The sequence below is a fragment of the Typopeltis vanoorti genome, chromosome 17 (genome assembly GCF_054136105.1).
Source record: "Typopeltis vanoorti isolate ZY-2024b chromosome 17, IOZ_Tvanoo_1.0, whole genome shotgun sequence".
NCBI lineage: Eukaryota > Metazoa > Arthropoda > Arachnida > Uropygi > Thelyphonidae > Typopeltis > Typopeltis vanoorti.
Window position 1 is genome coordinate 99,715,608 of NC_143565.1, and position 144,179 is coordinate 99,859,786.

General features: G+C 35.9%; 2 protein-coding genes and 1 non-coding gene across 3 annotated transcripts; 2 read left to right on the forward strand and 1 right to left on the reverse strand.

Moving 5' to 3' along the window:
* Positions 1 to 5,625: 5,625 nt before the first annotated feature.
* TRNAS-UGA (transfer RNA serine (anticodon UGA)) lies at positions 5,626 to 5,707 on the reverse strand. The gene has a single exon. It is a non-coding gene; the product is annotated as a tRNA-Ser (tRNA).
* Positions 5,708 to 12,057: 6,350 nt separating this feature from the next.
* LOC150097689 (cytochrome P450 2J4-like) lies at positions 12,058 to 28,533 on the forward strand. Its single transcript, XM_090406825.1, has 8 exons — positions 12,058 to 12,396; positions 16,375 to 16,499; positions 21,916 to 22,022; positions 25,019 to 25,320; positions 25,519 to 25,634; positions 26,027 to 26,282; positions 27,643 to 27,830; positions 28,152 to 28,533. The coding sequence occupies exons 1-8, from the start codon at positions 12,146 to 12,148 to the stop codon at positions 28,328 to 28,330; spliced, it is 1,524 nt and encodes a 507-aa protein (XP_090262951.1). The 5' UTR covers positions 12,058 to 12,145; the 3' UTR covers positions 28,331 to 28,533.
* A 4,417-nt stretch (positions 28,534 to 32,950) lies between these two features.
* On the forward strand, positions 32,951 to 67,472 carry LOC150097690 (cytochrome P450 2J4-like). The gene is made up of 8 exons (XM_090407324.1): positions 32,951 to 33,307; positions 36,441 to 36,565; positions 41,831 to 41,937; positions 50,277 to 50,578; positions 52,750 to 52,865; positions 61,911 to 62,166; positions 64,378 to 64,565; positions 67,040 to 67,472. Exons 1-8 carry the CDS (start codon positions 33,063 to 33,065, stop codon positions 67,216 to 67,218), a joined length of 1,518 nt encoding a protein of 505 aa, XP_090263450.1. The 5' UTR covers positions 32,951 to 33,062; the 3' UTR covers positions 67,219 to 67,472.
* Positions 67,473 to 144,179: the final 76,707 nt, after the last annotated feature.

The following is a 144,179-nucleotide window of genomic DNA, read 5'->3' on the forward strand; positions in this document are numbered from 1 at the left end:
GCTATTTGCGGATGATGCAAAGATAGGTAGAACAATCAGGAATGCTATTGATATGCAGAACTTGCAGAATGATTTGAATAGGCTGGAATTGGGAGCATATGAAAATGGATGTTAGTAAATGTAAAGTCATGAACTTTGGCATTATTAGATATCCAATGTCGTATTATATTGGTGGGATTATGCTAGAAGAAACTAATGAAGTTCATGGACATTTAACAAAGATTGCAATTACAACTTAGAGGATAATTTCAATGCTGAAGCGAACTTTGACATGTAAAGATGAGGATGTCATTTTGCCTCTTTACAAGGCCTTGATAAGATCTCACTTGGACTATTGTGCCCAGGTCTGGTCTCCTCATTCCTCATTCCCTACCCTTAACGCGAATGTGATGCAAAGTTTACGTGTCTAAAAGTGTTCTCTTCATGAAGCTATGGATTTAATTTTAGGTATGATGCGAAGCCAGAAACAATTTGGAAGATCGTTAACAGGAATAAATGCAAAAATATAATATCAACGATATTGCTATTCCGTGTACACCGAGCACACCCTGCATATTCGCCCTGGTTCTGGAGAAATTATAAAAAAATTCAACTTTGTTCTACATTGATGCAAAATCTAATTTTTGACGGCGATCTTGGAATTTCTCTTCAATTAAAGTTGTACAAAGTCTGTGTATTTAATGGAACTTGATGGAAATGAAACATGTGCTTTCGAAAACACAGTTTAAAACATTTTGAGTAAATTGAAATGGACGGATTCATGTAAGTTTATTTCACTGTCAAATAACCACCACCTTACTGAATAATATTATATAGTAAGTTTGCTATTTTGTCCCTCATCCTGGTGACGACTTTTCTCTCATGTTAAACTTAAAAAAAATTGAAAAAAAGTCTGAAGGCATGATTATTTTCGGCGAAGAATATTTTGTTTTTATTTGCGCAGCATAAAGAACTTCATCAAATGTACAGTTTGTGGTTTTGTGATTTCAGATCAGTGACGCACCCAAAGGAGAGGGGGGGGGGGGAAGCGGCTCTGTCCCCAAAAAAGAAAAATGAAAAAACACCAGAAGATTTTCCAAAAAAAATCTTTTCTTAATTAAAATTCATTTTTTTTTATTTATGTTGTGTCGTGTGTTTTATTTCTATACTGCTTATGAATTAGCGATCATTGCAGATGCTCAGTCATCGGTCGTATGTGATGTATAGTGTGTATTTATTCTCAAATCGTCTATTCAACTTGCCTCCCCCCCCCCAGAGATCAGTGCGCTACTGATCTCTGGAGTGATAGTGTGAAGATTTTAGAAAAGTTGGCCTACATAAATAGGTTGACAGAGAATCTCTACTTTGCGATGAACAGCATGAGTTTACTAATGGTGTTTGAGCAACTTGCTCGCATTTATAATAATGTTATCGTTGTGTTAGACAAGGGAAATGGATACACCAGGATAATTTTGGACTTTGCTAAGACTTTTGACAGCATACAACAGGAAAGGCAGTTGCATAAGTTTTAGGATATGGGAGTAGATTATAAATTACTAGACTGGATAACAGATTGGCTGACTGACAGATCAAAAACTGATATGGATAAGGTGACCATTTTTGTTTGATACAAAAGCCGGACACTTTAACCCCCCCCATATCCCCAAGATATTTTTCATAACTTGTAATAAAAAAATGTACCCAAGACGTTTTGTAGTTGTACAATAATAATGAAAATTATTATTCATTTGACAACTATATTTTTTCCTGTAATTCGCTATTAAAAGTACACTTCCGTTTTTGTCTCTTTATTTTTAGAATAAAAATACAATGTATTAACTCATTAATGCTTAAAAAAAGTGCGACGAAGAGAAAATATAGAGCAAAATTATCACCGCTCGTCATCAATAAGCGGTGATATATATTACTACATATGAGTAATGTTGTGCATAATCGTATAGCCATGCGCGTACATGCCTTATGCTAGCGATCGTATGTTGATGACTGAGTGAGCTCAAAAAAGTGGGAAATTTTGGTGTCTTGCCAGCTTTTCTGAGAAAAGCAGGACACAAACCTAAAAATCGGGAGTAAGGTCACCTTATGTATGGGCGATATCAGTATGTAAAATTAAAGGTGACCATTGGTACCCCAGCGATCAGTCCTTGGATCACTCTTATTCAATCTTTACATTAATGACATTGAGAAGGATTTGACAGGAAACATACAGGTATTTGCTGATCATGCAAATCACGAATAGAAAGATAGGCAAAATTATTTGAATAAGCCGAAATTGGGCGGTAGATGGCGTTGATGAAGATGATTCGTAGTAGAGGTTCGATGTGGTGGTTGAGACAGTTGTAGGTGTCCTCCTGCGATGAGTCTTTGGACTCCTTGGAGGTGTCAGGAATAATAATAATAATAATAATAATTATTATTATTATTATAATGAGCTGAAATTGTGAACATTTGAAAATGGCTGTCACTTTAATGTCAGTAAATGTAAATATAAAGTCATGCACTTTGGCGTGATTAGATATCCAATGGCGTATTATATTGACAGGATTATGCTAGATGAAACTGACCATCTAGGGATTGTGGAGTTTAAATATGGATACGAAGTTGAAGTTCAAAGGCCATTTTAACAGAAATGGTTTGTTAGTTTATCTCATAGTCTGCTTAATGCATATGTATTCTCGCTTCAAATAGTCATAATCAAAATACACGAGAACGTCACCATAGCAACGATGTCCTTCAACTGGAAAGATCTTTGCTTCAAGGACCAGTCGAAATTTTTTAATGACTCCTAAGCGAAAGATATTTTTCTTCGTACGAGCGTGGTAGTATTTCTCTTCCAGAAAATTCGATTTTTCATCCTTACAAAAGAAAAAAAAAAGGGGGGGGGAAGGGAATAACGATAATAATAACACTGTTTAGAGGGCACACGCAGTTAATGGGATGTTATGGAATATCATTACCAAAATTAGGTTTATTCAAAGCGAATCTACTGAGCTATAACAGATTCTTAGGCCTAATCTATACAGTAAGAAGCAGCAGCGCTATGTGGGCTGTCGTTATTTGAGTAATGTTCGAAATAAAGTGTTGATTTGGTTCCCATACATTCATATGATAAATAATCCCGAAAATGCGACAATTAAAATGACATCACGATATTTGAAACTACTTATTCTTTCCAAAAGCCAAGTATAATAAAAAATCTTGAAAAATTGTAGCTGCTACTCCCTCATAATCAACTTCATCAGAACCATAATCGCGACGTATAACTGGAGGGGGGGGGGAAGAATTCCCTAATTTATTTCCCTAAAAGTTTAATGTTTGGTGTCTAGAGTAGCTTCACATAATATCTAACCCTTAGCCCATCCACGGTACTAATAACCGATAGGTGCAATTTACTTATTTTAAAATAAATAAATAAATAAGCCGTGATTTGTGTTCCTAATCTTAACTAGTAGTTTTGCGTGAATACAGTGCGAGGTCTACAGTCAGGTTTTCTGAATTGCGAGGATAAAAATTCTAGCTTATTTAGGGTAAAGCAAAAACAAAACAAAAAAAAACTGTTATTACTTCCAGAAATCGACTAACAGAGGAAGAATTGGCTGAAAAGAGACCCGGATAAAGTCCCTGCTGTAACGTTTCTTTCTTCAGCCAGTTTAGTTTCGGAGCATGCAGCCGTTTTGAACACAAATATCATAATTTTGATAAACAAATAAACTATATTTTCCAAACCGTTCACGCTCTATTGATTGCCTATAAGGGAATCAGTTTTTTTTTATTTTTTTATTTTATGAGTATATTTTTATCACCACATAAGCAAAGAGAACCGGTAGTTAAATTTTTGCTACTCACCAACAAATAAAAATGAATAAATAACTGAATAAAAAGAATAACTGTAAAATGACAAGTACTTATGAAACTCTAAAGAATTTCACCGTCGTTAAAAGCAATATAAGAATCCCCCATTTTGAATGCACGTATGGGCTTTCGACTTTTATACATATGTTCTTTTTATTTCACTTTTTATTCCTGAAATCAATTTTTATCCAAAGATTTATGACATAGATCACGGGAATATTTATTTAGGGAAAAGAAACTTGCTGTTAATGAGATTAAAATTAGCCTAAAAATTGTGTAAAAATCATACAAATATCTTTGTATGACATGTTGAATTAGATTAGATACGCATGGTGCTTTTCTTTCTTTTTTTTTTCTTCTTTTTTTTTTCTTTTCTTTTTCTTAGGCCACGTCAGCCTCCAAGGTCTCGCACTAAGTCATGAAAAATAATCTAGATGTCGTATATTATGAAATAAAATATATTATCATTACCACTATGAACCCGTGATACTCATACGCTAACAGAAGTACGTAGCACTTCTTTGACTCTAAATTTTGGAACTTAGTAGTTTCCTAAACCTCTCACTATCGTCAAGGTACATTCACCCCTCCCCCTCCAATTTTCCTAAGCGTAACTAGTATTTATTTCTATATATTATTATACGTTTTGCTGAAATGCGGACTCAGAGACCTTTTCATCTAGATTCTAGGATATAAATTAACCTATACTTGCCTGAGCTCAATTAATTACAGACAATTGAAAATTGTCTGTAATTAATTGAGCACATAATTTTCGGTAGACCTGCCATTATGGAATTATTAAGAAACCACACAAGCTGCGTATTTCTTCTTCTTCTTCTTCTTCTTCTTCTTATTATTATTAACTAATTTCCTAAGTTATAAATTATAACTAATTTATAGCAGAGGCTCTTAAACGATGTGTGGTTGTGGCCGAAATCTCAATGCTTTAATTCTCAGATATTTGAATTCTTCTAGTTGAAGATTTTCAGCCATGGGTATTAATGCTGATTCATACATATTGATTTTTCAATTAACAACATTATTATTGACGATGATGCCATAAGCACGTCACTATTATTTTTTTTTCACTTTGAGTTTACTGTTTTTTTTTTTTTTATTATTATTCCAACCCCAACGGATTTCTAATCCATCACCTTAACCACTCAGCCAAGACTGCTTATAGAAACGTCACCTTTTTTCAACTCTATCTTTTTTTTTTTTTTTAGCTTTAGCTTGTTGCATTGAGAATTGTTTTTCATATTCGATTACCAGTCTAATACTAGTGTAACTATTCTTTTTAGGGATATGATGATTCCATTCTGATCTTTTTTTAATCCATTCATTTTTCGTGACATTCTTCATAAATCATTTCATTTTTTTTTAAAACTGTTTTTATTTCGCATGTTGTACTAATGCGTTGTATTTTGGACATTTTTATTCTTGTTTCATACACACAAAACAATATTGATTGAATTTAAAATTAAAACTATGAAATGTCGAATTGATAGTATAATAAGCCACCAATCAAAATGTGGAAAGGGAAACTGAATCCCCCCCACGAGTATTTGATATGTTAACATTCCAATGTAGAATGAAATCGGTCCATCAAGGCAATTTTTATGCACAAGGTCTTATAAGCTCTGCGCCATTTCTGGTAATAACAATGAAAATCGAAACGTCTCAGACTTTTGTTAATTAATCAGAATAGAAAAATTAATTTTTTGGTGTGAACAGCCTTATAAAAAAAAAGGGCATTTTTTCTTGAAAAATAATATCCGCAGCCGACAGGATTCGAACCTGTGCGGGGAGACCCCAATGGATTTCAAGTCCATCGCCTTAACCACTCGGCCACGACTGCTCTGATTGTCAACCTACTTTCCAGACTTATCATTATTAGAAAAGTTCTACATATTTGTCCAAATTTATTCCTTTCTTACATTCTTCATATATTCATATCTTTAAAACATCACTGATGCCCTAAAAATTGAGTAAAAAACCAACAACATCATAAAAAAAGGCTACTCCTAAAAAATTAGGAAAAATAGTCACATGGAAATTTTTCCAGAAATAATATCTATTGAAAGAAATAATTAGATAAATATCCAGTAATGTTTTATAGCCAAACAGCAAAACAATATACTCTGTTTTGCTGTTTGGCTATTAAAAAAAAGGTACAAAACTGACCGAAAATTACCAGAATACGAGCTAGGATTACTTAAAGGACACAAACTTTTGTCAAGAAGCGTATATTATTATTATTATTATTATTATTATTATTATTATTATTATTATTATTATTATTATTATTATTATTACGGGTATCTCCATAGAGTCAGTAGACTCATTGCGGAAGATCCAAACTAGCAAAACAATATCTGTCATATCTCTTTTTGAATTCATTTACAGACGAAGAGCTCACAACTAAGTCAGGCAATGAATTCCACTCATTCACCACCCTCCAGGCAAAAAACCTTGTTCTGACACCTTTGTTAACCCACTCTTCTTTAATTTCCAGGGATGACCACTTGTTCTTCCATCACTATCACACAGCTGAAACATTTCCCCTGCATCAATCCTATAAAACCTTTTCAGTAATTTAAATGTTTTTATCATATCACCTCTTCTTCGCCTATCATCCAACCTCTGCAATCTACAAGCTCTCAATCTATCAATCTAGGGAGCATTTTTTACATCACTCACCAAATTGGTCACTCTTCTCTGAACGCTCTCCACAGCCTCCTCATCTCCAAGGAATCCAGGTGACCAGACCTGAGCACAATAATCCAAATGTGGAAGTATCAACGCTTTATAAAGGGAATAATAACCTCTTTATCTTTGGATGTCAATGTGTTCCTCAACACCAAGTAATCCTATGTGCACCTTAGCAATGTGCACATAGGATTGTGCACCATAGCAATGTGCACACCTTAGCAATGTGCACATCTTGGACACCTTAGCAATGTGTCCTCTGAACTTCATCTCCCTATCTACCAACACCGCTAAGTCCCTAGCCTCATCAATCTCTTGGAGTACCTTTCCATCAATGTACTACACAGCTGGTAATCTTTTAATCCCAAAATGGATGACTTTACACTTTTCCACATTGAACTAACATCCATTATCTTTTGCCCATTTTACCACCTTATTTAAATCATCCTGCAAACTTTCAACATCAGCTTGATTTTTTTATTGTGCTGCCCAACTTTGCATCATCAGCAAACAACTGAATATCTCCCCATAAGCCATTGTCGTCTGACTGAAAGTCTTATTTTCCATAAGTCTCTTGGTCGGTGTCAAAAAAACTTAAGTAGTAAAGAAAATAGCGTGAGAGGTTTTAACATCAATTAGCCAATAATGCTGAATTACATTGCCTTGATTAACCAACTTTCCTTTTTCTTAATAAAATGAGAAGAAAAAACATGTGAAAAGGCTTTAAAAAATAATAAAGATAGTTATCCAGATTTCATTTAATTTGCAGACCTTTTTTCAATTAAAAACGCATTTGCAATAATTTCATTGCGTCGTTGTTGTATTACTCAAGCCTTTCTCATGAACTCCAAGTCCATCAGGTGTCGCTACTGCAGTAACTCTTTATTTAAATCGTATGTATTCATGTTTTTGAGAGGAAAATCGAAGCATCTGGAGAAAAATGAACCTCAAATATCAATAGTCAATCTATTATACTAGGAAACACTCTAGTGGGAACCGAAATGAGTTGTTCTCTTTCTACATTTGGTCTTCAATAGGAGTGGCTTGTACCTTTCTCATATTTATAATGCCTTTCTTGTATTTCCTCTCATCGATTTATTTTTCTCTCTGCTTTTATACATATACAAAATAAAAAATAATAACAATAACATGTTCAATAGTGCTAATTACATATTTTCAAATATCTCGTCAAATTAGTATTATCCTTGAATGTTCGAACTACTTTTAATAATTCTTATTGATAATTTATTAGTAATAATAAGAGTAAACACTAATATCAATAACATATCCATACTAGTTAATTACTAATTAAAGGATTACCTAACTGGCAGTCAAAACACAGAAAAACCTTTACGTCGATTAGCAACACAGGAGACAATTCCTATAACAATCCTTCTTAGTCCTAGTATGATAGAAACATTAATCCTATTATATCAACTAGTACTTCTCTAGTGACTAAATTTACACACATACACTTTTTTTATTTTCATACTATAAGGTTTTATTTTTATAATTTTATAGTGGTACTTTCACCGTGCTCAATGAACAACTCAGAACTTGTGTCATCATTGAGCTGAGCTTCACTGAGACTTTTCTGAGCTGACCTTTAAATATATTCTCTAATCCATATTGTAACAATAAAACTATTATTTATTACTATATTCGGCATGAAACTCTTTGAGTTTCTTACTCGGCTATGAAACAATATGGGATGTAATATCCCTTAACTTAAATAAGTTTATGTCGCCGAATTGAAGCCTTTGGCTCTTCATATAATTAATAATATTATTTATTATTTTTTATCTATAAGGTCATAAACGTTTATTTTTTCTGAAAGATTTTCTGGTTCACACAGGGGTGGCGTTCTCTGATATTACTTATGAAAGGAATTAAAATACAAATAAGGGAGAGAGAGAGAGAGAGAGAGAGAGAGAGAGAGAGAGAGAGAGAGAGAGAGAGAGAGCGCACAAAGAAATGTGACGTTTTTACAATAAAAGTAGGAATTAACTCCAGTGATCATATAAGAGATTATAAAAATTATAAGAAAGATATACAAGAAATATTAGAGCAACAAACTTACCAACCTACTTTACGCCCCCCCCTCCCCGAGTTAAATCAAGCATTTTATAGGTCAAGTTAAAAATAAATGCGTGTCTTCGCAAAGGATAGATAATCCCATTCTCTTCCTCCTCGCTATCCTCTAATTTGGCAAGGACAACAGCAGCCACACAACCCACAGCGCGTGGGAACAGACACATCCATCAATTATTCATGACTTGAGAAAGTGGCACGAAAACAAAGCTTCGTGTGTTGTAATTCATTGCAACGAAAACGTTATTTCAGAAACATGCAGATAGAGCGAAAATTTGAATTGAAAAGTTAAACTCACCAAAAGGGCACGCGCATGTAAAGTTTCTCAAAGTGTTTTTGAGATTATGGAGTTTTTGGTGTCCTTTTATTTTTCACTTATTCGCTTTTTTTTTCTTTTGTTAAGAGGACTGCAACATACAACTTATTAAAATAAAAATGCATCCTTTAAAAAAAAAAAAAAAAAAAACCTCTATTTCTGCATGCTAAAACATCATCGACTAAATCATTAATTTATATATTTATGAATCTTGAACACAATTAAAGATTAATGATTTTAAAGATTATTAAAAGATTACTAATTATTTTTAATTTTTAATCGATCCATTTAATGTAGAAAGTAATCATCATCAATTTTTTGATATGTGCCTTAAAGGGGGTGTTCAGGCTACTACGACAGCTCTACATGATTAAGTTTTCATTATAATTAAGCTCCTATCCACACTTTACCTCCAAATTAGTCTATTACTTGTCAATATTCCAATATTGCATATTTAACATTTCCTACTTCTAAGACACTTCGAATTGAATCAATCCGCCGACCTAAGTCATCCGATGAGTCTTGCCTTAACCTTGCCTTACCCATATTCTACTTAAGTGGCCACACACACCTTAGATAAGTTCTGCCCACACATTCTTGAATGTTAACGATGTCAAATTCCTTTCTTATATCTTCATTTTTAATATGATTCTTCCAATGATGTCATCTGGTCAGTCCCCTAATTTTTCTTAGAACCACCCTCATATCTTTGGTCTCTAGTCTTTGATAAAGTCTTTTATTTCTAATCCAACTCAAAATTGGTTTGAACACCGTCATATATACTGCTCGTTTGGTGTTTTGGGTAATTTCTCTCTTCTTCCATATATCTTTATTTAGCTGGCTACCCACATACCAGTTTTGCTTATTCTGTTGTCTATTTCCAGATTTAACTTGCCAACTTCACTAAATTATTTTTATGAATTTTTATTGTTGATTTTCATTCTAAATTTGTTATAGCTGTTTTGAGATCTAGTCAGAGAACCTTGAATTACAATATCATCTGAACAAAGCAAAGAGGTAGGTACGATATCTTTGATTCAATACCACTTTCTTTCATAATGCAATCCATATAGATAAAGAATAAAACATGAAATAGTGTGCACTTTCGTTTTACATCTGATTTCATATCAAATATTCTTTCTGTATTTATTTCAGTTTCTAACTGCTGACTTACAACTTAAATATAGACTATATATTGCTCTGCATAATGTTACATTTATTCCAAATAACTGTAGTGTTTTGAAAAGTTTTCTCTAGGCACCTTGTCGTATGCCTGCAAAATCGACAAAATCAAAGTAGATACTTGTCTTATTCTCTTGTCTCTGTTTCTATGGAAAGTCAACTGCACATGAGCCAAATATTTATTATGGCAATCGACAGCACAGCTCAAAGAGCCTATGTAGTTCTTTCTTTCTTCACGATGCCCTTTGGCTAGAAAGATCTGAGTTTGAATCCCGTCTTGGACTTGAAGAACCTTAATCAGGTTTTTTAATCCGGCTTTAAAATTTTTTTTAAATGGTTTAATAACTATTTAAAAAATGGTTATGGAAACGAAAGATACTTGGGAGACTGTGAACCTTAAGACTCTGTCAGAATTACTGATGAATAAATGAATTCAACAGCTCAGCTAGATTTGTACAATGAACGTCGTGACTGGCCTGTAGGGAACTAGAAGCTGATGACTAACAGTACACCATCTTTCAGTCGGATAGGGAGAGTGAAAGATAACTGAAGATCCCCTTATACTAGTGCATCATCCTATAAACTCTGGTGGTAGTGATGTAATGATTTCGAGCTTTCTCCAGGTATGAACTATGACCTTTGGTTGTAAAGAGTAGAAAGATGAACACCGTTGGATATGCAAGATTTCTGGGTAATGTGAGTAATGCAAAGCTTCCTGTAATGTGCCACTTTTATGGAATTAAGAAGTCCACCCTATTTTTGAGTAGGACAGTGTGCTGTGTTAAACTGAAGATGCTTGGGGGATTATTTAAAAAGAAAGACATGCAAAATTTTGACTAACTTACACAGATCCTGATCTTTGTTCACAAGAACCCTTTGGAAGCGAACAACGTACGCGCGAACTCAACACACACACACACACACACACACACAGAAATTTTAGGAACAAAATATGCATAGATAGAAAATTCCTAAATGGTAGATGAGTATAGTTTGAAAGTTTTGTCTGAAAAAAACGCGATCAGGTTAGATCGGAAACCTGCTGATCAAAAACTTTTCAACTGCGGCCCATAACATAGTTTTGAACTCATTTACATGGGTTAGAAAGAAAAAAAAACGGGAGTGTTGAGTAATTATTTCGGAGGTATTGCTACAATTTACTTTAGTGGGAAAAATCTAAATTTTTTGCTGAACAATTGTATAGTACAATAGGGAACCAAGAAAGTAAAATAAAAATAATAGAAATAAATCCTCTAGCGTCTTTTATTCCCGAAAAGAAGTAGACGGAGCTCCTTTAGCTCCAACTTTTTGAAAGTTGGTGAACAATCATTCTGTATCGTTCAGCTCAATGAGAGGATGCACAAGCTATCAATGCATCAAGGTTTTTCATGAGGGAGAGATCATGACAGCCAAACGAAAGCATCGTGTCCATAAACCCCAACGCTCGTATCGTCGTGTGTAAGAGTATAAGTTACTCGGTGTATTTTTTAATGCAAAGTTAAAAACAGGTTTCCTTGGGGAAAAAAAAAAACTTATAGTAGCTAGATCGACTAACTCGGGAGATGGCTGAAGTAAAGTCTAGAAAAGTTATAATTCTTCGGGTGATGAAAGCAAACCCATTTTGCAGTTTTTATCATTTTATATTAAACACAACTCCTGACCATTTCTAAGAGACACAAAAAGTGAAATAAAACGAGAAAGCTAATATATTTCCGAAATTATTTGATGCATGATTTACTGACGAAAGGGAAGCGATCCCTTTCACCAATAGAATAAGATGCCACTTATCAAGAAAGGGCGTTTTACCACAACATTATAAAGATATATCAGATGATGACAAAGTCCAGCTTTTAGATAAGAGAAAATGTTGCATCGAATCAATTCAGATCTCAGTAAACACTCGAAACACGTGCCAGTCATAATCAAATTGAAAAGTGCTCTTGAAAATAACAGTATCACCGCTGAAGGCTACGTCAGCTGTATACAGAAAGAAAGTTAATGACCATGTTGCTACAGTTGCCTAAATTCGTTCAGGATTTTTATGCTTGGGCTGATGAGAATACTTTTTCTGCTGCGTTGATTCTTTCCTGTATTGTTTTAGTAGTTGGAAATCTGCTGCTTAATCTTCAGCGTTTGAAGCGTCCTCCAGGACCTATTGGACTTCCGTTTGTCGGTTACTTACCGTTTCTTACTCAGAAACCGTATCTCAAATTAGAAGAACTAAGGAAAAAGTATGGCAGTGTCTTCAGGTAAGCTAGTAATGTATGTTTCTTTTTTTTTAGTTTCTTGAAGAAACATGTATAACAGCATAACGACAGTCGGAGTTTACTTTTTGATATACGAACTGTATGCAGATCACACTTAAGATCAGACATCTACATTCTGAATGTAGTGAAACCACCCAAACAATCAACCTAACAAATGACAACCAAATCCCATATAATACTCATCAGTAAACGGTTTTCAATATTGAGAATAATCTTTGAAACCTCAGAGTAGCAACGACGTAGTTATAACTATTTGAAACAAGGTTGGTCGATTGACAGAGCCTCTGCTACTAATGGCTCACGCAAAAAGTTAAGCAAGTTTGAGCGCGGTTAGTAGTTGAGTCGTTGGACTCCTTGGAGGTGTCACAATAATAATAATAATAATAATAATAATAATAATAATAATAATAATAATAATAATAATAATAATAATAATAATAATTTACGGTCCTGCATGAGATCGTTAGAATTCAAAAGTGTATGGCAGCCGTGCTGTCTAGCGTGGGACAGCAAAGTGCGCGCGTTCCAAGAAAATCTTCACGCGTGTGACCTTTAGTGCGCGTGCCTTAAGTTCCCCAGCCCTGACCTAGACAATCTTTATCATCACTGACTTATTAAAAATTAAACAGTTAGTGGTAAGCTGTTATTTCAGTCTTTTTTATGCGAACTTGTTACGTTTTTTCAAACACGAATGCTATGAACTATTGATTGTACGAGCTTATCCAGACCAGGATTTTACAATGCGTATATGGGATATAACAGTTAAATGGCCTACGTATTATATTCTAATGTCCTATTCTAATATATGTAACAGATGGCCAGGCCTGTGGTAGCGTTCATGTTTCCATAATATTATCATCCCTCAAACGAAAGACTCTAAGTTCAGTTCAATTTGCTATCTAGAGGACTTTTCTAGGTCATTCTTCAGTCCCGAGTTGGTAGGTCATGGACACAGACAAGACAAGCAGATTTTTTTTTTTTTGGTGAAAATTCAGTTTTTTAAACTCGCAGCTCAGATAAATCGACCATAGGACTCACATCATTCCAGACAATAAATGAGAGTTAGGGTTTAGAATCACGAGAAGAGACAGTGGTCTGCAATAATTTGCCTCCAGGTCATTCATAATCATTCTTAACTAGGAGTTCAACTACTGGATGGCTATGTACTAAATAAACTTGAATCTGAGTACTAAAATTTAGTACTGAAAATTTTTTGAAATTTAGTACTGAGAACTAAATAAACTTGAAAATTGGGAGCTAAGCCTAATTTCTCAAAGTCAGCGCTATGGAAGCTCCAGCTGCTATCTTTGGAGAATAAAAACAAGGCGAAAAATGATTCATTATATTTTTACTAGGGGGATTCTCCCCCTGACGCCTAAGGCGCCCAACCCCCCGTGTTCCAGACTGGTAGGCCGATTCTCCTTGAATTCTGATGACTCTACGCTCAGGGTAGCCCCTGAGTTTCAAAACATTTCAAATGACTTGATAAAAACGTTACACAAAAACGTTACAAAAACATTACAAAAAAAAGTCACTAAAACGTTACAAAAAATTACACAAAAAAGTTACAAAAACATTACAAAAAGTTTCAAAAAACGTTACATAAAAACGTTACACAAAAGCGTCACACAAAAACGTTACAGCCTACATCCGTTTCAAGCCGACGTCACATCCGTTTCCAATTTCAGCTTATCATTTTATAGTATAGAGTAAATTTCATGTAGTAAAAATTCTTTGGTATCTCGGTTCACAGGCATTTAAGGATTTAGTGATGACTTTTGTTTTGTACTTAAAAGTGTCAAAGCACTTAATATTTTAATATTTATATATAGACCGAAATGGTGTATGACCACTAGTCACTTAACGCGTTTGATTTTAGAGCACCGGATATGTAAACCGGTAATGTTGTTTATTGAATTCAACTGTCCATACCGACCACGAAATTAGAAACCTTTATGCAGATGATGTAAAAGTCACTTAAGCAGCTGATATGAAAAATACTTGGTCATATGCGTTACCATGTTCTAGGCAACTATTTAGGAATATTGCTGGTCAGTAATTATCAAAAGTGTTGACTACAACGGGAAAAACAAGGATCTGTCGGAGATCGCTAAAGGGCGTGTTGTTGGTGTTCGTCTGGCTGGAGCCACGAATTTGAAAACAGCAGAGCTGATTGGTTTCTCGAAAGTTAAAATATCTCGGATGTTTAATCAGTTGGAAAATAACCCACATTGCTTGTCTAACTGGAGTCCTAAGATAATCTGTTAAGAAAGAGATCACCGCAATCTCAGAAAGCTGGTAGAGACAAACGGAACTTCATGTGTCCAGCAATTGACCGAAGCATTTAATGAAGGCTGTGCCCCCACCCATATCTTACGAAACTATGCTGGAAGGGTGTCCTCCAAAGAAAATGTGAACATTATTGCCGATCAAGTCCATCCTACAATGTTGACTTTTTATCCAGCAGGTGACGGTTTTGTTTCATGGACAACAATGCGCAAGAATTGCGCATCCTCGCGTCCATCGACCAAGAATTGTTCAGCAGTGATTGAGTGAGCATGACAGCGACTTCCACCATCTTCCCTGGCGACCAGAAATCCTGGATGTGAACTTTATTGAGAATGTATGGGACATGTTATAAAAGCATATCCGGAGAAAAGTCCTCTTCCGTTAAATCTGAGAGAGTTAAAGGACTATGGTGAACGCGTGATATGTTGTAGAATTAGATGCAATCCAATACCTTATGAAATCTATTCCAAACCACATGCTTTTAATTGCGACCAATTTGCAAGTGATGTCAATTTCATTATGAGTTGTGCAATTAGGAAACTATAATCATTTTGGACTGTACACATTTATTTATTTATGCGAATCCCACCCATGAAAAGTTGTACACCTATATTTCATTAAAGTTTAGTATTAGGAGTGGGTTAAGGGATGGAAAATCCGGAACTCCTACTCTTGAGAAGAAATATGAAACATTTTCACCCGAAACTAAGGCTATGAGATTAGTGTATTATTTAAAAAAAATTGTGGGATGTTCTTCTGGCTGACCTGTTCGTTTTACGGGATAAAAAAACCCGCATTTCTGTGTGAAAGAAAACCTTCATACGAGACAAGCTAGCTCACCTTCATCTGCGTTGTAAAGTCCTTAAAAAGATTTTCTGCGTCTTATACGGGATTGTAATCTGAGTCTTTTCAACCTATCAACTGAGCTATGGAGGTTTCCTCCAGTAAGTAGTTTTAGTCATAGAACAAGAAATGAAATTCGTTTCCCATCTGAAGATATTCACAAAGATGAATGTCGTCTTCGAGGTTTGAACATTCTTCTGCCTGGAGAGCGGATTCACTAATCTCTCAGCCAACCAGACCACAAAATATGTGCAATCTTTATGATCACCAGTTTATTGGCATCATCAAGAAAAACATTGACCAGTTCAAGAAACATTGACTACCACAAAAATGCTGCAGTATGACCTCTTTCGATGAAATATTGTTCCACTATGTCATTTTATGCAATCTGAAATAACAACAGCACTAAACTAGAAGTCAGTTTCATCTGTAATTAATGGCATTGCTCACTTGAGCATTGCAGCTTAGGAAATCCGCAAAAAAAGTTGCAAATTAATGATGAAGCTGATTTCTAGTTTAGTGCTGTTGTTATTTCAGATTGCATGGTTATCCTTTGTGATAACTGCAAGTATCTTCAGCTAATCTGTCTGTTTTTGTGGGAGGAAAATTCACCACCTGCTTATCAAATACTGAAATGCTGAAAATGGGTTTTCAGCATTTCTATATTTTTTAGTCTTGCCAAGTTGCGTTAATAATGTAAGTCGAACTTGAACAAGCTTTATTCCTTAGTAGAGTACTATTTTAATAAGTAATTAGTTACTGTCTTTGTAGAGACCAGCGGCTTTACATCATTATCATTTTATTTATTTATTTATTGTCTTTTTCAAGCTTATACATCGGAAGTCGTTATGTGGTTGTTCTCGCAGAGCTTGACGTTATAAAAGAAGCTTTCAATAAGGAGTCCTTTATTGGCAGACCCCCAGGTTCTCCTTTAATAGAGGAAGAGGTAGAGAGTAAGTATAAATGAATATAGTTTGGTAATAAAATGTAATGTTGAATATCTACACATTTTGACCTTGCTTACTTTGTCCTTGTTAGAAGGATTATAGTGGTTATCATTGTTATCACTGTTTTACACACTTTGATATATAAAAGTATAAAAAGTTTGTCCTGCAGATTCTTCTTATCACAATCTTTTTCCCATTTCTATGGCTACAATAATATCACACAGCAAACTGTGCTAACAATGCTAGAAATCAATCTTACTTCGAACTGTTAACGTATGGATTTGCATTTAGTATTCAGGTGATTTCTAAGTATAATCAAATCATATCTAAATTATTCTAATTATTTATCAATCAGGCAATACAAATTTTCAAACACTAGAATTTATGAATTTCAAATAATTAAAATTGATACAGTCCCTTTTATTCTTCGACAATGAACAAAATATGGACATCAGAAACTTTGACAATTGACATTTGTGTCTTTAGAGGTGAAGCAAGATGCTTTTCATATTCCCCACTATCTGTTGTGGTTACAGTGAGGGTGAAATTTATAAGCAGTTTGCTCGCCCTGAATGGGCATGGAGATTATGCATCGCTACAGGAGGTTAAAATAGCTTTTGGTCTTCTATGTTTGAATATGTCCGTTGCCTCGTATGCTGCAGCTCGCTGAACCAAATCGTTGGGGTGTATGGACATCTTTAGGAAGAACTTAGATGCTAAAGTTTGTAGGAAACAGAAAATATAGGGAATATTTGTATCTCTATGAAGTCGATTGTTTCTAACATACCACTGGGCGTTCAGAATCATTCTCAAGCATTTGTTCTGCACTCGTCGTATTTTGATAATGTTAATATTAGAGGTGTAGCTCCAGGCTGGAAAGGCGTAGGTGATTATAGGACGAATCGTCATCTGGTATAGTTGCAATTTGATTCTGTTACTTAGCTTGCTATTTCTATTAATTAGCGGATAGATTTGAGTGATGGCTTTAGATGCCTTTGCGCACGTAGACTTGATGTGTTAGTTGAAAGATAGCTTTTTGTCGAGAATTACACTCAGGTATTTTGTTTCTGTCTGCCAGGGAATTTTAGTATTGAACAGTAATACACCCCCTGCAGGAGATATTGGCCTTTTCGAGAAAAGAAGGGCTGAGCTTTTTTGGGGGGTTGACTTCCAGTCTCCATTTGGAGAACCAACCCTCCAACTTTAGAATGTTTATTTGAATCTTTCTGGTAATGAAATGGAGTCAGGGAGATCTGGTTAGTATTGCTGTATCATCCGCATACAGGACCAAAATAGAAGACATCGGATTGTGCTGGATGTCCGACATGTATACAGAAAAGAGCAATGGAGCTAGTAGGGATCCCTGCGGCATTCCAGCAAAAATATGGCGCTGGGATGAGGTAGAACCATTGATTTTGACTTGTATTGATATATTCTGAAAATATGAACAGATTAGATGAACCATTTTAGTGAGATACCGGATGAGATAAGTTTGTGTAGGATTCCGAAATGCCAGATTTTGTCAAATGCTTTGGATAGGTCTAGAAAAACAGCTCTGTGCACTGGAGCCAGTTATAGCTGCTGGTGATGTATTCCACAATTCTGTGGATTTGCTGGGTAGTATTATGGTGTTGCCGAAAACTGAACTGTTCTTTCGAGAGGATGTTTAGGTCATCTACTGAGGTTTGGAGTCGTGAGACTGACCTTCTCCGCAATCTTGCCCAGGTTGGAGATAAGACTGATTGGACGATACTTTTGCAGTAGGTGTGGTTCCTTGCCTGGCTTATGTATAGGGATTACATCAGCCAGTTTCTAGGTGGAAGGAAAAGAGTGAAATCTTAAGATTGCATTTATTATAATGGTCAGGTGCACTACAGCTTTTCGAGGCAACAGCTTGATCACCTTATTGGAGATGCCGTCTGGTCCAGGAGCTTTATTGTTCTTTAGTTTTTTAATAATATTATGTAATTCAACAGGTGATGTGGGTGCAATATTGTCAGCACTGCTATCAGGAAGTTTGAGTGGTGTCTGACCTGTCTGTGAATTTTGTATATATGATTGAAGTCTAGATTTCCATATGCAGGTTTGCACTGCTCTTCCAAATTTCTTGCCATGGCCTCCGCCTTGTCCGCATCAACGTGTACAAGGCCCTGGGGAAGAGATTTGCCTTTGTTTTTGATGTTTCTTAGTAATTTCCAGAGAGAGAGAGAGTGATCAGTAGGCGAGATAGAGGCTAATTTGTCTTCCCATAGATGGTCTCTGTGAGCCTGGAGTGCATCTCTCACAGCTCCAGTAAGTGTGTTTAGATTTGTTTTCTCTTGTGGCGCACGAATGTTACGAAATTTTTTCCTGGCTCTGTTTTTTTTCCCTGATCAAGTTCATGATGTCTTAAGGCAGACGACCAGGCTTGCGGACAGATTTGTAGAAGGTGGCTACCGTTATGATGGAGTTAATTAGTTGGGAGAGGCTTGTAATTGTAGATTCTATGTCTTCTTTTGTATGTATGTGAGGAACAGGGCCAATACTATCCGTGAGCACTTCCGACAATCTTTCCCACGATATATAGGAGTGAAGGGGAGGAGACAGGTATTCTTATCTTCCTATCTGAAGTAGTATTGGGTTGTGACCATATGACAACTCATTTAATGATCTTAGGCTGTATTGAAGATTAATTTCCCGCAGGATGGCTATATCCAGGATGTCCGCAGTTCCAAACGTACTAAGATGAGTTGGTTCGGTGGGGCCTGCCACAACAGCATTGTGTGATCCTATGAAGTTGGAAAGGATGCAACCGTTCTTCTGTTGGTGGATCTGCAATTCCATGCAGGATGCGTGGAGTTCAGATCCCCGGCTATAACTGTGGGTTCTTTGACGCATAAGATGGCATTTAGTTCAGAGTGTAATAGAGTTTATAGGGGTGGGTTGTAAGCAAAGTATATTTTCAGTCTGCCACCCGAGCTGGTGAACACCTCCATGCCAGTGATCTCAAGATTAGTGCTTGGAGGGTTGGTCACAGAACTGTGCTTGATGTAGTTTTTAATGAAGATGGCAGTGCCACCACCACCTCTGCAGACCAATCTGTCATTTCTGTATAGGCGGAAACCCCTTATTTTAGGATTACTGAGGGTCTTAGATGAGATTCGCTGATTAACATAACATCTGGTTGATATCTGTTAGTGAAGTCTTGAAGCTCCAGAATTTTGTTTCTTAGGCCATTTGCATTCCACGCAGTGATCTGCGAAGAGGCTGGAATAAGTTTGTTTCTACTCATCAATTAGCGCTGTGAGGATGACCTGTGTTTCGCGGAGAAATCTTTTGTTGGAGGCTGAAGTCATGCTACAAGACTTCAGCTTTGACAAGCTGAAGTATTGTAGCATGTTGGCAAGAGAGAGACTATAGTAACAGCTGTTAGGTTTGTAGATGCTGATTTGTTTGTATGGGCCACGTCAGCATAACTTCTTGTTTGCTTTTGGTTCACTCTATCTTTGAAGGTCTCTTACTGTGGAACTGAGCCTCTGGCTGTGGTGCAGGGGCCGCTGGTGTTCTTGTACTAGAGGAAGAGGACTGTTTGGTTGATTCCATCGGTCTATTTTTTGGGTGCTGAATGCATACCTTGTAGATGGCAGAATGGGGACCACCGCAATTGGCGCATTGAGCCGGGGTGGTTTTTGGCTTTGTGCAGATATTGGTTGGGTGGCTGTCCCCACATTTCAAAAATTTAAATTCCGCTTTACATAATTTCTGGGCATGACTAAACTTTTGACACCTATGGCACGGCCCAGAAGATGCCCTTTTTCGGAGTGGCTCTGGTGTGACAATGGGTCCGCAGATTGCTTTCAAGTTGTAGATATTTTTATATATGCTATGGATCTCTACGAGGACTAACGGCATGGGAGATTTGTTGGATCTGTACATTCTGCTGACCTTAACAGGAGGTAGATCTTGCAAATTAAGATCAGCCACTATATCTTCTGTATCAATGTCTTCACAGACGCAACGGAGGACCACTTTTAAATTTTTATCCGAGCTGAGCGAAAAGGTATGATATTGAATACCTCTATTGTCCATTTCTTTTGTTAGTCGGCTGTAGTCTATCACCATTGCAGGATATATCTTTATTCCTTCGTCCACATTTTTGGCCTTTACATAGCCAGTGTGTAGGTTGGACATTGTTGATCTTAAAGCTTCCCATCTCTGCTTCTCTCGTAATATAATCGGAGGCACCTTTTCTCTGGGAGAAGCAGTGGAGTCCGAAACTTGATCGTGTTGTTCCTTTATATTGTCTTTGAGTGGTTCATCTATTGTTCTCCGCTTTTTGCGTTCGCGGACTTCTTGAAAATCAGAAATAGTGGGGTTTGCCGATTCTCACTGATCTTCCATAATCTCAGCGTCAACGTCTATGACACTTGCCGGGGGGAACGTATCATAAAGTTTCACCTTTCCTGGCCAATTTTTGTTGAGCAGCTCGCCCAGTCTGATAAATTCCCGATATACTTCTTCAAACGTTGTCTCGTTCGGCTGCTGTTCCATATCTGTCAATGTGGAGCTTAAAAAAAACAGAAAACTGCTTACCGTGCAGTTGTAGTCTTACCGGCATTGCTGCAGGACTCTGAACTGTTTTGATAAGAGCACTGATTCAAAATTGCATGATCTTAAAGACACATAATAAATAATAAACGCAAACCAAAACTCAAAACCCATTAGACATTTTTTTTCTGACGTCCATATTTATTCCAGGCAACTACCGCCATCTCACCTCGTAAAGAATAACACTAGATATTATTGTCCGAAATAGTGTTAGTTCTTTGATTTTTGTTGAATTATTACGGGATTAAAACGCAAGTTTCCAGGAGGAAAAGAATTCTACTTGCCCTCACAGAGATCAACTAACTTCGTAAATGGTCGAAGAAAGGCTAAGAGACAGTTCCTTTAGTCAGTGATTACAATTGAACTCACGCGATTCTTTGTTCGGGCTGCCTAGATGCAAACGCCATTTCCACAATGCTATACTAGAGGAAGAGGACTGTTTGGTTGATTCCATCGGTCTATTTTTGGGTGCTGAATGCATCCCTTGTAGATGGCAGGATGGGGACCACCGCAATTGGCGCATTTAGCCGGGGTGGTTTTTGGCTTTGTGCAGATATTGGTTGGGTGGCTGTCCCCACATTTCAAAAATTTAAATTCCGCTTTACATAATTTCTGGGCATGACTAAACTTTTGACACCTATGCTTTTGTCGTTGAAACAGTCCTTGAAAAAACAGAAGAATTAGAGAAGAATTGAATGTGGATTTTACAATACTAGAAGACTCTTTAGATTACATGTTTTAGTAAGTATGAATTTAATTGTAGCAATTTTTTTCCCATTAAGTACAGCATTTTACTCCACACTGCATATCAAATATTTACATACATTTTCATTAGGACTTGGAGCCATCAACGGACCACAATGGAAGGAACAGCGAAGATTTTCATTGCATATGTTACGTGATCTTGGTCTTGGAAAGAGTAAAATAGAACATCACATCAAGGTAGAGTATATCCTTATATTTTCATTTTAATTTCGTTTTGTTTGTCATTTCTAAATGTCTGTTTAAATTACGATAACAGGCAGTTATCATGATGAGACGTCTTTTGTCAGTGAGGATCTCCAAAATAACCTCATAAAAATAATATATAAAGAGAAACGAACAACAATACGAGTATTAGGGTTCGGGGTCACAAGTGGGTGGTAGATTCCTAAAGTCGCTCCTTGATATATTCAAATTAATTGGCCATTATAAACTTGAATATCACTTACGACTAAGAATAGAAACTGTCTTACTAATGATAATCAAAAAAATTTTGCCTACTACCTTTGGAGAATAAAAAGTGTCAGATTATTTTTATTTATACATGTATTAATTTAATTCGCTTTATTGAACTTTATTTTTGTTTGTAAAACGTGTTCAATCATACTTGAAGCATCGTGTTCGTTATCTGTATATCAAAGTTAATACTGGATGGGTTCTCGTCATATTCATTTTTATAGGTACAATGGACATCACTGTACGATATATCCATGCCATTGGTGACATTGACGTTGTAAATATTTGGTTGTGGCACTAAACATGCACTCTGATATCGCTTTGAGCAACGATGACCCATTATCAATGTTATTATCTTAAACGTTGAATAAAATGAATGCAAGACATTTGTGTAGTGTTAAAAATATCGTCAAATGTGTTTTCACTGTTTTGTTACCAATACCTCGTCGTTCACTGCCTTCATTTTCACTCGGATGACCATATAGATATCCCTATGCATTGCATGGGCAATAACCACGCACGTTGTTGGTAAAAGTAATCACAAAAGCGTTTGCCTTCAGACAGTAAACACTGTGCCTTTTGGATACGTAAACATTATGCCTGACTATCTGATGATAATCAAATGATATTTAATTTTTCACCAAATATGTCGTTTTAATATTACAGTATACCACGGCGCTTGGCCGCACGAAGGAGGATTTGGTTTCGAGTCTAGTCGGCCACTAGAGGAAATTTTTCTAAGCCTTTTTTCGACCGGTTCCCGAGTTAGTCGATTTCTGGCACGGGCAAGCGTGTTTTTCCTCCCGGAAACTCGGGTTTTTCGTCCCGTAAACTCAAGAAAATCGACCGTAGAACCCACATTATTTCAGACATTAAATATATTGTGTTAGGGTTAGGGACCACGAGATGGCGGCACATTTGAGCCGTCTCTCTTCACCCTGTACCGCTTAATTAGTGATATCCTTGGGCCATCTATCTCTGATTGGGTACCAGTGGAGATTGAACTGCCCACTAAGTCTCCAAAAGTTAGATAGGGCTAAATGGCCTCGCCTACTCCCCGTATACGGGAATAAAAAGGCGTTAGATGATTTTTTTTTATTATTATATCGAGAATTTGTTGAAATGTTTGGTTGTAAGATCATTTAGTTACTATTAGCTTTTCAAGCTAATAGTAACTAAATGATATACTAAATTTTTAGGAGAACTTACTCTGAAAATCTCTTGAGAGGAGATTTTCAGAGTAAGATTGGAGATTAATCTTGATATACAACCAACTGTTTCTTTTTTTATTATGAGTTTGCTTCTATTAGAACAACTTTATTTAGTCATGGTTTAAATTAGTGCAATAGATACCATGGTTCTCAGTGTGTTGGTTTGACATATATGGAAGTGATAACATAAAATCAAATTAAAAAAAGTATTGCTTGTATATGTTTTTATTTTCCAGAAATATTAACATTACTTTATAACTGAGTATTCAAATGTTTTCTTAAAATATAAAATAGGTTTAAAGCGAAACGAAAACGTCAATCTGCTAATTTTTGTCGAAAGAACAGTATTTACTGCTTAGATGGACAGACGTAGATTAAAACCATATAAAGGATGCAAGTATACTCTCCGGGAATTTTCAAGAATTTAACTGATTTAGTCTCAGACGAAGTTATCCGATTTTTTTTTTTTTCCTTTATCAAGGACGCTCAAATTCATCACAACACAAACAGACAAAAAGGCAGGGAAGACAGATAGGCTGACAGACACGCGTAACATCTCATGGCTTTAGCTGCTTTCACATTAATTCTCCACACTGAAATCGAAATTTCTAATTTTCCCTTCTGTGCTGATTACTTTGAAAGATTTATTCATGTTTATTTTAATTATTATTATTATTATTATTATTCAGGCTTGAAATGATCGCTTTTGAAATGCGTGTTTACATTCTCGGTTTTAGTTATGGCTTTCTCTCTATGTGTTCTTAGCGTCTAACCATTTCATAGTTCTTTAAAAATATTGGTTAAATTCTTTTTTTTTTTTTTTCAAAGAATTTCTTCGAAGAATTTTTTGAAGGCATTCTAACATATGAAAGTATGTTGGAATATTAAAATATTAAAAGAGTTAACTGTTCGGGGATGAAAAATTGGAATTTTTTGAAGGCACAAATTACTATCTGCTGTTTCCCTATGTGTGACCATATAACTCACATTCACGATCAAGGTTTTTCCAATCAAAAGGAAATTGGAAAAGGATTTTTCAATCTTCTTACTAAATTCGATATGGAAAGATGCTTTGTTTTATTAAGTTTGTAATAAATGTTGAATTAGTGGAGTCTGGGAAAAAAAGAAGGGATCGATATTTTACTTACGTAAAATACCGTTGAATAAATAGGCGATCAATAATAAATAATTATTGACTACGTAATCATCGTTAAAATCAAACATTATAATAAAAATTCATTTTACAATATTATTAGCAATGCAGATCAACAATTCGAATTGATGGTAACAATTTCTCCTTGGCCTAATTTAAATTTGATGATTGGCACTTAGAACGTCTTCCAAAATATGTCGAGCGATCTCAATTTTGGTTTTAGTCAGTTTTTGATCCAAAACGAAACAAAACGAAAATTAATGTATTCCGTGTTTAATCCAACTGCTTAATTATTAATTATGCTATGACCTCATATGGGTAATTTATTTCATAAAGCGATTTGTTTTATCTTTTAGGATGAGATAAGCGAACTGTTGGACCACATGAAAGAACTCAAAGGCGAACCAAATGAACTACGAATTTTGCTTTCGTCTAGTATGTCTAATAACATTGCATCACTTTTGTTCGGCCACAGATGGCACCACAGTGATCCTAAAAGACGGATGTTAAACGATATTTTGTTAGAAATTGCACAAAATATTGGTCCCATAGCAATTGTTAACTTCTTTCCACTCGTTAGAAAAGTTCTTACGATCATTCGACGGGACGAAGTTCGAAGATTTGTGAATACTATTGAAAGATTTAGAGAATTTACGCGGTAAGTGGTTCAGATTTCTATGCTATGTTTACAAAGTAATTTAGAAAAAAAATTATTATTATTAAAAGCTTACATAATTACAGATAAAAAAGCAGATAAAACCGAAAAACTAAAATTTACAATATCAACAACGGTGATGTAAGTGTTTATTACTTATACGAAATGTAAAAATTTGATTAGTATTTATATTGATTTTAGGGAAGAAATTCAGGAGCATAAAAAGACATTCGATGCTGATAATATTAGAGATTATATTGATGGTTACCTTCTAGAAATAGAAAACAAAAAGTCTGATCCAAGTACAACTTTTAAAGGTAAGTCAATAGATGGAGAGAGAGAGAGAAAAGAGAGCTCTGTACACGAAAAAAAAAAACATTCATCCTGGTTGGTCAATTGAGCTTACTTAAAATTTAGTGCATTGAAAACACCTGAAACCGAACATCAATTCGTTACTATGGCTGAGTTATTCGCAATATAGAAATTTCTATCCTTTTTTTTCACTTTGCACTTTTTGCACTCTGCACATAAATAAACTTATCTCACCTACGCTACTAACGTACTGTTGTTTTGCAACCTTACACCTAAAAAAAAGGAAAAACTCTTAAAATGGTAATCTCATTGAAATATTTCATTGTAGGGATGGAACATTTACATTTAAAATGATCTCATCAGTGAATAATTAATTGTCTCAAACTCATTTTTGCAGAGATTGTGCTGACGGCTTTGGCCGGAGGATTCTTTGGGGCTGGCAGCGAAACTGTAAGGACGACCATCGAATGGATTATTTTGACAATGGCCGCTTTTCCCGAAGTTCAAAAACGCGTTCAGGCAGAAATTGATAACGTGATGGGACAAGAAAGAATGCCGTGTTGGACCGATCATCCTCAGATGCCATACACACAAGCAGTAATCATGGAAATTATGAGATGGAGGACCATCATTCCTGTTAATATTCTGCGATAGTAAGTGCATTTCAATACTGTGAATTCATTCATGTTTATAGCAAAAAAAGTTTAAGTGAGAAAAATAAAATTCTCCACAAATGTCTACGATTACCACTAGTTGTGGCTGATTCAATACTATTTACGTACTTTAAGCAAGTTCCAGACTGGATTTATAGGAATCTTTATCCAGTCTACGTTTTTCCACTACACATCTCGTCTATATTTGTCTTCACCATCCTTCAGCTCTTTGTATCAAACAAGATAAGAATTAAAATGTTCAAATCATCATCTTCAAAGTGACCTTCTAATACTATTCTGTTCTGATCTCTGAATATGTCAGAACTATATCCAAACCTTTATCTTCTTCTCTCTTCCGTTGCTTCTCTTTTGATCAAATGCAGACTGAGCCACGGAGGCTCTAAGCCAATGGTCGCCAAAGTGGTCGATTATCGATCCCCAGGGGTCGACATAATATTGTTAGGGGTAGATTCGGGCTTATGGGTCGATTAGGGGTCGATAGAAAAATATAAGACATCATTGTACGGGTAATATTTAATTCGGTTAATTTGGATTACCTCCATCCTGAATGACAACGCAATTAATAGTGAATCGTGGGAACAGTCACATGAAGAGCACCTGTAAGATGGAGCAAGGTCATGAAAATAGTTAGAGACCAATATCACTAGTAATATCACTAGTAATACCAGTGATATTACTAGTGATAGTAATAGTAGTAGTAGTAATAGTAATATAATAATATATACTATATTATACATACAATAAACACTGTAACTATAAAATAAACAATCTAAAAACTCACATAAGCATCTTCTTTTGCTTGTCCTATTACGTAATAGTAAAATAGAGGGGATCGATAAAAAGTCAGAAACTCTTGAAGGGGTCGACGGTCAAAGAAGTTTGGCGACCCCTGCTCTAAGCGGATGTTTACGTAGAAAAATTACAGATGGTTTCAGAGCGTATAATCACAAAATTAAAATTAAAAAAAATTAATTAATTAATTAAAAAAAATAAAGATATACTTAAAAAGGTGGCAATGCTTTTATTTGTATTTCGAGACACAATAAATTGATTTGAAATTTTGTTTGTTTGTTGCTGTTATTTTTAGAAAATAAAAAAATATACTATTGGATATATTTAACAGATTCTCAGATATTTTAATTTTTATTTTAATTTTTTTTTATTATGTTCGAAATGCTGTAGTTTTGAATGTTATTTTGTTTCATGCCTTCTATTGTGTAAACTTCGGAAAGTACTCAAGCTACCAATCTCAATATTGTTTTTAGGAAGTGTAGTTGTTGAAATGGCAAAAAGAAATGATAGTTTAAAGTATAATGTTATTATTATGTTGTTCTTTCAGCACTATCAACGATACTACAGTCAAGGATTACCACATCCCTAAAGGTACGATCGTTTTAGCAAATATATGGTCATCCCATTACAATCCGGAGCATTGGATCCTTCCAGAAATGTTCCGTCCAGAAAGATTCTTGACAGAAGATGGCAAAGATATTATCAAAACAGAGCATTTTATTCCATTTTCCATCGGTAAGAAAATACTAATATAAGAGAGTGTTATATGAGCTGTTTTAATCCTTATAAAAGAAAAAAAGTCTCCGAACTTTTCAACTGGTATGGAATACCAGTTAAAAATGATTAACTATCTTGTTTATAGGCAGAAAACACTTTCTACCATCTCATAATACCTGGTTATCCGAATAAGAATTAAAGAATAAAATAAATCAAGTATTAATCAAGATAATAAATACGTTTTTAATTTTATTATTATTATTTGAAATTTCGAAGTTTTTTTTTAAGTTTTTTTTTCTTTAATATATATTCAATTATTTATTTATTTATTTTTCACAGGAAAAAGATCCTGTCCTGGAGAACCGCTTGCTAGAGTTGAAGTTTTCCTCTACTTCACTTCCATCCTACAAAAATTCAACTTGGTGCTGCCACCTGGTGACAAACCTAATTTCGACGGCAATCTTGGAATTTCTCTTCAACCAAAGCCGTATAAAGTCTGTGCAATTCCTAGAACGTGACGACAATGAATTGATTGTTTCAAAAACAGTTTGAGTGAATAGAAACGGGTTCATGTGATTTTGTTTCGTGATTAAATAATCATTACATCGATGAATAATGTCATATAATTTGTTGTTTGTTGTTATCTCTTCATCCTACTTAGATCTTTCCATAGCACCACACCACAAAATTTGAAAATAAAAGTTAAAACGTGTTGAATGTCTTCGTTGTTATTTTGGTTTTATTTATGTAATATAAACAGATATTTTGAGGAAATGTCATCAAAAGCTGACATTTCCCCAAAAGTTTGAATCATTTCTACATTAGATAAACGTGTTCACTGCCTCATCAGTGAAGAAAGTTAATTTAATTTGGCCTTGGCATCCATAAGTTTGGGAAGCAACTAAACTCCATCCCTTGCTTGATAAGCGAGACGAAAACATACATCTTAAACTTTTTTTTTTGGTGTTCTTCTTTTCATCAATATTATTAAGACTTTTTGTGAGAGAAATAAGTGAACTGATTCGCTGCAGTAAAGTTCTGAATTTATAATTAATTAAATGCACAACTGTTTCGCTAGTAAATGTTATTAAATATTTAAAATTTTTTTTTGTTTTTCAAAACAGTGGCAATATTTTTCCTGTGGAGGTTTGAATCCATTTCCATAAATACGTGATGTATCATAGTCAGTGATTAGACCCTTATATCCATTCCATTTTTTTTAATTGAAAACTGAAGGATAGCTTTTTTATATTTTCCGTAATGATACAACTAGAAAACAAATATTAGCAAAAAAACAAATATTTATGTATTAAACTCAAACAGCGACATTACTACTAATTTAAAATGCTAAATAAAATGTTTAAAACTCTTCTTTGTCTATCAAAAAAAAGTACTTGAGCAAAGTCATCATGTTTAGCAACTATATCACATAGATGATTCTTTTTAATATAAAAAGATGGAATGTTAATACATTAAACAATCTTTCCTTTACACATGACTAAGTAAACAGTGATAATCTCAATGATATTGTAAAATATTTTCTTAATTATTATATCTAAGTAAAAAAGTGCAAGCTCCTGCATAGGAGCTTTCACATTCTCCTGTGAAAGATCCTATGCATGTTTTACAAACATCCATGCCTTACGCGAGATTCGAACTCGCAGCTTGTGGGAAATTAGGAAGCAATTGTTGACAGCATCAAATAACCTCTTGGACTGCTGTTCCTATCAGTCCATGAGGTTATTTGAGTTTGTAGTTGCCTGCCAAAATGTTACAGCACTTTGGAAGGCGATTACAAACCATTTCATTTATTATTTAAGCTTTACAACAATAAAAAACTGTTGCATCATGCCATTTAACTGTGAAAAGCATGATGCAACAGTAATTGAAATATTTCAATGGTGAGTTACAATTGTCATATTACAAGGGACTCCCAAAAAAGTAACTAAACAAAAGTCATGTGGAGATTTTGGTAGGAATATAGAAGATAAATATTACAAAGTGGCATAATGTTCTCGGGGCTATTAAAAAGGTTGGGACTGAAAAAAAAGTAGTGTAAAATCAAATGTTATAAATGGCAATACGAAACTGAAAGATGTTTCTGATATCTGGAGTAAGTAGTTTAAAAGATTGCCGATTGAATCAAGCAGTGACAGCATGGTAGTAGAAGATACTCGGCAGAAACGTGGAAGGCCAGCAGGAGTAGATGACATTCGCAGATACAGTAAGATAGTTTTGATATTAAACGAGGTGTGAGACAAGGGTATACATTATCTCCATTGTTATTCATCATCTATATTGATCGCATTATGAAGGAAAGTGTGGTATTAATCCTGATTTCAAAATTAGAGTTATTTACTTTATGCACATGATGTTATACTTGCAAATAAATCTAGTACAAGTTTGCAGGATTTCCTGAACTAAACTAAATGACTGTTGTAATGAATATGGTATGAAAATCAACAATAAAAAGACAAAGACAATGAAAATAGAAAGAAGCACCGAAATCATCAACTGTATTTAAATGAAAAATAAGTAAAACATTTCAGCTATTAAAAACAAACATTTTTTCTTGAATATGGCAAATGAAGTATGAAAATAGACAACAGAATTAGCAAAACTGTTATGATAGCGAGTCAACTAAATGCATTTCTATGGAATAAGAGAGAAATGATTGAAACACTACCAGTATACAAGACAGTGTTAAAACCAATTTTAATTTGTTGATTTGAGATCTGTGAGAGAAATAAAACCTTTCATTAAGATTGGAGACTAGAGATATGAGAGTTCTGAGAAAGATCAGGTAAGTGAACAGATGGCATCAAAGACAATATCATAATGATATTAAAATGACTATATTAAGAAATATCTTGACATTGTTATCACTCAGGAATGTTTTAGTAGACTTAATCTCTGGTTGGATGGTCACTTAATGGAATTGTTAGCAAAACAAGTATCTTGACCAGGGTTGTAGGAAAAGTATCCAGAGGAAGACTGAGATCTCTGGGCTGACTGATACAGTAAAAAGTGCTTTAGGAGACAGAAATAAATATAAGGTGTCAGAATATTGAAGTGTTTTAAAACGATGTTTATAAGAATGCAGTTGCAGCAGTTAGAATAGGTGATGATTTGGGTAAATGGTTTAAAAAAAGCAGAGATACTGAACAGGGGGACCCAATATCACCAAGCATTTTCATCTGACATTTAGAAAGAGCAATGGATAAAATGAAGGAAGATGCAAAAGGGATATCAGTGCATGGGATGAGAATTAACAATCTCAGATTTTCAGATGACATTGTTATTATTGAAGAAGGCGAAAGAACTACAAAAACATTGAAACTATTAAATGAGAAAGGGAAGAGATTTTGACTTGTTATGAACATGGAAAAAACAAAGACAATGGTATTTGGTGAGAAGAACATGATACAAAAGATACAAGTGGATGGAATTGATATCGAAAATTCACATATTTAGGATGTAAAATGACGTATGATTTGGACTGTAAAAAAGAAATAACGATCAGGATTGCAAAGGGAAGAACAAATTGAAGGCCATGGATAACATCTGGAAAAGTAAAGTGATCAGCCTGCAAACAAAACTAAGAGTATTGGAAACATACATCTTTAGCCGTGTACTGTATGGATCTGAAACATGGGTGATAAATAAGGAATCAAGAAAAATAATTTTGGCATTTGAAAGAACTTGTTACAAGAGGATTCTAAGAATAGGATGGGTTCAGAAAGTCACAAAAGAAGAGCTCTATCGGAAGGTACAATCAAAGGAGAATCTAATGCAGAAGATTATAAAATGGAAGTTATTTGCACACATCTGCAGAATGAGTGAGGACCGGAAGATAAAGACATTCAAGTTTGATATTATGGATATTGTAAACAGAAGAGATAGACCATACACACAATGGATAGACGACACAAAGGACTGGTGTGGAATGGGTTTACAGAAACTACGACACTGTGCACTGGACAAAGAAAGGTGGAAGAAGATAGTGAAGGAGGCATCAGATACCAACGGACAGTGAGCTCATGGTTCGTGATGATGATGATAAAATATTAATTGAGGGTTATTACTATGCAAGTAATATTATGTCTGTTATGATGTTTGGTTTATTTACTCAAAGCTACTAAATGAAATGATCAATGGACAGTTCTCGTTGTTGTTATAGGATTCCAACGGAAACAGTATCGGGGCAATGTATTATGACTTCGGCGATGCAAAATTATATAAGTGAATATTTACTGGTCTCTGAGGAGAACCAACCAGTTCGAAACAGCTGTCAGGCCAGTGAAACCTTATCAAAATGGACTAATAGAAAGCAAACATATAAACGCTTGGGCAGCTTTTATGTTTTCTAAGTAGTCTACGCTATGGCAACTCGTGAATGGCAGTGAGTGTATTCCCGTAAGCTCTCTGGTCAACTTATTTTTACGGAACTTTCATAGTTTCTACATTCGCTTTGAAATAATGCTGGATGTGATATCCACTTATATAAACTTAATATTACGTTAATTGTGTCATTCTCATAAATACATCGCGTATGATTGTTTATTTTCTTAAATATTTTCTCTCTCCTACAGCAGTCCTTCACGGTGCTGAAAACCGTGTCCATTTTCTCCATTACCTGCAGATTTTCCACAAAATTGCACTTTTTATTTATATAAGTGAGTCATCTTCAAAGGTGATGTGGATATCGAGAGAAAAACCAAAACGGTGTTTTAGTAACGGATTTATTCTGAAGGAAAGTTCAGACACTTTTTACCTTCTACTAAACAACATCAAAAAGGAACAGACAAAAATGAATGAATGAATGAATGAATAGGAAAAAAGTCTATAAATCTTTTTTTAAGCACTTGTACAGTACAACTCTCAACTAGAAATTCGTACTGCAGTAAAATAGAAGCAAGTGAGGGACTATCTCTCCATCATCTATGCGTGATTCATTGCCAAGAGCAGAGATAGTCCCTAACTGAATAAGGTTGCCAGTTATCAAGAAGGGGTGTTCTACTGCTACATTATAAAACAAGAAAAAATATCGCATGAGGCCAAAGTCCAGCATGTAGATAAGACATAAATACTATATTGAACACATTCAACGTTTTTTGCTCGGTACATACTTCAAATACGTGTCAGAGATAAAACTATTGAAAAGCCCTTGAAGAAACAGCAGTTAGCCACTGCATTTTGAGTGGAGAAAACACTTTATACGTCAGTTTTACAGTGAGGAAATCAGTAGCGATGTTGCTACTGTTATTTCAACCAATTCAGGATTCTTATGCTTGGGCGGACGAGAATACTTTTACTGCTTCGTTGATTCTTACCTTCATTATTTTACTAGTTGGAAATCGACTGCTTGGTCTTAAACGTTTGAACTATCCACCGGGACCTATAGGACTTCCTTTTTTCGGTTACTTACTATTTCTTACATGGAAACCGTACCTCAAATTAGAAGAACTAAGGAAAAAGTATGGTAATGTCTTCAGGTAAGATGACAACGTATTTTTATATAATCGCTTAAGATCAAATACGTTCTTCTGAAGTGCAAAGAAAAAAAAAACACGAACAAACCTTGACATTCATTTTTTATTATAGCTGTGTTACTCAAAATTGAAGCGTAAAGTATACACAGTTAGCCGTTTGGATTTTTATCTTAGATTTTAGATTGTTTTAGATTGGTTTTTAGATTGAATTTTAGATTATTTTTCATGATATAAATGACACAGACGAACAGTATCCAGAGCAGAGGCTTTTACACTTTGTAGATATGCTAATTGAAATGATTTGTAAGAGATTATTATTATTATTATCATTATCATTATTATTATTATTATTATTATTATTACGTGATACTTTCATGGAGTCAAAGGGCTCATCACTGGAGGTCACTTTACACCATACAACCGAACTGTCTGGACTGCATTATTCACACTGCGCCATCTACTGACCAATAGTATTTTTGTTAATTAATTGCTGTACGCTAGAGAATTTGCCTTTAAGCGGGATAAAAATCCCAACTTTCCGGGAAAAAGTGCTGCTACCTACATATGAGATCGACATACTCACTTTCACTTGAAAAGGCCAAACTAAAATTTCCTAAAGGTTCTTCAAATCGAATTGAGATTTTTATCGAAGAAAGTATTGTCCAATGAATCTTCTAATTGCTGTGAGGGCGCTCATTGTATGGTTTCTTAATCTCTTATGCACATATCGGCTACTGGATTATAAAACTTTTATTTAATATAGTAGTTTTCGTATAATTATGCGACTGCCAATTCCCTGAGCATAATTCGGTGAGATATGGATTGGAAACGGTCTTCGTTAAATGTAAATATAAATTGCTGCACAAACCTTCAAGGTGATCAAACCTTCTCAGGCGATGGCGATCTCGTTTCTGACAGATTGTCTTAAGACGGTTGTTACGACTCTTAGACACAAGCAATGTGGGTTTATTTTTCCACTGATTAAACACCCTTGCCTTTTGAGAAAGCAGTCAGCTCTGTTGTTTTCAAAATCGTAGCTCCAGAAAAGCGAACACAAACAATTAGTCCTTTATCGAAACCCGAAAGATCCTTTGCTTTTCCCATTAATCAACACTATTGACAATTACTGACTGTCAGCATTCTTCTTTGAGGTTATGTTTGTGTTTTACTTTTCATATGCAAGCAGTAAATGCTCTACGTACGTCTTTAAAATTTAATATGTGCGGATTTGATTGGACGTGAGCTTAATATAACCAACCAGAAGGCTATAGATTCAAATCCCACTGTGCAATGTATTTTCGTAAATGTCTTTCTGTGGTTTATACTTTTCATTTCCGATGTCCGACCACCACCCTGCTTATTGAAGACATGTATTGGCTTCACGAAAAGTTTCAAAAGTTCCATATTTTGTCTGGGTTTTTGGAGAATCTAATAACACAACTTAAACTTGCCTCCAAGTTTTAGTCGTCTCATTTCACGATTAGCGCTATCTCAAAGAATAACAAAACTTATTATATTCTTACAGATGAAATTGCCAAGAACATAATCGTCGTTTATGAAAAGGAGCCTATGAAAAATTAGGGTTCAATTTATGACGACTCGCTTAAGGACAATTTCAAAGGTACTGATTTGGTCGGATAATTCCATGATCATAATGCCAATAAGATGGAAGATGAGATGAATTTCATCGCTCCGTGTGAGACCACGTGGATTACTGGAGGCCCGAAGTGGCTTCAAAAAGTTCCATATTTGATCTCTAGAGCAGGGATTCTGGACTATGTAAAATATAAAACAAATTATAAAAAATAATAAAAAAAATGGAATAAATATTGTTAGCCCCCTCACGGTAATAATGTATTCGAGGTTTACAACATGTCATGTGTGGGAACTACATAAAGAAAAAATAAAAATATTAGCATCATCAAGCACTAGGAATGGTGATTATAGAACACGTTTACTTGACTGGTTTACGTGTTTGCAGGATTGGAAATGGTGATTTTCAGCAGGGAGAAAACCTTCAACTTCTTTATGAGATGAACCAACTCACCTTGGATTGAAAAGCCCTGTAGCAGGGCTTTTCAATTAAAGCTCTGTCATAGACAGTATTCGAACCCAGGTGTTTCCAGCAAAAGGGTATACCCACTGAGGTAGGGAGGATTGAACGAATGTTACGTACTGATATAAAATAACGCGACCCCTTTCTTTGTTCTATGAAATTTGAGAATAGGATAACAATAATGAAATATATATGTATAACGGATGATCAAAACGAAGACTATAGAATAACAGATGTTTTAAAGTAATTTTTGCCAAACACTTGACTAATGGTATTTGGCATAGAAGGACAAGAGCGAAATTTGCAAGGAATGAGTAAATCATAGATAAGGAGAAAACAGTATTGAAACCCTAATCTAAGGTGAGAGGCGAAAACAACGATTATAGATGACTGTAATATGTGTTCTTTGTAATATAAAAAAATGTATTTAGATTATAGAAAAAGGTCACATCATAAGATGAAACACCCTTCATATTGTTTGCTTAGGAGCAATTATTTGTACACTTATCGCGAAGATTAAATTTGCTTAGAGTACAATAACCTATAGTGTCAGAGTTTAATATCACATTTGTAAGCACATTTTAAATCACTAAAGGCAGGAGTTCTATTCTGCTAAATGAGTGCGTTCTATGGCTTGTTTGTTTGTTTTATGGACGCTAAAATCCACTTTCATATCAGATCCACTATGTTATCTTCAAATAAAAAGTGCTTTTGAAGACTGTATTTTTCGAGTCCTAGACTGTATCTGAACCCATGTCTTCCTAAGGGGTCACCCTGTCCACTTAGCTAAGAGCACGCTCCGATCATGTCGGCGTTTAGACTTCATTATTTGATTAACGACACCAGAAGTGCGTTTCATCTTATCAGGTGTCCTTGAGACATTAAATGAAGTACTTGAAAACTTGAGCAATAATCGAACGAAAAAAAAAAATACTGCAGTACTTCCTCGTTGTTCCCTACAATATTTTTATAGACTCGTACTTGCCTGAGGGCTGTGAATCAACTTTAAACTAGAAATTAAATAGATGAAGAAATTAATCCTAATAAATAGTCAGCTATCTATTTTTTTTCTTTCTCCAGCTTGTACATTGGAAGTAAGTATGTAGTTGTTCTCGGAGAGCTTGACCTTATAAAAGATGCTTTTAATAGGGACTCATTTATTGGTAGACCCACAGGAAATCCTGTAATAGCAAAAGAGGTGGAAAGTAAGTATATTTGAATAATGTTGAATATTTATACAATATTAAATTTTGTAATTTTTGTGTATATCTTATTTTAGACTATTTAAAAAAGCAATTACATACATTCAAGAAATAATGTTAAAAATGTACTCAAAGACTATTAATTAATAGTGTTTGACTGTACTGAGTAATTTTGCACACTATTGTAAAAACAAAAAGGAAAAACGGAGTTTGACCCTTAGATGCTAAATTGCACTGATGCTCGATGATGGAGGTGAACATGAGAACGATTGTTTAGACAGAAAGGTTATCCACGCCAAACACAATCTAAGAAGACTTCGACGGCTTACTGAACAGAAGAAAATATTCTTTATTTCGACACTTGAAATGGAGGAAGAAGAAGAAGAAGAAGGCAAACGATTTTGGGAAGAACATTCGCTCACCAAAGGCTGCAATTGATAGTGATGACGATGAGCTACGCTCTGAGTGTGTAGTATGAATGCACGATATTGGTTGATGCCCTTCTGCAATTTTTATCAGTTGGTATACTGTTCGAAACGTATATCGTTTGCTGAACCTCATGTAATTTAGAGGTAAATTCATAAACTCAACACAAAACTGTAATCTCGCAACCTCTCTTTTACGTTATCTCCAATTTATTCGATGTTCAAGTGCCCATCATCCACTCTGGACACTCATTACATCCATTTTCATAATCCAAACAAAACATTTACTTTTCACTTCTCTGCTAACAAGATTATGCAACCCAGAGTGGTAGAACACCTTTTTCTCCATCCATCACGTGTTAGTGTAATATCTCCTTTGAATTTATCTCACAAAGTTATCAATAACAAAGCATTTAAAATATAACAGAAATGTGAAGTCAAGTATTGAGAAAACAAGAGCCCAGCTATAATTGAGAAGCGGCAATTTTCTTAACCTTTATCAGTTAATAATCAGCGAAAATACTGTCGTTGATGTTATGGTAAATTTCTCTCTGAAGTTACGTGAATTTGATTGGGGGAATGCACATTGTCAACAATAAAAAAATAATGTTAGCTAATCAGTAGGTTCTAAATTACAACCAACTTCCTACTTCCTCAATTCTTTGGCTCAGTTTTAAATGTATACGATGCTTTTATGAGTTACCACTCATTCTTTTTACATGAAGTGTCAAATATTCAACTAATAAGTAAAAATTGATCGAACAATGCAACCAGCAGGAGTGTCTACAGAATATTCCATTTTCTCCCCAATTTATGATCCGGCCCTCCATCTCGGATAAACCATGTGGAAATTGTCAGGAGACATTGAGCAACTTAATCATCAATATTTTAAAAGAAGCATTTTATTTATATTTATGGATTGTCCCGATAGATGGCGCCTACGAATAAGTTAAACTTGTACTCCCGCACTTTATCGTAATTAAAAGTGTTTTTTGTGCAAAATAACCACAAAACTAACAGAACTAACCAGAAAACTAACTAAAGAGCCAACTCGTAAGTACCCAAAGTCTTTCATATCAGTTATTTTTACAATTAAAAAACAGCCAACTGAAAGCTCCCGTATGCCTACCTAGCGAAGTGAAGATGGTGGCAACAAAGGCCAACAACAGAAATCGTGCGATTTCTGTTGTTGGCTACATACTTCCTCCACGAAAATAGATGAATATCGGCGCCCAAGCTTTTTATCAACCGAACCAGTATTATTTTTGATAACACTCAAATTCCCAGACAAGATGATTTTTCTCTTCTCGGAATTACCTTGACATCAGGCCTCTCCTGGCATAAACACATCACAACCACTGCATCCTCAGCTTCCAAAAAACTAGAATTTCTCTTTCGCCCCAAGATGTTACTTCACCTCTAAACATCTGTTAACCTTATACAAATCACAAATCTGCCTAGCTAATGAATACTGTTCTCACATTTGGAGTACCGCTCCTAAAATATTCCTCAAAATGCTTGACTCAATACAGAGGAGAGCAATTAGACTGATAAATGATCCATCTCTCACCAAATTGCTCCTCTCACTTTCACATAGACGCTTGGTCTCTGCAATTTGTATATTCTATAAATATTTCGTGGTAAATGTTCATCCGAAACAGCATCAATAATTCCCCCACTCTGTACTAAGCCCATTGGAACACGTACAGCTGCCGCCCAACATCCTTTCACAGTACACCTTGAAACCCACAGAACAAGTTTCGTTTCCTCCTCCTTCATCCCTGCCACTGCTGTACTGTGGAACAATCTTCCTTCTGATGTCTATCCCAAGGAATACAATATACAGGCTTTTAAATCGAATATCAATAAGTTTCTCCTTTCCCAACCTACTACCTATGTACACTACTAAAGTACTATAGGTTGACCAGCCAACCTCAGCCCAACATTAAAAAAATATTTTATTAATGGAAATTAACGGTTCATATACGGCACTGTGATATTTGGCAAAAGCGGAAAAACACCTAAGATCAAGATCATATTATTCTACTAACTGTTGGGCATTCTCCAGGCAATTTACTTGTTTTGCAGTTGATGAACCAGAGTTTCCACGAGGAAAAAATTACTACTATTGTATGGGACCCGCTAACCCACTTTCAGCTCTACAGCGATAAAAGTGATGAACCTCTAATAGAACTGAAGCTCTAGCAAGTTGAATTTTGTTCTTAATGGTTCTTGTAATAAGAGTACTAAGTTTTCCGCTTACAGATCTTGGCATGAGAATTGCTGCTGTGACTTTTGACAAGTTCCTTCACCTATTGATATCTCAACCATCTCACCTCTCCATCATCTTGCAAGAAGTGCAAATCATTCTTTCATTCAGTCTATCTTCATATCCGACACTTCGTAGTTGTTGGACTTTCTCCACCGTTTTCTGAATTCGCTCAGTATCTCTGCATAGCATTCCAGATCAGTTAGTACTGATCAATGCCACATACAACTGTACAACCACTTCCTTCCAGTGATACTGGTCATATTCAGTGAATACCATTTCCTGACAGCAATAGTTCCCTGACCAGTTGTCTTGGAAAACGGTTATCGACCAACCGTTTTCCCCTCCTCCTGACTCAATGGGTGTGGATCGTGTCAATGCAAGAGAAACTCAGGAACATTGATCAGGGCTTTTCAATCAAAGTTGAGGAATAATCTCTCGAAAACTCGGATTTTTTATCCCCAAAAATCAGTTAAATTGACCATTAGAACACACACAATTAACAGACATAACACATGGCCTCATAGCCTGAGTTGCTTCGGCCGTAAATCCAAATCAAAAAACCAATCAATTCTCAAAGCAGGCAAACTGGACCCATGAAAACACATATCTAGACATGATATAGAATACTCCTGGACAAGGAAGACAAACGAAAATCATCTTGAAAAAAAAATCAGCTAACGTCTTTTTATTCCCGTATACGGGGAGTAGGCGAGGCCATTTAGCTCTGTCTAACTTTTGGAGACTGAGTGGGCAGTTCAATCTCCACTGGTACCAATCAGATATAGATGGCCCAAGGCTATCACTAAATTAAGCAGTACACAGTGAAGAGAGACAGCTCAAATGTGCCGCCATCTCGTGGTCCCTAACCCCAACACAATATATTTAATGCCTGAAAATAATGTGGGTTCTACGGTCGATTTTCTTGAGTTTACGGGACGAAAAACCCGAGTTTCCTGGAGGAAAAACCCGCTTGCCCGTGCCAGAGATCGACTAACTCGGGAACCGGTCGAAAAAAGGCTTAGAAAAAATTTCTTCCAGTCGGCGACTAGACTCGAAACTAAGTCTTCCTTCGTGCGGCCAAGCGCCGTGGTGTGCAAACGCCACATCCACTGAGCTACACAGGCTCTTCTTGTTCTATAATAATTCCTTACTAAAAATATCATTGCCATCCCACCAACCATTGAGGGACAATACTGAAATTATCCTTGTTCTTAATATCCTTTTGTTTTTTAAAAAAAAAAAAATAATAATCAGCTAACGCCTTTTTATTCCCGTATACGGGAGTAGGCGAGACCATTTAGCCCTATCTAACTTTTGGAGACTGAGTGGGCAGTTCAATCTCCACTGGTACCCAATCAGAGACAGATGGCCCAAAGCTATCACTAATTAAGCGGTACGCAGTGAAGAGAGACGGCTCAAATGTGCCGCCATCTCGTGGTCCCTAACCCTAACACAATATATTTAATGTCTGAAATAATGTGGGTTCTACGGTCGATTTTCTTGAGTTCACAGGACGAAAAACCCGAGTTTCCGGGAGGAAAAACCTGCTTGCCCGTGCCAGAGATCGACTAACTCGGGAACCGGTCGAAAAAAGGCTTAGAAAAATTTCCTCTAGTCGCCGACTAGACTCGAAACCAAGTCTTCCTTCGTGCGGCCAAGCGCGATGGTGTGCAAATGCCACAGCAACTGAGCTACACAAGTATTATTACTTGACACCTCCAGGGAATCCAAGACTCATCGCGGGAGGGCACTTACTCTACAACTCTCCATCTCCACCACCCACAATCCACCAACTACAATGAACCACAACTACATCAATGCCATCTACCGCCCACCACTCCCACTAATATTTTCAGGGACAATCACAAACATCCAAGCCCACGGCGGGATTCGAACCCACAGCCTTTTGGCTGGAGAAAGGATATGGTAACCACTCGGCCAACCAGGCTGGCTTATGACTGTTATGAAATCAAACTTCAGTATACATTTTTATCCAAATCAACGAAACACAGCAGCGTTTACGTCAAATTCATCTGTTTATTCTTTTCACACAGCGATAGCGCTGATTAAATTTTATAACCATCACTTAACTTCCCCCCCCCCTGGTGGCTATTTTTTTATTGTTCTAGCATTTTTATTGTACCTGTGTACATCAACCTTTAGCGCAAGTAAGTAAGATTTTGTATCTGGGAAACTCGACTTTTAACCCCACTACCCAGAAAAGTGCGAACTACCAGAGGATTGACACTAAGCTGGCAGTGATGTGTCTTACTCTTACGAATGATGAACTTTACAATTCTTCAGTTGATATGAACTTAAAGAAGTTCGAACTTTTCTGGAATCCGCTGGGTTTCTATTTCCAAACGTTGCTTCTCAAAGAGCCTACCTACCACTTTAGGGTAAAGAAAAGTTGCCAGTGTACAAAAAGCTGTTCAGTTTCAATTAATAAAAATGTTTTTAAGATAGCATTTTTTAAGTATTAATTTGATTCTGAGGAGTTTTTCATTAAGCACAACATTCAATTTGTGCATTACCGCATATCAATCATTTACATACGTATATCTTTATTAGGGCTTGGAGCCTTCCATGGGCCCAAATGGAAGGAACAACGAAGATTTTCGTTGCATATGTTACGTGATCTTGGTCTTGGAAAGAGTAAAATTGAACATCACATCAAGGTAGATTATGTCCTTACTTTTCATTTCTAAATACACATACCGGTCACTGAATCAGAAACTGTTATGCAGATGTACGTAAACATCACTTACAGAGTATGCAAAGTACACGATCATGAGTCATTACCACGTGTTCTAGGCAGCTGTTATAAGAATTCTGTTGGTCAGTAATTGCGAACAGTGTTGATCCCAAAGAGAAGAAACAAAGGATTTTTGGGAGTTAGATAATTGGTTTATTGTGGGTGCCCGTTTGGCTGGAGCCAAGATTTTGAAAACAGCACAACTGACTTGTTTCTCAAAAGGTGAGATATTTTGGGTGTTTCAATCAATGTATCAACCATATTGCTTGTCTTAGAAGCGTATTCGTGGTCCTAAGACAGTCTGTCAGAAGCCGTGGTCTTGTATGGACAAACAGAACTTCCTGTGTGCAGAAATTGACTCAAGCATAAATGCTTTGGTCAATTACTGCACACATAAAGGCTGTTCCCGATCCATATCGCACTGAACAGCGATTGTCAATACTAATCGTCTTCAATACGGAGAATTTGGTGGGAGTCCCTTGAAGCAATGAGCCCAGCTTGCATTTTAAACACAACTCAAGATTATGGGGGTGGTGTCATAGCATGGGGCATGTTCTGTTCGTAATGAACTGGTCCCCTGTTATTACGGGGAGGGTCGGATGTCCTCGAAAGAATATCTGTAATATCTGAACATTGTTACTGATCAAGTCCATCCTTCACTGTTGGCTTTTTATTCACCAGGTGATGGTTGTTTCATGGACGACAATGTCACTGTCCATTGCGCGAGAATTGTTCAGTTGCGGGAGCAAAACAGCGACTACTACCATCTTCACTCGCCACCACAAAGACCGGATCTGAACTCTATTGAGAACATATGGGACATGTTAGAAAAACAGATTCGAGAACAAAGTTCTCTTCCGTCAAATATGAGCCAGTTAAAGACTGTCTGGTGAATGGCTGGTATGTTATAAACATAGTTGCAATCCAACACCTTGTGGATTCTATGCAAAACCACATATGCACTGGAATTCTGGCTAAAGAAGGTCCAACACGTAAACGTTTCTAATTCGCTGGTCGGTATGTGTAATTTATATAATGATGAGTTTATCATAATTAAAACTCTTTTATGAATGTTGGTCCAAAATAAGTGGATAAATCAAAGAGGTGAACTTTCATTTAAATAACTTAATATATTAATTATGATAATTAATGTTATTGAACCATTAAGCTTATTTTAATGATAAAACATGGTCGTAGCATATTTAATAAACATTTAAATATGTTGATGTGTCGGAGTTCATATCGAACAGGCTGCTTTGAGCCATTCCTAAATCACAATGAATGAAATATATCAATACCGCATAGCATAGCTTCACATGCAGGGTTTATTTAGAATACAGGGTTAGTGAGTTTCATTATTCATTAAATTTTGTATCCGATAACAAAAAAGCATGTTACTGGGTCCGAACTAAAATCTATATATAAATATATATAGATTTTAAATGATAATAAATTAGATATATATTATAATAAATTATCCTCAGGGGCTCACTTTAGTGAGTAAGGGCGTGGCAAACCTGAGGTACCTGATGCTGGACCATGCCTTACTTCATGTAATATACATCTGTTATATTATCTGTAGATTGGTCCCTCCTCATCCTCCCTTGCTTCTTTCTTTCTTTCTTCTCTTCTTGCTCCTTCCCCCGGAATGCTATTAGAGTATTCGAGGGGAATCTTTCCTATTTTGCTGTGTCATTTCGTCTTGTGCTAACAGGACATTTTCAAACACTGTAACATGATCAGGCCATCAAAAAATGTTCATACCGCATCGTCCGTCGCGCGGGTTACCAAGGGACGCGTTCGGGTTTTAGGCAGAGCGACCCGTTCGTAAAATATGCAACAGTCTCCCTTAGACACCACTCCTCAGCACTCTGCTAGAGGAAACTCCATCAATGGGCCCGCTACCCGTTTGGGGAGGTGTTTAGCAGCAGCGCAAAGAAATGGTTCTGCAATGGAACATCTTTTCTCTGACAGGGAAGGAGTTGGAACTGGTCGAGAAAGCCAAGCGCTATCAGCTAGACATAGTCGGGCTTTCTTCGACCAAGAAGAGAGGCTCTGGAACTGTCGACCTGATTAAGGAATGGAAGCTACTCTGGTGTGAGCACGACAATGTCTGCTCAGGCGGGTGTGGGGATACTCACAAGCCCCAACTGTCAGACTGTGTTACTAAGTGGATCCCATTGTGGGAACGGGTATGTGTGGTTTTGGCTGTGGTGAGCCTATTCATCTAATCTGGAGTCAGAATACTCTGCCTTCCTAGAGGAGGCGGATGCTGCTTTTGACAGGGTGGCAGAGATGGGATCAGTCCTGCTAATGGGTGACTTCAATGCACATGTTAGAACAGATGACCATACATAGAGGGGTGTGGTTGGGAGAAACGGCGCCCCTGACCTTAACGCCAATGGGTTGAAATTATTGGACTTCTGCTGCACCTTCTTCCAGCACCGAGAAGTCCATAAGTATACCATATTGGATTGATGAAAATGAGATACTGTACAGAGGACAGCATGGCTTTGTGAAGGGTAGATCATGCCTCAGTAACTTGCTCAAGTTTTATAACAAGGTGACGGCTGAACTGGATAAGGGAAATGGGTTTACAGTGATACTGCTGGACCTGGCAAAGGCGTTTGACAGGATACCACATGGAATTCTAATCCGTAAACTACAACATATGGGAATGGATATAGGGTTGGTGAGATGGATAGCTGGGTGGTTGATGGAGAGATATCAAAGAGTAGTTTATTCAGGAGTAGAGTCCAAAAAACGGCCTGTGACTAGTGGTGTGCCACAGGGTTCTGTTCTTGGACCACTGCTGTTTAATCTGTTCATTAACGATATAGGGAAGGGTCTAAGTGGGACAGTTCATTTGTTCGCTGATGATGCAAAGTTGGGTAGGGCGATAGTGAATGCAGAAGATGTCAAAGTCTTGCAAGATGACTTAGAGATTGGAGTTCTGGACTAAGGAGAATGGATGTCAATTTAATGTGACAAAATGTAAGGTTATGCATTTCGGAGTGAAAAGATTAGCAGCAGTATACCACATTGGTGGAACTGTACTCCAAGAGATTGATGAGGCCAGGGACTTGGGAGTGTTGGTGGATAGGGAGATGAAGTTTAGGGGGCACATTGCGAAAGTAGCTAAATCAGCTCATCAACTCACTTGGTTGTTGAAAAATACCTTGACGAGCAGAGACAAACAAGTTATTGTACCTCTGTACCGAGCCCTGATAAGACCTCATCTCGACTACTGTGCCCAGATTTGGTCACCTCGGTTCCTTCTTGATGGGGAGGAGGTTGAGAGGATCCAGAGGCGAGTGACTAAGATGATAGCAGGTCTATGGAATGAACCATATGAGAACAGGTTGAAGATTTGTGGGTTGCAGAAACTAGTTGATAGGCGGAAAAGGGGAGACATGATTGAGACATTCAAATTGCTAAAAGGATTCTATAGGATTAATTCAGATGATATTTTTGAGATCAGGACTGGTGGTGGGAGAACTAGTGGACACCCATGGAAGCTGGGCAAGAGCGTGGTTAGCAGGGGTGTTAGAGCTGGGTTCTTTACTTTTAGAGTGGTAAATGAGTGGAATAAGCTGCCAGAGTCTGTTGTGGGTGCTATTACAGTGAGCGAGTTCAAGGCAAGGTATGATAGATACTGTGAGAATGTTGAACAGCTGCGTGAACATGATGTTTAGGGCCTCCCTCGATGAGTCTAAGGACTCCTGGAGTAGCCCGTGGTAATAATAATAATAATAATAATAATAATAATAATAATAATAATACCTGGTACAGGGATACACTAGAACAAAGGTCTCCGATTGACTTCTTTATAGTCTCAGCAGACCTATTTTCCTCAGTGTTGGACGTTCGTGTGAGAAGAGGGGCAGAACTGTCAACTGACCACCACCTTATTGTGTGCACTCTACGGCTTCAGAACCCAGATGCTACCATCAACGCTGGCAGGCCTAAGCAGCTATACCGCGTGAAATGGGAGACATTGGAAAATGAGGCTGTGAGGAAGAATTTTGCAGATGACATTTCCTCCTGATTCAAAGAGATTCCCAAGCATACTGCAGATGTTGAGGAGGAGTGGAAGCTGTTCAGAACAACTGCCACTGCCTCTGCACTCTCATGCTGTGACAGAAGGCTGCTTGGCGTGGCAACGGGCAGTGAGAAAATGACACCTTGGTGGAACCAAGAAGTTCAAAAAACTGTTCGTGCAAAAAAGGAGTCCTACCTAACATGACTTAGATAGAGTCAAGTCACCTGAGATGCGTTTGCGGTATGCTGAGGCACGAAAAAGTGCTGCTGAGGCAGTAAAGACAGCAAAGCAGAAGGCTTGGGAGTCCTGACTCTAGATTAGACAAAAGATTAGATTCATTATATGCAAAAGTATTCTGGCAGACCATCCGCCGCCTTCGAGGGAGTAAATCGTGCAAATTAAGGCCTCTGATGGTGCACTTTTAACAACTGAGAAGGATATCCTCCACAGATGGAGGGAATACTTTCAGAGCCTTCTTAACCCGGGTGGCCCAGCAGTTGTGGACATCCAAGAGGTGCAGATCGGGGAAATGACTAGTCTCGCAGCAGAAGAGGTCCATTTAGCAATAAAATAGCTAAAATCGGCTAAGGCTGCTGGCGATGATGAAATTCGGCCCGAAATGCTAAAAGCTTTAAATCGAGACGGTGTTCTCTGGCTGACTCGAGTGTGTCAGGCTGCTTGGATATCTGGGCGAGCACCAAAGCAACGGTAGACATGCATAATAATATCAATATTCAAGAAGGGAGACCAGAAGGATTGCAGTAACTATCGTGGCATCTCTCTGCTCAGCCTGCCTGGGAAAGTGTATGCTAAGTGCTTGGAAAGACGATGCAGGAGCATAGTTAAGTCAACGTTCCAGGAATAACAATGTGGTTTCGTCCTGGTAGAAACAAAACGGACCAAATTTTCACTTTAAGGCAATCTTTGAGAAATCTCGGGAATATTCCAAGAATGTCTACACATGTTTTGTGGACTTGGAGAAGGCATATGACCGGGTTCCTCGGGATAAGCTTTGCCAACTACTACATGAGTATGGAGTGGATGGCCAACTATTAGCTACCATCAAGTGCCTGTTGAATGCCCAGAGTTTTGTTTCAGGGTAAACAGCACAAAGTCTGAACCTTTCACAGTCTCCGTTGGCCTCCGCCAAGGGTGTGTTCTGTCACCCCTTCTTTTCATAATATTTATGGACTGGATCGATAGGCACAGCCGAGGCAGTGAGTGTGTCAGAATTGGAAGATGTAGCATTGGACCTCTACGTTTTGCAGATGACCTAGTTCTGCTTAGCTCTTCCACAGATGACCTCCAGCGGACCCTGGAGGTCATATGTGGAAGAGCCGGAATAAAGATCAGTGTGGCCAAAACTGAAACATTTGTGGTCTCAAGACAACCATCCCAGTACACTCTACATGTAAGTGAAGTTCCAATGAGGCAGTGGAGAAGTTTAAATACCTTGGGTCCATAATCACGAATGATGGAAAATGGGACGTAGAGCTAGACACTCGAATTGGCTTAGCAAGCTGAATATTGCGGGAGTTTGGCCGTTCGGCAGTACTGAAGCGGGAGTTAAGACAGAAGGCAAAGCTGGCTGTCTTCAATACAGTCTATGTCCCCATCCTCATCTATGGTCATGAGAGTTGGGTAATTACCGAAAGAATGCGGACACGAATCCAAGCGGCTGAAATGAGGTTCCTTCGAGGGGTTGCGGGGCTGACAAGACTCGGCAGATTCAGAAGCTCTGCAATTCGGGAACCCCTAATACTCAACCGCTACTTCTCCGTGTTGAGGGATCACGTACGGTACCTGTTCAGAATGCCACAAGAGAGGCTCCCTCAGCAGGCCCTCTTTGCCAAGCCACAGGGTGGGAGGCCACGTTGAAGGCCAAGGACTCACTGGATAGATTATGTCCAAAACCTTGGGTGGACACGTTTGGGAATCCCACCAGAACACCTGAGCTTGGTGGCAGAGGATTGTGACCATTGGAAGGTCCTCTTGCAGCTGTTGCGCCCACAACCCAATTAGGAAAGGTGCGCCTTGCAGATGTATGTATGTATGTATGTTATAATAAATTATAATAAATTATAAAAATAAAAATGATAATATATATACATATATATATATATATTATGCAGAACGATATTTAGCTGTATACAACATATTACAGTACACTCATCAACGCTAAACGACAGCGCCAATGCAAAAAATAGATTTTGTTTTCGAGAATGAGTTTATTGACTACAACACATCTGCTTGTATTAGAACCTTTGGTTATTCGTTTCACCATATTATTCAATTTACTCTATAATTATTCGCCAGTCTCTGTTCTCAAGGGCTCAACTCAACGCCTCGAACACATATGGTGATGCTGTTTTCTATTACTCATATATTGAACGAAGTGAATTCAAAAATTGTTTCAAATGTGCATCTTTTACACTTTCGTCACCGATTCGCCTTCGTTTTTCATGACATTCATCTTCATTCAGACGACTATATACCCTTTCCATCGTAGCGAAGACAATAGCAACACATGTTGGTAAAAACAACTGCACATGTGTTAGGACCATAAAAGGCTATCGCTTACAGTAAATTTAAAACACTTTGATCGATTACTGCTATTATGCTCCAAATTATTATTTCACAAAAAGCTTCGCTTACAGTGCATATTAGTACCCTGAGTGGACTAAGAATTAGATTATCCAAAACCCAGATCTAGAGACCAGAGATGAGCGTTTTTGTAAAATTCCCGATACTCATCAGATGTGCATGTTACGAGAATGTGCAAGAGAATTAGCACCTCCTCTAACCAGGCTGTTTAATTTAAGCCTCAGTTCTGGTAAAGTATCGATAAAGTGGAAAGAGGGGGGGTTAATAATTCCACTGCTTAAGGGAGGCTCCAAGACTGAGGTTGCAAATTATAGACCAATCAATATATCCGGAGTGGTGGTTACGATTTTGGAGAAATTGGTAAAAATTAGAATTCAGGACTGGGTGGACAGCAATATGATACTTTATAATGGGCAAGATGGTTTTGTGAAGGGTAGGTCTCGGGTGAGTAACTTGCTTACTTTCTATAATAAAGTAACAGTGGAGTTGGATAAAGGAAATCCTTACTGAGTGATACTGCTGGGTTTTGCAAAGACATTTGACAGGATTGCACACGGAACTCTGTTGCATAAATTACAGCAAATGGATATGGATCCTAAGCTGGTGATTTGGATTAGAGGGTGGCTGGTGAATAGATATCAAAGAGTGGTTTATGGAGGAACTGAGTCCAGGAGAGGGCAGGCAACTAGTGGTGTACCTCAGGGCTCAGTGTTTGGTCGTCTATTGCTTAATTTTTACATTAGTATACAAATTAAGCGATTGATTATGATATTGGAAATAATTTGAAAGGAAATATTCACCAACTGTTTGCTGATGATGCAAAATTAAGAAGAGCAACAGTCAATTCAGATGATGTAGATATCTTGCAGGCTGACGGTATGGGTTAAGGTAAATGATTGTCAGTTTAACGTGGTTAAGTGTAAGGTGATTCACTTCGGGAGGAAGAGATCACATGCAGTTTACTATATTAATGGAACTAAATTGCAAGAAGTTGACGAGGCAGTGGACTTGAGGGTTATTGTGGACAGAGAACTTAAATTTTAAGGGCATATTGCAAAGGTTACCAAAACATCACACCAAATTACATGGTTGTTGAAGAACATACTGACAAGCAGGGATAAAGAAGTTATTGTTCAACTTTATAAGGCATTAATAAGACAGCATTTGGACTAAAGTGCACAGATCTGGTCACCTGGATTTCTTGATGGTGGAGAGAATTCAGAGGCGAGTTACAAAGATTGTTGCAGGTCTGTGGAATGTTCCCCATTATTCGCTATCTATACAGAAATATAAATTATTAAAGGGGTTTTTATATGATTGATACTGATGACTTTTTTTAAGACCAGTAGGAAGGGAGAGAACGAGGGACCATCCCTGAGATTGTGTAAGAGTGTGGTTAACACGGGTTAGGACTAGATTTTATGCTTGGAGGGTTGTGAATGGATGGAATGCGTTGTCAGAAGTGGTTGTGAATGTTTCGTCTGTGAATGAATTTAAGGAGAAGTATGATAGTGAATAATGGTTATTGTGTAGGGTAAATTAAGAATTTACTTAATTCGTTCACGTCGTTTTGTTTACTTAATTTGTTTCATAAAACAATTTGTTATTTCTTTTAGGATGAGATAAGCGAGCTGTTGGATCACATGAAAGAGCTCAAAGGTGAACCTAATAACCTACGACCTTTGCTTTCTTCCAGTATGTCCAATAACATTGCCTCATTATTATTTGGTCAAAGGTGGCGCTACAATGATCCGAAAAGATTGATGCTAAACCAGACTCTGCTAGAAATCGGAAATAACATTGGTCCCACAGCAGTTGCTAACTTTTTTCCACTGATTATTAAACTTCTTGGTGTCATTAAGTTAGGAAGCTTTAGAAATTTCGAGAAAACTGTTCTAAGATTTAGAAAATTTATTGGGTAAGTGGATTCAAATTTCGATGTTATTTCTGTTAAAAGCACTTAGTAAGTCCTTTTTAAAATTTAAAACTTATGCATCTTAAATTTATGATGACACTTAATAAAATCAATTTTTCATAAAACGTTTTTAAAATTCTATTTCGTTTCGTAACCAACAACACACTAATTATGATACTGCATAACACTCAGATTTTAACCGCAAATTAACGTCAATTAAATAAGATAATGCCTTTTTATTTCCTTATATGGAGTAGGTGAGGCCGTGTTAGTCCTATCAAACTTTTTGGAGACTGAGGGGGCAGTTCCATCTTTAGAGATGACAGGACCAAGAATATCACTAATTATAAACGACATCAAATAAAGAGAACTGCCGCCATATCGAGGTCTCTAATACAGTATATTATTTGTCTGATACAGTGTAGGTTCTACAGTCGATTTTCTTGAGTTTAGGACGAAAAACCAGTTTCCTGGAAGAAAAACCTGTTTGCCCTTGCTAGAGATCGTATAACTCTACCAGTTGAAGAAAGAATTAGAAAAAGTTCCTGTAGTCGGCGACTAGAATCAAACTTAGAACGATAGAGTTCGCGTCGTGACGCGAACTCTATCAACGTACACAGGCCCTACATAATCTCCGAGGTTTGGAAGCTTCACAACATAAAATTGAGGTCACAACCCCGACCAATAGGCGATAATACAAACACTTCAAAAACAAAAGCACCTACCCGACCTGACATAGCATCCACTTTCCCAATGTGTTCAGATGACGACCGAGAATAGTCGAAACGGACCGCACCCCGTCAACCCCCTTTCCCCTTCCCCCTCCCTATATAAAAAATCAACCCTTTCACCTTTCCCCCACCCTATATAATATAGTAATATAATATATATGTTTATATATATATTACTGAAAAAAACCCGGGTTTTTCTAATTTAATTCTCCCAAATTGCCAACCCCCCCCCCCTCCACACACTCAGTAGTTTTCGGACATCGCAGAAAGAAGAAAAGCCGCAACACCCAGAAAAAGGTATGTGTAAATTTCTCTTCCTTATGCTAGATATACCTTTTGGTAAATTTACATCTACATTGCCCTAAGAATCCGTAAGTAAATAGCCAATTACATTTAAACAGGGGCACTCCTAAACAGAAGCAGGCAAAATAGCCGTAATTATAATAATGTATTGTGCTATATTTAGGTTCGAGAGTACATATTATTTGGATAGCAAATACCCATTAAAGTTATTTACTATTATATTTTTGTTTCATACAAAGCAAATGAGTATTGTGCCTGTTCATACTTTAGATTAAATAAATTAGTAGTTTAATGAAAATTCGGGTTTTAGTGATTAGTTTATGGAACCTTTACACACACACTCGATCTACAAAACATTAGAGACAGAGGTGATAGGAAGTTGACACTACACCCCCCTCCCCTGCAGAGTGAAGCGTACCGAAACCGAATGCAGGTGACAAATAGGCAGACATCAGGGCTTCCCAACACTGTATCGCAATCGACAAACATGGGTAAAAATGTAGATCTTAGCGACTTTGACTATAGAGTTGGCTCAAGACAGATGGGTTATTCTATCGGCCAAGTGGTAAGAACCCTAGAGTTGTACTATTTTTGGATGGGCACATATGATATTCCTAGAGGTTCTTCTTTGAGTTATAAAATATATATTGTATAACTATGGTGTCTCGACTTCTTTTACATTTGTTCTGAGAATTTATCTGAGAAAGAAAGGAAGTTAAAGAGGATGTATAGAATCTAGCAAAGTACAGCTATTTTCTACAGTGCTTGTAGCTTTCAAGCTTTTCGATCATTTTGTATTCCCTGGAACGTTTTTGACTTTCAGTTCTCTTTCATTAAAACTAAGTTATGGTTACTGTCAATCTCCCTCACCCCTGCAATTTTTGATAGTGAACATATTTCAGCTTGCTGCTGCGTGCATTTATAAGGATTTCTTACGATACATAAGATTCTATGTATATATTATAATATTATATATTATTTTAAAGTAATCTTTATAAAATTACTTTCGTAAGAACTTGGAGTTTTCTAACATTTTTAGTTAAAACTGGTTTATTGTAGATATGAGATGTTCAAAACACAGTTTTGAACATCTCATATCTTTTTATTTATTTGTAATCATTTATTTGGAATCATTTTTAGGGAGGAGATTCAAGAACACAAACAGACACTCGATCCCAGTAATATTAGAGATTATATTGATGGTTACCTTCTAGAAATAGAAAACACAAAGTCTGATCCAAATTCAACGTTCAAAGGTGAGTAGAGATATTATTTATTTATTTTTTTTATTGAACTTAATAAAATATACATTGGAAGATAACAAAAAACAGACTATTTACATATTATAAGAATGTATATTACAGGAAAAAAAGGTTTTTCTTTTTAGATATGCAATAGAACTGAAGGGAAAAAGGTACATTCATGGTAGGCAGGATGTGTCTTTTCAGTAAGAGTCAACATTACAGTTCAGCATCACTTTTATTTATTCTTCAACTGAAGTGTATTGTCGTCGGCAATCCAGAACAGGGTACCAGTTGGATTCAACTCCTCTATAAATTTCGCAACAGTTCTTGTTTCTTTGTAGTAATCAAGTTCCAGTGAAAGCCTGCTTTGTAGTTTCCGACGTAAGCTACAGATGAGGGTTTGTTCCGATTCAGTGATGGATGGGTGCTAGTTAATTCTTGTTTGCTTAAGGTAGAAACTGTAAATGACGGCCTTGGCGCAGATGAAGAGGAAATTGCATATTTTGCGTTTGTTCTCTTCTGTGTGGACTACATTCCACTAGTCTTCTTGGCTGTGTGCGCAGTTACAGGTGCTAGAGGCTGTATTCAGAGCATAGGTGATCATCGCTTTGTTTGCAGACCAGGTTAGATAATGTGTGTTCCAAGGTACCTGAAACTTTGCAGAATAGACACAGATCCGTTTCCCTGAGCTGAAAGTTGTAGAGCTTAGAAGGTGTTGGCAAGATGTCATGCCATAGTCTCCACTGTATGTCGGAATCTGGTTTGGCACACCTCCATTTGTATGGAAGATCCCACTGAAAACTGATTGGCATACATATGCAGCCTTGTAGATGAGAGGGTTAAGGATGAATATACGAAGGGCGAAGTTGGAGGCACTGATATGAGGAAGTGGTATATTTTCTTGTAGTTGGAGGGAAGAATTGGAAGTGAGGCTTCAGATGATGCAAGATGAAAGGTAGGCTCCCCACGCTTTCTAGAAGAAATACGGATTCCCTGAGGTGTAGCGATATCTGGATAGTCTTTTCTGATAGCAGCTTCCATCTGTTGGTATTGCTTTTCAGTTTTTGGATTCTTCTTTGGTAGGCTTGTGATTGTTTTCCACTTTAGGGTCTGGATCGGGAGGTCCCCTATGATTCTTATTCCTGCCCAGTTCCATGTAGGGAAAAGAAAGGGCTGGCCAGTTGTGAGACTTGTTATGTTTCTGTTCAAAAACAGTGGTTCTAATAGTACAGCTGACTCTGTTGATCCTGTAAGTGTGTGATGAAGTCTTGTGTTTTTCCACCGCTGTAGAGCATCTTTTGTAAAAATGAGGTAGTTTAGCAGGAGATGGTGCAGAAATGGCCATTCGGAGGGCAGTGGAAAGTGAAAGTCCTCGCGTGGATGATTTCATGATGTAATCGATGGTGGTTACATAAGCTTGACTGGACTGAAGTGTCTTTAAGAGAAGGATTACCCTGAAGGATGTAATCTTGTTTTCAAGGGAAATCAGGTCTTGACCTCCCTTTAGGATATTAGGATACTTATTGAGTGGATTGCAGAGTTCAGAGTATGTTGTCCAGTTAGTATTGTTCCAGAGGAAATGTTTGATTTCCTTTTGGATATGATGGATAAATTCTTCAGGGGATGTGAGTACTTTGAGGGTATGCCATAACACACTCGCAGCCATCTGGTTAACAATTAGTATTCTTTCTCTAAGTGAAGATGTGGTACGAACGCTGTTCCATTTACTTAGCACCTGGTTAAAACGGTTGTGCAGCTGTGTTCAGTTCGCTGTTTTATATGTCCTTCAGTTGACCTGGTACATTCTATCGGAGAACCATTTCTATCCATCCACCTGCCTGACCACAAACCAGTAGTTTTTGAAGAATTTAATTTGGCCCCTGAGGCTTGTGCATATGATGTGTGTGTGAGTGTGTGCTTCCTCGGTTACTGCCCATTTCGTCTTCATTTCGGATTATTACAGTGACGTCATTGGCATATGCTGATAGGGTTATTTTTTGATGTGGCTCTATTATGCTGGTTTGTTTGGAGATGATGGTGTCGTGTACTCTTTTTAAGAAGGGTTCTATGGCCAGTGTGTATAACTGTCCAGAGAGAGGACATTCTTGTTTGATCCCTCAAGAGTATGATAAAGTGTGTGAGCCTGTTATTGATTTTTAAAAAGAAGTGTGCATCTCTGTATAGCAATTGCACTGTTTCAATGATGAGAGGACCATAGCCGAATGCCTTTAGTACTTCATAAAGGTACTCGTGCTCTACCCTGTCGAAAGCCTTATGCTGATCAAGGCTAAGGAGTGCAAGGTTTTCGTGTTGGCTGTTTGCGATGGGGATGAGATCTCTTATTAAATGGAGGTATTCATGTATTGACCTTCCTGGGACAGAGAACGTTTGGTGTTGGCCAATAACTTCAGGCAGTGGTGGCTTTATTCGGTTTGCTATAACTTTGGAAATGATTTTGCAATCGGTATTAATTAGGGAGATTGGACGCCTGTTTCGGATATCCATGTGGTCTCCCTTCTTTGGTATCAGTCGTGCTACTGAGGTCATGACGGATTGTGGGAGCCCATTGAGGTAGGCTTCTTGCAGTGTTTTGAGGAGAAGTGGCCCGAGTTGATTCCAAAAGACATGGAAAAATTCTGTAGTGAGACCATCAGGTCTGGGAGATTTGTTCTTTGGCAAAGATGTGCATGCAGTTTTCAGTTCATCCAGCGTGAGTTTGTTTTCTAAGTGATTCCGATCTGTTGCAGAGATTTCTTTCGTGATTTTCAGTATTTCGTGAATGGCATGTTGGGATGTCCCTGTAGAGCTGTATGCATTCTTGTAGTATTGCAAGATTTCAGAAGTGGTTTAACTTGGATGTTCTGTGATGCTGTTATCTGGAAGTCTGATAGCAGAGATGGAGTTTGCTGCCTGGCATTTTTTTTCCAAAGAGAAAAAATATTTTGTGGGAGCGTCTGAAAGATTTATTTGTGTATGCCGCAATCTAAGTAGGGCACCTTTTCCGAATACCTCTGACTGTCTTTGCATGGCTTGGAAGGCAGAATGATGTTCAAGGCTTTCTTCTGGGAGATACTTGAGCTGTTCTTGAAGTTTGTCTGATTCTAATGTTCCTCTGTTGATTTTTCTGGTGACTGTAGATCTGCGTAAAGGATTATTCGTGATTTTATGTGTGGCCACCATGTTTGCATTGGTTCTGTATCCACTTTCGAGTGAGTGAGGTTGGTTATTGAAGCCCGAGTGTTTATTATGTAATCTGGATCTTTCAGGAGGGTGTTGTTGAGGATCCAATAGGCACTTCCTGATTTGGATGCTTCCAAAGATAATGAAAGTTGCAGCTTGTCGAAGCAATGATCTGAAATGTAGGAAGGGATGTGTGTGATGTTTCTAACTAGAGGCAAGTTGTGTTTGGAAATGTGGTATCTGTCCAGTCGTGCTTGTTAGAGTGGTCTGTTTGTCGCTGTGATTGCTGACCTCCATGTGTAGGATTTCTTATCTGGATGTTGATACCGAAAAACGCCGATGAGTTCATTATCGTTTACCAGTGTTTTAAGTTTGTTTATTAATTGGCTACGATCAGGGCAAGCCTTCTCTATAACGGAGCCCGGGTGCAAGAAACCTTTTGGGGCCCTAAAATATTTTTCAAAAGTAAAAATTAAAGGATTCGAAATAAACGCGTTGTAACACTTTTTACCTGCAAATGATTTTGGCACAGGAAAACAAACAAAAACACATTCGAAACATTATACGTTTCCGCAAATGTGTACCGACTGTCCCCACTCGATCGTGGGACCCGGGTGCATTGCACCCATTGCATTCCCGAGATGGCCGGCCCTGGCTACGATGTTCAGCACACTGAAGTCTGTATTTTTCTTGGTCAAGAGTGTAATTAAAGGCTCCAGCTGTTATGATATGTTCTTGGTCTATACTAGAAAGATGGTTTCGAACGAAATCCAGGATTTGTGATGCCAGAGCATCCTGCTGTGGTATAGAGTAGAGATAGATAGATAGATAGATAGATTTATATATATATATATATTTAACTTGTTAAAATATACATTAGACGATAGGTAAGAAGGATTATTTACATATTATAAGTATATAAGTATATATATTACAGAGAAAGAAACATTTTCCTTTCGGGTATACAATAGAGAATGCAATGAATGAATTCAAAATTTATAGTTCAGTTTCAGTCCGAGTTATCTTTCAGATGAAGCGTATTGTCTTCGTCAATCCAGAAAAGGGTACCACTGCTCTATGAATTTCGCGACAGTTCTTGTTTCTTTGAAGTACTCAAGTTCCAGTGAAAGCCTGCTTTTTAGTTTACAACGGAGGGTATGCATGAGGGTATGTACAGTTTCAGTGATGGATGAGTGCTGGTTATTTCATGTCTGTTTTAGGCAGAAGCTGTAGATGACGGCCTTAGCGCAGATGAAGAGGAAATTGCATGTTCTGTGTCTGTATTTTTCTTCTGTGTGGACTAAATTCTAGTAATCTTCTTGGCTGTGTGCGTAGTTACAGGTGCTAGAGGTAGTATTCAGAGCATAGGTGATTATCACTTAGTTTGCGGGACAGGTTAGATATGTGTTCCAAGGTACCTGAAACGTCACAGAATAGACACAGATCTGGTTCTCTTAGCTGAAATTTGTAGAGCTTAGAAGGAGTTTGCAAGATGTTATGCCATAGTCTCCACTGTATGTCGGAATCTGGTTTGGCACACTTCGATTTGTATGGAAGATCCCACTGAAAACTGATTGGCATATGCAGCCTTGTAGATGAGAGGGTTAAGGATGAATATAAGAAGGGCGAGGATGAAGACACTGACACGAGGGTGTGGTATATTTTCTTGTAGTCGGAGGGAAGAATTGGAAGTGAGACTTCAGATTGTACAAAATGAAATATCGGCCCCGAGCAGTTTCTAGAAGGAATACGGATTTCCTGAGGTGTAGCGATATCTGGATAGGTTTTTATAATGGAGGCTTGCAGCTGTTGATATTGCTTTTCAGTTTTTGGGTTTTTCATTGGTAGGCTTGTGAATGCTTTCCACTTTAGGATCTGGGTTAGGAGGTCCCCTATGACTCTTGTTCTTGCCCAGTTCCATGTAGGGAAAAGAAAGGGCTGGCCAGTTGTGAGACTTGTTATGTTTCTGTTCGAAAACAGTGGTTCTGATAGTACAGCTGACTTTGTTGATCCTGTAGGTGATGAAGTCTTGTGTTTTTCCACCGCTGTAGAGCATTTTTGTAAAAATGAGGTAGTTTAGCAGGAGGTGGTGCAGGACTGGCCATTCGGACGATTGTGGAAAGTGTAAGTCCTCTGGTGGATGATTTCGTGATGTAATCGGAGGTGGTCACATAAGTGTGATTGCATTGAAGTGTCTTTAGGAGGAGGATTATCCTGGAGGATCAAATCTTGTTTTCAATGGAAATCAGACCTTGACTTCCCTTGCTGAGTGGCTTGCAGAGTTGAGGGTATGTTGTCCAGTGAGTTTTGTTCAAGATGAAATGTTTGATTTCATTTTGAATGTAGTAGAGAAATTCTTCAAGAGGTGTGAGTACTTTGAGGATATGTCATAAGACACTCGCAGCCATCTGGTTAACAATCAGTACTCTTCCTCTAAGTGAAGATATGGAGCGAACGCTGTTCCATTTACTTAGCACCTGTTTAAAACGGTTGTGCAGCTGTGTCCAGTTCAGTGTGTTATATATTTTGGTGTTGCCAAGGTACACACCTAAGTATCTTTGTCCTTCACTTGACCAGGTACATTCTATCGGAGAATCATTTCTATCATTCCACCTGCCTGACCAAAAGTCAGTAGTTTTTGAAGAATTTAATTTGGCCCCTGAGGCTTGTGCATATGATGTGTGTGTGCTTCCTCGGTTACTGCCCATTTCGTCTTCATTTCGGATTATTACAGTAACGTCATTGGCATATGCTGATAGGGTTATTTTTGGATGTGGCTCTCTTATGCTGGTTTGTTTGGAGATAATGGTGTCGTGTACTCTGTTTAAGAAGGGTTCTATGGCCAGTGTGTATAACTGCCCAGAGAGAGGACATTCTTGCTTGATCCCTCAAGAGTATGATAAAGTGTGTGTGAGCCTGTTATTGATTTTTAAACAGAAATGTGCATCTCTGTATAGCAATTGCACTGTTTCAGTGATGAGAGGACCATAGCCGAATGCCTTTAGTAGTTCATAACGGTACTCGTGCTCTACCCTGTCGAAAGCCGTATCCTGATCAAGGCTAAGGAGTGCAAGGTTTTCGTGTTGGCTGTTTGCGATGGGGATGAGATCTCTTATTAAATGAGGTTTTCATGTATTGATCTTCTTAGGACAGAGAACGTTTGGTGTTGGCCAATAACTTCAGACAGTGTTGGCTTTATTCGGTTTGCTATAACTTTGGAAATGATTTTGCAATCGGTATTAATTAAGCAGATTGGACGCCAGTTTCGGATATCCGTGTGGTCTCCCTTCTTTGGTATTAGTCGTGCTACTGGGGTCGTGACGGATTGTGGGAGCCCATTGATGTAGGCTTCTTGCAGTGTTTTGAGAAGTGGTCCGAGTTGATTCCAGAAGACTTGGAAAAACTCTGACGTGAGACCATCAAGGCCAGGAGATTTGTTCTTTGGCAAAGATGTGCATGCGGTTTTCAGTTCATCTAGCGTGATTTTGTTTTCTAAGTGATTCCGATTTGTTGCAGAGATTTTTTTTGTTTCTTTCAGTATTTCGTGAATGGCATGATGGGATGTTCCTGCAGTGCTGTATGCATTCTTATAGTATTGTAGGATTTCAGAGGTGATTTTCTTGGATGTCCTGTGATGCTGTTATCTTGAAGTCTGATAGCAGAGATGGAGTTTGCTGCCTGGCATTTTTTTTCCTAAGAGAAAAAATATTTTGTGGGAGCGTCTGAAGGATTTATTTGTGTATGCCGCGATCTAAGTAGGGCACCTTTTCCGGATACCTCTGACTGTCTTTGCATAGCTTGGAAGGCAGAATGATGTTCAAGGCTTTCTTCTGGGAGATACTTGAGCTGTTCTTGAAGTTTGTCTGATTCTAATGTTCCTCTGTTGATTTTTCTGGTGACTGTAGATCTGCGTAAAGGATTTTATTCGTGATTTTAGGTGGGGGCACCATGTTTTCATTGATTCTGTATCCACCTTCGAGTGAGGTGCAGCGATAGATAGATAGAGAGAGAGAGAGAGAGAGAGAGACCAGATGAAAGCAAGTCTAAGAGTAGTACACTCACCTATAAAAAATAAAGTGATGATTGGTTAAAATATACTTCTCCTGGCAAACAACAGAACATTAAATCATAACTAACAATTTCATGTTGAGTAAGATTTATTTATTAAACTGGTTCAAGTAATTATACAGTCTTCGTAGCGATGTAGCGTTACTAGCTTCCTAGTCTTGGATGGAAACACCTCGGTTCGAGTCCCATCTAGGACGCAAATAACCAATCTAAGAGTTTTTTAAATATATGCATGTTTGGTAACCTGGTAAAAAGAAAGTCCTTTTTCCGGAAACAAAATTTTTTTTTTATTCTGCAGAATTGCAGTTCTCTAGCATTTAAAAAAATATAAATAAATAAATGATAAACGTTGTAGAAATAAAATGCTGACTTTACTTCCTTACTGTGGCTGTAATGCTCATCAAGGTGAACCTAAATTATGTTCAGCTCAACTCTCATAAATGATTTCCTCTGTACTACACAAAATTCCAACGAGATCTTTTTAAATTCAAGCCCTATCGATCATCAACCTGGAAGCTGCAGAACTAGCGAAATGGCAAATGCATGCTCATCGTGTATTTTACATGGAAGTTGAACTGCTATGAAGCCTGAATTGTGAAAAAACATCAGATAACGCCTTTTATTCCCGTATAGGGACTAGGCAAGGCCTCTTAGCACTATCTAACTTTTGGAGACTAATGAGAGATAGCTGGCCCAAGGCTATCTCTAATTAAGTGGCATGCAGTGAAGAGAGACGGCTCAACAAGTGCAGCCATCTCGTGGTCCCTAACCCTAACACGATATATTTAATGTCTGAAATAATGTTGGTTCTACTGTCGATTTTCTTTAGTTTACGGGACGAAAAACCCTAGTTTTCGTGCTTAGAAAAATTTCCTCTAATTGCCGACTAGATTCGAAATTAAGAGGTCTTTCTTCTTGCGGTCAACCGCCGTGGTGTGCAAACACCATATCCTCTGAGCTACACAGGCTCCCAAATTGTGAAAATATATAAATAAATAAAATAAAATACTAATAAATATAATCAGGGACAATAACTAAATTATCATAGATCGCAGATATTCAAGAAGAGTTCAAAGCTCCACCATATCAGCTGTATTAACATCCATGCTTTCCAATTAATAATTATAAATTATAGTTAAATTTTAATTATGAATTCCTTTAATTACGAATTTAAAGTATCATCATCATAATAATAAGCTAATGCCTTTTATTCCTTATACGGTTTAAAGACGATGCCTTCAACCCCTATGAAGAGTTTTTGCAGACTGAGGAGGGGGGGTAGTTCAATCTCCACCGGTAGCCAATCAGGTATAGCTGTTTATCACTATGTTTATCACTAATTATAGGCAGCCACCGATGAAGAGATTGGCAAACAAGTGTTGCCATCTCTTGGTACCTAAACGCTAACAGGATATGTTACTGTTTGAAAGAATGTGGGTTCTACGGTCGATTTTCTTGAGTTTATGAGACGAAAAACCCGAGTTTCTTGGAGAAAAAACCCACTTGTCTGTGCCAGAGATCGACTAACTCGGGAATCGGTCGAAAAAAGACAGAAAAAGTTCCTGCATTCAGCGAGCAGACTCGAACTATAAGTCTATCTTCGTGCGGCCTAGAGCAGAGGATGGAAGCACCACTTCCACTGAGCTACACAGGCCCACTTACAGGTTATCCCATCGAAAATAATTAATGCTCTAATATGTTCTCACGAACATGATCAGGAATGCTTCATTAAAGCCGGAATATAAGGTGGTAACATTTGAGAATGACACTTATGAGCAAATAATTAACCTTCTCAAAATTCTTTTACAGAGATTGTTTTGAAAGATCTGGCTGGAGGATTCTTTGGGGCTGGCAGCGAAACTGTAAAGACGACCATAGAATGGATTATTTTGACAATGGCTGCTTTTCCCGAAGTTCAAAAACGTGTTCAGGCAGAAATTGACAATGTGATTGGACAAGAAAGGATGCCGTGCTGGACCGATCATCCTCAGATGCCATACACACAAGCGGTAATCATGGAAATTATGAGATGGAGGACCATCATTCCCATTAATCCTTTGCGATGGTAAGACACTTTTACTATTGCCTGTATGGATTATATATGGAGCTCATTCATAATTCATTATTACCATCATAATAATTTATTCAAATAAGAATAGGAAAATAAATACGGAGATATGAATAATAACAATAGTTCAGGGACACAAAGTCTGTCGAATGAAGATGAACCAAGTTCCTCTGTAATGTGCTAACTCATAAATGTCAGATGGTTTATGAGTTCATTGGAAAAAAAATACTTATGTATTGCCAAAACTGTTTTCTCGGCTTTCCTCTTTCTGTTTATCCATTAGTTTGTTTGTAGCGAGCAAGAGACCCGAATATCGATGAGAGTGAATTTTTGTGTTAGTTTCCCAACCACCTCAATTGACTTCTTTCAATTGTTTTTGTGAGAGATCTTCACTGGCCAACATGTGTTTGTCTTTGGTGGAAATTCATTTTCCACCAAAGACAAACACATACATCCATGCCCAGGGCGGGATTCGAACCGGTATCCTGTTGGTTGGAGAGTGGATACACTAACCACCACTCGGCCAACCAAGTCATGTATATTCTAATGTTGATCCAAGGCATGTTGTCCCAATGCTATTAATGATTTTAACTGCGCGTTGAGTAATGGAGTAGAGACTGGTAGAGACGAACCTGTAATGCTTTATCACCAACATACTTGGACATCTCTTGTTCCATTCCACCAGGACTAGGTAGGTCTTTAAGTTCTTTGATGTTTGAACAGACCTTCATCTCCTCCTCAATCATCGCTTCAAATGTCCCTTCTGATGATAATAATGTTTTATTTTCTTGATTAATTAAATAAATAAATTAAAAAAATTAAATGATATTCCATCCTATCCTCATCTATTGATCATTTCGGGTATAATATTAATGTTAATAATATTATTAAGTCATATTGTTATTTATTAATATTATTATTACTGCGTCTTAGAGACGCTTATTTAACCAGGTGCACTTGGAATGTTTTTATCGGTTTTGATATTGTTCACCTCATTGCTGTGATATTTATCACATTTTTGAAGACAAGTTAATTAATTAATTTTACAAGTATGATTCGGCATTTGCCCAAGCTATTCATTAAAAAAAATTGTATCAAATGAATGTATTTAGAAATTATCATCATCATCCATATCAAGAATTTAGGCCTAGCGTGGCCTGTTCCGGCCATAGAAATCATTGTTGAATCATTTAAGAGGACGTCCTGGTTTCCTTTTCCCTAATGGCTTGTACTTTAAGGCTTGTTTTGGTAATCTTTCCGTTTTCATTCTTTGAACATGTCCCATCCACTTATGTTTATAATTTTTAATTTTTCTCTTACTGGTTCTTGGTTTAATTCTTTCATAATTTCTTCGTTTCTTTTGTGATCAAATAGGGTATACTTTGCAGTTTTTCTCATAAACTTCATTTCTGCTGTTGTTAATCTTTGTTTGTCTTTTTGTTTTATTGTCCAGTTTTCGCTTCCATACATTAAGACTAGTAGGGCTAATGTATTGTATACTTTTAGTCTTGTTTGATTTTGAACTAGGTTTGGTTTAAATATAGAGTTAATTACTCCTGTTATTTTTAAATATTTTGCAATTTTTACGTTTATATCTTTTTCATTTTCATATGTGATTGTACATCCTAGGTAGTTAAATGAATTCACCTGTTCTAAGATCTTGTTATCTATTACTCTTTTAGTTCTTGCTGGATCTTGTCCTTTAAAGGCCATAGTTTTTGATTTTTCTGTTGATATTATCATACCATAATCTTTGGCTATCTCATTTAGATCTAAAATAGCTTTCTGTAAGTTATCTTCAGAATTTGTAATTATTATTTAGTTGTCGGCAAAAAGAAGAGTGTTTAAGTTCACAGTAGGAGAAAGTTTAATTCCTTGATGGAAATTTTTATTCCATTTTATTATTATTTCATTTAAGTAGATATTAAATAGAGCTGATGAGAGGGGATATCCTTGTCGGACCCCGTGGTTTACCTCTCTCGTATATGATAACTCATGATTTAATCTTATTTGTATTTGATTATTTTCATATATACTTCTGATAGCTTTTAGAAATCACTCGCTTAAAATATTGGGATATTTTTAGAACCGTGAAATATTTTAATATGAAGTTTTTCTTTTTTCTTCTCTATTCTCCTTTAAATGCTGAAAGAAATAATAGTTTTCAATGCATTAGTTTCGTACAAGATTATTTTATTGTTCTTGCAGCACTATCAACGACACCACAGTCGGTGATTACTATATTCCTAAAGGCACGATCGTTTTAGCAAATATATGGTCACTCCATTACAATCCAGAGCATTGGATCCTTCCGGAAATGTTTCGTCCAGAAAGATTCTTGACAGAAGATGGCAAAGGTGTCATCAAAACAGAGTACTTCATTCCATTTTCTATCGGTAAGAAAATTCATTTGTTATTTTGAACTGTTTTCAATTAATTGAAATTAATCTCGTCTAAATCAGTGGCTTAGTTCAAAATGACAGTTCATGTGGGTAAATCGAAAAATAGGTCAACATTTTGTATTTAACATAGTTTGTTGTTGTGCATCTGAGAAGATGCAAATTAAAAAAATTATCCTTAATGCGTTTTTCATATTTTTCGGCCAGGTGGCAGCACTCTACTTGCTTTTACTCAAGTTGTTACGTTCAGTTACGTTCCAAACATGGTATCGCTGCCCATACTACGTCATTACAGAAACAATGAAATATTGTATGATTATTGTGGTCGCAGAATGTAACTCCAAGTGACATTTATCGCCAAATTACTGTATATGAGGTGAAACTTGCTTTTTGGAAAAGCAAATGAAGAATCACTTTAACTTCTAGGTCTATCAGCTGAAAGAGTTGAATTTCTTAAATTTCGATTACGACATCCTGCAAGATGGTGCAACTTGTTATCAGAATAAATGCACTACAATTTTTGGTTAAATATTACAAAGTTATAATTAAAATTTTTTAGCGTTTTAAGTTTTTGCATTTCAATCCTGTTTTGCATGTTTCAGATGTTTCAGAAGACGGAAGTCAATATTCAGTATTATTGAATACTAAATAAGCTTGGTTAAAAGTACTAAGAACTACCGCCATCTCGTGGCCCTAGATCGTAACACTTGTATTACTGTCTATAATAATGTGAATTCTAAGGTCATTTTTTTTCCATTTTTTTTTTTTTCCCTTCACATGTGAGATTAAAAACCGAATTTCTAGGAGAAAAATCCTCCTTGCCTGTGCACAGATCGAATAACATGAGAACATGCCAAAGTAACCCTGGAAAACCTCCTCTAGTCGGCGAACTAGAAGTATATACCTCTGTCCAAAAAGAAACCGAACTTTTCGAAAATAGAAGAAACTAGTGGCGCCACCTGTTGTCCTTTTTTGTGGTCGAAACCGGTAACCTTCATTAGTGTTCTGTCAACTATTTATGACATTTGTTTCATTAGAAGCCGAGTTATAGTGCCAAGAGTCACAGTGTGTTTTGACGAACGGTCGGTCTTCACGATATTCATGCCGTACGCGACGAATTCTCGCTATCAATCGCTTCAAAACTTCGAGATAAAACTCGCCATTGACCGTTTGGCCAGGCGGAACGAATTCTTTGTGGATAATGCCCTTGGAATCGTAGAAAGAAATCAGCATGTCTTTACTTTTGACTTCTCCAAGCGACTTTTTTTTTCGGATGTCCCTCTTCTGGTGGTCTCCACTCAGCACTCTGGCACTTTGCTTCGAGCACATATTCAAAACACCACGTTTCCTCACCAGTAACAATCGTTTCAAGAAAGTTTGAGTCCTTACGAGCGGTTTTAATGAGGTCCTTGCAGTGTTCAATTCGATTCATTTTTTGGTCGTCGGTCGACTTGTGGGGAACAAATCGCGAATTCAATTTACAATTATAAAAAACACATGGAGATGTCACTTCAACCGGAGCAGTTTCAACAGTTTAAAAGCGTTTTAAAAGAACAAAGTTTTTAATGCTTGTAAATAAAAGCATACCCACGAAAGTTTCGGGATTGACATGTGCAGACAGTGCATGCAAGACCCACCATCCTTATATGAATATTTCATGAATAGAAAGCAAGCGGCAAATATTTTTTTCTCTTCCTTTCAGAAATGTCAGTTTCGTTTGAAATCTGCTACATATCTCAAGTATCTTCTGCACCCATGAAGTCTTATCTTATCTCTAAATATTCTTTCATTTTTTTTTAGTAATAAAATTTACCTCAAATGTCAGAGATTTGCATTATTCCGATTGGAAGTATTTCGTAAATGAGAAAATCGCTGTAGAGGAGAACAAATTTGTATTATCAAAAGCAAGAAAAATATATTAAGTATCGCTGTAGAGAGAGAGAGAGAGAGAGAGAGAGAGAGAGAGAGAGAGACAGAGAGAGAGAGAGATGTTTGTTAGTAATAACCGGTTCCCCCCCCCCCGCGCGCCATTCTCTCTCTCTCTACAGCGATGCTTGATTATCCTCAACACTGAATAGGATTTCGGAGGATAAAGCAAATAGAGAATTAACCTGAAGAGAATAAATATATAATTATTTTCATTTATTTAATTATCAGGCCTGCGTATCCTTGTAAATGGTGTTTGCATTCATAACTTTCGATTCTACTCCGCCGACTAAGGTAACTGATTTCAGAAAGCAATATAGTGGTTAGAGTTAGGGTCCACTTGATGAATGGCGATAGTTGTCTGCCGTATTCTCTCCCCGGAAACTGGTAAAAATCACTGCGAGGCTTATGCCAGCTACCTGTGATTGGCTTAGGGCGGAGTACTATTATTTGACATTTCAAAGTTTTAAAATTTTCTTAAATGTTTTAAATTTAAAAATTTTGTCTCATAAATATTCAGTTACCTGTTTATTTATTTTCAACAGGTAAAAGATCATGCCCTGGAGAACCATTAGCTAAGGCTGAGATTTTCCTATATTTCACTTCCATTCTACAAAAATTCAACTTAGTGCTGCCACCTGGTGCCAAACCAAATTTTGATAGCGATCTTGGAATTTCTCTTCAGCCGAAGCCTTATCAAGTCTGTGCAATTCCCAGACCGTAGTAACTATGAATTCTTTTCTAAACACAGTTAAAATCAGATTCGTGTGATTTTGTTTCATAGTCAAATAATCATCATTATCTTACTGAATAATGTCAGTATAATAAGATATTCGTTCTCCCAACCTGGATTTCATTTTTGACTACGAAATTCGAAAATAAAAATTGAAAGACATGCTGATTTACCCTGTGAAGAATATTATTATTTCTGGTAAGCTTGCAATAAACAAATGATGTGTAGTTTTATCCTCACCAATACTGGAATTTTCTGTTTGGAATATATTACAGTATAACATATTATAATAATGTTTTCAACAGTGTGATTTTGCATAGAACAGAACTTATTCGGCGCAAATTAACCGCTCTATGCAAGGTATTACTGTATACGATTTCCATTTGTTACATGATATACTCTCTGCTGTACACATAAATATTTTTTGATGACTATTTGCAGGTACCATTATTCTTTCATATTTCCATGTTCTGCATAATATCAGCTATCTCACAGTGATAATTGGTGAAAACTGAAGTGTCACATAATCTAATTAGACATTTTGCAATGCCATACAAAATCAAAGCATTTGATTCTATTAAGAGTATATGCAAATAGACGACTTCACTAGATTCTTCAGAACAACGTGGCAACGAGTTGTAAGTCAAACCCATCTCGTAGCTAGTTTTACAGTAAATCTTTTCAACCAAGTCAAAAAATTCGCTATTATTAACACACGTACTTTGAAAAACAGCATAAATATTTTGCGAAATGTACACAAAAGGAAAGAAGTGACACTGATTCTGTTAGATCAATTTATCCGTAATGATTACCTTAAAAGCTATTTATGAGAAATGACACAAAGAAACTACGGCATTCCATAACAGATATTGCATATAAGGAAGGACTTGATCTACCTCTATCATTCATAGGTGGCAAATATTCATTACAGAAACTAAACCTCAAAGTAAGTTAAAAATTTCTTATAGTTTACAAAATTTTCAAACACATATCTTTAAAAGACTAATCTTTACAAAAATTACCAAGTGGGGTTAATATATTACGTTAGTATTAATGTATGTTTAATGAAAATCTGTAGTTTGTGGGATGTCTTACATTGGCTCGACTGGTTGAGACTATGAAATCAGAAAAAAAGAGAAAAATACTCGTAATCAAAGTCACAAAAGACAAGATCTAATTAACCACGTCGCTTTCGACAGTCATTTTATGGATACGGATTAGTCTACAGCAAAAAAAAAAGTCACGTGTACTCTCGATATAAATGAAAGGTCTTGATATAAATGAAACATAAAGTCACTGATTCAATTCTTTGACTTTTCGATGAAATATTCCATCCATATTCGGTTAGCACTCCAAGACATTTGATATTATACACGACAAGAGATTCAACAGTCATGATTTTGTTTTAATCTTTTGTATGTTATTACCTATAGAAAGCTACTGGCTATATTATAACAGGTAGAAAAACAAGCCAGTTGGATTAAAATACTATTATACAAAGTCAGGTTATTTAAACTGCGGCAATTGGTATTTTCATATCACATGTCTATCTTCTAAATCTCCAGAATAAGTAGTTCGTTCATGTTATAAAAAATATTATTCATTGTAAGAATAGTATATTTACTTCTGTGGCAACATAATATGCTTTAAAGTTTATTCTTTTTTTCTGTGGAAAATAACATCCTCGCTTTTTAGAAAAGGCATTTTCTCAAAGTCCATCTGAGGCAATCTTTCAGACTGTCCAAAATAAGATCGACCAAAGGAGCACGGAATCTGGTAGATGCCTCAAAGTTTAGTGGCGAAAGTTTGTCTTAAGGTGAAGAAAGAAAGACACTCAATATTTATCTAGCCTTTCGTCCTTTCCGAAAAAAAAAGTCTGCTTTTCTTTCGTCACTTAAAGACAAACTTCTTCTACTAAAATTTCCAGGCATCGACTAGAATTTTTACTCCTGCATATTTTTTTCAGTCTGGAAGATTTCCTCTGTTCATCGCAAGGAATATAAAACATACATCAAATATTATAAATCCAAAAAATCTGGACTTGCGGAACATGATAGCGCTAGAACAGAGTTTTGTCCAAAAGCTGTGTGGAAAAACACAAAACTTTTGCATAAGAGTATATTCTGTTTGGAACATCCTTGAATAGGTCTGATAACCTACGCTTATCTTCCTTATGAGACATAATACTTCTTCAATATGCTAGTCGTTCTTAATTTTTTGTTGCATATACGACTTTAGTAACTGTTTCTTATCTTAGTACAGGCTGTGAAAATCAAGATATGTTCTATATCTCTTAAAATTTCAGAAAAGTGAGATATATTATATCTCTCTAGCTAACTTTCCTACCACCTTATACATATGAAACTTAATAGTTTCATACTATTTGTTACAACATTTCATACCACATTGCTAATCTACTATATGAAACTATTAAGTTTCATATAGTAGATTATTGTACTTGATAGAAATTTATATGAAACATTTAAATGTTTTAATAAACTATATAAGTTACGAATTATTCTTGTAGAAAATTTCTTGCATAATTATGTACAAGTTTACACGAGTTACTGCTGACATCAAAACGGTACTTATGCATCATATTTTCATAATTTTCTAAATATATATGAACTATTTCTGGTAAGTTTTCTGGTACGATTATAACGATAATTATTCACTGAACTACAAAGGTAAATGCAAAAAATTATCTGGCGTTATTAAATATCTTAAACCCTCATTGTAATTAATCTACATGACCTATTTACTCGCTTCATAAAGTAGCAATTTTATGACTCACCATTTTTGTATTCGTTAAGATAAACTCTTCACATGGATGTCATTCAAAATGTAATCAATATCTTGTATATAAAATTCATCTCTCATCAGACCTCATTTTATATCAAACAGGACGATGTGATAAAAACCTAATTTGCTGAAAATGCTTATTTAAAAAATATTAATGTATCCCTCCAACTAATGGCCTCACCCTATAGTAGTTTTCCATTAATGATATATAGCACTGACGTTTCAAAAATCTGAGATAAACCTGTATACAAGGATGAACTTACATTGGGAACCGTGCGATGACAGCAAAAACTGGATTTTGAAGATTTGTTGACCTAAACATCTAGATGTAAATATAGAATTTGGTTTGAAGTATTAAAATAACCTACAATTCCCATTATTAATAACTACAGTTCTCTTTATTAAGATTATAGAAAGTTACCAGGTTGGATTCATTACACATCATCAACCATTTAACAATTTTCCGAATAGTAATCAAGACCATTCCAGTTAGCCATTCCGTTGTCTTCCGGATGCTCCAGTGCATCCTGTTTCATTTCCACTTTGTTGAGCAGATGACCTCGGTCTTCCTCCGCCACTACCGCCATCGCCTCCTCTTCCTCCACCGCCTCTTCCTCCTGGAGGTGGACTACTTCCAGTTCGATTCTGTGTCTCTCCTGGACTCGTAACGATTGCCATGACAACCGCTATCACCCATAATGCAGCAAAGGACACCATTGCTAACTTACTTTCCTAACAGTAGATGAATTCTGTTTCCGACAAATAAAGCTTAAAAGATAGATTGGATACATGCAGGAGTCTCGCCTTTATATAAATATATGCATGAGGCATATACGAAGCGATTTGTTATTGATGCTAGAGTACCACAGGTGATCAAATATTCTCTTCAAGCAAGATCGTTTTAATTCACACCTAGAGTCACACGCTGCTTTTATTTATTCAACTGGAGATCATTTAAATATGACTTATTCTCAATACCGACACGCATTTTCAAAGCCGACTATATCCTGTTGTTTACATCCCTTTTTCGTCTTTATTAAAATACATGTCAAGTGATTTTCTGCTGTCATGTTCCTTTATATATTAAAAAACACAGCAGTTATATTTCTTTTCTCCAAAATATAATTACTTTCATTACGCGGGTTTAGCAACAATGATTATTATTCTATTCAAATACTAATATGCTATTAAGCTAGCAGGTTGAGCAAACTATTAGAATCAATTTATTCACCTGTATTCATTAAACGGCGCCAAAGGTTAATTATACTGTTTCCATTGTTATTTTTGTCAAAATCGTTATTTCAGAGATTTTCATTCACGGGTGTGAGGCCACCAATTTGAAGTATAGACCACCGTGAAGAAGTGGTCTATACCAGTCACTACCAAAAACTGATTTGAGAAATTCATATGAGAAACGAAAAAAAAGAGGGAAAAATCACAATAAAGAAAGGCTCAAAAGTAACATGAAGAAAGTTGCAGTGAAAGTACAGAATCCGAATTAAAAGTATTGAATGAAAAAAGATATGTTGTAAGCGTAGTGGCTCCGTGTGAAGACGATTGCAATGGAGCAAAACGCATCTAATTTTATATCAGTTCTATCCATGGCGCATTGTAAACTTACAGCATATTAGTACTGTTGGTGGATTAAAGGTAAAATAAAATAGTATTCTATTCTTTTTATTGCATTTATGTAATTTACGATACTATCAAATCTATTTTCAAAGAAAACGTTTGAAAATAAGCTTTTGCTTGATTTTAAATCATTGTAAAGTATCTGCTATATTTGGTAGAAGAAATGTACTTTATTGAAAGTTTATTTTGCACTTGGTTAGACTATAATAAATTTAGTTTAATCTTTTATCCAAGTATAAGCAAACAGGGGTTTGTTTGTTTGCTTACACTTGGATAAAGGGTTAAACTAAATTTATTATAATCTAACCAAGTGCAAAATAAACTTTCAACATCTTTCTCTAAATCCAGAGTAATATAATAAAAAGGTGGTACACCTGTTGGCAACTCGTATAGGTAAATCTCCTATTGCTTCTGCCTTAGTATCATCACTTCTGGGTCTGCCTCCCACTGACGAGACCTCAATAAAGGTCGAAACCGGTCTGGATAGTGGCCCTTCCCTTAATGCATAACATTATACATGTCCGCAAGGAGATGTGCTTTGCATTATAGGAGATACTAAGACTAGGAGTGATGAGAACTTGGTCCACCTTTGCTGCGAGTTGCCAGAGTGTTGTACCACCTTGCCTCAGTCCTGAAGATATTTTCAGGCGCAAACTTTGTTTGCTTACACTTGGATAAAGGATTAAACTAAATTTATTATTGAAATGTTCTTTAGTTGTAGGTTTTAAATCATTTTAGTGTCTGTTCTTATGGAAATATTACGTGAACAAAATGGGAAACGCTCTGTTGATAACTGATTCATATCTAGTATCCATGATCAGTACAGAAATTACATTTATACGTTATACATTAGAAAAAATCCTTAGCTTACTCGCGGTACTAATGTACTATAGATTTACAACTTTTAAATATTTCACCTTTCTTTTAAGATGATTTAGGTACACTTCATTAGTCAGTAGGATAAAGACAGATATATCGCTGTTTTAATTATTGTAGTTACTAAGATATAGTTCGGTTTATAACGAGCATACTCTCTGACACCCATTCATGTACTTATTCTATCTGAAAGAAGTTAAATAACCAGACACGCAGATGAACAATGCTTACAAAATTCCCCTTTATTACTGTTACATCAAAGAATTAAAATCCAGTAAATATTCTGATAACAGGCAACTACGACACATTTAAACATGATGTAGGATTTTCAAAACATTACTTTCTACATTGGCAAGTCCATCGAGTGAGGCTGCAGCAATTTTACCACTATAGTTGCCAATCTCGCTGATAGTTCTCTCGGCTTCCTGACTTAGGATATCCACCACCTCGTTCTCTACATCTGACTCTTCAGAAAGGATGCCCGATAGTTCGTGAAGCACAGTGGATTCGTTTAAAGGTCCATAAACGAGATACAGAATCATAAAAAGTAGTGGATATATCGGAATCTTCATTTTTATTTTGAAACTGTAGAAATAATAATCAGTGAATCTTTGACAACACCAAGAATCATCTGCGGCTCTGGAATGAATATATACGTTCTTACTCTCTATAATAACAGATAGAGCAACCGCTTTAATAGGGATTTTAATACCCTCAAAGCAAAACAGTAGGGCCTTTGTTCGATGGTGAAGAGCACTTATGAGCTTTTAATCGAACTATTAGGAAAGTACACAATGTACTTTGATATATTGAATACACAATGCTGTTTAAAAGAATTGAGAGAAAATGAGTTCATTTCTGTGTATACAGAAGTTTGAATGAATTTAATAGATTCCTTCAATCTATCTTTTATCGCTTTTTTTCATTTTCATGTATGAATGAAAGCTATGCTAAAGAATGCTCGAAGTAATGACGCATGTCCGTTCATGTACACATCGAATGACATGGATCATTAGTTTAGTCATTTGAAGAAGGTTAATTCAAGTGAAATTGAAATTTTTATCGTAAAAGAGAATAAAATTAAGTTGCTTATCCCATCAATGGTACTAGTGTACTAGAAGTTTGCGATCTTTTGTGGGTTGGGAGCAGGGGCGGCTCGTGCATAGGCACTGAGGAACTGCAGCACTCCCAGTTTTTCTCGATACATAAATAAATTTATTAATTTATTTATATTTGCTTGTAATATTTAATTTTGTCATCAACAATCCTATACAATTCTCTTATTTTGTATAAAAAAAATAATAAAAATCCATCTTGTAGCACTTAGGAGGGCGAAGGACGGTAGCGGGACTGTGTTTACCACAGTGCCATATATTACTACGCGCGCACGCCAAGTGCGATGCGAGCTATTAGCGGCACTGTCCGTTTACTCCGTCTCTTTAAATATTTGGACATTACAATTAAAGACATAACATTTGTTTTAGTTTTTATTTTAGAACATTATTGGGGTTATGATAATGGATTTTATTTTTAAGTAATTTTGAATTATGCTAAACTGTATAATTTTATCGATAATAAACAATATTTTTTCATGTTTAATTTTTCTTTTTAATTTTTACCATAATTTTGATATTTTATCCAAACACGTATACACTGTACTTACAGTGTGTATGTATATTTCGATTGCAGCGCCCCCACGATTTCAAGCCACGAGCTGCCACTGGTTGAGAGTTACATAAAATGTAGATTTTTATTTTCTGACAGCAATTTATGTTTAAAATCATTACAAGGGAGAGAGGGAAAGAGAGAATGAGTTTTTTTCGCCCTTGAGTTTAGATTTCATCAAATTATCCGTTGACCGTTTTTTTCTTTTTTAACATTAGCAGCTATTCTGAATAACAGACTTGAATAACAGGCAATAATGCAACTGTCGTAAATATCACACAGTTTACTCTATTCAGGGAATTTATTCCACTGCTATACGCATTCGGTTAGTAAAAAGATATGTGCTACTCATCTTCTAGTAGTTCAAAAACATTCGTCAAAGGAAATAATTAATTTGAAGATTCTTCAAATTCTATCTCAAGAAAATTATTCTATGTAGAATGATAAACACAATAGTTGAAAATAATTAAGTAAAGGATATATTATGAGGAAGAGGGACTTCAGTGGGATGCAGTGTTTCGATTTGTAATTCATTGATGATCAAGTTAATGTGTCATTAGGCTTTAAAAGTATAAAAGGGAAGTAAAGTTGTTATTACCGATTTTTTTTAAACCACTATCTCCAAAGCATCCAAGAAGAAAAACGAAATATCAGTTTTTTGCCAAGTAGACAAAATTAGATCTACGTTAAAAAAATAAATAAATAAACGAAGAAGTCTCTGGAAGTGTTTGCATTACTTGAGGATAACTGCCGAGAATGAGTACTAATTATGATAGAAAAAATCCAAATGTCCAATAGATGGCGTTGTGTGTAGATGAGTAGATAATAAAATAACTAATACGTAGTGAAACTGCAATGCCCGTCAGAATCACGTATTTGAAGTAATAAACCAAAACAGGTCATGCCAAATGTCGTGTAAACTCCGTAAGATGTCATAATTGTAGCACATTTTGGTTATTATGCTCGAATCTTTCAATGGACTATGGATATTTGTTTTTAGGTGGGAGATGAATTTTATCACCCGGTGTGAGACTACCTCTCCGGTTATTGGAAGCCTAAAGTAGCTTGAAGAAATTCCATATTCGTTCTGTAAAGTGGGTGGAAGGGAAAAGGTATTATATAATCCTCGGCCCATACATGGTACTAAATACTGTAGGTTTACAACCTTTCATCTATGAGAATCACATAAAAGTTATGTGATTAATATAGTTCGATATTAATTATTATCATTATTATTGAAAAATTACCATTACTGCAGCAAGCAAGAAAACAAGGCCAATAACATCGATCCTAACTGACAAGAAACTCCCAACACCAATCTATATAACTGTACACTGGACTCCATACTTTAAAAATCTTTTATACCAAGCAAGGAAGACAAAAATAGAGAAAAACTACAAGTTTCTTTGTACTCAGATATTTATGAGAAAGAATGAAAACACTCGAGTTTATATAATTGCAAGAGAATCCGACCTACATAGCCTACCAATATAAAACACTAACTATTCACATCCTTAAGAACGAGATTAGAAATCACTTAAAAACTATATAATGGAGACCTCAAATACAGGCGAGGCATATCCAGTCGGACAATATAAACTTCAAGGTCTTTGACTCTTCGAAGAAATGGTCAGACAACATTTCCACCAATACCGACTTCACTATCATACACACAAACATAAAAAGTATAAAAAAACACTGACTTACATTGATAACACTGCTCAACTACACCATGACAAACGTAGATGCGCTAATACTGACCGAAGTTGCAATAAACGACACAGAAATTTGCGCATACAACATTAATAATTATCAAATCTATGACTTATGTAGACCAAACAAAAGAGGGGATGGCATCGTGGCATTTATCAAAGAAATACAATGTGACTGAAAAACAAACTCATTTCGAGCATGCGGAAACACTAATTTTGGAAATCGCAAATAGCCACAAACATAGTATTAAATACACAATAAACATAATATACAGATCCCCAGATGATAATCCACTCAGCTTTCTTCATGAGTTAGAAGCATGGCTAAGCGGCATCGAACCTGTACAACACACAGACATCCGAATAGGAGACATTAATATAAACACTCTTGACCACGCTTGTTCAACCACTAACACATATCTTCATATACCAAGTCAGTGCAACATAAACCCTACCATTAACTCCCCAACAAGAGAAGAAATACTCCACAGTTCACTAATACCCATCATGCATTAATCATATGAATATACGGGCTCCCATCCATACATATACATCATCAGTAATTAACGTCAAAATTACCGATCACTAATTTGTCTCAACTTCGTTTTATTACGTTACCCCCCCCCCCCCCCCCACCACCACAAAAGTCGACAAAACTCGATCATATTAAAGGGCATTGTCGATAACCATTCCAAAAATACAGTCTGGAATTGTCTACTTAAAATAAATGATCCTGTAACATTATATCAGAATTTCCAACTAAGGTTCACAGAAATATACAAAAAAGCAACAAAACTTACATAAACGAAACGACAAACAGACAATAATCCATGGATAAATGACGACATACGAAATAGTATTACTGTAAAAGAAAATCTATGGAAAAAAACTAAAAAAAGTCACTCAATAACACACATTTACAAACATTATACAAAAACACAAGAAATCAACTGACAACAAAAATTCGTAGACGCTACTACTTATAACGACACCATGAAGCAAACACGGGCTACACTCAACGAATTAGTAACTCGAAAAAAGAAAACTTCAGCACAAGATTTTATTGCAAAAAGTTTCGGTCAGGACCAGTCTCGTATTTAGGTATAGGCCGTATAGGCCCGGGCCTAGAACGGCAAATTTTAAGGGACCGCGGAAATTTCCAGTCTCATTTTTTCGTTATAACATGTTCCTTATATGTCGCATCTACTCACAAGTAAAGAAATATTTTTCTTTTCCTCTGCAAGCATACGGGCATGTAATCAGATTCTACATAACTATACAGACCGAGACACGTGCACGGAAAGCTACTATATTGTTGTCGGTAATTACGCATATTACGCATATTAAAATAACGGGCGAGAAAGTAATCAAATTTATTGTGGAAGAACTTAAAATAGCGTAGTGCTATTCCATAAGACTTGTCTCATGTTGATCAGCTTTCCTTCATCGTACGATATGTGAAAGAACATGGAACTCCTGTGGAGCGTTTCTTGCGTTTCATTCCTAACGTAAGTCACAAATCTGAAGAGTTACAAGAGGCGGTTTTGACTTCACTAAACAAGCTTGGAATTGATGTAGCAAATTGCAGAGGGCAGGCATATGATAATGCTAGTAACATGTCAGGCAAGTACACAGGGCTGCAAGCAAGAATTCTTGAAAAAATCCATTGGCAGAATACACACCGTGCGCTGGACATTCTCTGTCTCAAATTGGTACTTGCACTGCCCAATCCTGTCCATACTCTTCTGCATTTTTTGATGTCCTTCAGAAAATGTACGTATTTTTCACATCTTTAACACATCGGTGGAGTGTTCTAAGAAAGCACCTGGAAACTTTTGCAAAAGTAATCAAACGTCCTTCGCCTACTCGTTGGTCAGTTTGTAATGATGCCTGTCGGGGTCTTCGTGAGGGATGGACGGAAATAATTTCCACTTTGTCCGAAATTGAAAATGACACCAACCAGAAGAAAGTTATGTGATGTGAAGCAAGTGGGATTCTATAGCAACTTCAGTCACTGAAGGTTGGGATCATGGCCTACCTAAGGCCAGGTCATGAGGGGCGACACTTTCTGCAGTCCTAGTGGCGGCAAATACCTAATTCCGCCACTGATCAGGACACAAACCAAGAGGAACTAGCAGACTCATTCAATCATGCCTTCACAAACAATATCACACAACTCAAAAAAGTTGTGTGATAAAGTTGTGGCTTTCGGAAAACAAAAAGTCCCATCACATTATTAGGAGACATCGCCGACGCAATTAACAAAGTCCTTGATGAAAACAAGTACACCGTCGTTATAGTGCTTGACTTAACCAAAGCATTTGATACACTTGAACATGACATACTACTCACCAAACTATACTCAATAGGTATAAAAGGACACTGCATACATGGTTCAGGAACTACCTCTCAAACAGAAAACACGTAAAAAAATAATAAGTGCATGTCACAGCCGGGGTATACAAATAAAACACGGTGTCCCTCAAGGCACCATATTATCACCCACTCTAATCAACATATACATTAACGATATTCATAACATGGCCATAAGAAGTCAAATATTTCAGTACGCAAATGACACCGCACTACTAGCAATCCACACAGACATTAACACGGCTCTATCCAAAGCACAACAAGACCTAAATGAAATCACAACATACTTCTACCAAAACGCAATTGTAATCAACGGCAATAAGACACAGCTGTTAATAATACATAATCCAAGAATCATGCGCCCCGCACTAAACGATACCGCTGCATTAACAACAAAAAAACCTGCCAATCTCGCGAAATCAAACCTGTAATACATGAAAAATACCTTGGTCTCTACATAGATTACCACCTTAAATGGACAAAACATATAGTAATACCTACATAACAAACTCAGGATCATCTCAGAAAAACTCTTCCAAGTAAAAGACATTATTCCATCCAACATAAAAAAAAAACTCCTATATCACGGTATCTGCGAATCCCTACTCAGATACGGAATAACAGTCTATGCAAACACATCAAACAGCCACCTAACAAAATTAGAAACATTACATAGGAAAATTGTGTCAACAGTGATTTGAACACCTTATACGCAACAACCAATATCAAACCAGCACATGGCGATACACAGAATCCTGAGCATTAAAAACCTGAAACACTACATGATATTAACAAGGAATTACTTCAACATCACCTATCGAAACAACAGAGACACATATCGTATAACACGACCTACAACAACTCTCTACATCCCCACACCCTTCAACAACTCACACGGTTCTTTTGTGAGATCACATCAGATACCCACGCAACTCAACAACCTACCAAGAAACTTAAAACACATAGACAACTACAGAACATTAAAACACGAACTCTTGAAAATATACCAACAAAGCTAATATACCATTAACACTAATATACACATCCAGCATCCAATGCCTACATCCCATCCATAAACAGTAACAACAAGATAAATAGTGATGGCTAATCCCACTCTCTTCGTAAAAGCTAACACAAACTTCGAAGTGGATAGGATTAATTCTCCTCACTCATCTACACGTAATCCTCACAATCAAAGACTGCAAATTATGTAACAAAACAGTCAGTGCGGTGTATAATGTGCCTTAAACTGCGCACAGTATAATACACTGAGTATCAGGTGTAATATGCATTAATTGTAAATATGTAAATACTCTGTACGATGAAAATAGAAAAATTATTATTTTATACATAATGTGTAAATATTCAAAAATGTCTGTAATAATCATAAGCATGTAATTTATCTGAGACATTGTTGTATTATTATTATTATTATTATTATAATCCATTATTCAAAAATCCCGTGCAGTCTTCATTGTTAATATTAGAAGAACACGTGTTGTAAATATAGATGCAAAAAAAGTATTATTATCAAAAATTTTAATTCAAATGCAATGTAGAAAACGAATCACATATGCAGCACTTAGTGCTGAATTTTGTAAAAATTACAAGTTGAATGTCGCTAAAGATGATTAATGTATTTGTGTAAATATTTCAGAAATCAGAAATCAATAAAAATTATTATTATTATTATTATTATAGATTTGCTGTTTTATTTTTAGAAATTCTTTTGATCTACAGACAGTTGTATTTATCTCCTTGTCTGATCTCTTTGTTTGCGCACATTCCTAAGAATATGCTCAAACATTGTTGACATCACTTGAACTGTTAACTACTCAAGTGCTGTTTACAAACGAAGTTAATATGTCTGTATGAATCTTATCATCTCCTGTTTCTCAAGTACTCCTAAGAATGGCCATTGTTATCATGAGATCAAGTTCTTTTCATAATCTATAAAACACAGCCCTTATCTGTTATATTCACTTTTATACTGTACGTGCTTCTACGAATTCTACTGGTATTTTTTTCTTTAATCCGGGAAGCTTTCTTTTATCACTTATTTAAAAATAATATTAATAAAAGATAAACGGCCATAATCCTTATATCCTACTGGCTAAATACCAACTTTATTATTATTTTTATTATTATGAATCCTGCCATCTATTGTTATAAATTAATTATTGATTTATTACTATAAATTGAAAGGCAGTTTTTTAAATTAATGGAAATCCACTAACAGCAACTCTAAAACGAAAAATACTTAAACAATAAAAAATGGGTTTTAAAAACGTTGACGTGGATCGGAAACAACTTCGGCATTCACTAGGGGGAGCTGCGCTTCATTCAAAGTCTGTGTATAAATTTTTGAGATGAAATACTAATATTAAATAATGCCATTGTTCGTTTCTTCCAGACTTTTAATTCATTAATATTGTGACAATCATTAGGGAAAGGTTTGTAAACTTATAGTATGTTAACACCGTAGGTGGACGAAGAATTTCTTTTTATTTTGATATTTTTTTAAAAAAAATAAATAAATCTTTACTCAATCCGAAAACTCTATTATGCAACCTTTCAAACTACTTCTGACCTCCGGTAAACAAAGTGGCGAAATTCATCACCCACCTAACGACATTGAGAAAAAAATCTACGCTTACAGCAGGAATTGAACCCAGTAAATCGACCTTCTGCTAGCTACAGAGGTGGTATGCTATCCAGTTAGCCACCCAGAATGACAATTTTGATTCATGTGATTGATATTGGTTAGAAGTACTGAAGCAACTAAGGTTAAAAAGTCACACATTCAAAAGATATACTAATGAGCCAAACATTACAACCACCTTGTCTGTTTCCAGCCATCCGTATAGTTGGCCAGAAACAGGCCGGTCGTGGCGGTATCCTGGTACGAAGATTGTTAGCGTCGACATAACTAAGTCCTCTCATCCCTAATCAACATACCTTGACCTCTAATTCATACCAGGGTGGACTGTTTTCGGAGCAGTTATTGTCCTATATGGCGACAACGTGGCCCAGTGGTTGGAGACTTCCGGCAGAAAAGTTGTGAGTTATACTCAACATCTCTTGATGATAATAGTATTAAAAGAAGTTATTTATATTTTCCTGTTATAATCCAAGATATCTATAGCTACTCATTCTTTGTGGCCTTAATACTAGTTAGATGACATTTCTCTCTCCAAGATTTCGAGACTTTAAATTCGATTATACACTAGTTAGGAGGAGGATATTTAGTCTTGAATATTTATTGGAGGGGGTATTCAGTTGAGAGGGAAGACCAGTCACGCATAATGTGATGAAGAAAATTAAGAAAAGGAATAATGAACTCCTTCTTTATGGGTTTTTTGGTAAACTATACAAATGAGGGATTCCATGGAATGCTCTTAGGAAGTAGAAATCATGTCATTTTTAGGAGTGTTGCCAATAAACTTCTATTTAAGTTGTTTCTCTCTCTGTAGAAAACTTTTTATTTTCCTTCCTACAATCTCAACAATTACTCTGGGTTCGCAATGTGGATATCTCCTTCATTTGGCTACATCTTAAAGATGCTATATCTTCTTTCCTCATAAAAATCATTGACATCCTCGTATCAATTTCACCATGGTAAAAGAAAGAACGAAAAACGAGCAGTCCTGGATATCTTCCTCCATTTCTTTCCATCTAGCACACTAACTACTTCATCTTATCATAAACCTGCTTTCACAGACAGTTACATATAACAAGATATTAATCACCACCCTTCTAAAAATAGGCATGATCAACACCATAATTAAGATCATGGTCATCATGTTCTTAAACTGGAACCTGACACGATAAAAAGCACTATGAACCCAGAATGGCTCCGTCCCAAGAAAGATCCATCCCGCGCATCATCGACATCTTTAAGTCTGTTCCTAAGTACTCCATCTTTCGACGGAGATTTCCTATTTCATTCATTGCTAGAATCTCTTAATCAAGTTCAAGGACCCTCAAAAAGTATAATTTAGTGTCTACTATTTTCTGTGTCAATAAACCCATCATGAAGGATAAACCGTATTCTTTTTGATGGGTTTCTGTCTTATTTTGGAGATCCAAGACTTTCTGTTGATAACGGACCGCATGAGCCTACAGTTGTTGAGAAGACAGCTGTGGTCAATCACAAATTACATATAAAAAGCCCGAAAAATCTGGTTTCGCACATCCGAGTGGACATTGACCAAAGAATCTTTTGGGTTAGAACCCGTTTTTTAACATAGAAGCCATTGTAAATATAAGCGCTTATATGAATAGACAAAGCACATAAACCCATTAAAAGAGATAGGGTTTATCCTTCATGATGAGTTTATTGATACAGAACAAAGTTTCAATATTTTTAACCTTCTTTATTATAAAATGTAAAGCGTATCCCATAAAATTTATGATAAAGTTTAGATTTCTGAAGAAAAGTTAAAGTGTTAGTCGTTTAGTAGCATATTATAGAAGACAAATACGACTTTCTTTTTTTTATGAGATGATTTTTTTTTAAATTACGACAAAATGAAAATTTCATCTAATTTCAGCTCATTCTCCCTGTATGCAGCGTTTCACATAAACGGGACATTTAGTTTTGAATGAAGTCTGTAGTGGGCCCTAGTTCGCATTCCTACATTTTATAGGCACCCTCCTACTTTTTTTAAGAATCATATCCAGCATTCGGATATGATTCTTCTTCATATTATGTCCAGAAACGATCTACCATTTCCATCACGTCATCATACATCCTCGATGTATGATGTGTTCCCTCTTGATGTCACCAACCTATTCAAACATTGCCTCCACTCACTCTAATTACATTACATGGAATGGCCAAATTTTCAAACTGCTTTTGATCCTTGCCATTGAAGGCCTTTGTCTCTACCATGTGCTGACCTATTCATGGAAAATTTTGAAAAAGATGTTTAACGTCATCCAGTCTCAAACCTTCAGTGTAGTGGAGATACGCTGACGATATCTTCATCATCTAGAAAAATAGAGTCGTTGAATTAAACAACTTCCTTATCCCAATTATCTCATTTCACCAAAAAATCACTTTGGAAATGGAAAGTGAAGAAAGCCTACCCTTTCAAGACGTTTTCATCACAAAAAAATTAAGACAATGGTTTTATACTTTATGTCTACAGCAAGCCAGCCCGTATCTGTCGTTACCTCTTTTCGCCTTTGCTGCACCCTCCACAAAATATTGGCATCATTCATACGCTTGAAAACCGAGCTACTTATCTTAAGAAACTAGGAGAAGATTAATAAAGAACTACTAAGTTAAAGGAGATAATAAATCTCTCATTATTTTAAGGCCGGATACGAAACGCGGAGATCGAAATCTAAAAGTTTCATGCCGAAGAACTATCGGCGAGTCCAAGCGATGGAGCTTGTCCCACCTTTGCTCCGAGTTGCCCTAGTGTTGTACTACCCAGGTGTTGACTTACGCTTGGACTCGCCGATAGTTCTTCGGCATGAAACTCTTAGATTTCGATCTCCGAGTTTCGTATCCGGGTTTAAAATAATGAGGGATTTATTATCCCCTTTACTTAATTTACACTGCCGGAAAAAAATAGCCTCTACACAACACGGTGTATTAAGTTTTAATAAAAATCTCTGGAGGAGATATTGATGGGAATAAATTTTTAACTTGGGTATATTGTATATATACTGTATATATATTGTATATATATTGTATATATTGTATATATATATATATATTGTATATTGTATATTGTATATCCTAATATACAATATACCCAAGTTAAAAATTTATTCCCATCAATATCTCCTCCAGAGATTTTTATTAAAACTTAATACACCTTGTTGCAACTTATATAATTAAAGTTGATAAGGCTTTGTATTACTAAAACCTTGGTATTTAGGGTCTAGCTACTCACTGAGGAGACCTCAAAAAAGGTCGAAACCGGTCTGGGTAGTGACCCCACCCATAATGCATTGCAGTATACATCTTCTAGTGAGATGTGCTTTACATTATGGGAAAATACTAAGAATAGTGATCAAAGCTTTAACCACCTTTACAATGAGCTGCCCTGGTGTTGTACCATCTTTAGACTTGAACTTTGTTTCAGGCGCAAACTTAATTGTTTGCACACTTGGGATTAGGAGCTAAATTAACCAAGCATATAAAATTGCTTGGTTATCCTAATATACAATATACCCAAGTTAAAAATTTATTCCCATCAATATCTCCTCCAGAGATTTTTATTAAAACTTAATACACCTTGTTGCAACTTATATAATTAAAGTTGATAAGGCTTTGTATTACTAAAACCTTGGTATTTAGGGTCTAGCTACTCACTGAGGAGACCTCAAAAAAGGTCGAAACCGGTCTGGGTAGTGACCCCACCCATAATGCATTGCAGTATACATCTTCTAGTGAGATGTGCTTTACATTATGGGAAAATACTAAGAATAGTGATCAAAGCTTTAACCACCTTTACAATGAGCTGCCCTGGTGTTGTACCATCTTTAGACTTGAACTTTGTTTCAGGCGCAAACTTAATTGTTTGCACACTTGGGATTAGGAGCTAAAATAACCAAGCATATAAAATTGCTTGGTTATCCTAATATACAATATACCCAAGTTAAAAATTTATTCCCATCAATATCTCCTCCAGAGATTTTTATTAAAACTTAATACACCTTGTTGCAACTTATATAATTAAAGTTGATAAGGCTTTGTATTACTAAAACCTTGGTATTTAGGGTCTAGCTACTCACTGAGGAGACCTCAAAAAAGGTCGAAACCGGTCTGGGTAGTGACCCCACCCATAATGCATTGCAGTATACATCTTCTAGTGAGATGTGCTTTACATTATGGGAAAATACTAAGAATAGTGATCAAAGCTTTAACCACCTTTACAATGAGCTGCCCTGGTGTTGTACCATCTTTAGACTTGAACTTTGTTTCAGGCGCAAACTTAATTGTTTGCACACTTGGGATTAGGAGCTAAAATAACCAAGCATATAAAATTGCTTGGTTATCCTAATATATATATATATATATATATAGGTAACCAGATAACCCTCGTATAACGCGGATGTTAGGTTCCACAGAAATGTCGTGTTATATATATAAATCGCGTTATGCGAGACTCAGATCACATAGAAAAAGTAGGGTTAGGTTCCGAAATCTTTTTTTTTAAATTATATAAACAAATGACATATACAACAAAAACATTTTTATTTAATTCATCTAATTCATGTAAGTTAAGAAAACATATACACTATGAAACAGAATACATAGTATAAACTCATAAAAATACAAATTATACGTAAATTTCATTGCCCATAATGCATAAATGTTTTAGGCAAAATAAAATAAAGTGCATATTTTAATCGTCATCACTGTCTTCATGACGAACGTTTCGTAGATGTTCTTTATTTACGAGTGGCCGAACGTCGTCATCACTTGAAATCTCTTGGACATCATTTGTATAATTCCCATTGCATACTTCGGCTGGTTTAGTTATCAAGAAGTCAGTAAAAGTGAATTTTCCGGAGCGCTCCATTGAGAGATCATTATCCGTAAAATAACTTCCTAACTTTCTTGCCAAGTCCAATCCTTCTGCTAATTTATTTCAACTGAATTCTTTAACGGATTCATCACCATCAGAATCTTCGGGAGAACTTTCCCCACCATTTGGTTCGACGCCATCTATTAATTGTACCAGTTCCTCCTCATTTAAATCTATTTCCCCATCAATTAATTCACTAATTTCGTTTTCATTCATATCGCAAACGCCCTCTAAGTGGCCATTACTATAAAAATAAAATTTTTACTTAAGAAAGCATTACATATTAATTATGTATGTAACTCATCAGAAAATAAAGTGCTCAGCTTGAGCTGAACACACTTATGATTTTTAATGCGCTTTCCTGGCAGAAAACGAAGGATTTTCAACAAAAAACACTTTATACGGTAAACAATTGACCTACATGCGTGATAAAGGGTATTTCCCCTAATACAAATTCGCTACTTATAACTACATGCGCGATACGGGCAGACGCAAATTTAAAGAAGATAAAATTTGATTTTTAAGTCGTGTGCTGAAAAATATATGAAAAGATAAAGGGTTACTACAATTTGTAGACCGCGTTTTTATCGAAACGGCGTTGTATAAGCACCACCTTATACGAGGGTTACCTGTATATCAGTTTATTGAGAATGTTTTGCTATGAGTGCCTTTTCATTTCTGTATTTGTTTATTGCTTTTTTTTACTTATTTTTCTTTTATAAGCTATATAAAATTGTAGGACAATAGCGAATGTTATTTGCACATAATATTGAATTTATTTCGAAATCATATATTTCCAAGTATAAATAAAATAGCTTAAAACTTAAAAGCATTTATCTTCCTCTCAATGGCGGCTCGTGACTTGAAATCATGGGGTGCTGCAACTTTCGAAATATACATACACACTGTGAGTACATGTTTGGATAAAATATCAAAATTATGGTAAAAATTAAAAAAATTATAATTAAACATGTAAAAATATTGTTTATTATTGATAAAATTATACAGTTTGATATTATTCAAAATTACTTAAAAATAAAATATATTCTTCTTGTTTTATTTCATGAAAAAATACTGTTTATTATCGATAAAATTATATAGTTTGGTATAATTCAAAATTACTTAAAAATAAAATTCATTATCATAACCCCAATAATGTTCTAAAATGAAAACTATAACAAATGTTATGTCTTTAATTGTAATGTCCAAATATTTAAAGAGACGGAGTAAACACGATAAACACTCTACTACTGGCGCAAACTGCATATAAACAACAGTGGAACTGCGCGACGAACAGTGCCGCATTACGCTAATAGCTCGCATCTCACTATGACGTGCATATGCTTGCGCGCGTAGCAATATGGCACTATGGTTAACACAGTGCTGCCTTCGCCATCCTAAGTGCTAGAAGATGGATTTTTATTATTTTTATACAAAATAAGAGAATTGTATAGGATTGTTGATGATAAAATTAAACATTACAAGCAAATATAAATAAATTAATAAATATATTTATATATCGAGAAAAATTGGGGGTGCTGCAGTTTCGCAGTGCTTATGCACGAGCCGCCCCTGTTTCCTCTACGTTTGCTTTTATTTAGAAGGGAAAGGCGACACTACTTGAGAGTATACCTCAATTTTTCTGATATTCCAATGGCCAAACAGCATGGTTATGTTCTCCTACATAAAGAAAATTGTAAAGCATCTTGAGGGTGTTTATTTAGCAGTTATTATACGGACTCGCAGATTGTTTGTTTTTTTTTTAGATCAAAAAAATTCAAGATCTGTAAAAATGAGCTTTAATCGATCAAACATAATAAATTGAATGTGTAATGGGATAATTCTCTAGAACACGTAATGAAATATGCACCTGAATTTCAATTCTTCAATCTCGACAATGACAGTGAAGCAATTACAAGCGTAAGTTGAGATTTAGAAATGACAGCAATATGGCACTTTGAATACTCGAAGCTTTTCTGGTGAAATTTTTCTTCAGAAAAGTTCAAAGTTAATTAATTCGGTATTATAAATAATCTGCGAAACTTTTAAACGAAATATATTTAATATTGCGGTTTTTGGAACATAAATCGGACTGAGTAATTCATGTAAAAGTGATTTCATTTTTCTATTTATACATGATAAGAAGGTTGGTATTTAATTAATGGGTGTGTACGAGAATAAAACTACTTTAAATAAAATCTTAAAGGTTAATTTCTTAATAAATTGTGCTTCATTAAATTTAATATTTCCAACGTTTTTATATATGAATCTCATGTCTATAAATAACTGCGCCAAGTGGCCCATTTTTTTTTTTTTTTTTGATTTGCTACACAGTTGAACGAGCAAGAAAAGGCAATTTCAAATAAACGGTAACTATTTTCATCGCTCGGAGACATTAATGCTGTTCAGAGTGGGTCGAATTATAAGAGGAAGGAATGGAAAAGGTTTGCGTAATTAGACCATTTACACGTTTGATTAGTCATAGTGAATCCAGTGATTTCCCGGATGTTCAAAGAATGCACGATTTTTTATCTAATAATTATTGAGTTATATTTGTCATCTCTCCAAGGTTATGAACAGGTAAGGAAAATATTTTAAATCAAAAAATAGAAGTAGGAAGGTCGTCAGGATGCTGTGACAGCATCTATCAAGGTATTTAAGACGCAAAGCAAGGATCCAGGACTGTCTTTTCTTCAACATATTGGATGTTAGGTAAGTACTATTATATGTACTTAGCAAAGGCTTGAAGCTCCAATTCTGTTCAGAACTGAGGTTTATAGAATGCACTTTGTTTTGCCTCATAGTCATTAAAGTTTCATTGATAACTGAATCTGTTCTATTAAGGCGACTTTGTGGTGTAGTCGGGAGAACAAACATGTTCAAATAAAGATGAGTTATTCTGTCTCATAAGGAGGCAAAATTCATCTCAGTACCCTAGGAAACCTAGAAATCCCCCCCCCACCCTGCACCAAAAAAATAAACCTGCTTCCAGGGGCGACTCGTGCATAGGCACTGCGGAACTGCAGCACCCCTAATTTTTCTCGATATATAAATATATTTATTAATTTATTTATATTTGCTTGTAATATTTAATTTTATCACCAACAATCTTATACAATTCTCTTATTTTGTATAAAAAATAATAAAAATCCATCTTGTAGCACTTAAGGGCGAAGGACGCTAGCAGCACTGTGTTTACCGCAGTGTCGTATTGCTACTCGCTCAAGCATATGCACGTCACAGTGAGATGCGAGCTATTAGCGTAATGCGGCACTGTCCGTCGCGCAGTTCCACTGTTGTTTATATGCAGTTTGCTCCAGTAGGAGAGTGTTCGTAGGGCTTATCGTGTTTACTCCGTCTCTTTAAATATTTGGACATTACTATTAAAGACTTAACATTGGTTACAGTTTTTATTTTAGAACATTATTGGAGTTATGATAATGGATTTTATTTTTAAGTAATTTTGAATTATACTAAACTGTATAATTTTATCGATAATAAACAATATTTTTTCATGTTTAATTTCTTTTTTAATTTTTGTCATAATTTTGATATTTTATTCAAACACGTATACGCTGTACTTACAGTGCGTATATACAGGGTGTTCGGGATAAATTTGACAGTTTCGTAAGGAAAAAGAAAATCTTCTTTGTATCTATTAAATTTAATGAATTGACAAAAAAACATTACAGGCAGAGTTAATTACAATACTATCAACAAGATTTACTCAAAATAACCACCATTAGCATCGATCACAGCTTCAATTCTGCTTCGGAACCTCGAACAAGCTGATGCTACAGTCTCCCTGGGAAGGGCCGCAAAAACTGTTTTAATTTTATCCATTAACTGGGCTTTTGTATTACTGGAAGTGCGATTGGTGTCTTTTTCAACTGCGCCCCATACAAAATAATCCATGGGGTTAAGGTCTGGGGAGTTTGGAGGCCAAACATTTGGACTGGTGAAGTCGTAGAAATTTTCAGACAACCATTTTTGACTTTTCCCAGAGGTGTGGCAAGGGGCCGAATCCTGCTGCCATACATACGGCCTACCATTGGCTACCCTTGTTATCCAGGGCTTGACTACAGTTAGCAACTCCACGAACAAAGCCCGAATTCCAATGCCAGGGTTCTTCAACACCTGTTCCTGCAGATTTGCGAGGAATTCTGCTGTACGAACGCAATCAGATCGTCTGCTAGGGATCTTTCTTCTTGCTACATCCTCGTAGTCACCATTGCAAGTCTCTAGTTCATGCCTGATTGTTTTTACTGTATTCAGGGAGCATTGGGCAGCAGTCGTAATATCCTTATTTTGATGGCGGGCACGAATCATCATGATACAAGTTATTCTCTTCCATGATTCAGGTGGGTTCCAGCTATCCATCCTTTCTGACATCTTGTATATGAATGAAGAAGGGTCCAAACTTTTAAATGAAGAGAAGTGTGTGTTAATACATGTAACTTACGGAAAAATATAATTAATTATAAATATGTCAAATTTATCCCGAACACCCTGTATAATTCGAAAGTTGCAGCACCCCCAAGATTGCAAGCCACGAGTCGTCACTGATGTGAACGCTGCTAAATATTAAAAATGATAAATTGCCTTAAAATACTTTTATTTCTTCTGTCGTTTTAGTGTTTCTTAATACCTGAAAGCCTGTCCCAGCTTCTACCTTAGGTACGAGATGGGGGGGGGGCTCTGATTAGGATAGCATCTAATAGCCCACGTTCCCATTCGGTGGGTGTTCATCATTTGGAGCTTCTTTTCAGCCGTGTGATATAACTAAAAAATATACATTTTAATGAAGGCTCTACGTGTTTACGTTAACGAAAGAAAAAGTAATCATTATACTTAATCACGATTTTTTTATCGTTTTTATCTAATAACATTACTTCAAACATAAATGTTTGTGCTTTACAGGTGTATCTAATCGAGATGTGCGATAAAAAGGTTGTTTACATGATTCTAATGCTGTTAGTCAACAGTGTCATCTTCATTCAGGAAGCCGCAGCATACATAGCCAGCAAGAGACTAGTCCGACTCTTAGCAGCAGGTCTGTTGGCAAAATTACTAAGTCAAAATGACTCTGGACACAGTGATCACTTCGTTCCCATTCCAATTCTTATGATGCATCCTCACTGGGAGTAAAAGAGTCGTTCTCCCGCCTTACTTTCCGTGTTGTACATTTTATGATGTAGAATCGAAGGAACTCGATCATTCTTTTAAGAAGAATAAAAGTTATGTTTTGTCCTATACAGGCGTGATTTCTTCTTTCAGTTTTTTAGTTTTTTAAACTCCATTAATATGGAATATGCTTGAATATTTTGGAGAGGGAAGTGCATATATATAATTCAGGAAATCTGTTTTATAGTCTAAGTACTACATCAATCAACATATGATGAAAGACCTCTATGCTCTCTGAAGCAAATCTGCATTTTTTTTTTTTTTTTTTTTTACTTCGTGGAATGATACAATGGCTGATTTTAATACCAGACGTTAACGCCACTTAGGACGTCTACTACATACAGGTGAAATCTCATTTATAACGAATTCATTATGTATTTTGAATCATATAATACACCATCTCACGACTGTGTCAACAATGTTTTTCAAATCTACATAACTAATGTAGAAACTTTCCATTCTGTGGAATAATATGTCATGCGCGTGACACTCAACCTAATGCTACGCAACAGTTGAAGTACTGGGAACTAAGTTTATTCAGATGGCTAAAAATAATCTTCATTTTTGTGCTAAAATACAAATGAGTTCGCTTTTCTTTCAAATGCTTTGGGGCACGCTGACGAAATATCCTCTGTTAGGGAAAAATTGTATGAACAGCATACAATAAATATAATCATCAGAGAATGTAAATATTGAGTTAATAGACTTCCCTTTTCATAAACGTATAGCATGGGAAAATACGTTAGACAGTCTATGCGCAATAGAAACACGTCAAGTGTGGAATAAGCGAAGTATCGTTTGTTGAATAATTACATTGCATTCTCAGAGCTAGTTTATATTAGGGTAGAGGAATTATTTTGGTCATCTTCTAATCGTTCTTTCTCCCGCTAGGACCCGTACAGAATCATAAGAAGTAAAATGGCATTTTATTTGTATTTTTATCGTATTTCTCCACTTTCACTTTCATTCATATATATATATAAGGCTGTTGCAGTTTCCGAACGTAAATGAAATCATCTGTTTTCTTTATTATTGAAATAAAACATTCGCAACGATTTGAACGTATGCATTAACTCCATAAATTCATATTCCGACATATTTGTAAATACTGTCCAGTAGATGGCGCCACAGTAGCCTTCTGTTTTTATATTTCCAAATTACGGTTATTGAAATAAAATTGGAAACACGAAAATTAATAATAATATAGGAATACATGGAGAACACACTCTAAACAGAAATGGTAAAAAATTGATTGACTTTGTAGTTTATAATAACCTAAAAATAATGAATTCCTTCTATAAACATAAAGATACATAAATATACTTTGGCAGCAAGAGGACGGAATTCAATATTAGATTACTTCACATTAAATGAAAAGACATCAAAATTTTCACTAGATGTTAGAGTTCACAGAGGATATGAAATAAGAAGTGACCACTTCCTTGTTAAAATAAAATTAAGATTACCACCTAAATGGCTACAAGTAACAAGAACAGAAAGAAAAATTGAAACATTTTTTATAAAACTAGACTATTGAATGACACAAATGTACAATGGCTATATGAACAGAGAATTAACCAATATCTAGATAAAATAAAACAAAATGAAGAAATAGAAATAGAACGGCTTAATATAAAAACGATACTAAATGCAGCAGCAAATGAAAGCTTAGGAAAGACCAAAAAATTCAATAAAAGAAAAAAACTGAAGATCTGGGATGATACAATCAAAGAAATAATTAAAAAGAAAAAAGAAGCCTATCACAAATGGTTAAGCAGTAAAAGATTAGAAGATGAAATAGAATATAAAAGAATAAGAGCCATAGCTAAAAGAGAAGTCAGAAAAAGACATAGAGAATCATGGAATAAATTTGTTTCTAATTTAGAACATGATTTATATAAAATAAGACCCAATGTATATAAAGATTTTGAAACACTTAAATGCAGATACCAAAGAAAACATAAAATTAAACACCGAATTGAAATTAGAAGAATTTTAAATTACTACACAGACTGTGGACAGACAAATATTTTAAAAAAGACAATTGGCAAACAATTAACGAAAATGAAAAGAAATAACTGAAGAAGAATTAGAAATCAGCCTGAAAGAAACAAGAAACGGAAAATCACCTGGAGAAGATAAGCTAGGTTCGGAACTATATAAATACGCAGGAACAAGATTCAAAGGAAGACTCTTATTATTTTTAAATAAAATTTACTCAACTGGTATCCCCCCAATAGAATGAAAAAAAGCAATTATGATTCCTATTTTTAAAAAAGGTAATAGAGATGACCCTAAAAACTATAGAGGTATCAGTATACTAAATTCATGTTACAAAATATACAGCAGAATCTTAATTTATTGACTTTGAAAAAGCATTTGACAAAGTTAAAAGAAACATATTATTTAACATATTAAAAGAAAGACAAATACCAAATAATATCCTAAAAGCTATCACAAGTACATATGAAAATAATCAAATACAAATAAGATTAAATCACGAGCTGTCATATACGAGAGAGATAAACCAAGGGATCCGACAGGGATGTCCCCTCTTAGCAACTCTTTTTAATGTCTACTTAAAGGAAATAATAATAAAATGGAATAAAAATTTACATCAAGGAATTAAACTTTCTCCTACAGTAAACTTAAACACTCCTCTTTGCCGACGACCAAATAATAATTACAAATTCTGAAGATAAACTACAGAAAGCTATTTTAGATCTAAATGAGATATCCAAAGATAATGGTATGATAATATCAACGGAAAAATCAAAAACTATGGCCTTTAACGGACAAGATCCAGCAAGAACTAAAATAGTAATAGATAACAAGATCTTAGAACAGGTGAATTCATTTAACTATCTAGGATATGATCACATATGAAAATGAAAAAGATATAAACGTAAAAATTGCAAAATATTTAAAAATAACAGGAGTAATTAACTCTATATTTAAACCAAACCTAGTTCAAAAACAAACCAGGCTAAAAGTATACAATACATTAGCCTTACCGGTCTTAATGTATGGAAGCGAAATCTGGACAATAAAACAAAAAGACAAACAAAGATTAACGACAGCAGAAATGAAGTTTATGAGAAAAACTGCAAAGTATACCCTATTTGATCACAAAAGAAACGAAGATATTATGAAATAATTAAACCAAGAACCAGTAATAGAAAAAATTAAAAAATATAAACATAGATGGATGGAACACGTTCAAAGAATGAAAACAGAAAGATTACCAAAACAAGCCTTAAAGTACAAGCCATTAGGAAAAAGAAAACCAGGACGTCCTCTTAAACGATGACTTTCTAAGGCCGGAACAGGTCATAGTAGGCCTAAATCCTTGAAACGCATGATGATGATGAATTACGGTTATTATTGAAAAAAAATTGCAAATGCGTCTCGATTAATCACCTTATACAATAACCCACCAGTAAAAGTGCTTTGAAAACTAACAGCGGGAAGGCTTTGCAGTGCCCCGCGTGCGTAGACAATTAGATTGTTTACATTAAGAATGCTGCAACTCCGATTATATAAACTCATTAGGTGGGAAGCTTTGGTAGTTTTTTCACATTGAACATTGCGTCCTTTGACTATGCACGTGGACCAGAAGAATATCAAGATTATGCTGCTACCGATTCTTTTCTTGCAAATGTCATTCTTGCAGTGTGAAGGAAGTGCATCTGTATTAGATCACGTCTCTCATATTCTATACAAAATAACCAACCATACTTTAAGTCAGGTGAGTGGAATTTTGCAAAGTGTTGGCAGTTTGGCAAGAAAGAAAAAAATCCCCACACAAACGACTATCACCCATTAAAGGAAATCTTAAAGATGAATGCCATGAACTGTTTAGAATCGTAAATTATGTATTGCATATCAGGAATTTTACGAGACCAGTGTTAATTGTTGGAAATTGTAGAAAAATCATTAATTTGAAACAAATTAAAAATTAAACGCCTTCTAAAGGGAATTTTTTCCCCTGTGGTTAATGAAAAACGGAACTGAATTATAAAAATAGATCACTCTCCAGTTCTGATATCATTATTTCAAAGGTAGGAATATCATCATTTATTTTACTTGATATATTTTATTGAGATATATTAAGAATTATAACGGGGTCGCTGGTGACTCCAATTAATGATAATCTACGTTAATATCAAGATTATCGTTTGGAGACTTATCCGACTGAGACTGACAGTGCATTTTATGAGCACTGTCAGTCTCTTAAAATGCACTGTCTTAAAATTTGGGATATTCATCTGTTTTCTAGGAAACACCAACAACCATACAATCATGCATTTAATCTGTTCTCCTTACACTCACAAAATAAAAATAAAAACGGTAATTCTACGAAATGAGGATTTTTTATTATTATTAATTTTGTGAAACATGGTTAAATTCAAATATACTGAATCAGTTTTGGCATGTGAATCTTATTAAGAATACCTCGAATGCTATTAGCGTATATTATATTACACTTTTTTTCAAATAGGAAAAGAAAGAGCGATAGTTGTCGCCCATTTAATCTTTAAAGAAACCTGGCATGGCTATAAATAATAAATTACACGATAACTACAGTAATTAACTTTAATGAAATGAAAGTACAGATATTTCTTGATGAAAATAACAGTTCATCTCCAGTGTGTAGAAACAAGCAAACAAAGCGTAGATTGATATAAATATACTTTATTGTTTATATAATTTATCGTTTATACCCATCCATTCATTAAATTTGCTAATTGCTGAATGCAAAAAATTTCAAAATATTAAGCTAGAACATTAAGAATATATATTATTATTATACGTAAAAAATTAAGGTGTACAATAAGGCTAGATGTTTTTTCACTAATTAAATTCGAATTATAATAATTTAAAATTTTATTCCTAAAATAATTTAAACAAAATAAAAGACTAGAGACTGATTTTCTTTAATAATTCAAAAATATTTTTAAAACTTCATAAACACCTTTGTTAGCGAATTGTTATACAGGGTGTTCGGGATAAATTTGACATATTTATAATTAATTATATTTTTCCGTAAGTTACATGTATTAACACACACTTCTCTTCATTTAAAAGTTTGGACCCTTCTTCATTCATATACAAGATGTCAGAAAGGATGGATAGCTGGAACCCACCTGAATCATGGAAGAGAATAACTTGTATCATGATGATTCGTGCCCGCCATCAAAATAAGGATATTACGACTGCTGCCCAATGCTCCCTGAATACAGTAAAAACAATCAGGCATGAACTAGAGACTTGCAATGGTGACTACGAGGATGTAGCAAGAAGAAAGATCCCTAGCAGACGATCTGATTGCGTTCGTACAGCAGAATTCCTCGCAAATCTGCAGGAACAGGTGTTGAAGAACCCTGGCATTGGAATTCGGGCTTTGTTCGTGGAGTTGCTAACTGTAGTCAAGCCCTGGATAACAAGGGTAGCCAATGGTAGGCCGTATGTATGGCAGCAGGATTCGGCCCCTTGCCACACCTCTGGGAAAAGTCAAAAATGGTTGTCTGAAAATTTCTACGACTTCACCAGTCCAAATGTTTGGCCTCCAAACTCCCCAGACCTTAACCCCATGGATTATTTTGTATGGGGCGCAGTTGAAAAAGACACCAATCGCACTTCCAGTAATACAAAAGCCCAGTTAATGGATAAAATTAAAACAGTTTTTGCGGCCCTTCCCAGGGAGACTGTAGCATCAGCTTGTTCGAGGTTCCGAAGCAGAATTGAAGCTGTGATCGATGCTAATGGTGGTTATTTTGAGTAAATCTTGTTGATAGTATTGTAATTAACTCTGCCTGTAATGTTTTTTTGTCAATTCATTAAATTTAATAGATACAAAGAAGATTTTCTTTTTCCTTACGAAACTGTCAAATTTATCCAGAACACCCTGTAAATAAGCACTGTTCTGTAATGGAATTGAACATTTAGTACAGTGGTTCTCAAACTTTTCGAAGTCATGGAACACTTTTGATTATAACAAAAATTTGTGGAACACCAAAGGCATTAAGGTCACAAAGCAACCCTCATCTCTTTGTCTATATTAGTAAGTCTTTCACACTTTTTAGTTTTTATATTGGTTAATATTGAGAAACAGAGTGCACACAAATATGATGTTAAAAACTAACAAAAGTTAGTTCAGTGCCCTTGTGGAGAGAGCAGGTTATTCGACTTGGACAAAAATCCAAAATCCCTCAAGAGTTATTTGAGAGAATTTCATTTTTAGAGTACGATCTGTTGACAAGGTAACTAATTGTTCTTCTTCTTGTGACGAAAATTCACAACTCGATGTGTCAACTGTGCCAAATGGATTTCGTATCCAGTCATAATTGTGTGCATTTAAGGAAGGAAAGTAACTTGAAATCTTTACTTCCAATATTGTTAAATGTTCTGTTATAACGAAAATAATTCCCTCGACATTTGCTTCGCTCTATTTTTATTATGGAGCGAAGGAAACATATCTACTTTTTTTTCTGTCTTTTTTTGTGATATGCGGTTTTTCCAAAGAGACACGTTTTTCTGAAAAGCTGACAATTTGTCAGTGGATATCAAAATATTTTCATTTTCCCCTTGGATACTTGTATTAACGCTATTTAAGTAATTAAAAATATCGGCTAAATATGCCATTTTAGCACACCAAATATCATTTTGTAGACATTTTACAAAAGCATCTGCACCTTCATTTTGAAAAAAAAAATTACCCTGGAAAACCATGTTATTTCTGCGTGCAAAAGCAAAGATTCATACTTGACTTGCATACATATGCAAAATTTTGTTATGTATGACTTCCATACATAACAAATCCTTCAACAGAGCCTACTGTTGGCCTATAAACGATATTCTATTGGTTTAGAACTCAACGCGCATAGCAGTCTTCCGTTGTTAGGATCAGAGTAGCCAATTACACTCAGAACTGTGTCATGTGACATCTTTCACCCACCATAACTTTTCATACATTTCTGTCCTTAATAATGTGTGTCCCAAATATATGATATTATGCTATATGCAATACACAATACCTAACTCAGTGACCATATAAATAACTTAACGATCAGAAAAATCAGAGAACTAATTCATAATGACCACTAGCTTTTAATAAGAACAGCAAAAGTTACATTTCAAATTCAACCTTCAATAAACATAATCGATAAGCTGAAATAATTTGAAACGTTACAAATCTTTATAAAGAACCAATCGTTTTTCCAATACTTCCCACTGCAGTTCCTATTCCCTTAGTTAGAGTGTCAGCAGTTTTACTAGTCACATCCACCACAGTACCCAGTGTTCCGGTGACAGCATCCGCAACCAAATCGGTGATATTATCGACTGTAGTCGTCACATCTTTTAAGAGATCTGTAGTTACTCCTTTTCTCGGCTTGGAATTGGTTGTGCTGGACATCATAAAGAGAAATAAAACTAAAATGACAAGAAAAGAGAAAATATTCCACCGTCCCATAATAGACTAGATTTCTTTCTATTTATTGCAGGATTTCTATTTCTCTCCAGGGGGAAAATATAACACGACTAGGTAACCGAGGATTTATATAGTGTCATACCTGACAGGAAATCAGCACTTCAAACACCATTAAACTTTGTAAAAACTTGATAGCAGGCTATTTGAGTCAAATGATACTTTAAGCAAAGTTTCTAAAAGAACTCTAAATAAACCCTGGCTATCGATTTATAATTTAAATTGACCTTCTCATTTCCCATACAAAAATTTGGATCTCTTCTACTAGGAATTCCTCACAAAGACAAGATATACATATATTTTACTCACGTGCTTCTAATATAAAAGACCGTGAGATTTGAAGTGCAGTTCTTTGTGATATGGACCGGGGCTTATTGGTATGAAAATGACCATAGAATAAAGTGGACGTAGTTATTTTTACTTCACAAAGAGGTAACCCTAATAGTAAAGCAATGCGTTGAGATGATAGTTCTACTGGACATGTTCCTGTAATCCAACAATTCAATTTCGTGTTGTTAAGGTTTTATGCGACAGTTTTACTGTTTTATTAGAAACACAGCTGTACTATCCCACGTTATTGTTTTTTTCATATTTATAGCAAAGTTTTGTCAATTTAAATACATCTTTGACCCATCATTAATCAGAATGATAACTGCGTATTTGTTAAAAATAACAAATGCAACATCTTTATTTATTGTTGTCAAAAATTTTAAATATCCAGATATACGTCATTAAAATTAATAAAAACGGAAACGTACGATTTTGGATGTATAAAAACTGCATAGAAAATAATGTATTTACTTCATACACAGTTTTGCAATAGAAACTTCGGATTCCTGTTTGTATATTTTATGACGAATACAAATTAACTTAAATGTAATGTCTGTTTAATTTAAATAACATTTCTGAATGGAATTTAAACTAATTATTCATTTAAATGTAATAAAGTATATAAAGTAATAACTTATGTGAATTAAGTATGCGTTGTTATTTACTTGGAACTTCCACTTGACACAGATTCACGCTCTTTGGGCGGTAGGAGGGGTTACTTTACAGTGCTCCCATTAGAATAAATCTTCAGTAATGTTTATTACATTCTCTGACTTTTGATAACAAACGTCCTGATAACCTTATTTTGAGGTTTGCAATGTGTGCCAGAATTCTAGATGATTTTTCTATGGGAATATAGAAAAGGTTTAAGTCCTGTGTTTGTATCGCTTTCCTGAGCTGCGTTGTATAGCTTAGAAAGCTAAAAGTAACTGGCGGGCACACTTATTTTCGATAGTGGAGATCTATTCCATCTTATTATGTTGAGTTAACATGAAATTCATTTCCAGAAGGTAATTATGATTAATTACGTGAAGTCAAGGAAATAAACACATTAACGAAATTTTGTAATAAAGGCAAATTTTAATTTAATATAATTAAAAACATTTATGATATCCGAAATTCATGCATCAAATGAAGAACTTATATAAATCACAAGACACCAAATATTAACAATATTGATAAAAATGACATTAGATCCTTGATACCACTATTAATAGCTTATGTTTCCCCCCCCCCCCCCCAAAAAAAAAGATTCTCTCTATCTTTACAAGTTGCACTCACAATTGGTGATCACCACGCACTCAATATATACATCATACTATTTCTGGCAATAATATATATATCTATTAATGTCTAGGACCACGAGATGGCAATAGTGTCTGCTGTACCGTCTCTCTCTCTGTCTGTTTTTCACCCGCAAAATTGTTTGAAATCATGGACAGTATATATGAAGCCCTTTGGTCGGAAAGACCTCGTTTCGATTTCCCGTCAGTGACGTGAGATCTCTTTCGACCTAAAGGTGAGTTAGCCAGTCTCCATACGGAGGCAGGGTTTTTTCACCTTGAAACTCGAGTTTTTCGTCCCCAAGAACAGGCAAACCAGCCCCGTGAACACACACACACAGGGATCTACACTCATTAAATAGTAGTTCCCCAATGCCAGACTCCGACAAGCCGGTTGGGATAACGAGCTGGCAGCACTTGTCAGCTGTCGCTTCACCATTAGACAGGCCTAAAACTGTCTCGCCTACTTCTGTTGGAAATAAAAGGTGTTAGTTTATTTATTTATCTTTGATGCATTTGATTAACTTCGTTAAATTACTATTTTATTTATTTATTTATTTTTGCATTCGAGATAGGAGAAATAATATATTTAAAAATATATTAAAAAAATAACAAAAACTACAAGATATTTCATACCAAACTAAATTTTTGATAAAAATTCTTAATAATTTATGACAATATATATGAACACATACCAGTAGCCAATACGATTCCTTACCACAAGTAAACCGTTAATGTAACAGGATAAGTTAGCATAGAGTATACTCGTTATTTGGTCATTATTGGAACTAATGGCATTTATATCAGCACAGTAATGGTTATAACATATTACAGATAAACGATTTCTTTTCAGTTAAACTATTTACAAAAGTACACGCAAAAGAAAAGCAAGCTATCCATTTACGATGTAAGTCTAGATTGCCAAGATAAGATTCAATATTTCAATGAATCACTTAGAAGACGACAGTTTTCTTTTACCGATGAAGAAGTTACACAAACTATGTTTCATCAGTGATCAGTGTTTCACACAAACTTTTCATGTGTTTGGAGTGAATCTAGCACAGAATTCTGAATGTGAATATTAACATTTTCACAATTCACAGTTCCCTCTTACATGCGTATTTACAGTATATTTACTGTATATACATAATGATGCATTTCAGTTCCTTGGAATGAGGCACAATTCGTATGGCATAGGTTCATAGGTTGCTCCTAACTTTCCTTCAAAATTATGACGTTTTCCTTCAGGAAATTTAATGGTAAATCTCTGCAGGATGGTGCTGGCATAAAGAAACACTTCCACGTTAGCCAGGGTTTCACCAGGACAAGCCCGTTTTCCTAAAAATAATAATAAAAAAAGAAATATAATAAATTATTTCATACTATTGTAGATAAATTATAGTGTTTCAAAAAAGCAACTCCGCAGAGAATATTTCAATAACTCTTCGTGCATGTGAGATAAATTTATTTGCATTTATATCTACTCTTTCACGAATAACATAACTGGCGATTGTTGATTGCATCTATGTTAAGCGAAACATCCAATGAACTAAATGATTTTATGCATCATTACCTATAGTAAATGGAATCCAACATTCGTGTTTTACGAGTTCCTTTCCATCTTCGGACAAAAATCTTTCTGGTTTGAACACCTCCGGGTCCTTCCAGTAGTTCTTGTCATGATGGACTGCCCAGATGTTAGCTATTACTGTCATGCCCTCTGGAATGTCATAGCCCAAAACTGAACTGTCTTCTGTAGAACTACAAAGAAATAAGAGCAGTAATATAATCAATAATTTAATATTTTTTTCCTTACTTACCAGAAGTCCCATACTGAAGTAATTCTATCATGTCACAAGCTCTGAACGTTAGTGTTTTGAAAGATTAAAAAAAATTGCTTTTATTTATCTATCATATATCATAATTTTATTGTAAGATAATAACAATATATAGCAGTGGTTGGACAAATCTCGGCTCTAGAGGCAAATTTGATTTTTATTATGAAATAATTGATATATTTTTAAAGAAAATATCTTGCTTCACGCGAATATCTGAAAAAAGCTCTGTGAGGCTCTTGGGACTTGGAAAGAAGGTCACCTGATATATAAGCATTAAATACAACATCACTCATCGAAGCTCTTGGGTCTCAGGACACTAGGGCACTGCTGACATACAAATATGAATAAACACCAAGTACAGCATCATTGCAACAGGCAAATAGTTCCAAATAAATTCAGAATTTCATGTTTTTATTATTTATTATATTATATTATAAACTTTTTTTTGGCTAGATGGGTGAAGCAAGAATGCTTTTCGTATTCCCCGTTATCTATAGAAGAAAATGTATGAATGGGGTGTTATTGAGCTATAAGCTCTGGTCTTGGCTGAGCAATAGCCAAGTCTCAGTTAAAACTTTATTAGCTATGGGCTACAGAACTGCCATCTATTGCCTTCTGGATTATTATTATAAACTTAATTTGTGGGTTTTTTTCTTTATTTTTATATTATGGTACAACATTTTAAAGACACATGATATTTATGTAATTTTAGAAAATTTTGCAAATATTAAAGTATACGTGAGAAAGTTATAAATAAAATATAAGTTGCAATATTATTTCTAAGAAAAATAAAGAAATTAAAAAAAAATAAGTGCTAGAATAGCTTAAATTCCGTTATTATCTTTAGTATTACAATATCATCAATAAATAAGAATCAGAGAAATCGTAATAAATTTACACTGTAACTAAAATGAAAAAAAAGGTAACAAAGAAAGTTCCACTACAAGGATTGGAAAACACAAGGGAAAATAACTTACTATCTGAGTAGATTGATGGGCACGACTGTCTTCCACCTTTGTACCTCCATTAAGACCGCCTGTGTATATGGCAATTCCGTGTGGTCTGCCCAGCATGGAGTTCTTTCTCTTCCAATAAAATCGTCAATCTCGTCTTGCATTCGTTTCTGGACGTCTTGATATTCTGCCATTGTTAAGAGAGTCCACTCCATAGTGGCCCTCACTGTGGTGCTGCCAGCTCCAATTAAAGATGGCGCATTTCCTTTCAACATGGGTCCTGAAAATTCACAAGCAGATATATCTGCATGCAGTTGGAATGATATAATATCTATTAAGATTTACTATTAGCACTAAGACTGTTTCGTATATATGACCTGGTTACCACCCTTGGGTTTCTATGGTAACTACTTTCGTTAGCATACAATGATTGAAAAAATAAGCAACACATATTTCCAATTGTGGATTTCTTTTAAAAAATGAATGTTTTTAATAAAATTATAGAATGGTTTAGAAGATTAACTTACATAATGTGCTTTGCTATAACTTATTGGGTGTATTTATTACCGTAGAAGGCTGCGTCGCATTAGTAACGAGTGACACAGTAAAGCATGCAAAACTTTCGCGAAAAGCGTCGGAATCTTCCTCCACCCCTCCGAGAAGAAAACATTAAAAAAAAAGCATATTTTTGTGCACCAAGGACATAACAATTCAATATTATTTATTTTATTATTATTATTATTTTGAGCCATAGTAACAAGATAATGTATGGTCCCTTATTCTTAATGGAGACAAACATAACTAGACTTTCGCACTTAGATATGATCCAAAATTCGTAAAATTAATTAATTTCTTTATTCATCTACATTTTCGTAATATAGGAGGTGTAAATCGTCACTAAGTGAACTAAGATCACTAAACAAAATGCTGATTTGGAGGCAGCAGCTGTTCTAAGTTCAATTGATGAGTTTAATTGCATGCTTTGGGAGTATTCATTTTTAATTAGATGAACAGTTGGAATCGGAAACATACTTACTCGTGAAGGAAGTGTTGGGTTCTTTATACTTTCTTTCTTCCATATGTAGGAGGAATCCGTCCATGTAATCTCGAATGCCATTGGGATCCAGTGTCTTCTGATGCTCATCGATTTCTTGGCTGAAATGGAATATTTCAGGTATTTTAAGGAACTTGTTTAGACACGCATATACTCTGTTGAAATATGGTTTGAAAAATTCTCTGTTTTTGAAAGAAACATAATATGTACAGTTACATAATCACAAGAAGTATCCCAAACATCAACTGGAGAGAACATTATCAGCTAATGGAAATGTAAGAGTAACATCGAAGTTAAGAAATACATAATAAAATCCAGAAAACTAACGTCAAGAGACCAAAGGGTGCAAGGTAAGATGATACGGAAATCTTGGCAGTCCCATACAGAAGAGATCAACCAGGTGTTCACAGAGTCCATATGAGCTCAGGTTGATAATAGAATTGTATACAAACCTGCACAGTCGCGGGTTCTCCAGACATATGCTAAACATCATCCAACGCACTCGAGAGCACAAACTACATTAGCGTAAGAGAAATCTATAGGGAATGGTTCATAGAGCCTTTGGGAAGTTCGTTATACTCTATTGAATCACTATATAATGCTGGCACTATTCTGCAATGCGTCCTACATTTTGGCAATTTACGGAAAAGACCCACTTCTCCTTTAACACGCAATGATAATTAGTTTTTTTCCAAACATTATTGGGAAAAACTTGACTGGTCTGCCCAGAGTCCCAATCTCAATAGAGAACATCTGGAAAGAACTAGAAAGTCAGGTTAGATCACTGCATGCACTATTGGTCTTGATGATGGAAGAATAATCCAAAAATTCAAACTATCCGATTCATATTCCTTTCGTGTAGCTCATTGTTAAAAACATACGAAGTCACTTTGGATCTTACTCTTTAGATTTAAGATGTTCCAACTTAATACACCGATTAGAATTTTGAGAGTAATAATTAAACAATACTTACTCAACAAACTCCATGAGTTCATCAATGGCGTACTCAAGCTTGTCGTAATCCCACAGTTTGAAATAGAAGAGTAAATTCTTCAACCAAGGAAACCACGCGTGGACACTTGTAGGACGAAAGAATCTTATTAGTTCTGTAATCACATCATCCAAAAGAAGCCTTTTTGGATCGTAATAATCCAAGCGTCTACCAAACACGAGAGCTGAAATGTTATTGGAGGTGCTAGGACCCAAAAATCGACGAACATTGAATGCTTTTCCTTGAAACTTTTCCATTTCTTGGACTAAATAGTGAATTTCCTCCTAAAAAAAAACAAAGACATCAATCAAATGCATGCTACAGTTGAACTCAAATTAGTCGAACCCTGTACATCAAGGCAGAGTAATTAATTTAAAAACACATCATACTGCAACAAAAGATTTGAAAAGTATATATATATATATATATATATATATATATATATATATATATATATATATATATATATATATATATATATATATATATATATACCGATGTTTTCTTAGAAAGTTAAAAGTACCCCTCAAAATGAGGGGAAAGATAAGATCGCAGATTTTATAAACGACACAAGATTACATCATAAGTAATGCAGTTAACACAATCAGAACGAGGACGTACTTCAACTTCAACTTTACTGACTCCAAGGGTGAAGCAGGATGCTTTTCATATTCCCCGCTTTCTGAATGAATGCAGTGAAGAAAAAAGTTTACGAGCAATATGCTTGCCCTGAGAGGGCAAGGGGATTATAGCTCATTTCTTGAAATCAGGATGGCTTTAACTCTTTTGTGTTTGTACAGATCCGTTCCATCATAGTCAGCAGTTTGTTGCACCAGTGGATTGAGACGTGTAGACGTTTTTAGGAAATACTTGGCTGCATGAGATTGAAGGAGAGAGTAGATATAGGGGATGTCTGTGTCCCTATGAAGTCGAACATCTCTGACAAACCATGGGGCGTTCAGAATCATACGAACGCTCTTGTTTTGCACTCGCTGCAGTTTGGGGATATTAGTATCAGCGGTATGGCACCATGCTGGCGAAGCATATGTGATTATAGGACACATCAGTTTGTAGAGGAGCAATTTGATTCTGGTGTGTAATTTACTGTTTCTGTTTATTAAGGGATAGAGCAGGGGGGATGGCCTTCGATGCCTTTGAACACGAGTCTTTGATGTGGTGGTTGAAGGTTAGTCTTTTTTCCAGAAGTACACGAGGTTGTCCTTATCCTTATAAGGACTGGCTTAAAGGGGAAGCAAGAATGCTTTTCATCTTCCCCGTTATCTGTAGAGCACAGTGTAGGGATAAGGTGTTATTGATCAATTAAAGCTCTGATCGTGTCAGGAGGGTAACAGCAATAGCCGAGCCTTAGTTAGAATTTCATTGGCTGCAACATTGCCATCCATTACCCTCCAAGGGTATTGGATTTCGTTCAATCCAATTACCCTCCAAGGGTATAGGATTGAATTGAACGAAAAATTTTAATTAAAATTTATGAATACACCAAATAAATAAATTAATTCTTCTTATAGTCCTTATAAGGACTGGCTTAAAGGGGCGAAGCAAGAATGCTTTTCATCTTCCCCGTTATCTGTAGGGATAAGGTGTTATTGAGCTATTAAAGCTCTGATCATGGCAGGAGGGTAACAGCAATAGCCGAGCCTCAGTTAGAACTTCATTGGCTACAGCATTGCCATCTGTTACCCTCCAAGGGTATTGGATTGAATGAATCAATCACCGCATCTCACGGTCGATTGATTCATCTCCACCCAATTAATTAATTCTTCTTATATAGTCCTTATAAGGACTGACTTAAAGGGGCGAAGCAAGAATGCTTTTTATCTTCCCCGTTATCTGTAGAGGACAGTGTAGGGATAAGGTGTTATTGAGCAATTAAAGCTCTGATCATGGCAGGAGGGTAACAGCAATAGCCGAGCCTCAGTTAGAACTTCATTGGCTACAGCATTGCCATCCATTATTACCCTCCAAGAGTATTGGATTGAATGAATCAATCACCGCATCTCACGGTCGATTCAAATTTTTTTTTTTTTTTTTCAATTAATTCTTCTTTAATAATTCGATCTTATTATTAAAGGAGAATTAATTAATTTATTTGGTGTATTTCATACATTTTAATTAAAATTTTTATGTTTAATAATTTTTTAAAATCTTTATTCAGTATTTATTATAATTTATCTTACATAATTATTTTATATAAATTGTTTAAATAAACCAGTACGTAAAATATATTTATGTACTAGTTTTACAATACAGGCTAGAAATCTTCACGGTTTCCTACAATAAACGTTTCTCAGGATTCTTGACTAGTTAAATAATCCAAGTAAATAAACTTTGTTCTGTGATCTCATTTAAATAAGTCCAATGGCGATTACACACCTGGTCAATCTATCAAATATTTTCCATAAGATAAGATGCTGCACGTGGTTTTCGTTTTGTTGTACGAACACCGATTATTGCGCAATATTCGAACTGAGTCTGATCCTTTCTTTATTTGGAAATCTTATTTACTCAGGTGTGTTTACCGGGATGATTATTATGTCATCTCACTGGACACGCATGCGCGCAGTGTACATAAATTTGGAAACAACCATCGTATATTTCAGAAAAGTTGCACCTGAAATACAGATATTTGAACAGTTTGAAACTACAAAACACTAAAGACACATGAATGCCGTGTGTATCGAATTTTGAAAAAAAAAATATCCATTGCATTTCTCAGAAATTAATTTCATAAGAATTCACAGTTTAAATGAATATTTACTTAATTTACTTAATTCATATATATATATATATATATATATAATAAATTTTTTAACTTGGGGATATTGTATATATTAGGATAACCAAGTTATTTTATAAACTTGGTTATTTTAACTCCTAATCCCAAGTATGCAAACAATTAAGTTTGCGCCTGAAACAAAGTTCAAGTCTAAAGATGGTACAACACCAGGGCAACTCACTGTAAAGGCGGGTAAAGATCTGATCACTATTCTTAGTATTTCCCATAATGTAAAGCACATCTCACTAGAAGATGTATACTGTACTGCAATGCATTATGGGCGGAGTCACTACCTAGACCGGTTTCAACCTTTTTTTGAGGTCTTCTCAGTGAGTAGCTAGACCCTAAATACCAAGGTTATAGTCCTAATAAGGACTGGCTTAAAGGGGCGAAGCAATAATGCTTTTTATCTTCCCCGTTATCTGTAGAGGACAGTGTAGGTATAAGGTGTTATTGAGCTATTAAAGCTCTGATCACGGCAGGAGGGTAACAGCAATAGCCGAGCCTCAGTTAGAACTTCATTGGCTACAACATTGCTATCCATTACCCTCCAAGGGTATTGGATTGAATGAATCAATCACCGCATCTCACGGTCGATTGATTCAATCTTCCGCTTCCTTCATATCATACCAAGGTTATAGTCCTTATAAGGACTGGCTTAAAGGGGCGAAGCAAGAATGCTTTTCATCTTCCCCGTTATCTGTAGAGGACAATGTAGGGATAAGGTGTTATTGAGCTATTAAAGCTCTGATCATGGCAGGAGGGTAACAGCAATAGCCGAGCCTCAGTTAGAACTTCATTAGCTATAGCATTGCCATCCATTACCCTCAAAGGGTATTGGATTGAATGAATCAATCACCGCATCTCACAGTCGATTGATTCCAACCTCACTGATACCAAGGTTATAGTAATACGGAGCCTTATCACCTTTACCTATAGAAGTTGCAACAAGGTGTTTTAATTTTTAATAAAAATCTCTGGAGAAGATAAAGATGTAATAAATTTTTTAACTTGGGGATATTATATATTAGGATAACCAAGTAATTTTATAAACTTGGTTATTTTAACTCCTAATCCCAAGTATGCAAACAATTAAGTTTGCGCCTGAAACAAAGTTCAAGTCTAAAGTTCGAGTTCAAGTATATATATATATATATATATATATATATATATATATATATGACTATTACTATTAACTCGGAGGTTGGATATGTTCATTTTAATATAAACCGAGAATGTCGGGATTGACTTCATCAGGCGTTAAGAACATAGAAAGATATTAAAAGACACTGAAATAAACATTGAGACACTCTAAAGCTATACAATTATAAAGTTCTGATATTCGACTGTAAATTACAGTTATTATGAACTTGAGCTCTAGTCCGTGTTAAAGCTCTATTGTTGTACACTTGTGCGTGTGTGGAACCACGCGATCTCCAGTATCTGATAGTAGAGCTGAAAGAGTCAGGCAAATTATAGCTGAGATTATTGTTCATATGAAGAGGGTCCAAGGTGATTTCTTTTGACTCTACAATGCGGCGTTCTACCTCATCGTGGCAAATGTGTAGGTTTGAAGTTGTTGTCCAATTTACTTCATGTTGGCGGCTTTCGTTGTTCGTGTTTATTGAAAACAGGACATGCCTGATAGGGCAGTTGCTCTGTTTCTCTTGTAAGCAATGTCTCTCTGGTGCTCCTCGAGACGTAGGAGGATGGATTTCTCCGTTTGGCCATAGTAAGGTTTTCCGCACTCACATGTGACTTTGTATACACCTGGGAATTGTAGAAGGTTGTGAGATTGTAGTTGCTGAAACTTGATCTTATTTTTGGAAGAGTCGAGAAGCACGTTTGTATGTTAATAATAACTGTAATTTACAGTCGAATAATCATAACTTTATAATTGTATAGCTTTAGAGTGTCTCAATGTTTTTTTCAGTGTCTTTTAATAGCTTTCTATGTTCTTAACGCCTGATGAAGTCAATCCCGACGAAACATGTTGCGTTTTCAAATAAATCTCAATTTGTTATAATTTTCAGTTTTTTAGTCAGTTTATATTAAAATTAATGAATATATATATAAAGAGTTATAAACTCTTTGGACACAAAAGAACATCTCTTCATATTTATTCTATAGATCCATTTGATTAACATCCAATCAAAAAACTCTCTTTTCATCGATTTTATTCGGAAAAGGCGGATTGCATAGTGAGGAATGAATGTACTTTACATACACTCACTTCCGAGGGTGTCTGAAAAGTTCTCGGCCTAACAATAAAAAAAACGATTTTATAATTTAAAAATTATTTTTATTTTTCAGAATAATCTCCCTTAAGACTAATACATTTATTCCAGCGATTTTCTAGTGCCATTTTCCTTAACCTGCAGTGGTTCTCAATAAGATCTGCAAAATACCCCTCTACAGCTGCAATCACCTCTTGATTCGAAGAAAAACGCTGACCAGCGAGGAAGTGTTTTAGTTTTGGGAAAAGATATAAGTCAGAGGGAGCCAAATCTGGAGAATAGGGTGGATGTTCCCACAATTCATAGTGCAGATTCCTTATTTTTTCCATTGCCAAAACACCTTTGTGGGCAGGTGCATTGTACTGATGAACGATGATTTTTTTTCTTCTGCAAACCGGGTCTTTTCTCACTAATGTTTTTGCTAGTCTTGTTGAAAGATCGGAATAGTATTCCCCGGTTATTGTTTTACCCTTTTCAAGATAATTAATAAACAAAATGCCTTTAGTATCCCAAAAAACTGATGCCAAGACCTTTCCTGCTGATGGAACCGACTTTGTCTTCTTTAGCGCTGAACAACCGGCTTCTTTCCACTGTTTTGACTGATGTTTGGATTCTGGTGTGTAGTGGTGAATCCAAGTATCATCCATAGTAATGAATCGAGGCACAAAATCAGTTTTATTCTTGTTAAAACGCTCCAAACACTCGCAAGATTTTCACACGAGTGCGTTTCTGATCTTCTGTGAGCAAGCGAGGCACCCATCTTGAGCAAAGCTTTTTCATTTGTAATTCTTCATGCAAAACATATCCTGCACGTTCTTTTGAAATGCCTATAGTCTCAGCAATTTCGCCCACTTTGACTCGCCGGTTATCCAATACCATATCGTGCACTCGATCAATTATTTTTGGTATTGTTACACTTTTTGCGTCCTTCACGTGGATCATCCTCAAAGCTGGTACGGCCACGTTTAAACTCGGAAGCCCATTTATTAATCGTCGAAAATGAATGAGAAGAGTGCCCATAAACCTTTTTGAACTTCGAATGTTTTTTTTTTTTGGCGTTAAACCTGCTTTCAAAAAGAATTTAATAACCGCACGATAATCAATTTTATCCATTTCGAGGGATACAGACAACACTTTTGCTTCAGACAGCTGTATAAAACAAACTACTTAATAGAATGGCTTGCAATTTCACTTGGATGCTTATGACAGAAGGATGCTTAGACAAAAAATCTTGCCGATAGTGTTGCCATCTCTGGTCGTGACCAAGAACTTTTCAGACCACCCTCGTATATTTAAAATTTCTAGCGATGAAAAAAGATAAAGCAGCGATCATTTTTAATTACCTTGACGTGATCTTCCATCCTGGTCTTGCCAAAGCCTAAGTCTCTCATAACGTGTAAAGCAAACCGTCGCTGTTCACGCCAAATCATTCCGTTATTCACACTGAAACCTGCAAATAATGAAAGAAGTTTTACATTGAATAGTGAAAACGAGAAGAATAAAGAAAAATGAAGGACATTTCTTCATTACAAAAACAGTTTTTTCTTTATATTAATCCCGCTCACGATAGATTGAACTTATAATACATTAGAACTGTTAGTGGATTAAGGAGTTGATAATCCGTGAATCTCGGACTAAACATGAACTTTTTTTTTGGACCAACCTCAGACTTTTAATAAACAGGGAGTTTCACGTCACGTCCATCGATAAAAATTACCTACGACCTAAACACATTCACAAAACATTCAGGCCCAAAGTTAGATTCAAGGCTTTTTTTAGCTCACTTGGTAGCAACATTCATAAAATATTTCAGCTAAAAATGAGAGCAGTTCCCAAACCGAAGGGGTGAGATTTTTCTTCAAAAATCCTGGGCTTTTTTCTTCTGCAAAACAGATAAAACTGGCCAGAGAGCACATGTAGTTACAGACGTTGCGAACTATGGCAATAGGATTGACTGTCTATCCTCATACTTTGTTCTTGCAAGTTAAATATTCCTTGCGCAACTTTATGTGTTTAAAAACAGCTGTTCATACTGTTTAATATCAGCCACGTGCAATAGCCAGCTATGCTAACTCAACATACAAACTTATTTCCAATCTCAACCAAATTGCTTCCATCCTTTGTCTCTGTTCAGCGCTTCCTGAAAAGTTACTGACAGTTCCTGAGAAAGCTCATTTGGCAGTCTAGAACAACCTTATCACACGTGACAAGACTTTCTTATGAAAAATTAAATCAACAGACACCAAGCTCAGATTGATTTCCGAACAGCTCCTGCAGGAAAATACACCCTCCGCTGTTAACACCACCAAAATTCGTAACGTTACTATGGCGACTATTGGGAAATGTCCGACTCCCTATCCTTCAATATTGACTTTCTTTAGTCCAACTTTCCTAACAGTGAAGTTATCTTTCTCGGGGAGGTAGATATCCCCAGACATTTGCTATCACCAGCGATGTTACATAAATATTTCCCATGCCTACCACAATACCGAATAACCTCACCCACTCTCGAAAGACCCTAGACTTCTTTTTCCACTAGTGACCCTTTCAACTACACTGTGAATGTTGTATCCTCTAGGCAATTGAGATTTCAATCTCGTCTCTCTCTCTCTCGCGCGCAGCAACGCTTACACAGCCAATCTCAGTCAAAGGTTGTCTAACATTAATACCAATTGGAACGATCTTCACAACTTCTATTCCTCATCCCCTTGGTTGGATTATCGTTCTCTATCTCCTGAAACCCAAACGTATGCGCTGAACGTGTCACTAAATTAATCCTAACTAATAAGGAAATATATCTTCCTCATTCCAATCTAAATTTCGGTCCCCTATCTTAGTCTTGGAGCTTAAAAAAGTGCGCCAAGGCTGTACAAGAGAAGAATTGGACAGGATTGGTTTTCATCCCAGTCTTCATCTTCATTTACTGCTTAAACCTGAAATAGCTGCAAGAAAACTATGAACGTTCCAAACTAATTTTCAAAAAGCGAAAAGCAAGAAACTTGCATCGCGTAACTTCGCTTGCATCTGAAACTTTCCAGAACTCAATGTTCCTCCCTCTAACCTTTCACCAAAAAGATAAATAAATCAGAAACTATCTTATAGAAATCAGATACTAAAAAAGGCTGGTGGTTCCGTTGGCATTTCTACGATTGTTCTGGACGTTTGCCTTCCAGAGGAAAAACTAGATTAATTCTTATTCCAATAGCATCATTTCTCACTGCTTGGAAATGAGCCTACATATATCTGCCCATTTGGGACTCACTACATCTTGAGGATGGAAGAGAAGAATATATGCTGCCCATTTCCAAGACCGGTGACAAATCTGTACCATCAACTACTGTCGAATTTCAACTCTTACGCTATTTTAAGGAATTCAACTAAAATGTTTGTTAGTATGGATCCCGCCACTGTCTATCAACAGTAATAGTTGATAAAATTAGATAATTATATAATCATAACATTAAAATTATTACTTTGAATTGCTGAATAAGTCCGCGCGGTTAGCTTAGTGGCCGTGCGCTTCGCAACCATATATACCGGGGTAAGGAGTGTCCTAGATTCGATTCCCATCGGAGACGTGAGGAGCTGAAGGATCTTCCTCAGCCATAGCCAAGTTAGTCGGTATTGGGCGTGGACAGTAGGGTTTTTCCCCAGTTGATCCTGAGGGTTTTTCATCCCACAAAGCAGACAAACCGGCCTTGAGAACTCAACACTACGGACATGGGATACACCGGAGCTGAGCACCTTATCCTGTGAACGGTTTACGATCCGATGATTAATAAACGGAAAGAAAGATGAGATAACAAAAAAGTAATCAGTGTGCAAACAGTTACGTACATCAGTTTAATTTTATCATTTTAGATAATGGTTTACTAACTTGTTGCATTCTTTAGAAGATGGTTGGGTGGGTTTGGTGGTCGTCCCAAGAAGGCATTCTTGTAAAAGGCTTCTTTTACTGCAGGAAAATCGGATAAAACAACAACTGGTCTCTCTCCAAGCTGAACTCTGAAAAAAAAAAAAAACTCTATGATATCAAGGAAAAGTTATGAGACCAGTAAATTAAAATACGAGTATGTTGTCACTTTAAATTACCTTTTGATGAATATAAAAGAATCTCCGTTAATGATTTTGAGCTGTTTTCAAAATATTTCCAAGATTAATTGACAGAATCATATATGTAATCAACGTACACGTCCCGTATTATCTCTATCAGTTTTATTACTCTTTCAGCTATTAGTGCTGGAACTCTTGACAATCGAATTTATTATTTTTTTCCTCATGCTGAAGTGGAAGACCTGCTACAAAACAAGTTCATCATCGATCATAATGGAATAATAGGAACCGCTGTATCAAGATGGCAAATCAGTTACCATGGGATGCAATAATTATTCTTCTCTTAGAAATCGCCATTAAAACGCTTATATGATGAGAATAAGTCTGCTGACTGCATCTGCTCTTCTAGTTGGCCTCTTTTAAAGGATGAAAAGCCTGAGTGTCCAAGAATCAAAACGCTATCGCCTGCAAACAAGATCTCACTCACTTTCAGAGCGTGTAAAAAATATTTTATGCCTATGACTTGAGGGATTTTTATAGATTTCTCCTATTTATATGGTATTTCTTCAATAGACAGCCTCATGATATCATGACACGCAGACACCATTATTCTAATCATTTTCTTATTTTTTTAACTATCAATACAGTATCGATAGTTATAAAGCAGTTAGCATTCATCATCATCATGTGTATCAAGGATTTAGGCCTAGCATGGCCTGTTCCGGTCTTAGAAGTCATCGTTGAATCGTTTAAGAGGACGTCCTGGTTTTCTTTTTCCTAATGGCTGGTACTTTAAGCCTTGTTTTGGTAATCTTTCTGTTTTCATTCTTTGAACGTGTTCTATCTATTTATATTCATATTTTTAAATTTTTTCTATTACTGATTCCTGGTTTAATTCTTTCATCATTTCTTCGTTTCTTTTGTGATCAAATAGAATATACTTTGCAGTTTTTCTCATAAACTTCATTTCTGCTGTTATTAATCGTTGTTTGTCTTTTTGTTTTATTGTCCAGATTTTACTTCCATACAATAAGACTGGTAGGGCTAATGTATTGCATACCTTTAGTCTGGTTTGTTTTTGAACTAGGTTTGGTATAGATATATGATGAATTTTGATGGTTTAAATATAGAGTTAATTACACCTGTTATTTTTAAATAGTTTGCAATTTTTACGTTTATATCTTTTTCATTTTCATATGTGATCGCACATCCTAGGTAGTTAGAAAAATGGAAGTTTTTACCAAGTACAAAATTTTACCAAATTTTGTATTTGCTCAAGTACAAAAAATTGTACTTGAGCAAGTACAATTTTTACCAAATTATACTTGCTCAAGCAATGAAACGGAAAAATGTAAATAAAATCACGGACCATAGTTTGTATTAACATTCCAAATGATTATTTTCAACATCATTCCTTACCTTCACGCTTTAAGAAATTGCCCATTAGGATATATTTCATTTTTTATTACAAGTTCATCCAATAAACGAATAAAAATGAGAATAATAATTTATGTGCATTATAATAAATTATTCAGTTATAAAACATTTTTTTCATAATTCTTGAAATTTCAGAGTTTAATTAGAGTTAACACTTGCATCCTTTTTTATACGGTATGAGATGAAAATATAAATTAAAATACGTAATTAACACAAGCGGAGTCTCAGGTTTGCAATATCAGTAGCGCTTCAACGCTGTTTCAGTTATCATGAACGAAACTAACTAAATGCTCTTATAGAGTCACTCAACTGAAATCTGGCACTGAGTTTATTGAAAAAGCTTCTAAAAAGATTTGAATTCGAGTGGCCAGGCTTCCTCAACTTATACTCTTTGTCAAAAGATGATGAGGAGGGCGAATCTACAGATAGCACATGCAGGATCAAAAAATGTGGATGATGGCATTAACATCCAGCCTATTACAGTGACAGATTACCGCAGACTAACAAAGGAAATGGATATTAGAGGTGTAAAATATCCCACTTTCTCCCTCAGCTCGTAGAAAAATCTAAAGGTGGTGCTCCGAGGTGTGTCTGAAGACATAACCACAGAGGAAATAGCAGCAGATCTTTGCTTCCAAGATCTGCCACCGACGAAGGTCAGCAGAATGCTAAGAGATGATAAGAGCCCGATGCTACTAGTCCTAGTAGAGATCCATAATTCCTATATAAACATCTATGACTTAACTTTAATCTATGAGCTCAAAATTACTTCAGAACCTTTACGAAAAGGGGACTTCAACTGGGCAATGTCACAGATGTCAGGAGTACGGACATGCTCAGAAGCTATGCAAAGCCAAATATAAATGCTTAAAATGCAGTGAGAGCCACCCCACTAACACTTGCACCAAGCCGAGAACCAGCCCGGCCAAATATGCAAACTGCAGCGGTCCTTACCCAGCCAAATAAACAGTTTACCTCCTCTTCCAGTATGAGATCATCAGAAGCTTCGGTCTTTTAGTCTCCCATTGTTCAACATACCGTGACAGAAGCTCAACTGCCAGAATCTGAGGCCTCCAAGACAATGAATCATCGATGTCAAACAAGGACATATGCTGACGTGGCCCCCTTGATAAAGACAACACAAGATCAGAATCAATCAAAATGATATCTAAATGTAACAGCAATCATTACTGTTTCTCTTTCAAATATGCTTCAGGACTTCAATAAATCCAACCCTTTATTAAACTCTACAAAAGAATTCCTGCACTAAACTCACTCTATTCTAACTAGGCTCAGAAATAAGTTTATTTCTTATGAACAGAAATAAACTTATCCCAGATTCACTGCAGATTACAGCTTGGAATGCAAATAGATTAAAAAATAAATAAAATTACAGTGGAAATGACTACCACAAACGCAAAAGAACCTCAAATGAAGACAAGTAAACTCCATACCCCCCACAGGACGAGCAAATAGCTCGTAAAACTTTCCCTTCACTATATCTAGATATCAGAAATCAGGGGGTATAAAAAGCATCTTGCTCCACCCTTTGAATCAGATGCGTTAAACGTTAAACATAATTAACACTGAGGAATACTAGCTTAACCTGAAACAGATTTGCGAATATGCTAAAGTGACATTCCTTTGGTATTTTATTCTATTTTCTTTTATTATTTACTATTTTATTTTATTCTCTTTTATTCCTTTGGTACTTCCAAACCAGATCAACATTAAAAAGGTCATACGCCAAAAATACTAATAAATAAATAAATAAAATAAAAAATAAACGCAAATGGCAAATAGTTCGCGTAGCTGTCTATTAATAGCATTAACGTCATCTCTTGACATCTACGCCAACCATTTGCCATTAATGTGTTTGAAATAAAAGCACACTTCCATTTGAATCCTTTACCGCATCTCAACATGGAATGAATAGCATTGATATGGAGCAACTTGTGGTATATTATTTGAGTACATGTTTAAATGTTTCAAGCAATGATTGTCGGTAAATTCTGACACAGAAAAAGGTAAATATTTCAGGAAAATTATTTCCATGAAGATAATGGCAAATGAAAGCATTTTTGTACAACAAAACAAGAAGACCTACCTGTACACTGGTCCATATTTCTTCCTCAATTTCTCAAAGCCTTTCAAATAGTCGGAACCCAAGAAAAGCAAATAACCGAAAAAAGGTATTCCCCACGGTCCTGGTGGAAGATTTTTCCTTTTTGGTCTATTCATCAACCAGTGAGCAAGAAGTCCGCATGTTACGGCTACCATCATAGAGGAGGTAGCTAGATGGGTTCGGGCCCATTTGAACAGCGACGATATGATCAATTCCACGTACATGGTAGCAAGTTGCTGTGAAACTGTTAGCAAAATAATTAGTTTCCAAATTATATGGACGAGTATAAATTGATTTCGGTACAGCGCGCCCTCTGAGGGAGAAAGAAATGTATACAAATAAAGATATTTCGATGTACAGTATCCAGGCAATAACTCTATCTTTTATGCGTGAAATGAGGACAATGAAATAGTAGGACAAGGAGAGAATGAAAACTAGTCCTTGTTGACAACATCGTCAGACATTGGCACAGAGAGCGAGCGAGCAGGTCAAGACACTTATCAGGGATATACTATGATAAAATACGTAAACAACGACCTGCGTTTGTGTATGTGTAAATGATGTGAATGTGAATGTGAATTTTTAAACAGCAGTCGTAACCAATGAAAGGTCAAACTTATAGCTTGGCATTGCTAGGTTATAATAATATTATTAGAATGATATACAGTTTACAGTTTTCGTTTAAGTGAAAGTCAACTTAAATCTTAAAGAGTACACGAAGAAGCTTAACATAGCATTTTTATTATAATAATAATTAGCTATATAATAAAAGGTATCTTACAGATGCGATGGATGCATCTTACTGGTGATCAACTGGGCATCAACTTTTATCATTACTTCTGTCATTACTTGAAAAGTAATGTCTGTTATTTAAATAATAACAGACATTTTTAACAATGATAAGTATGTTTAATACCCGAGAGGCAGAGGGTCGTCATTGAGTTCCTGGTTAAAATAGAAGAATGAGTCTCTAGAAATTCACTGAAATATTCGACGTGTATAGAAGCAATATCGGTATTGTCAGAAGGTGAATAATCAAACTTAGCTTAAGATGAAGTTTGTTTATTTCGTTTGTTAGAGAATTACTTCAGTAAATGTCACGTGAACACTGTTGGTGAATTAGAAAAATATATAAAAATACAGTCCATCAAAGACTGGTTCAAAACTTATTATTACGTCCAGGTATTGCCCAAATCTAGATTCAAGACTGGGGAAAATGTATTAAAAATCAAGTTGGATACATAGAATGCTGAGTATAGGTAATCAGAAATGCAATTTAAACAGTAAATCAAATTTACTGTTTAAATTGCATTTTTGATTTAATTTTACAAATAATTAGGAGCTTTCGAAGCTCCCAATTATATGCACACACACATTGAATAAGTCGAACGCATTTTTTATCTAATAATGTCACTGATACAAATAACTGGAACACCAATATCAGGTAAAAAAGTGTTTTCTTTGTAACTTCGCAACACATAGAAAATAGGTAATAGTGACATTTCTGATTAAAATTTTGTTGGGGTATTTGCAATAATTTGTTATTAGATAAAAATGCGTTCTACTTATACAACGTGTGTGTGTGTGGGGGGGGGTGATGGATTGATGTAGTCAGAAGTGCCTTAAAATCAAAATATACGATCACACACTACTAGAGTTTAATTTTAAAAAAAAAACTAATTTAGGGGGGAAAATTGTCTACCAGAACCTGTTAATATTGCAAACTTAATCATGTGGTACTGTCATGGTATACTATATATACCCCTTAGGGTACATATCAGGAGTACGCACTGTTGGGTGTCTTGTCATTAAACCCACATTGTCACACTGCAGGTTTTTATGGGACAAGAACCACACCTTACAAAAACTATAATTTTAATAGGGTAAGCTTTATACTGCGTATGCACAGATATTGTCTGCTTCTTCTTCCTTAACGTATTAGGCTTAGTGGCCCGTTACGATTTGAAACCGGAAATTCCACGGAATAGGTCGGTCAATCCTTATTCTCCGGAGTGTCCTATGTCTGTACATGTGTGTGTTCACGGGGCCACTTTTCCTGTTCAGATGGGGGAAAAACCCGAGTTTTCGGGTACTAAAACCTTTCGCATGAAACCAGCTAACTCACCTTTAGTTGTGGTACAAATTTCAGCTGTGTATTGACCAAATCTTCTGATTTATTTCGTATCCAAACACAAGTGGTACAGTAGTAAGTAAGTGGTACAACATGATTTAAAATGAGATCAGCTTAGATTTGGTAGGTGAACTATACAAGGAATAATAAATATGAAAAAAAGAAAACTATACATAACTTATATACAATAAACATCGTCAGTAAGATAGCCCCATTTGATAAGGTTTTGTTCATCATCCTGTCGTTCGAAGTCTGCTGAGGATTTTCCGAGTATTCCAGCTCAAGTGGGCACCAAGTGGAAGATGTTCGGCTGTTGAAGTACCAGTATTATTCTCCGGGTATAGTGAAAACCATTGTTGAAGTCTTGTCTCTGGAGGATTTTTAGGTGCTTCAACAGTTGCCAGGAAGTTATGTCAGGATCTTAGTCTCTGGGGCGCTGCAGTCTGGCCAAATAGTGGGTGGCGTTCATCATTCATTTCTCTGCTTCTTTCGTCAGCTAATCTTCTGATGAAGAGAACACACTGATAAATTACGGTATGGAGATGCAACTTTTTTCTGTTATACTCATATCCTTTTGCTATAAGTTTATGTGGCCTGTCTGATTATGGTGTATTTACGGCATTGCTATTTTAGCATTATAAAAATTTTATAGAGTTTGAGATATACAAATTTTTCATATTTTTTAAAAAATACTTTAGATATTTTAATATCTTAGAATATTTAGCCGCGAAAATCAAGGCGTACTTGAAAAAAACTCGAATGCAATGTTCTGGTTTAAGGGATCCGCAGACGAGATCCAGGAGATTGCATAAGAGAGGACCTGGATTTAGAAGACCAAGAAAAGATCGGATTTTGATTTCTATGCAACAAACTTTCAGCATTTTAATAAGCAGATACCTGGCATGTGATTCTAGAACTAGAAGGATCTCAGGAATTCGTGTTAGGACTCTTATCCTTCCTCTCACAAAACAGTTACCCATAACAACCAAGCTGTTGGTAAAGAAGTGGCCGCAAGACTTATGGCAAAGACAACAGAGATAAGAATCAAATATAGAACAGAGCGCTAGTAGAAAAATAAAATAGAAGCGATAACCTTTGGTTAGAGCCTGATGTTATCTATATTTGCTGATGCCTTGCTTGTTGAATAGGAAAGAAAGATTAATCTCCTTCATGTCTTTTTAGTTGATGGACATTCATCAGAGTAGCAAGAGGAAGGTATTACTTGCTATATGTAATGCCGACAATGATACCTTACTGAGATGGAACTAACAAACCGATAGTTATTGGGAGAACTCTGGAAATTTTCCAGGTTTATGCATCGGGAAGATATTTGCGATTTTCAAAGGTGAAGGGAAATATTGTAGTCTCACTGTTCCAATTATAATAACCAGGTGCATTATAGCTTTGACTGGAAGAAATTTGATTTCATTTGTGATTCCACTGAGGCCTAGTGCTTTCCTATTGTGGAGGCATTTGATGAAATTGGTTATTTCTACTGGGGATGTAAGACAGATAGCTTACAGGTGTGTGGGCCGGATAAACATTCGTCGGATATACTGGTAGATAATTTGTGAACTACGTAGAGGTTTATGTCTTCATATACTGGGCTGCACATCCTTTCCGGGTTGTCAGCAACAACTGCTTTATCTACTTCTCAATATGCGATAAACGATATCGCATATTCAGAATAAGGATATCGTATATATTAATACACGCTATCATGATTGACTGATCATCCTGATTGAGTGAGAACTAATTTCATACGGTTGTTGATTTTGTTGAGGATTTTTCCATCTTGGGGAGACAGGGTGTTGTGATTTCAGTTAATTTTATTTATTGGGTTGTTTTTGCTTTGTCTGTTGATTAGCTTTGCCGAGCTTTAGAATGCATTAAAACCGTTTTCTCATTTTGAATGATAAAAAGATTGAATGATGTCGATCTCCTGAAAAGGTGTCAACCTCTTAATCATCTGCTTTCTGCCAACTTCCTAATGTTTACCGTAATAAATAGGAAACTAGTCGGGATTAAAACTTGTATACGAAATAGTCTACATTCAGCTGGGTATCGAACATCAATGTTCACCAAATGTGTTGCTTAGGGGAGGCTGTATTGCTCATGCAATTGATCATGTAATATCATTAAAATGAATTGAGACAAAGGCTTTCAATGCAAGCATTGTTTATGTTGCGCCCCACCCAACCCACCGACAGCGCCTAACATATATCTTCAGATTGCAAATAATGCAATCACCACATTGCGACCCACCCAACCCACCGACAGCGCCCGACCCAACCCACCGACAACGCCTAACATATATCTTCAGATTGCGAATTGTGCAATCACTACATCTAACCGCTCTTTATCTGTACTTGACCATCTGTATATCTTCGTTGAGAAAAGATTCTCACACAGCCCCACCCACCACTTAATCCATCGGCTATTCTCATCTCAAGTTTGCACTTTCAGTCCGGTCGGCTCAACCGCTCTTCTAAATTGAATTCTGCACAAAATAGTAGCAGGAACCATCCAGACTCATTTCCGAGCAGACTCCACACGCAACCTCCAACTCACTGTGTCCTTTTCTAGGACACCGAGAAGGTAGCTGCTACTGGAATATACCTCATGTCAGCGTAGACACTACTCTTAACTTCCAGCTCGCAGTATGTCTGCAGGAAACTTGGCAACGAGAATCAAATGCGAGGAAATTTAGGCCTGAATCGAGATTTTATACTATTCGGGTTCAATCTCCCATTATGACTCTGAAAATGACGTTGCTGAATGTTTTGTTAAATGATATCTGTTACGTACAGATGTCAACAATGATTTGCTAGGAATTATTGCTTTTCCATGCATTTTATAGGGAATTTATTGTTGTGTGAACTCTCTAACGTTCGAGTTTTAGCAGTATTGTTTATTATTATTATTATTACTACTACTACTAATACTTTATTCACATAATTGATACAGTCAGAATCAGATATCATTTAATCAACAATTTGACTGGTGATATAGAACAATTCAGATTCTACCCAAGAATCTAAGAATAGTCCGTCAGGTAGCGTCGTAAACTATGGACTGATCCAAGCAATACTGTTGTTTGTAGGTGATTTGGTGATGTTTAATTACTGTGAATAGTTGGACAGCTGCTTTGAAGTTGCACCAAGTGCACCGATAACTATTGGTATGACTTTGGTGTGTTTAAGCCACAGTCGGCCAACTTCGATTGCCAGAGGTCGATATTTAGTAACTTTTTCCAGTTCTTTGTTGTTGATGTTGTTATCACTGGGTATTGCGATATCGATAACCCAAACCTGTCGATGTTCGAAGTGATGTCAGGTCTGTTGTGTTCCAAATGACGATCAGTTTGTATTCGAAAGTCAAAGAAAATTTTTGCTGTTTCGTTTTCCAATGCTGTCTCTATTTTATGCTACCCCCAGCTATCAGACGTACGAAAGCCATATTTTTTGCATACATGCCAATGAATTATTTTGGCCACTTAATCATAGCGGTATTTTTAGTTATAGTTAGTTTGAGTATTTATAGTTAGTTTAAGCTATTTCGCTGTAGGCACTGATTAGATGTTCTACAGTCTCATCTTTCTGATCGCATAATCTGCATGTGCTGTTATTATTCATGTTCAAAATTTTTGTTTTGATTGCATTAGTTTGTGATGCCTATTTTTCAGCAGTTAGAATAAATCCTTCTGTTTCTTTTTTAATTTATCCGTATTGCAGCCATTGCCACGTCTTGTGCACGTCAATATTCACCTCAGTATCTCGATGAAATTGGCCATACAAGGGTTTATTTTTTCAGCGCTCATTTCGGTTATTTTGCTGTTTCTTTTTGTAATCGGATTTATTTCCTGTTGCTTTTAGAAAGCCTTCTTGTGTAATTGCTTGAAGCATTGGCTCAAAGCTCTTGTCGATGTAACTTCTTAAACTAATTCCTTCTTCTTCCACCGTCTGTCTCACTTGCAGCAGACCCCGTCCACCTATTCTCCTCGGTAGGTACAACCGGTCAACATCACTTCGTGGATGTAATGCATAGTCCTTAATTTTCTAGTTTTGCGGTCCAATTTGTTCAGGTGTTCCTTTGTCCAATCTATTATGCCACCTGTATATCGGATCACTGGTATTGCTCAAGAATTCATTGATCTAATTGTGTTAAATCCATTTAGTTTTATTTTCAGAATATTTTTAACTCTTTTGGTGTATTCTGCTGCTGCTGCTTACTGTTGTTTATCTTTCGAGTGGAGAATGTTACTGACTTCTAGTGCCATAACGAGGGCATGGCGAAAGAGGCGCCCGCCAGGAGCACCAAACGCAAAAAATATATAAAAAAAAATAAATAGATAAAATTCTGCTATTTTATATTGCATTTTTAAATTTCGGCCACAGGCCGCTTTCGACACACAAATTCTGCAACTCATTTTGATAGGGTTAATAGTAAGTATTTAACATACTGCATGTAGTAAAATTTAACTCGTTACATTTAAATTTTTCAACATTTTTGTCATTTTTGGATAGGCGGCGCAAGGTAGACACTTGCCACAGGCGCTTCATACCCTCGTTACTGTACTGCTGACTTCTAACATTCAATTTTTCTTCTAACTATAAATAACAAACAATATTTATAGTGTTCTTCAGCTGAAATTTCTTTTATATATTTCTCTTGATAAAAATTAAAATTCTAGTGTCATTAATTTTTCCTCGTTTAATAGATAAAATTGCGCATTTATCTAAACTAAGTTCCATTTTGATGTTCTGACTGAAAATACCATCTGCGTTCACTAAAGAGTCTATTTGCTGGGCGGATTTTCCATAATTTCATCGCAGCAACAAAAACGAACGTATGTTTTTGCTGATTCCAAATATTTTTAGTGATTTTAGGATCCAGAAGTGTGGAAGCAAATCGAATACTTTATTATAGTCTATCCGTGCCATGTTAAAGTTAGTTTTTCGTCTTTTTGAATTTCTGAGAATCATTGTATTAATAAGAATCTGGTGTTTTGTTCTTCTCGATATTTGAAAATTGCCATTTTGTTCAATGGGTTAAATCTGATTATCTGATAAGTAGGACTGCTGTGAACAGTTTAAGCATAGTTAACAGGCATGTCATTGGACGATAGTTACTTGGGTCTGCACCCTTATCCTTATCTTTCATGGAGAGAAAAGTGCGCCCAGATATCATCCAGTCTTCCTCTGAGCCTGACTGCAACAAATAATTAAATTGTTCTGCCACTCGATCATTTAGACTGGTTAGATGTTTTAACCAAAATCCAAGTAGTTCGTCTTTTCCAGGTGCATTCGAGTTATTTTTAATTTTCTAGCGTGTGCACTGACCATTTCGTTAGTGATAATGACATTTTGCATTCGATTTTGTTTCATTTCTGATTCTGTTTCCTTAATTCATGAGGCATCTTTATTATGTTCAGTAGCATTATCCCAGATCGACTTTCAAAATTTGGGTGTTTCTTCATTTTCTGTCGAATGGTTTTTACATTGCTGTATCGAAATTGTATATTTTGCACATATTGGTTTATTCGTGCTTAATATATTTTAATTTTCTGTGCATTTGCTATATTTCTTTCTTTTTTAGCTCTTCGGTAACTTCAGCAATTGGTTTGTTGGCCAATTTATATGTGTTAATCAGTTTGTTTTTGATGTTATTATGTTTCAGCCATCCTTCTTTAAAACTCTTTATGTTGCTTAGATCAGCTCGAAGCTTATTAGCCTTTCGTTCTAACCGGATTTTCCATGGTACAGATTTTACAACCATGGAATATCCGGTTTTGCAACCAAATTTCACTGAAATGATAAAGGCTGTGCTGTATAGGAGCTGATTTGTTTCCTTTATGCTGTTAGTTGTGATAGTTTTAATAACACTATTTGCGTCTAAGAGGAGCTGTTTTAGCTTAGATTGTTGTAAATCTTTTAAAGGTGGTAGTCTTATACGGTCATTTATGGAGTTCATACGTTCCAATATCCCTGACTTCATTTTACACTGCCCTTCTGTCAAAACATTCTGAGGTATGTCGTCAGCTTGGTGTTTACTGAGTTGAATTCCAAAGTTTGATATAGCTACCGCCTGATGATTTTCTGTTACTGGAGTTGTTGGTTTATTACGTAACTCCTGCAGCTCAAGTTCTGTATATATTTTGTTACAGAAAATGAAATTCTTTTGTCCATAAGTCTCTGTTCTGTTATTGCAAATTCTGGGAATTTTTGTTTCCAACATAAATGCATATGCTTTCTAAAATCCTGAATTTCTGCTGCTGATCTATAAAAACATTTCATAACTTCTCTTTTTTCTTCTACAGCCAATTGTTTACGTTTGGTTTCTTCCAGTCGCTTTTCAGCTTCCTCTCCTGATTGCCCACCAAGGAGAGTTGGGTCCTGTAAATCACTTGTTGCCTGATGCCCAGGATCCTCAACATCTGACGCAATCCTTGATGACCCCTGCGTTGATTGATCCGGTATGGATTTCTTCTTCTTTCTTTTCATCATTAAGATGGGGGGGATGGAACACTGTTAGTCTGGCTCCTCACTTCAGATCTATCTGACAAGGGGGGGGGGGGTGCCGGCAGTTATGCTATCGCCAGAATAGCTCTCTGAACATCATTGAAGCACGCAAGCCCCAATGCCGCGAAAAGGTCGTGTTCCTTGGGGGTTATAATTATCATTATTATTATATCAGTATAGTTTAGCATGTAATTATTTAGTGTGCACTGTATGAGATTCTTATGATCTCCAAAATGTTTCAATTCTGGTGTAAAGGTGAATGCCTTCAACTTATGTTTATGCGTTTTACGTGGTGGCCAACTATACACTCTGTTGACAAAAGTATTTGAACACCAGGTTGTGGTAAAAAGATAGGTTTTAATTACATTTCTAGTACCGAGTAGGACAAGTTTGGCATTAATGATAACTACCCTTAGGGACATGCTTTGAACCAATTTCTGACACGTCGTAACACGAATATTCTTCCTTTCCTCGCGCAAAATTCCTCCACTGATGATGCTGATAACTGTTTGGATTTCAAGTGAATTCGGTGTTCTGTTCCATTGGGGGTTGAGATCTGGACTTTGAACCTGGAAAATTTAACAATTCAATATTGTTTTGTAGAAACCAGTCTCGCACACGCAGCTGAGTACGGCATTGAATTATTAGTTGTCAAGGATGTCCAGGTATATACAGCCATCAGGCGTCATGGTTGTACGCACATACACCAATGGACCAATCCCTATCCAACTGAAATACCCCCATACCAAAACTGAGCTTCCACCACACTTCACAGTTTTCGTCAAAGTATATTTTCTGTCCTTTAATGCAAGATATACAATCGAGGTTGTATGTGTTCCATTAAAGGATAGAAAATTATTTAGTGTAATACAGCACAGAAAAATGAAAGAAACGTTATTTCACCCGAATCCGATGTAACCGAGGCTGACGTAATCAGAGCTATTCGATTGAGTTACTTCGTATGATAACGTTATTGCTGCAATCAAGCATTCCGATTGCAAATATGCAATCACCGGAGATTTGTTTATGTTGGCCCATATCCGAGAGGTTGGCTGATCAACCTATGGTACTTTAGTACCGTATATGGGTAGTGGGATGGGAAGGACATTCCCATCTTCTTGGCATTCGATGTAAAAACATTCGATATTGTATTCCTTGGGAAATACAACAGGGTAAGGCTCTTCCAGAGTAGCGCAGTAGCAGGGATAGAAGGAGAAGGAAAAAGAAACTTGTTCTTTGGGGTTCAAGGTGTGCTGTGAAAGGATGCTGAGCAGAAGCTGTACGTGTTCCAATGAGCTTAGTACAGAGCGGGGGAATTATTGCTGCTGTTTCGGATAAACATTTACCACGGAAATATTTATACAATATAAAAATTGCAGAGACTAAACGTCTATGTGAAAGTGGGAGGGGGGTAGGGAGTTGGTAAGATATTGGTCATTTATCAGTCTAATTGCTCTAATCGGCATTGAGTAAAGCATTTTGAGAGGTGTTTAGGAGCCCCACTCCAAATGTGAGAGTAGTATTCGATAGTTGGGTGATTTGTGATTTGTATAAGGTTAACAGCTGTTTAGAGGTGAAAAACGTCTTGGGCGAAAGAGAAATCCTAGTTTTTTGGATGCTGAGGATGCAATGGTTGTGATGTGTTTATGCCAGGAGACGCCTGATGTCAAGATAATTCCGAGAAGAGGGATCTCATCTTGTCTGGGAAATTTCATCTAATTGCTCTCCATCTGTTCTTAACCATCTGTATATTAATCATTTCCATCTGTATACTCTCACTTCGTTGAGAAAAGATTGTTATCTCTTCTCAGCGAAGTGTTGTTCGTTAAAATTTCTCCAAATAGTAACTTATATTAAAAACGTTTGCAGACTTATATGCTTTTGTATGGTAAGACAGTCATTCTCAAATTACTATTTTTCTTTCCTTCTTTTTCCTTTAATGATAAACGTATCGTGTGTTAGTACTCAAGAAATCTTTCGCAAAATATATGACTTTTATGACTATTATTAATAACGATGAACTTCTCTAATCTTCTTCCTTAAATTTATACACATTGTATTGATAAATGTATTTTAAAAAAACCTACAGAAACGTCATGCGATCATTTAAATATTTTAGTTTTTGAGATAATGCTTTTTAGAGAACCTTCAGGACAACCATCTGCATGTTTTAGGTGGGAGATGGATTTCATTGTCCTGTTTGAATCCACTCCATCTTATTGGAGGCTTGAAGTGGCTCGACAATGTTTCATGTTTGTCTCTGTACCAGGGTTTCCAGATTATCTACAAATAAATAAAAATACAAAAAATTAAAAAAATTACTTAAAAATCGAAGAAAAACTTTCTTAGTCCACAAATGGTACTAAACCTTCCGCGAGTGGGAATCAAATAAAATTACAAACTACGATAGGACGACATTTCGTCTCGAGGAGTTGTTGTTAAGAGTAGATTAAGATAGTTGAAGAGAAGAATTTTGCCTCTTCAATTTTACTTTCTAAACAGAAAAGAAAAAAATCTCCTCTCAAAGATGTGTAAATAAAATGATTAGACAAAACTGTAAGCTTAGATGAATAATATACTAGGGGATAAAATATTCTCTTCCTCTTCCCCCTCCCGCATAAAAAATCTTTAGAAGACTGCTTAACAGAAGAGAAAAAAACTGCCAAGATGATTTACCGCATTTCGATCGCAAAATTAGTCACTCACAACAATATATTTATTTATTTATTTACTTACCATTCAAGCCATTGAAGTATTTAATTTTCAAAATAAAAGCCAGGTATTGATGAGAAGTTCATAGTTTTTATCCCCAATTGCATGATTAACTCTGTTTGATGAGTTAAACTCCCTGAAAATCAGCACAAACGGAATTCTTGATTACAGTAACAACTTTACCACACGAAATGGCCGCTATTATTATTCCACACGATCTAATAAGTTTGATAACGCCAATCTCGGTTACATCCGATTCGGGTAATAACGTTTATTTCGTTTTTCGGTGCTGTATTACACTAAATAATTTTCTATACTTTAATGCAACACATACAACCACGATTGTATCTTGCATTAAAGGACAGAAAATATAATTTAATGACAACTGTCCAGTGTGGTGGAAGCTGTCCATGATGTCCAAGTATGGATGATTTATCCATACTTGGACATTATGGACAACTTCATACTTTCGACACTGTGGAAGAACTCCGGCTCAGAGTCCAGATCTCAACTCATTTTACAAATTTTGGAGATCCTAACAATCTCATACAGCGAACACTGAATAATAACATAATAAACTATACTGATACACATATAATATTAATTTTTTTTAATATTTGTTTAATTGATCGCAAAAATATTTCCATAGATACAATAATCGTCTTAAAGTGACATCAGAACATCTCATTTTACAAAGTACAGCAAATAAGTTATGCAGATTATGGTTCATTTTCCACATTATATTTCTATAAAAAGATATTTCTAATATTTCTGTTATTAGAATTATGATTATATAATATGCGTTTAGAGCCTCCGTAGCTCCGTAACTACAGCACTTAAATGTAATAAGTGGATATTTTTTACGAATTATATGAAGAGCAAAAGGCTTCAATTAGTTTTTGCTTCAAACACTTCAAAAGCCCAAGGATTATATAGTTTCTATATTCGGCATGAAACTCTTTGAGTTTCTTATTCGGCTAAAAAACAATATGGTATATAATATCCCTTAACTTAAATAAGGTTATCTTTTATTTTTGTTGATATTGATTGAAATGTAATGTCTCAGTTTGCATCCTCAAAGTTTTTTTAGTAAGCTTATTTCAGGATGACTTTATTTACTAGGTTATTTACTAGGCCGATGTTTGATAGGTCTGATATTCACTGTTGCCATACGATGAGAAATTTATTCACATGCAGGGACATACAATCACTGACGTTGAAACAATACGATACCATGGAATTTACTTCGATACAGATATGAACTGGAATAGCCACATAAATAAACCATCTACACAACACTCCGAACAATAAGTGGCAAACTCTACAGGTTAAAAGACATAGTTCCCATACGCCTAAAAACACTAATATACAAAGCACTATGCCAAAATATACTAGGATACGCTATAACAACTTATGCTTTCTATGCACCCTACAAATTAAATAGATTAATGTCGCTACAGTACAAAATGACAAAACTGATCTTTTGGGAACAAAGAGAAAATAACCACCTTATATACACCGCAATGTCTGAATCGAAAATACTGACAGCAAAACATTTATGTCACTATGCAGCCTTGCTAAAACGTTATTTCGATGCCAACTACAGCACAGTCAGAAATACATACCGTATAACCCCTCATTCTACTAATTATATCACACGTAAATATAATAATCACTACGGAAAGGACACGCGAAATTTCTACATCCCAGACATGATAAACAAATTACCTTTTCAACACAGAAACCTTACAAACGACAATAGCCTGAAAAGAGCCTTAAGGATATACTATGAGCAAAAAATACGCAGTCTGTGCACACCTTACAAATTTAATCAGGCTTTCCAGTTCAGCGACGCGTCATTACATTCCGAATTATCGCTCAAGCGTGCGGCGCGCTTGAGTGATAATTCATTTATCTCCCGCGATAAATGTTTTGACTCCATGGAGATTTTATAATAATGACAACAATAATAGTAATAATAATAAGAATAATAATAAGAAGAAAAAGTAATATCATGTAATTACAATTATAATGAGTGAGATAAATGATGCTGTAAGGATTCTGCAGTTTATTGTGATGACGAGTTTAATAGTTGTTATCGTAGGAATTTGACTTTTGTCTGGACCATCACTGGCAGCACAACAAAGCAGGTAAGTTTTGCTTATTGCTAATCGAATATGGACGACGAAGCGTTGAACACTTTGCTTCAGAATTTCGAAGATCGCCAACGCGACCCTCTATAGTTAGTGTGGTAGTGCATAAGTTGAGACCAGACTTCTCAGATAATGATGATGAAAATATTAACTTAAAAATTGTAACTCAAAAACAATCTCATCAGTTGGAATCGCAAGACGAACAAGCATATAAATCAAAAGAGAAAAACTGACACACCACTGTAGATGATAATGCTAATATATTACCGATAAAATAATTCGTTCAATTATATTAAGAGATAAAACGGTTAGAAAATAATCGCCATTTTGACGTAAATGACAGTGCCGCTACTTATAGCATCTGATCTATCCTTTCTGTAGTAGATATATATCCTCTTATTTGCAGTTAATTGGCTAGTATGAGGGGAGTTTCATTAATAAGGATTATTTCTGGACTGTGGAGGATTACGAAATGTGTTAAAGAATCTTGTTTTTTTCATTCTTCATTTATTGAGTTATCATTATTTATCATTATATTAATTTGAGGTGTGGCTATTAAATAACGAGACTGGTTAGGTTAAGTTAGGCCCTACAAAAATGTGGCTTATTATTACAATTGTACAACTTAATTGTTATCCTCTTCAGCATACTCCCCTCCTCTATCTATACACTGTTTCATACGAATTTTCCATTGTTGGAAGCAGTGCTGCAAGTCATCGGGTGTCATCTGCTTCAGTAGCGCTGCCAGTTTCTCCGTTACCTCATGCACTGACTGAAAATAAATGCCTTTCAATGCGGATTTCAACTTTGGAAAAAGGTAGAAGTCGCATGGAGCTATATCCGCGAGTAAGGTGTATGGTCCAACACTGGGATCTTCTTATCATCCAGATACTGCTTTACAGACGCTGTGGGCAGGAGCGTTGTGCTGATGGAGAATCCAAGCGTTGTTCTTCCACAGATCGGGTCTCTTCTTCCTCACTCGTTCTCTCAGCTTGGCCAGAACCTCAAGTTAATAATGTGGTTAACTGTCTGACCCTCTGGTACCCATTTAACAATTACCATGCCATTGATATAAAAAGAACGACATTTAAATTTTATTTCAAAATGATAAAATTGTAAAACAGTGACATCCTATTGTCTTATTAATTTTTCTTGGTGTAAATTGGTTAATTACTTTTTATACAATTATTCTGAACAAGTTTTCAATATTCTTATAAAAATGTAGGTAGTGTCTAATCAGATTTCTGTATGTATTCATCTTATTTTCCTTTCGTATTAAGAAAGATAAGTCGTTGAATATTTTGGAGCCAAATAGATACAGAAGTATGTAACTTCAACTACTTTTTGCGCTTTAGTGATGAAATATTTTAAGCCCGCATTTCGCATATATATCTTTTCTAATACTTACGTACTGGTCATCTGTCTATAGGAAAAATAGCATCCTGTAAGTGGAAGAATATTTAATGAGGTATATTTAGCGTTCCCGGTAGTGTCTCTATATTTAATGTTGGTTAAAATGCGAATTAATTTATTTTGTAAAGAGATTAATAGTGTCAGCGTGGTGTGATACATTTCACCCCAGCTTAGTATACCATACTGTATAACAGTTTGTATCCAAGCGAAATGTAATGTTCTTAACATTGTCAGAGATGATAAAGGTGATATGAAAACAGGAGAAAAAGATATCTTTAAGTATGGAGTAATTCGAAAAATTTCTAAATGACACAAGCAGTGATGACAGCACAATGTTAAAAAAAATACATGCAGTCAGGAATGCATATCCATACTTGAAGTAGAAAAAGACATCAAAAGCCTGAAATGTGGAAAGACAACAGGAGTAGATGTTATTCGACCAGTAATGCTCAAGTATGAAGGTATAAAAGTCTTGCAGTGGCTGCACTGCATAGTTCAGAAACCCTGCACAGAGGGACGAATTCCCGATGATTGGAGTAGAGCTCTCATAGTACCCATATCTATTACAACAGCTATTCAATTTAGTCAGAGAATCTTGCAGATCTTCACTTTACGACAAATAGTCGAGAAAGCATGGAAATATAACAAAGATCTGTATTTAAGTTTTGTAGATCTGGAAAAGGCATATGACAAGGTGCGAAGAGAGAAGCTATTCAATACGCTACAGTTATATGGCGTCAATGGGGCATTATATCAAGCAATACTTAGTCTGTATTTGAGTTGCAAGTCAGCAGTTAGAATTGAAGGAAGTACAGGAAGATGGTTTAATGGTAAATCTGGTGTCACACAAGGATGTACATTATTCCCCTCAGCTCTTTGCTTTATGTGGATGATGTTATACTTCTAAATAAATTTGCTACAATTCTGCAAGATTCTCTGACTAAATTGAATAGCTGTTGTAATAGATATGGTATGAAGGTCAGCATGAAAAAGACAAAGACAACGAAAATATGCAGAATTATTGAAAATATCAACTGTGTTATGAATGGAGAACCTGAAGTAAAACATTTCAGCTACTTAGGCACGATTTTTAGTGAAGATGGTAAATTAAATATGCAAGTCAACTGAAGTAGGAAGTCAACTGAATAAATTTATTTATATGGAATAAGACATAAATTAGTTGGAACACTAAATTAGCTGTATTATACAAGACTGATTTGGAGGAAAACTGTAGATAGGCAAGTTAGAAATTATGTAAATTTTTCATGTAGTACTATCATATCCTGCACAACCCCTGGAGGGTATATATCAGGAATTTGATGATGATGATGATGATGATGATGACATTTTCAGAGTTAATAAGCTCTTTAAGAAGAAGACTGGATATATCATAAATCTTACTTTGTTACATACTTCTGTAATATGAAGTTTTTCCAGCTGTTGCTGTCCATTTTAGTTCTGGATAAGTTATAATATTTACGTTTTCTATCTCCATACAGTTACAATTTTGGTTACTTTTACACTTCCAGTTATTTACGAATATGTTAATTGAAAAAATCGTTTTATTATTAGGTGTATTTTTGAGTTTAAAAATTAAAAATTTTGTCTTTCCAGCATTGAGGGTGAGCTTCTTCACAGGAAACCAATTTGTCACTATTTGCAAATCGATGTTCACTAAAGTTCGAGAACATGAATCAAACCTTGGAGATTCAGTGGCAAACTCTGAAGAAAACATTGATTGATTCTGCCAGAGAGGCATGTGGTGAGGTTGTGTGCAAGGATAAAAAAATCAGAACTCCCTGGTGGACACAGGAAGTTAAAGAGGCAGTGAAGGAAAAGAAGAAAGCATATCAAAAGTTCCTGGCAAATAAGTCAGCTTTTACTCTTACAGAATACAGAGACAAATGTAAGAAAGCTAAACAGTGTGTAAAACTAGCTAAACAAAAGTCATGGGAGGACTTCGGCAAGAATATAGAAAATAAATATCAAGAAAGTGGCAAAATATTCTGGAGGTTGTTGAAGAAGCTTAAGAATGGAGGAAAGAGTGCTATAAAAGGAATTAGAGATGATAAAGGTGACATGAAAACGGGAGAAAAAGATATCCTTGAAGTATGGAGTAATTACTTTGAAAAACTGCTAAATGAAACAAGCACTGATGACAGTGCAGTGGTAAAAAACACTGACCAGGCATGCAGTCAGGAATACATATCCATACTTGAAGTAGAAAAAGCCATCAAAGGCTTGAAATGTGGAAAGGCAGCAGGAGTAGATGATATTCGACCAGAAATGCTGAAGTATGGTGGTATAAGAGTCTTACAGTGGCTGCACTGCATAGTTCAGAAAGCCTGGACAGAGGGACGAATTCCCGATGATTGGAGTAGAGCTCTCATAGTACCCATATATAAAAAGGGAAATAAAACTGCATGTGAGAATTACAGAGGTATTTCCCTACTGAGGGTTCCTGGCAAGATCTATTCAAGTATACTTGAGAAACGGTTGAGAAGAATTGTGGAAGAAAAGCTTGGTGAAGAACAAGCTGGATTCAGGCCAAATAGAGGCTGTCAGGATCAGATCTTCACTTTACGACAAATAGTCGAGAAAGCATGGGAATATAACAAAGATCTGTATTTAAGTTTTGTCGATCTTGAAAAGGCATATGACAAGGTGCCAAGAGAGAAGCTATTCAATACGCTGCAGTTATATGGTGTCAATGGGACATTATATCAAGCAATACTTAGTCTTTATTTGAGTTGTAAGTCAGCAGTTAGAATTGAAGGAAGTACAGGAAGATGGTTTAATGTTAAATCTGGTGTGAGACAAGGATGTACATTATCCCCTCTGTTATTCAATATCTATATGGATCACATTATGAAGGAAAGTGGTATTAAACATGATATCAAAATTGGAGATGTTAATGTCAGCTCTTTGCTTTATGCGGATGATGTTATACTTCTAAATAAATCCGCTACAAGTCTGCAAGATTCTCTGACTAAATTGAATAGCTCTTGTAATAGATATGGTATGAAGGTCAGCAATAAATAGACAAAGACAATGAAAATAGGCAGAATCATTGAAAATGTCAACTGTGTTGTGAATGGAGAATCTGTGGAACAAGTAAAACATTTCAGCTATTTAGGCACGATTTTTACTGAAGATGGTAAATTAAATATAGAAATAGACAACAGAATCAGCAAAGCTGGTATGGTAGGAAGTCAATTGAATAAATTCATATGGAATAAGAGAGAAATTAGTCGGAACACTAAATTAGCTGTATACAAGACAGTGTTCAAACCAGTTTTAACTTATGGATCTGAGAGCTGGGTCAGAAGTAAAACACTTGACCAAAGACTAGAGACTGCAGATATGAGAGTCCTGAGAAAGATTATAGGCGTGAACAGATGGCATCAATGGCAGTATCATATTAAAAACGAGGATATTAGGAAAGAACTTGACATTGTCAACATCCAGGAATGCGTTAGCAGAGCTAATCTCAGGTGGTATGGCCACTTAAACAGAATGGGCGAGGAAAGATTAGCAAAACAAGTGTTCTCTGCCAGGTTGGCAGGAAAACGACTGAGAGGAAGACCAAGATATAGGTGGATTGATACGGTACAAAATGCTTTAGACGATAGAAATATAAGATCTGATAATATTGGAGTGTTGACAAGTAACAGACTGATTTGGAGGAAAATTGTAGATAGGAAATTAATAATGATGTAATTTTTTTCATGTAGTACTATCATATCCTGTACACCCCTTGTGGGTACATGGCAGGAATTTGATGATGATGATGATGATGATGATGTTCACTAAATTTTGCATTTTATTTACAGGATTTGCAGTGAATATCATTGCGGTATCATTGAGAAGTGTACGTCAGAGAAGTCGTTGATGTAAATTATAAATTTTGCACAAGTTAAGTGGATATTGAATCCAACATTATTTCAAAGCCGAAAAATAGAAATTGTAAGAGTTTCGTGCCGAATATAGAAATTATAAACGTTTCGCCGCATCCAAGCATTAGCAACCTCTCAGGACAGAGGAAACTCGTGGTAAAGGTGGAGTACGTTCTGATTACCTTCTTTAGTATTCTCCATAATGCAAAGCACATTTCCTTGCGAACATGTATGACGCTATGACTGACGAGACCTCAACAAAGGCCGAAACCGGTCTGCGTAGTAACCCCTTCTCATAATGCATAGCATCATAAAAATAGAAAGTTTTATTGTTTCTATTTTATAGTTTCTATATTCGTCAGGAAACTCTTGTAGTTTCTCTATTCGGCTTTGAAATAATGTGGGATTCAATATCCACTTAATTTGTATAATTTTACATCGCCGAAGTGAAGCCTTTTGGCTCTTTATTTCTACAAATATTACTAATCCAAGCACAGAACTTTGGGGAAGACCACATTTTACGTGAACGAAATCGCTATAACTTTTGTTGATTTTCATTGCTTGTGATTTAGATGTTAAATAAATCTTAAACCAGTCATGCGCATAGCCTCTAATTCTTATATTCTCCAGTTTTTTTGAATAAAATATCGTGTGGTACAATTTTCTCCATATTTCTAGTATCGAGTAGGACTACCTTTGACATGAATTACAGCAAATACCCTTTAGGCTTTCGATTAATTTCTGATAAGTTGCAACAGAAATAGTCTTCTATTGTCTTGAGTCAAAGTGCCTCATTGTAGAAAGATTGCTAAAGTTAGTCTGAGACATTTTGACGCAAGAAAACAGAAGACTATTTTCACAATCAAGTTGGTGAAGTTCAGTAGCGCGTGCTCAGTGTTTAGTTTCTGTCTAATCCCCTACTGGTTTTAGTGAAGAAGTGTTTTTTTCTCTAAAAAGTAGAGAGAAACTAAACACCGATCACGCGCTGCTGAACTTAACAAACTTGATTAATTCATTGAAAATCTGTGATCTGGGAGTGTCTAACTGGGAGTAGTGAGTTTTTACGATTATTGCATCGTTTTTATTTATTATTATTATTATTATTATTATTATTATTATTATTATTATTATTATTATTATTAGACACCTCCATGGAGTCCAAAGACTCATCAAGGGAGGGCACCTGATCTACAACTCTTTCTCCGCCACTCAATCCACAAAGCAGCTACACCAACGTCATCTGCCGCCGCCTACCGCCACTAGTATTTCCAAGGATTTTTATACATTGATATTACTGCAGCTATCTTAAATTCTTTTGGAAACATACCAGTCATCAGTGATAAATTGAAGACAGTCATCAAAGGAGCTATTAAATATTTCAGATATTCCTGGCACTCCCTCACAGTTCTGACATTAATTCTATCGTAGCGGCCCGGAGCAGAAGAGTTTTTAAGTTTCATAATAATATTTTTGATTTCATCCTCAAGTAAGAAAAAATACGTTGAACTCTCATTTTAAGTCCGCAATTTACGCATGGTTTATTAGGACTATTTACAAATTTTTCATTGGCGGTTACGAATTAAGTATTAAATCTGTCTCTGATAACGTTCTTCCACTGTTAAAATCTATATGATTGCTGTCTTCATTCTAAGTCTTGAAAGTGTTGGTTATGGGATAATTCTGCCCATTGTATTGATTAAGAAATTTTCAATATTTTTTCTGCACTTTCTTCACATTTCAAAAATTTACGGTAATACTCGTTTTTTACTTCTTTCAGTTTTTGTCTTATTAGGTTCCTATAATATCTGAAGCTATTCTCATAGTATTCAATTGTGAGGATATTTTTTTGTCTTTTTATACATCTTAAATCTGTGTTTTATACATTGTTTTATGTCATGGCTTCGCTAGTTTGCGGCTGCTTCCTTAGAGTATGACAGTGATGTGTTGTACTCGTATTTCAGTATCTAATCATCATCAACATTAGTTTAAGATTGTATTTGTTCCCAGGGTTTCTTATGTTTTAGCAGACTATAGTTTATTCTAGGATACTGGACGCTGACATTTTTTGTGTCTGTGGATGCTGACTGTAGATGGATTCTTAGGCTATCGGAAAGTGATCAGTTATTGACTGTTTCAACACTGCTGTCTTGATTGATCACTTTCCGATAGCCTAAGAATCCATCTACAGTGATCTGCTAAGCGATAGTCGTTATTCTCTCAATTACATAGATTTATTAGCCATGTATGGCTTTGAGCCACATGATCCTATCACGAAGCACAGTCATTGAACTACCTCGTCGGGATATGTACATGTGGCTCAAAGCCATACATGGCTAATAAATCTACGTAATTGAGAGAATAACGGCTCTCGCTTAGCAGATCAATATTTATGTCACCAATTATGGTAGCATTATCATAATCGATGTCATGTAGTACGGCGTCCAGTTCTTGTGTAAAGTCATAAGGTGTATAAGAGTGATATCTATAAATAGCCATTATAGCTATTTATACGATATACTGTAAATATATATTTACAGTATATCGTAAATATTTACGATAAATATGTTATATAAGGGAGGCTGTATCGCTCATGCAATTGATCATATAATATCATTAAAATCAGTTGAGACAAATACTTTCAGTGCAAGCATTGTTTATGATGCGCCCCACCCAACCCACCGACAGCGCCTAACATATATCTTCAGATTGCAAATAATGCAATCACCACATTGCGACCCACCCAACCCACCGACAGCGCCCTACCCAACCCACCGACAGCGCCTAACATATATCTTCAGATTGCGAATTGTGCAATCACTACATCTAACCGCTCTTTATCTGTACTTGACCATCTGTATATCTTCGTTGAGAAAAGATTCTCACACAGCCCCACCCACCACTTAATCCGTCGGCTATTCTCATCTCAAGTTTGCACTTTCAGTCCCGTCGGCTCAACCGCTCTTCTAAATTGAATTCTTACTCCGTGAGCTGCACCCAAGATCACATCTCAGACAATTTCTCGTTTGCTTCCTCGTTTGTTTTGAAGAAGGCAATCCTTGCTCACCATCATTGATGTCTTAATCGTGGGTAGGATAGGCAAGCTGCACAAAGTAGTAGCAGGAACCATCCAGACTCATTTCCAAGCAGACTCCACACACAACCTCCAACTCACTGTGTCCTTTTCGAGGACACCGAGAAGGTAGCTGCTACTGGAATATACCTCATGTCAGCGTAGACACTACTCTTAACTTCCAGCTCGCAGTGCGTCTGCAGGAAACTTGGCAACGAGAATCAAATGCGAGGAAATTTAGGCCTCAATCGAGGTTTTATACTATTCTGGTTCAATCTCCCATTATGACTCTGAAAGTGACGTTGCTGAATGTTTTGTTAAATGATATCTGTTACGTACAGATGTCAACAATGATTTGCTAGGAATTATTGCTTTTCCATGCATTTTATAGGGAATTTATTGTTGTGTGAACTCTTACAGTCGGTTATTATCAGCATTGTTTATTCTTATATGCATATCAGTAGAGTTTAGTATGTTATTGTTTAGTGTGCACTTCAATCAGATTGTTATGATCTCCAAAATTTGCCATTTCAGATAATCTTCCACACCAGATTTAAAGAATCATATTCCTTCCACTTATGTTTATATATTTTACGCGGCCAAATATGCACTGGGTTAACAAAAGTATATGGACACCTCGTTGTAATTAAAACGCACTTTGCAGTTATTCAGGACAAAGGCCCACCCTTGTCCCGAAAGCCTTTGTCCTGAATTACTGCAACTACCCTTTAGGGAATGCTTTAACTAATTTCTGATACGTTGCAACAGGAACAGTGTCATATTTGCTCGTGTAAAACTTCATCCTCCACCATTGCTGAAGATGATGACTGCGGTGTGGTCTGAAACTAATTTGGAGTTCTAATATTACCAAGATGTTCGATGGGATTGAGGTCTGTATTGAGTGCCGGCCAGTCCAACAATTCAATTTTATGTTAAGGGGATAAAAATCCCTTATTATTTTATAGCCGGACGAAACTCGGAGATCGAAAATTATCGAAATCTAAGAGTTTCATGCCGAAGAACTATCGGCGAGTCCAGACATAAATCATCACCTGGGTAGTACAACACTAGGGCAACTCGTTGCAAAGGTGGACGTGAGTAGGTAGACGTTTCCCGTCTACCCACTCACTGATGAGACCTCAATAAAGGTCGAAACCGGTCTGAGTAATGACCTATCCTCATAATGTAAAATAGTAATACATCTCCTAGGTGCTGCGTTTTACATCATGAGGAAATATTAAGGTTAGTGATGGAGCTTGCTCCACCTTTGCAACGAGTTGTCCTAGTGTTGTACTAGCCAGGTGATGACTTACGCCTGGACTCGCCAATAGTTCTTCGGCATGAAACTCTTAGATTTCGATAATTTTCGACCCCCGAGTTTCGCATCCGGCTGGAAAATAATGAGGGATTTTTATCCCCTTAACTTAGTTTACGCCGCCGAAAAAAATAGCCTCTTGGCTCTTTATCGTAGTAATTCAAGATTATTTTATGGAAACTCGTCTCCGTTACGAAGGGTAGTATGGTATGGATCATTGTCGTGCTGAAACATGCGAAGGTCACTGCTGAAGTGAGTCCACAGCATCAGAACCATGAAGTTGTTCAGATGTCTAGGTATGTTCAGCCCTCATACGTCATGGTTTTGGGGACATTCTCCAATGGACCAAGTCCTACCCAACTGAATCACCCAGATACATTAACTGAGCCTTTTCAACACTTGACAGTTCAATTGTTGGACTAGCCGGATCCCCTCATAATATCCAGATTCAAAACACGTCGTTTAGACTGGAAGATTTTTAATCATGATTCATCGTTCTGCAGAACCCATTTCCAATCGTCTACAGTCCAGGAACGAACAGCCCGGACGAGGTTCGGCATTGAGAGTGTGATTGTAGCTTTTTCTCAGAAACTGCACAGTGGTAACCTAAATCATACAGATCTCTGCGGACAGCTTTAGTACTTACTTTAGTCTATGTGGTATGTTTCAGGTTGATAGTGAGTTCCACGGATGATGACCAGACTTCCTCAAACATTTCTGTCTGCGTAAGGCTGGTAATAAGAAGAAGGGATTTGCTGCATCTTTTGCACTATATTCGTTGTCAGGAGGCGACGTTATACTGAAATGACAGACTTCAAACTTCAAATACTTTTATAAACATAGTTTATGTTCTTTCCGAGTATATCTTTGTGTAAGTTTTCTGTAAGTGCATCAAATATGTTTTTTTATGCATTAACTCCTTTTCCACTTAAGTAAGTAAATTGAAAATGAGGAAGTGTTTATATAGCGGATCCATCGTCAACATCATCACATTATCTGCAGAACTACAAGATGGACTCATGTTGTAGTTGTTGTAGTTAGAATATTTTCAAAATTCGAGCCATTACGGATTACGTACAGGTTTATTTTAACTAATATGGATATAACCTTTTAATTTTACTGGTATTTGAAATGGCTTTTAATTTTATACGTTTCTAAAAGAACACTGTATTGTACTGCATGTTTTATTTATGCCATATGAATAAATAATTACATTTCTTGTAACCCGGATGAGCTCATGTACTTGGGTTATACATAGCTAGTCCATGGTTTTAGAATGTTTGATTTCAGGGTATGGGTCCACGCTTGGGAGGCGTATGTGATTACAGGGCATATCACCACTTGGTATAATAGTAGCTTGTTTCGTGTATTTAATTTGCTGCGGCGGTTGATCATGAGATAGAGTTGAGCAATGGTTTTGGATGTCTTAACACCTATGGGTTTGATGTGACTGATAAATCGGTTTTTTTTGTCGAGTTGTGCTCCTAGATATTTGGTTTCTGTCTGCCGTGGAATCTTTTCTCCGAAGAGCGCTGGATGTCATCATCGATGGAGGCTTTTCTTCTTTAGAATAGTATGGCTGTGCTTTTGTGGAGGTTTAATCTGATAATCCAGTCGAGAACCATTTCTCCATTGTAATGATACTGTCTTGGAGGTGGATTGCCAGGTGAGGCGGAGAGATTATGCTAGAGTTGCAGTGTCATCTGCGTATAGGTTGTGATACATTAAAGTAACTGACGAAGGATTGCAAACGTTCATGAGATTTATGAGATTTGCCGACCAAGGTTCATCTATGTCATCACGTGGTGTTTTTCGATCTGCTGGCCATAATTAAATAAATAAAATCAAAAATCGTGCGGATTTTTTAAAATTTAAAACAAACACATAATGGTATATTTCACAAAATGAAATTTAAACAGCATTTAAAAATTACAGTACGTATTATCACATGAAAGGTGTTGCGAATTTTTTGTGTGACGGCATAACATAACTTTGAATTATGTTATGCCGTCTGACATGGAATTATGTTATTATGACTGACATTCAAGATTGTCGCCGGAACTTTAAAAATTCATTGTGTATGAAATGATGTTTCATAACATCACGTGATGACATAGATGAACCTTGGTCGGCAAATCTCATGAACGTTTGCAACCCTTCGTCAGTTACTTTAACGTAACTTTCTTGGTCAGTGTTCCGTCCTCCTCCTCATCATCTTTCTCCTTTCTCAGTGTGTGTTCGATTAATTGGTCTTCATTAAGAGAGAGAGAGAGAGAGAGAGAGATTGGAACGGAATTGTCTACATTCGCCCAACCCTCCATTTCTCTTCACTAACACGAATATGTTACTATATCCAAGATGCATATTTTTCTTATCTCACAGGCTTAAATTTAGACCATCGAAAGTGCCGTTGTTTTGGTATTGACGATTAATTGGATGCCTGTTAGGAGACATTTTGCCGTAATCCTCTTGTGATGTATTCTTCTATTCGGTGGATTTGCTGCGCTGTGTTCGGAAGCCAAATTGTTCATTTGTTGTGATTCCTCGTTTATCTGTTTTAATCTTGAGAGGATGACGCTTGCTGTGACTTCCTAGAAATTGGATAGTATAGTGATGGGTCGGTAACTTTGGGGGGGGGGTCACTTCCTGGCGTCTTTATGGGTATGATGTCGGCGATTTTCCATGCAGCGTGAAAGTGCGGCATTTTTAATATTGCGTTTGTTATGTTCACAGGTGCACTATAACCATTCGTGGAAGCAGCTTTATAATTGTTTTTGTGATGCCTTCTGGACTGGGGCTTTCTTATTGTTGAGATGATTTATGATGTGCTTTATTTCTGCTGGAGTAGCGAGGGTGATGCATGCTGAGTTGTCCTTGGACGGCCCTAAGGTGCATTTAACCTGTCGATGAACTTTGTAAATGGGGTTAATGCTTATATTTTCATATGATAGTCTACATTGTTTTTACAGATTGTCAGGAGAGCTTTAGTCTTTTCGATATCAGTGTGTGCAATACTGTGTTTGTACTGTATGGGGGGGGAGTGACTTATATATGGTATACGAAGGGTTCTCAGGAATTTCCAGATTATATGATCCTCTGGGTTGAATGCTATAAGCTTGTTTTTCCATTCGGCCCTGAACTGCTTCTCTGACTTGAATATTCGTGTTGTTTACAATTTGTTTTGTTTTGTACGGCTCTTGTGTGTTGTGATATCTCTTTCTGGCGCTTTATTTTTCGTTCTAATTAAATCCATGATGTCATCTGGAAATGGGCTGGTCGTGTAGGTGATTGTAGTTTTGGTGACCGCTGCTAGCGCTTTGTTGATTTGATTGTTACGTTATTAACAGCTTCATTGATCTC

Excerpts from the sequence above, each read along its gene's own strand:
- LOC150097689 (XM_090406825.1), top strand. The coding sequence starts at position 12,146 with ATGACCATGTTGCTACAGTTGCCTAAATTCGTTCAGGATTTTTATGCT. Across the intron at positions 16,500-21,915 it reads AATAGAGGAAGAGGTAGAGA|GACTTGGAGCCATCAACGGA; the intron begins GTAAGTATAAAT and ends CATTTTCATTAG. Across the intron at positions 25,635-26,026 it reads TCCAAGTACAACTTTTAAAG|AGATTGTGCTGACGGCTTTG; the intron begins GTAAGTCAATAG and ends TCATTTTTGCAG.
- LOC150097690 (XM_090407324.1), top strand. The coding sequence starts at position 33,063 with ATGTTGCTACTGTTATTTCAACCAATTCAGGATTCTTATGCTTGGGCG. Across the intron at positions 41,938-50,276 it reads AAATTGAACATCACATCAAG|GATGAGATAAGCGAGCTGTT; the intron begins GTAGATTATGTC and ends TATTTCTTTTAG. Across the intron at positions 52,866-61,910 it reads TCCAAATTCAACGTTCAAAG|AGATTGTTTTGAAAGATCTG; the intron begins GTGAGTAGAGAT and ends ATTCTTTTACAG.